This window comes from Taurulus bubalis (assembly GCF_910589615.1).
Source record: "Taurulus bubalis genome assembly, chromosome: 9".
In the NCBI taxonomy this organism is placed as follows: Eukaryota; Metazoa; Chordata; class Actinopteri; order Perciformes; family Cottidae; genus Taurulus; species Taurulus bubalis.
This window is the reverse complement of record NC_136597.1, coordinates 9437082-9553040: the sequence shown is the minus strand read 5'-3', so window position 1 is coordinate 9553040 and position 115959 is coordinate 9437082. Positions and strand designations below refer to the sequence as shown.

The window sequence follows — 115959 nt, the reverse complement described above, 5'->3', positions numbered from 1 at the left end:
TGTAGCGCCTGGTAAACACGTCTAATACAAATTGTCCTTCCAACGTCTCCACTGCTGAGACTCCGCAGTGGGAATGGAGCGCTCTGATTGGTCGGACTCCACCGTTACGCAACGTTTTATGTGTCACGTTTACATAATGTGCTTTCCTACCGCTGGTTACATGCGACCTGCAGCTGTTGTGAATGACCTAAATGACGATTTTCAGTCGTACTCTCTCGACGTTTTGTGTTCGTGTTCACCTGTGGGAAACGTGGATTAAAGTCACCCCCTGAAGCATCAGATAAAGGCAACTAATCTGAGGGTTTTGGGGTCAAGTTATGTGTGGTAACGCGATGGACCCAGAAGTACCCGGATGAGCACATGCAGAGAAGGCAGGCCTGGCTCAAATTAGGTGTGCTCAATTTAGCACCGCTCACACTGCCACTGTGCGATTGGTCGAGCAACCCCGCCCACTCCCAGCAGCGATACTCTGTGACCAATGGGAGCCAAGTTGAATTACATAAATTGTAATATGTGAAAGTAAGACACAGTAGGAAGTAATGATATTGTGATTTTCATCGTTCTAGTTATAATATCTAGGACAATTACAGATACAGATGAAATCAACCCTAAAATATGAATTATATTTGACTGTTATTATTTTGAACATATGAACATGCATATAATTCATTTAATGAAGACATCATTGAGTTTAATTTGATTTCATTCAGTTTCATTCAAATACTTCTGTGACAATTGTATAAGTTCCTTTTGTTGTATACAGGCTATCAAAGCAAAGAGGAAAGAGGAACCTCGGCTACTGTATCACCCTGGAGCAGGTTGTCAAGACATATTTGCTCCACAGACCCAAGTCTTTGAGGCTTTAATCTACTAATATAGTAGTAAATGTCTATCTGTGCAGGCTTTTAACTTGCCCAAAGCATAACAATTTGTATTTATCACCGATCAGCTTGCCTTGAAACAGCCCTCTTCGTGATGCAGGAACCAAGGATAACAGTAAACAGCAAACCTCAATGTAAGGCAGTAGGATACTTACTCTTTAGAAAGTCACCTGAGTTACTTATGTAATTGCATGTACTTTTGCAAGCGGACACTAGATGGCAGTCCTAACCAGAATTGGTTTTGAAAGGCCATGGAATCCCCTTCATCACATTATTTAATCTTTCCCTCTTTTTTTCATTCAATTATTGTTTCATTCATTTCTGTTTTCTCACTTCCAGGAGCAGAACATTGTGTCAAATGTGTGTCAAGTTTCTTTTTGCTTTGGCTAGAGCAGTCACAGCTTTGGCCAAATGCTGAATATGATGTGTTCAGTCAATGCCCTACATTGGTACAATACAATTAGCACAATGCTGTGTTAGATAGTGTACATGTTAAGTGATGTAAATATGCATTGCTTGTGATTTTTCAGAATATGAGGTAATATTATACAATACCAGGATTCTACAGCCAGCCGCCTGCTCAGCATGCTCACAATGACATGCTGCTGTTTAGTGGGTAGCCTATAATGTCCACCATGTTTAGGCTGGTAGCATGTTGACATAATTGGCACCAAATTCAAAGTATAGCTAAGGCTAATAGGAATGTCGTTGTGTTTTTTGGTCATTAGTATAGTATATTTGGTCAAAAAAGTTGTATATACCAGAGGCAATCCATCCAATTGTATCTGAGATATTTCATTTGGGACCAAAGCCGTGAACAGACCAACATCATCAGAACAACATTGCCATACTAAAAGCCACACTAGTCACTTGGTTTGTGTGGAAAAAGAAGAGGGCTTTTGCCAAAAAAACATATTTTTTTAATTGCCTCATTTCAAATTGCGCTCCTTCTGAATTAATGCTCCCTCTAAATCAAATATGATTGAAGCCAGATAGGCTAATTTGCAGCCAACATAGTAATACAAATTATGCTATTAAATTATACTCATATGAAAACCCTCAAGATGAGTTTTACAACCCTACTTAGTTTCCAAAATTATTTGGTGCTTTACATCAAAGCTATTTGTTTTAATCAAAAGGATATAGTAGAGCAGTCAATGAGGTTACTTAGATAAATCAAAAATAATTAAAACAAATCAATCTCTTTGAATCTTTCTCTAAAGCTGGAGGAAGAGGGCATTACCATTATGAAGCCTGGTCTCTCTCTCCTTTTCGTAGTTGTTTTTATTTTCATTTCAATCTGAGTACCCTTTCATCCATTTTATTGGACAATATGTGGCTTCTCTCATTCTACTTCCTTCTGAGCTGTGCAGATAGTTTCATACTGTATTCATCTTGAGGGCAATTTAGGAATTAAGCAAGAGGAATATATAATTCTGTTTACACCTTTTACATTTAGAGAAAATCTACTAAAAAATGTACATATCCTTAAGCTGCTTTTGGAGAAACATGTTTTCTTTCACACATGCCACTCGTCTGCTTTCTTGTCCTTTTCTTATGTGACCTTCACAGTCTGAACAGTATGTATTTTTATATGTGTATGTCATGAATATCTACCATATTTACATGCATCACATGCTTGTCATAGTATATACCCTAGACGTATATCCCTAGTTCAGAATAAATTACTTCAATAGCCTATTTGACAGAAATTTTAGCTTTTTGCCCTGATAAATAAACTGAAGTTTGACTGTACAACACCAGGGTTCACTGTTGCTCCAGAGAGTCCAGCTTACTTTCAAATACAGAAGCTTCAGTCTCACTGCATCTCAGACATAAAGCAGCCACAGTTCCTCAGATCGGTGAGCAATCTCCAGTTCATGGTATAAATTAAGATTGTTGCGGAGTCAATTTGCAGAGAACTGTTTTGTCAGTATGCCAGTATGTCTGCAGTTATATTCAATGCATTCAACTTAAACTAACAACATTGCTGCTGTGGCTACCTTTTAAATTGTATTTGCATCCATCCTTTCAGGAATGGGGTTCCTGCAGACGTCACAGAATCTATGGGGTTTGGGGGGGAATGGTTTGGTTAGTCCATGCAAGTGATCCCAGCAAATGACCTTGAAAGTAATTCAGATCTTTTCAATGAGTTCAGAGGATTGGAGAAGGATACATTATGCATGCAATCTATTATTAATAGTCTTGAGTCATGTTACGATCAGACATGGGCCCTCAGAAAATACCTCAAAAGCCTGATCCCTATGGAGGTCTTGTCCCATAAACATGATCGTAAAAATGCAGCTACTTCTACTGTATATCATTTGTAAGTAAATGTATTATTTACTGCAGTTTCTGACTTTTACACTGTACTTTTACATGGAAGGATTTCTGCACTCACGCTGTTCCAAAGTTTGGAGAAAGTTCCCTAAAGTAGACTATAGCCACAGCACCAGCATTGTGCTCAGTGTTTACATCGCCTTTGTAAAATTATGACTAAGGCTTATCATGGGCTACATGAATGACTTTGTATTGACCATCTAACGCGATCCAATTAAAACTCTTTGCTGCTTCATCCCGAGAGTCCATTGGCTGACAGCTGCTCTCGGGTCTCTACGGTCCCGCCTCCATCTGTCAGGCACTGCGCTGGTACAGCTCCGTGTGACTGTCGATGCACTGTAGTGAGATACTACTCCTGAACTTTATACGGCAGCCTTGGATGGACTTTTACTAAAAAACAGAATACTATTGGTAAGAGTAGCTCGTGCAAGACCCGTGCACATCCGAACTCCACCGTCTTGACTATTTTCCTCCACTTTCCCAAACCCTCTTTTGCAGTATGAAGTGCAGTTATGGCAAGGAGTAGCAAGTCAGTAACGAGGACCCTGGAGGATTTGACGCTAGACTCGGGTTATGGTGGAGCCGCCGACTCCTTCAGATCGTCCAGTGCGTCGCTGTGCTGCTCAGAGGCGCATGGGGGGAATCACTGGCATTTAACCGAATCGATGCACAGTCGACACAACAGTCTGGACACTGTTAACACGGTCCTGGTCGAAGACGCCGAGATCCTGGAGAGCACCGAGCAGTGCGCTAAACTACCCGAGCTTGAGGATGTGCCGTGGAGCCTCGGGGAAGTGGCGAGCGCGCTGAGCAGGGACAAGGAGATGACCCTGCCGCCTCCCCCGCAGGACGTCCTGCTCAGGCTCTCGGTGCTGGTCAGCCGGGTCCTGGTAAGGGTCTCCAAGGAGTCGCAGCGCTTGAGTTTACGCTACGCCAAATGCACCAAATATGAGATCCAAAGTGCCATAAAGATCGTCCTGTCGTGGAGCGTCTCGATGGGCTGCATCAGCGCGGCCCTGGGTGCCTTGTCCCTGTACAACATGAGCACGGAGGAGGACAAGTTCAGCCGCGGTAAGTCGGTGCGCTGCGGACTCATCTTCAACGTGGGTAAATGCTTCAGGTGGATGGTCGACAGCAGGGTGGCGGTCAGGATCCACGAGCACGCGGCGATCTACCTGGCTGCGTGCATGGAGAGCCTCTTCCGCGAGGTGTACGCGCGCGTGCTGCGCAGCGCGCTGCTGGAGCGAGATAACGGAATCCCCAAGTTCACTGTGGAGACCCTGGAGCAGGCCGTCAACACTGACGCAGAGATATGGGGGTCTCTTCAACTCTGGCAACACCTGATATGTGGGAAAAATGCAAGCGGTGAGTTGTGAATACTGTAAGTCCATGGGTCCGTCTCCACTCCAGATCTTACCACACACCGTTATATGCGGACAGTTTGTCAGATTTCCCTTGCTTATCTCCCACACTGGATATTTCCATCAGTTATGTGATGGCTTCTTCATTGGATTTACTCCAAGCATCCATCTATAATGTAACACAGGTGACATTGACCTCCCGTATGTACTTGCTGCCAGCTCTCTGGTATGAAAAGGTTATATCTCTCAATCTCTCTCTTGCTGAGGAACTGTGAACTTTAACTCAAGCACATCAGTGAAAGAGTATTTCAGCAGCTGAAATAGTGTTTCCTATTCTCAGAGGGAGCTGCAGAAGCTGCAGGCAGGTGATGACTGAGTAGATGAGGGTGGGAGAGAGTGCATGGCCAGCTTGCCTCCTCTGTCTTCAGTGCAGTGTTACACTGCAGTCGTTATTTCAGTATATCCTTCTTCTACTGTATGTGGCTGTTTTGTTAATGCACAAAATCCAGAAGCAGGCTCTGCTCTCCCCGGGCATAGTGCCTCACTTTGAGAGCTTTCAGTGAAAGGGGCTCTCCCTGTTTCACAATAATGCCCTGCAGAGGTGAGTTGTATCCTTTTCACCCACAGAGGAAGGAGGTCTTTCATTTCTGTGTACTGCTTATTTCTGGTACACACAATGCCTCGCCGGTAGTTTTCAAATCAGCTTTCCAAGTGTTTAGAAATACTTATTGGTGTGTGCTTTAAAAGTAAGTGTAATTGTATTCATACTTCACTGCCGCTCAAACAGCAATACATCACAAACCACTCTAACACATGCTTACCCGTTTTGATGGATGTTGTAAAAATGCTGCTGTGGCTTCTCTTGCAACAGGTTTACGTAATGAAAGGCCTAGGGACCTATGTGCTATCATGCATTATGCAGAGTGATGTGAATAAAACTGAGTAATAGAGTGAGGGAGAGAAAGAGAGACAGACAGGCACACACACACACACACACACACAGAGAGAGAGAGCGAGAGAGAGAAACTTAGGGAGACTCTGTGACATATAGATGAATCACCAACAGAAGCCTGGCATCATGAGCATTGCACTTTATTTCACTGTACCTCTTTGTTTTAAAGGTACAGTGAAACATTTTTGTCAGCTTGTTTATCCTTATACGTCTTTTTGCATACACCAGTATTCACGATTGCAAGGCTTCAGCTGCACATGTCAGAATCAGACTCACATGAACGTGTGTTCATTGTGATGACAACCTGCGGTACCATTATATTACTTTATACCATGACACAATACAGTTTAAAGAGACTGCAATATAACACCAGAGTTTAAAGTATGAGCACGTACTGTACATTATCGAATGTCAATATTCAGTCACTCTGCACACTCAGGCCACTTGGCATGCAGCTAGGCACCAGCTGGAGAAGAGGTGTGTGGTGTTCCGAGGTGCATTGGACCGGTGAATAGGAAGAGATGCAAAAGAAAAAACTTCTGGAGCATGTGGAATGTTGATGTAATGCCCAAGGCTAGAAAAGTGTATAGTGTAGTTCACAAGGTTGCAATCACTGGCTTGGAAATGGACTTGAAAGCAGCTAAACTTGATATTTTTATCATAACAATACATCAAATGACCATGTGTAATGTGAAAGGAGAAGTATGGTGTCATTTAACTCATTGTTTTGATTTTCTTGCACACAACTTCATTCCTTTGGGTCGTACTCACTGACATTGCTCTGACATTACATTACCTGCCTAGTGTCAAACTCAGTGTTCATCATCAGTCTTCACTGGATGTTGAGCACAGTGGAGCATGTAACCGTTCAAAAGTCAAATATTTTCCTTAAGGAGTTAGTGGAGGCATAAACTAAGCTGACAGGAGAGATAATATTGGAATATTATTCGCCAGGTGGCCAGAAACATGAATGCTAATGTTGCTATTTTGTTGAATGTTTAAATTGGCACTTTTATGCTAACGCCGGCCTTAGCCATGTCAACTTAAAATACAATAATATGTCAGTGTGTCCTGCCCAAAGTGGCAAAACATATTAGCATTTAATGCAGCTTTAAGTCTAATGATGTTCAACAGATACATAACGTATTTTGGCAGATTGCCACATCAAGTTAAAGAGTGATAATATCTGTCTGTTATTACAGGTTCAAGACTAATGGGTTACAGACAGGGGATGTGTGCGTCTGTTGGGGAATCAGAGGAAGACTGTTTGAGTTAATAGGAAGTTCCATAGAGTATAAGATTTTCACCACATTTCTCACTGTGACACTGCAGGAAACCTCAAGATATACCCTCTATCTCCAGTGACAGATAAGGCAGCGGCACCAGTCAATCCGAGGGTGGGTTGACCTTAACCAAGCCCCTGCCTGCCAAATTGAACCTCCATATCGCTCCATCCATTCTCTCAGTCTCTTTCTGCCAAGTGGGAGCAACTGAGGGGATTTTTTTCATATTATGCTAACACTGGTGACCCATTGTCAGGAGGCCTTTAAGAATATATCTTTATTGCATCTCTTCCACCAACGCAGATTTCCTTTTTTTGGTGTCCCAAAGAAAATAATGTAGTTACTTTGTTAGGTGTTGGATATTTCTTTATGAACTTTTTAGCTTCAGCTGATATAATAGATATCCGCACTCGATTACATCTATGCAGAGAAAACTTTATTATTTAGCTTTCGGTCTAAAGGACCTTCATCAGAGTTGGTTGAGCTGGAATGGCAGGTGCAGAAACAAACAAATCACATCACAATCACTGTATATAGTACACCTGTGCACAGGCTGGTGGTGGAGGCTCCACCTCCTGTTAACGGCAGCTTTAAAGTGCTGAATGTAGTACTGAGAGGTTTACAAGTGGATGCCACACTTAAACAACACAGAAAAAGGTCGATGGAGCACAATACAGGCAAAAAACGTACACAATCACGGAGCACCCTATTATAATATCATATCATTTCGTTACTTAGTAAATGGGGCTTTGAAAGGGATCAGGCTTTAGCCATCATTAATCAAAGATCCTCCGATTTATAAGAGAAAAACAAATCTCAAAACAAGAATAAAACAAGTAGAAGACTCATCCAAATCATCATTGAGGCCCATTGGCTGAAGTGTATCTAAAGTGTCAATCCAAAAAAGATCCCTTTGGCATATCTTTCTTCTCATATCTCCAAATCTTGGAGTTAAATATGTCTAATGCCGTGGAACCGAAGACAAGAAATAGGGTGTGGAAATTAATTAAAATAACGGACAACTGGATAGTTAACATCATTGTGCCTGATGGAGCGCTTGTGCGGACTAATCCTTTCTTTCAGTATGCGTATCGTTTTACCTTGATGCATCTTGTCACATGGCCATTTCAATAAATAGGTAACATTTTCTATGCTGCATGTGATAAAACTCTAAACAGAAAAATAATGTAATATGCGTCCGAGCCTATAGAACTCTTTGGTAAACCATATTTCAGAGCTCTGGAAGGAGCACTGCTGGCTCTGAGGAATGTGTTATATCAGTTTCTTTTTGATATAAGGTGGTGAGGAGGCTGCCATTGCATAGTTCAATTCACATATCCAATAAAGACACATGTTTATGATCATATTCCAGCTTCTATCAGCTACCTTAGTAATGGTTAGTAATTTGGCAGGCTTTCGCTCTTCTAGGGTTAATGCAATCATTTTAAATTTTGGGAAAGGCTCTCTCGCCGCAAGTTCAAGGAGAAGATTGATACCACTCTCAAATCTCTATGTTAATTATAAAGCCACAACCATTAGCCACTTAGCTTAGCTTAGCATAACGCCTGCAAACAGAGGAAAACAGCTAGCCTGACTCTGTCTAACTCTAAATCTCACTAATTAAACCCTAAATCTTTGTGTTTAATTCGTAGAAAAAGCAAAGTGTAAAAACAACACGTTGTTGTGTTACAAGCGGTTATGTGCCTGATAGTTTCTTGTAAGCAGAGGGATTTATGGCACAACCTGATCATTTCTAAGCCAGTAGCAGTAACAACCCCAGGTCTCCACTTGCTGCCTGGCAACAACATGGTGACGACTTCAAGAAATTACTGCTTCTTGCCGAAAAATAGTCTGCTAAACTAAGCTAACGGCTTACTGGCTGTAGCCATAAATTCACCGTATGGAGATTTGTATCAATATTGTCATCTAACTCTTTGTTTTGTTATTAATATATATATTAATTGATTGGCCCTGACACAGTATCTATAATTACCCTGGTCGATAATAATAGTCTGTTATACATCTACTGCACCTCACAGCTCACAGGTCTCCGACACACGCACACAAGCCCAACACACACATACTGACTCGCAAACATACAGCAAGATGTCAAGGGCTCCTGGAGACATGTCTGAGTCAGTGTTGTGTGTTAGGTGGTGTTGGGTTTCCCTTTTTTCGGGCTGTGTTATCCTGTCAGAACAGGACACTGCTCTATATGGCGGGATATTTCTTATGGCACGCACTAGACCCAGGAACACAGTGATTCTTTGATTTTCTTAACGACGTGTCACAGTAAATGTCTAGTGGAAAATGATATCCAGTGCTCAGGGACATGTACCACCCTGAGGACGATTTTCTAATCACGCTTTAGGTGTGAGATGACTTTCAAGTCTGGGCATAGCTGGATTTGTGGAAATATTTAAAGGAAAGTTTCAATTTCTGTAACTCTGCAGTATGTAGCCCGGTGGCTCAAATTTGATACATTTATGTTAAACGTAAAAAAAAAAAGATCTCTCTCTGTTTTGGTCTCACGGCTCACAACTTAACTGTTTTGGTTCAGTCTCAATGTTGCCATCCGTGTTGATTCCAGCAGCAATTTGATTTTTTCAGAAAGAAATCTCTGATAAACCCACTGTACACTACCTAGCCAACACCGAAAGACAGAAAGACAAAGTTAGCGACTTGCTAGTGAACGTAGTGTAGCATTTAGCAGCTTAAGAGCAAGATATTGAGCTTTGGACTTGGTGGAGGCCAAAACAGAGCTAAAAGGAGGGCAGATATTGAACTTTAAGAGTACCATCATGACTATAAATGATAATGTTGCTCCGTGTCTGCAGCAAGAATGGAAAGGCAACTGTTTGCTGAAACATTTGCTTTAATAACTTTATAAAAATGATACGTCACTGTTATGTTTAAAGCTGGATCCACTGCCCCTAAGCCACCCACACAAATGAACCAACCATGGTTAAAACAAGCAACCCTAAAGAATACATTTTGTGTTCAGGATTTATTGCACTTCTAATGTATATAACATCTTGTCTCTGGCCTTTCTGTTGTTGTGGGGACCTGTAATGGAAACTGGCAAAAACTGTGTGGTACAGCATATTTGTTATTTTTTTTCAGTATTCTCGCACCTGTCTTAAACATATGAACGAGGCACGGATTGCTTTGTAGACTAAACATTTTGCATTGACATTCAACAATCATTCAGAGGGCAATCCGTCATAGAGCTGTCAGAGATACTTCTCTACCAATGGTAGCCCCGTTAGAAATTCAACGCAGCCACAACTTGCATCTTTGTGGAGCTGTTGCCAGTTGCATCTGAAATATAACCCTGTTGAAGGGTAATTTGAGGTAATTTGAACAACTGGGGGATCAACTGCCACTGCTGTGTGGCATTGTTCTCGCCTCACGCTTACTTTCTTCACTTGAAGAAACACACATTCCCTCCAGCACAAAAAACACACATCTCTGAGTCTTGTCAAAAGGCACTCTGGGAAATGTGGAAAAATCCACAACTGAACATGCAAACTTTGGGAAGTGGGTGTACACAACAATTATAAATTACCGCACTGTACCATATTCCCTGGAAACCATCGGGCCGTTACTGTGTGAAGTGTGAAACCGAGGTGGGATTTTCCTTTTAAAGCTGTATGTTCTAACAGCAGAATATGACCCAACACTAAGCAGTAAGTTGGACCCCACTTTTGAGTCCAGAACCAGAACAACTGAGGCACTTGTTGAGGTTATGATGTAGTATATTAGAACTGTTACACTTTACTGTTCTTCTCCTGAGTAGCTTTGGGCTGTTTTAGTTTAGTGCTTCACGGAGGTGAAGGAGTGCAGGTCTCGTTCCATTCACAGGTCTTGTTCAGTATTCAATGGTCGGCATTGCACTGTGAGGTCGGTGCCTGGTGCACACATGCTTTAGAGAAGGCAGGCAGACAGGAATGACTGCGGTCTGCAGCTGTACCACTCTGTACCGGTGGAGACCAGTCCCCATTATGTCTGGGGGTGAGATAGAACATATCTGTGCTAGAGAAACCCTTACACAGCAGCATACGCTTTGGCATATAGGGCAGCAACACAGACTCATGCACACAGAGAGGGACACACACACACACACACACACACACACACACACACACACACACACACACACACACACACACACACAGTCACACATGGCCCAGGAGCAGATCTGGTATTAATTGAAAAGAGTTTTGGAGGGAAACGAGGAATGCTGATGTGACATGGAGCCTGGTACAGTGAGGGTGAGCTCCAGCCACACTTTCTTCAGTTGGTTAAGAGGAGGCAGGCGATAGAATACAGTTAATTCTGCGCCTATCTGGCAACACCTGCGAGAGATCAAGTGTTTTTTTTCTTCTTCTTTCTTCATTTAACATCCTTTTTTTTCTCATGCACCTCTGAGGATGTCACTCATTGCTCTGCATGCAGCCGGTGGAGCGGCGTCAGAGTTCAGTATGAAACAGACACTTTATAAATGTGACTGCTATAAACATGAACACGAAAAATAAATTGTATCCTTCTGTTCAGGATCCTTTCAGTGGTTATTTAATATGCAGACTGGGTGGGATTGTGCCATGTTTTAACAGAATATTGCAATCAGTGCCAATGTAATACATAATTGTGGATGTCTCTTCAGGGTTAAAAACCACAGCATCCAAATGTAATTATCGAAAAACATTGCTCGAGCTGTTGTGGCAAGGACTACTTTTGTAGATTTTTGTAATTTTCATGCATTACCTTTTAGACTGAAATGACATTTACTCAATTTAAACGCTGTCTATGTCACTGAAAGTTTGCTTTTAAATCACTCTTTACATTCCTGTTTACTGTCAGAGAAAAAGATGCAATATGTTTATATTTCCGATTGAGATTATAGAGGGAGCTTCAGCTGCTTTATTTCTGTCTTTGGAAGATGTTTGTTTCCCCACTGGACTAAATCCCCCTGGATTTTTTTTTTGCAATGTACAGGTAGAAAATTCTGTATTAGCGCATATAAAAATATACCAATGCTAGACCAAAAATAATTGAACAATGACTCTGCACTATGGAGCCAAATCCAGTAAAGCCGTGGTTAAGAATGAATTGTTCACGATGTCGACTTTGGAAGAAAAGCAGAGGAAGAGAAGGAAGCACAGATGGCAAGGATCAAAACAAGTAAATCCATAAGAGAAGCTGTGGGTGACAGATGAGACCCAGTCAAGCAATGCATCCTTCTTATTATAGCAGGAAGAAGACTCTGGACAAACAAGTACCAGCAAGTGGATTAGTTACGTGAAGCATCAGTATCTACTGCGCTGTTTTTTTTTTTGCAGCTCCAAAATTCCTATTGTTGTGTTGAGGGAAATGATCCTGTTTAAATAACAGCCAGTCTGGCTTGAAGTTACGAAGAAGATACGGGTAAACACGCTTTTAACTTCGCCCTTTGATGAGAACTGAGCAAAAGTCAAAGAAATCGTCTTGTCACATTAGAAAAGTGATACGTCTGATAGAGAAAGCTTCGTGTCGCGACACGTCGAGATACTCCTAGAACTGTGAACCAAATTCCAAAATATTTACATAACACACACAAAAACACACACTCAGCACAGTACTTCAATCAACTTACGTTGGATAAATGGGAACAACAGGTTTTTCAGCCCATGCATAATGGCGTCTCATGGCGGGTACAGCACCAATCACAAGAGGCTCTATGCCAATCCAGTTATGCCTGAGTTATGTCAGAGGACCTGCCAGCAACAACATCGCTGAGAAGTTCATTACCATCTTCAGTCACCGTCGGCCTCCTCTGGGTGTGTGTGGGGATCAATGAGCAGTCCAGCACCACACAGAGCCAGTCAGTCAATTAGTGAATCTGTATGAAGACGAGCTCTATTCTGCCCAAAGCACCAATCGAGACGCATTAGAGAAGAGTTTAGGTGAGTTGTTTGAGTGGGATGGAGACGCTCATTGATAAGCTCCGTCTTCTCCCTCATTTAGTTGAACTTGTTTCTGCTTCAGCATCTCACACAATGTGGTCAGAGTTGAGAATAATGGTAGGTAGATTCAGTTGAAGGAATAGTTTGATATCTGGGCATATACAGAGAGTTGTTTGGCAGACAGTTGGATGAGAGGATTGATGCCACTCTTGTCTGTATGTTAAATAGAAAGCTACAGCCGAGGCACAGGGAACTTGCTAATTTGACCGACTTACATGAGAGTGGAATTGATCCTCTCATCTTACTTTTGACAAAAAAGAGAATATGCGTATTTCCCAAGATGTCAAACTATTCCTTTAAAGATCCTCATAGTTTGTCCCTGAATCCTTGACTCTCCTAAACCTTTGACAGAAGATTTGTCAAGGTGAGGAAAATCCTACAGTTTATACCCTCTGAGCTGCCAATGTTCAAGTCTCCTGCAGTCAAGCTAATCCATATAGTATAGTAAGCCACGGGGTTGTGAACATGTCTGGGATTTCTGAGGTGATCGTGGGGAGCTAAGCTTCTTTTACTTCACCAACCACTCGATTCGTGTTTTCTCTGCAGATGACAAATACAGAGCCGTCAGCTATAAACACGGAGCAGATAGTTCATGTGACAGAAATAAACACATTCTCCTTCAGTGGTCCCATGGAGGAAAACACATACTTTCACTGCATGACATACAGTAATTATCCTTCAATATATATACACCGGTTTGTGTTGCTCACTGCTGCTATCTGTTATGTCATGACTCCTATACAAGCAGCTGGTGGGTTATATATATATATATATATATATATATATATATATATATATATATATATATATATATATATATATATATATATAGAGAGAGAGAGAGAGAGAGAGAGAGAGAGAGTATATACTGTATATGTAAATCAGCAATTTAATCAGTCTATGTAATCAGTAAATAAGTAACACATATACAGTATACAGCATATGTAAGTCAGTAACTGATATCCCAAAATGCCTTTCAGCAATCCTCTGGATGTGCCTGTACTTGTTTTATTAATTTGCAGTTGGAAGGATAAGAAGTGAAGGTGATAACACTGAGAGAGCAAGTTTTTCTAGCTGAGAAAGACTCAGGAGTTGCACCTCTTCCTTAGAACTGGTCCTGTGGGTACAATGTATTCTGGTCTGCCGAGATGTCTGTGGGTAAAGAAATGAGTTTGACACAACGGCTAGAGCTTTAGAAATACGGTTGTCAGTGTAATGAAAAAACTAGTGTGGAAACAGTGCTAATTTAACTCACATTTAGCATTCATGATTCCAATAATGGTACAATTATTTGACATTAACAATTCATGTAAATAATTATAATATCCAATTATGTTTGAATGGTATCGTGCAAGTAACCATATATGGTAATTTCCCTCACAAAGTATTTTCAAAGAGTGCCCTATAAAGGGTTAACAGCTGCATAGGTGCTTTTATTGGCCTGAAATGAATCCAAATGAATACATACAGGGTCTAAAAATACTGGCATCCAGCTAAGCACTGTGCACAATGCACATACTGGAACTCAGTAGCATGAGGAGGCGTTGAACCTGCTGATGCACTACTGATTCTGTTCCAGCGGACCGGTATCCCATTACCTCCCATGAGAGCTCAGAGCACTGACCTTCGGACTATGTGTGTGGTATTTCCTATATATTGTATGCGTGTTTGAGAAAAGTGAATACGCTATTCCATTTTTCTATTTCCAGTGTGCAATTGCCTCAATAAGAGCTTGTGACCTGAAAAATTGAGCCACACAAATCAAGATGTGAATAACTGAATGTCATCTATTTGTCGATCCTCACCCCCTCTCTGTCTTTGCCCTTCTCTCTCGTTTCTGCTGCTCTTTTCTCATTCTCTCTTTCTTGCCTCCTAATTTTCTCGTCTCTGTTTCAGCCCATCTTTTTTACTCAGTGCAGATAAAATCTATCCACGTTCTGCCACAGCCTTGATGGAGAATAAGTGGCGACTTGAGGTAACCTTGTCGTGTCCTACGTGTCTGGCAGTGCTCTAATAGTTCTGTCAATCCAGACATAGAAGGCCCCACTGGGGAGCCTCAGCCGAGCTCGCTCTGCAGACAGACACACGTGTCTGACCCATGACAGATCGCCTCCAGATCGAACGATAATCTGTAAGCGTATTTTGTACTGCGGAGTGGGCGGGGCAGTGTGTGAGTGATGTGAGAGAAAGTCAATGAGAAATGTTCCGGTCAACAAGACTGTGCTTGGGTATCAGCATGTGTACATTAGGTCCACACAGCCAGTGTCAAACAGCCTTTACTCAAAATCAGTTCTTAAACCGCTGAACGCTGGACGTCTTCTCAATCTTTCACTCCAACTGAGTGAGTTTACTCAACCCCCAGCTGAACTAGGGGCATATGGTACAGATTACCACAGGAGAAGGTATACGTATGTCTATTTTGTTCATGCCATTTCTTATTACTAACATATGCTGGTTCCTGCTTTGCTCCCATTTTCATTCTTCAAGTGGACCGGAGACTGGCAGAACAACAACCATACTGTGAAAAGACAGATGTAAGCAGCGACTGTAATTTCTGTCCTGAAAAATATTCAGACATTTCACTGTATATTTTGGTATGGCAGTCATAACAGGGGATGGTACCTTAAATCTAAAAGATACATATTTCCTTGCAAATACAGAGCATATTGTATTCATCACTCCTTTATGGAGACATTTTCTTTATTTGGCATATATGCGCCGCAAAACTCACTTTGTCCCATTTTCAAAGGTAGTACAAGTAACCATATATATAAGTCTTCAAGGGAGATAATTAACTAATGACACACAGATCTTTCAAAACTATTTTTGACCATGGATTTAGAGAAAGGCCGAGAAAAAAAAAGGTTACCATGCTTTTTAAAACCTACCCTGTGGAATTTGTGGCAATTAAGTGGCATAGTAGTTCAAATGATCTGAACATGAATGTCTGTACAAAATGTGATCGCCGTCGATCAATTAGATGTTGAGATATTACAAACGGGACCAAAGTTGTGGACCAAACCAACGGACAATGCAATTACTGCTTGTAATCTCCTACCACCTCATATAACTCATCTGTCATTTAAAAAACAATTAAAGGCACACCTCAGGCCATTAATCACTTGACGTTTTACATTGCGTTTGTAGTCATCTGATCCTTCTTTGAATAAATTACTGATGCATTGCACAATATACATCCTAGCCCTCGACTGCACTAGGTATCTAACTGTACTATTTATTATTTTTTTATTATTTAAATTATTCAGTTTGTACTGTCTTTAACTGTTTGTTTCACGTCATGTTTTGCACATTTTGTATGTATTACATTTTGTCCTTTCTGTGGACCCCAGGAAGAGTAGCGACCGCTAACGCGTCAGCTAATGGGGATCCAGTTAATAAACTAAACTAAACAGACAATGCCATCCCTACAGCTGCTAGCTTGGCTACAAATGCATGTTTCAAAACACACAAAAAAGGCTTAAGGGAAGCACACATTATATTTTAGTGAGACACTGTGAGAGTTAAAAGCTATGCTTGTTGACAGTGAATTCTCAAATGGTGTTTTTAATAACCAAAGCAAATTTCTGGGAAACGCCCACACAACTGCCGTAGAACAATGGTGATCAAAGGCCACTATAAAAGACTCAGCCTTGTCATTATGGTGGCAGTTCTTTCAGTTCCCACACTGTCTCTCTGTGACTCACAGGATGGAGTGGAGTTGAGTGGATGACACACTGTTGGTGCGACAGGTGTGTACTTGGCATGATGTTGTATCACTTTGGCCACACGCTCTGATCTACAAAGTCTCACTCATGGCTGGAGGTCTGTTGTGTGAAGGACACCGAGAGCACTGGGAGGATGAGTTACAGGATGCTGGGAGGAATGGCTGTTCGGTTTCACATAATCTCTAAACCCACTGGAAAATGCATGAAGTAACAACTTTTTATGCATTGCATGAATATTGTTTATTCACTTCAATCATATTTTTTGAGACACCGCTGTTTATTTTTTCCCGAGAAAAGAAATAACACCTTTCTTCATCTTGTGATTTGGTTCCTGTTTTTTTTCCTGGGAAATATCCAGAGTTTAGATTAAAACTGTTTTTAAATTCAAAATTCTTCCATCCCCTGCTGGATGAGGAAATGTATGATCAAAGAGACAAAGTGCTGTGCGGTTAATACCGGAATCAGATTGAAAAGATCAGACCGTAAATGCTGGGGTGGAAGGCGTTTCATACACCAGTTGAACCATCCTCTGTCCCAATATAACCATTAACCTTCTGTACCGAATACTACGAATGGTGAAATGACTCGCACCAATACACAAAGTCCCACCTCTAAAAATGTCAAATTCAGGCTCATTCTTCAACCAGGAAAAAGATTATTGATCATCTCCGGGTGATGAGGAGTGATTGCTATTGTAACCTTTTGCACACCTGCAGAACTTACATGGTAAATTAAATGATAAATTCAACCTCTGCTGAACTCCCACAGGGACCCGCAGCGTATTCTTTTTGAGCATGTGTGGCGTGCAATCACACAGATAGTTATTGAGAGAGAGAAGGCGAGAGATGAGAAGCAGATGGAAGGCAGGATACAAAAACAAGGGGGAAACATTGGGACTGAGAGGCTGAAAACAAGAGACTGCACAATTTGTTTCTGTGTAAGTGTGTGTGACAGATGAGAGAGCTGAGATCTGAAGCGAACTATTAGGGTTGCCTCGGCTGGCGAGGGAAGCTGCATCCATCCAATTTGGTCTATTTGCTTGCCTGTCAGAGGCTCAACCCAAGTAAGCTAAGCAGCACCTATAAGCAGCTACAGTGACTTTACAGTCCGGCATTTGAAAAGATGAATGACAGCCGCTCAGAGAGGGAGGCAGGAGACACAGCAGTACACTGATCCACTGATGGATGTGCGTGTGTGTGTGTGTGTGTGTGTGTGTGTGTGTGTGTGTGTGTGTGTGTGTGTGTGTGGGGGAGTTGGTAAACATGAGGCTTAGTCAAAAGAAGACAGCTGAAATATACTTTGATAAGTATGATAATCACACGTTGATGATGCAAGATCATTACGGCCCGCTGCTAATAGTGCAAAGTACATTTACTCAAGTACTGTATTTGAATACAATGTTGAGGTACTTGTACTATACTGGAATACATATACATTTTTTGTCTCTTTAAACTTTTATTAAACATAATATTTCAGAAATTATTGTACTTTTTATGCTACATTGATTTGATCACTGAAGTTAATAATTACTTCAATCATCTTCATATTAATTCATCATCTTATTAAATATTATGCACTGATTAAAATACTCATCACTATATGAGAAAAAATGCAGTTTACATCTGAATTTATCATTTACAATAATCCAATATTTTTACGTTATTGTATTATGATTGATATTAATATATTGATTTGTATTCATACTGTAAACATTTGAAAGTTAAAAGGCAAACTGAATATATTTTCTTTTTATTGTTAAAGTACATTTTACTCACACATCTTTACTCATAGTAACATTTATTTGTATTGTATTGAGTATTTCTAAACTTTTGTATTGTTAATGTTACTTCAGTAAAAGATCAGAGTACTTCTTCTCCCACTGCCCCTTACACATTACAGCTGTATGAACTGTTTTCACCGCAGGTTGAGGCGCCAGCAGAGTGCAGAGAAAAAGAGTAGCGTTTACATCAGTTTACATCACAAAAGAGCTCCAGGTAGCAGGAAAGAGCCAAGAACAAGACAGTTGTGAATTATGTATTGCACTTTAATAATGTACAAAGGAAGGCAATTATCCTCCTCCAGAAAAGAGGAGTGGTAGCAATACAACATTCAAAAAGTGTTTGCTTTGTGTTCAACTTCAAATTGTTGCATATTTGACTTAATTTGTTGGGGATCTTTCAATGACAGCTGCCGGTGACGGAGACCTGTGATGGATGAAGACCTCATTCCCACTTTGATACCTGAAGCTCGCTTCCTAATCAACCTTCACCACACTTTGCCTCTGCACTGAGCTCTGAGCAGCACAGCTTCCATTGATCATATATTGAAGACCTTGAATCATCACTTCACAGCTATGAGAGAAGGGCCTTCCCAAAACTTGTCCTCATTGTCTATAAGCACCAGTGCTGTCGTGCCTCTGTTAGCCTGTTATCCTGATGCCATCTGACTTCAGCTCTCTGCCGAGGGATGTTTTAAGGCAGTTTTCTCTGTAAAAAAATGGGTTGGAGGGGCGTTGAGAAAGAGACCCTGCCCTTTGCCCTCTCCCAACACCTATGGCTGTTTGATAACAATAACAGAGTCAGAGAGAAAGCTCCTCGGGGCAGGCGAGTGATGTTGACCCAAGTGTTACCCCCTGTGGGGGCAAAAAGTTTATCACGTAGACATCACAGTTTCAGCCTCTGCAGCTGAAGGGAGCTGAGAGGGGTGTTGAGTAACAGAGAGAGCCTCAGGAAATGACTAAACCCATACAGACAAAGATTCAACATTTCATCCAGAGCATCAGAGGCAGTGCACTCTTCTCCTCCTATCCATCGCTCTTGCGCAAAGCAGACAATATCAAGCGGACGCATTGATTTTCAGACTGATTTCAGCTTTAATGGATGAAATGATGAGGCCAGATTGAGCCTGATAAGAGGCTGACTGCACTCCTCATGTCACTTCTGGAGAGATAAACACTTCTTCAAAGAAAGAAAGTGACACTGTACATTTACTCATGCAGGCACTATTTGAATCCTTTCAACGCATGTCATATCTCTCTTGAGTGAAATGTCTTCCAGTCTGTCATGATGTTTGCTGCACCGAGGACGGCTTATCCCTGTCTCACAGCGACTGATGTGGTGGATAGCGCAGCACATTGTCCTCTGCAAACACATTCTCACTGCTGCTCTAGTGTCATAGTATATACTTAGACCAGCCAAGGAGATAGGGTGTTTGAAGATGCTGTGGGATTTGATTTTCTGCATGGACAAGGATTACTACTTGAGATTCCAAACAGATATAATCATTTGCATATTAACTCTGGCAGGATGAGAGCTGACCTGCACCGTCTAATCTATTTTCATCAAAAGGCATATTGGATTTCGGATTTGAGGCATAACAGAATTGCTTGTACCCAGATTTTTGATTAGCGCAGACATTGTGAAGGTTAAGAGTAAATGCGTGTCGATGGATGCTCGACAGAGAGGGTCACTGTATGTATAATCAAAGTTGAGGAACCATGAGCGTTGAAATTTATGTGTGGAGATTTGAAATTTTCCTCTTTGTGATGCAGATGCAAGCAAATAAATAATTTCTGACTTATCACACGTGGCACGCCTCTCAAGGTCTGATTGTCGGCAGGAGAAAAATGAGAACGTTGCGAGGGTGATTTTGATCTGCTTAGGGACAGATAAATCATTCAGTTACCTCCAGGTGACAAATTCACTTTTTCAAGATAATTTTTTTCTAAGAGGCTATGTTGACATTTGAGAAGTAGCTCAAGTAAGTGGGGTGTGATTAGCTTCAAGTTCTCACATGGAGCTTACATTTTTAAATGAGTCTTTATAGACTTTAAAATATCTTCCTTGTGGAGTTAAATGTCAATAATTATTAGCTAATTAGTTATATATTTGATGAGAAACCCCATATCTCAGCCTTGGCATTTATCAGGATATATACTGTAAATTACTGCTGTGAGAATGAGTCAACTCTTTTCCCTGCACCTTGTCTCAGGGGAATAATCGTAACTGTTTTCACACATTGTAAGATGAATGTGAAGACACGTTGTGTGTATTTGTTTTTTGCTCCTTTGGTGTCTGAGAGAAAGTTGTGGACTTCTGCAAGCTGTCAGCGCAAAGTTGATTAATGAAACAAGTTATAGACATTTGTCAGGCTCCACTTCCTTCTTTATATGTAATTTCATTCTCCTATCCACGGTGTGGTGTGCATTAGAGGATATATCTTTTTGTTTCAATTTTGTCTTCTCCGCGGCTGTACCATTTTAGTGACGTTGCTTTTATAAATTAGAAGGATCTGGGTGCAGTTTGTCTCTTAAATCGTATGATATTGCTACATCATGAGCACAAATCTCATCTAATGGAGAAATGGCTCCAGATTTTTGAAGCTCTTTATTTTCTCTTAGATTTGCTCTGTACCACTGGCAGGGCCTCAGTGAAATGCAAGCATCATTAAGGAGTCAGTGAGATGCTTTACTTTGAAAATCCATGCACTCTCTATTTCTCTATGCATGGAAACTACATAATGTGGCTGGATCTCATGATCGGCTGTTCCTCACCGAACAGCATGTGTTGAGCTAGAGCTACAAATGATGAAGTGTCTTGTTCGAGTGTGGTCTAACACTGTATAGCAAGACCGCTGGAGTTCAGTGGGGAAAACTAGTCAGTGTGTCAGGCGAAAATTTAGCATTTATTGTTTTGAAAAAGGGGGCTTCAGACAAAACAAACACAGACATGAAGGACACCTTTAAAATCTAGTGTGTTGTAGTGCTAATTTGTATTCACTGGAAATGTTAGCTGTGCTTTGAGAGTTGTATGTGGATTTAAACACTCATTGAATGTGCTTTTGATTTTGTACTGGACGGCTCCACAGCCGATAATGACGGGTCTTGAACAGTGTATAACAGCTCATCCCTGGGGACCCAACCCACCATGGTTATATCACTGTGGATGCAGTTCAAGAGGAAGGAAGCTGTATGGCACCCTCAAAAGTGTGTCACATTAGATTGTCTGATCAGTGTTTACGAAATGAACTTCTCTTAATTAGTAATTAGTGTTCGTACAAACGCAGCAGATACACACTCAGCTGCTCCTTTACAGTACAATGTTGGCTGCGGGGGACGGTGTTAATTTATAAGCGTTAATTGCTCATCTCTGTCTGAAGTTGCATAGATTTCACATGTTCACAGGGAGCTTTGGTAATGAAAATTGCCCCATGACATCACACCACACAGAGCCTCGTCGGACCTATTTGGATGAGGCAGCGTACTGAACAGAGGGGACCCACATGCTTGGGTTGTGGTCATGTTGGTTTTGGGGCTTTTAGGCCCATGGTGTAATGAAGGAAAGATGGCAGACAGCCAGGTGCAGAAAGGCCTATTATGAGAACAACATTCCCAGATCCACATGCAAGAAGCCCGCAAGCACACTTTGAGATGACAACATTCAATTTGCTGATGGCAGGCAAATGTAGTTTCAGACAAGAACTGAAAGAAGAGACAGCAAACTGTGGTCTTTTATTTCTTTAATCTTAGTGGGCTATTGAGGCATGTACACATCTGATACGAAACAAAACATATTGGAAAGCTTTTCTTCTGCCTTGTTGCTTTCTTTCTGAGCGTGTGGTCTCGTGTCTGTGCATTAAAGGAATAGTTTAACATTTTGGGAATTGGTTTTCTTTCTTACCGAGAGATGACTCAGCTAAAGGCAGCAGCAGATTAGCATAGCTTAGACTGAAGATTGGGAGCAGGTTGATTAAACAAGTGAGCTTTAGACCGAGCAACACTTGCTGTTTTCCCACTGCTTCATGTCTTTATGCTAAGCTAAGCTAATTGTCTGTTGGCTGTTGCTTTGTGTTTAGCATACCTACATGAGAGTGATATTGATTTCTCATCACACTTTCGAGAAGACGTATCCAAAACTGTCCACAACTATTCCTTGAATGTTGAGGCTACAGGCCAATCGCTAACAGATTGGTGCTGCGACAATAACAGTTGTACTTATACATTTAGGTCTGTGCTGATCATGTGAGTGATTATACTGTTTGCGCAGCTTGAATAAAGGTAGACGGAGAATGTGAGAGGTCTCTAATCAGAGCTCAGGCCCCAAAGCCTGTGCTGACGACTGCAAACTGAATTTCCTCTCGTACCTTTTGTGTTCTGCTGGTGTCAGGTTCCCTGGGGAGAAGGAGATTAATATGTCATACTGTGTCTCTGATCCCTCACCCTGCGTGCACTCATCACACTCTCTGCTGTGTCGCCTTTGCCCACTTCCTCGGTCTAATCCAGCTTTTGACTGAAGTCAAAAACAGCACTGATTTAGGAATCAAAAACAAGCTGCATTACTTTGTCCATATGTAGCATACAATGTGTTTCTTGCTGAATCTTCAAACACAAAAATTGTCACTCACGTCGTCTTGTTGGTGTCCCACGAGGGAGTAATTCGGCTGAAGTAAAAGCAATGAAAAACAGTTTGTTCGATTGGGAATTCATCATTGCACTGGAGTTGCAGAAACAAAAAGAGAAAGGGAGGATTTATGAGAGACAAATGCCTTTAGAGTACAGCAAGATATATGCTTTCGTTGGCCGCTGCACACCATCCAGATGGCTAATGGCACTCTGTACCTCTCCTGCAATTGTGAACTGTCATCTCATTAAACAACTGACACTGCTGGGGACCAGCCAAAACACTTCTATATACATGAAAAAACAATCGATGCATGATCAATAGAGTCAAGCATCCAGCCATTCAAATGGCTACACAGCAGTGTTAGATCAGCATGAGTGAGATCAATGAAGGATTGCCCTGTGGGAGTTCAGCTGTGTGGGGATCTGTACAACGATGACAGCATGCAGGCCATGTGCCTCTCAAACAACACACAAACATAAACACTGTACAATATAGTACAATCCAATAGGACAACAATCTGGGCTCCAAAACTGGCTGAGGGCTGACTCAACACCACGTTGACACAATTAGTCAATGCACATGGTAACCTTCACAACAGTAGTAGACTATTTATTGCAGGCTCTTTTATTGCTATGTCTTATATTGAACAGTTGCTTTTGTTTTTTGGGTTGACTCCCTGTAGAGGCAACTCTGTTTGCTTGTTGCAAGTGTCATCACAGATATTAAATGGGGAACAGAGAAAGGGCAAGAGAGATGAGGAGGGGAATTGCTTGAATGTCACAGAAAACGCACAAACATTATTCCAGTGTATGAATATAGTATGCCCGCCTGCTCTGAGATGTTTGAAACATGCAGGAATAATTGGGCATTTTGGGAAATACTTCATTTTCTTTCCACGGGTTAGATGAGAATATCAATACTCATGTCTGTACGGAGAGTGGTAAGGCAAGTTTAGGTTGTTTCCACAAATATTGAACAATTTCTTCTACATTGATTGCATTGAACTATTTTAAAAACTCATTGCCAAAATAGATTCTCTAATTTGTTTTACATCAATCATAAAAAAAAGAAAAGAGATGTCATGATAACGTAATAGGACTTCATGAAAATAAAATTAGATGTAAAAGTGTATTAATCATTCACAACAAAAGGGCTAATTCATATACCCTACATTTGTATTTCCAGTAGATGATGCACCGTATGGCAAGGTGCTGGATTATACTTTCTTATAGTAGAATATAATTAACTGTACATTGAATATATACTGTATATTGTCACAAGAAGATATGTATAGCTATCCAGCACAGAAAATACTTGTTTCTGATTGTGCATTATCTTTAGATAATCAGACCCTTGGGTGCTCAGTGTACAAACAAAGACTTCTACCAAGCTTCAAACCCAACCTGCGGTCCTGCACTGCATGTGGTCACCTCTCTCCTTTTCTGTCTAACTCAGACTGCATAATGAAGGCATACAAAGCCAAATATACGTATGCAAAAAAGATAACTAGACGATTTGATGTACCGGCAAGTATATGATGACTATATATCACTCATTTACAATCACAACACATATAATGCAAAGAAATCTCACTTATCACGCAAATCGCCCCTAATTATGAGGATGAAGTATGATTTTTAACACATAAGGTGAACACTCGCACCTGTTTCAAACCCTTGCTGCTTCACACTTTCCTCTTCCACAGTTGGAGCCTGCAGGACATTTCCCCTTTTATGTTTGATTAAGGGCAAGAGCTGCTTTTTGTGGCCTTGGACACCTGTGGGTCAGAAACCCTACACGGCTACAAAGAGAGTCATTGTGCAACCCTTTGAACTATTTCTCCCCTCTGGTCATTCGGTGCATAACTCCTGGTCTGACAATGTTATTGCTTTTTGTCTTTATTAGTCTGCACACGGCGAATGCAACCTGGCAGGTGTAATGACCGGCCTCAGACATTATTCTCCCTGCCGGGGAATTTAGACAAACCACTCAATTAATTTGACAGATGAAAAGTGGACGGTCAGAGAAAGGTCATTCCTATTCATTAGCCACAGTAGCTGTTTTATCTGCATTAGCATAATCCTGTTGTCTTTGGCACAACAGGGACATTGGTGCTTCGGTAAAGTTTGGATCAAATTCAACATAGTGCAAACTGAATTACTTTGTATCCACTGTTACTTATGAAAATGACAACTTCGTCCTCGGTTTTGGACGAGAGATGAGGTTTTTCCTCAAGGTCTTTGGAGAAAGAGCAGGACAGGAAGAAAGAGAGAGGGAGGGACAGTGAGAGGACTGGCCCTGCAGTCCGCATGCTGTAGTCATTAGTTTGTGTGGTGGGGAGCTTTATTGCTTCCCACTCGTGTTAAGTCAATCCAACAATTTACTCTGCTGCCCTCGCTCCCTCTCCTCTCTGACAGTTTCATGTACGGCTGCTATGTCTATGGACGTTTCTGGTCAATCAGTGCAATGTTCTGGATGGGTGAGCCAGCGGTCTGTCAGCCCGCCGGTGGAGGCCGTACAGTTCCTCGAGGCAACATTAGGGTGGGTGGAGCTCTCTTAATCTTGGAGCCCTTAACTGGATGGCTGTAGGCCAGTGGCGAGGACAGCCTCCAGCTATTGATGTCATCGCAGCTTTTCTGGTATCAACACCCTCCGGATGTGTGCTCAGCCGTGGTTGTTTATTTCTGTAGGACAACACCAAGTCGCAATACTATCCGAAGACTTTTCAAGGCTTCCTTTGTCCTTATTTTAGCCTCGTCTAGCCGCTAGTCGCTAAACATAAGTGAAGCTAAATGGGGGACAAACGCTAGATGAAGTGTAATGTGGTGGCGCTTTTAAACACTGATTACAGGGGTCGACAACAAAGGCCTATTTTCGTCCTGTAAAAGTTGCTGACCCGGAGCTGACGGGGAACGATTGTGTTTCACATGCTCCTGCAGGCTCTTCTGTCCTGCTCTCACCGCCCAGAGACAGACACACTATCACATTTTCCACCGAATGGCTTCAGCTTCTGCTCCAACCTTCAGATTGCATTCTTGTCTCTTATGCATCGGGACTCACAAGGTCACCACTGAAGACATCAGAAGCCTTTTCGCAGCTGAGTGATTGGCAGGTTGTATCTCCATAATATTTGATGACAGGGGAAGTGACTGTCAGTTGCTGGCCGTGTCAACTCCAGATCCTCTCAAGTCGATTGACTGTCCATCACTGTCTCCCTGTTTTCATTGTTTTTTCCTCTGCCCACTCTTCCCGCACCCAACTCTTCATCACTCTTCGCTGTCTTTCTTTTTTCATACTGAAACGTTTGTCTTTTGGTCCTCCAGGTCTCTTTTGCTTCCTCTAACGGTAAATATGAGTCACTGTCTCGTGTGAGCAGAGAGTACGATGCCCTCATTTCAAACACCTTTTGCCAAAAGGGAGAAAAAAAACCTTGTCTTCTGAATTAATTTAATTATTCTGACCTAAATTTGTAAGTGCAGCACATTAACATTGAGCACCAATATCTCAAAATAATACATTTAGGGCAAACATAACAACAATGAATATTTTTTAGATAAAGAGCTGCTTAGGAATGAATGGTGCACAGGGAGCAGCTATGTAGCTTCTGATGAAAATAATATACACAAATGATCAGATGATGATGATGATATATATATATATATATATATATATATATATATGAGATCAGATGTCTAACTTTCCTTTAAAAAACTATTATTATGATGCTTGAGTCACGTTTCTTCTAGACAGTTGTTTCCAAGAGCACAGCATTAAATATCAAAATGTATACCATCTTTGTATGAATCTGGGACGAGAAAAAGTTTAAAGTCCCTCTCTGCTGTCCCAAGAAATGACCAACTCACTACCTTCCCTTGAGCAAAAAGAAAAAATATACAACCCTCCCCTTTCTCTGACCCCTTCTCCCTTTCTAATAAGTTTCTCACAGTCCCTTACATTTAGTGTATATGAGGTAAACCCTGCCAAGACTCGCCCAACCACAGACGAGATGACGGTATGTGGCTGTGAGTAAGCATATCCAAAAAGCGTATATTGCACAATATAATATGCAGCAGCACTGGATATTTGAATGTTCCCTTGAATCATTGAATCAATTTCATCCGGTAGGAGTGAATAATTCACAACGATAGTTTCACCAGGGCTACAGGAAAGAAAAAACACATACAGATCTCCTTTCCGTTGGTGCTCACGCACATGACACCCTTCATGCAGCGTGGTTGCCGTCTGGTGCAGAGCCATCTTGTGCGGAGTCAGATTACCTGTCATTCAGGAAGTTGCCATGTCTGATGAGATGATGAATCCTACTTCAGAGGCAAACATAAACATGTATTTTCTGCTCATGGGCCCAAGGTGTTTTCTTGCATGTGACAGATAAAGCAAAGAAATTCTCCCTCATCCCCCCAGGCGGGTGACTATCAGTGATTTTCTTCTGTTTTGACCCAGAGTAAATAAAGGGATCACCAACACCCTTAGGGATTATTTCAAGGACTTGCCAGTCAGTCATTGGCAAATAAAAATTCTCTGGCAAATAAAAATTCCCTGCAGGGGCTGATTGGCACCGGTGTGGCACAAGCTGCTATTTTTCACTGACTTCCTTTCCATTCACAACATAGCGGATGCTATAAGGCCAACATGCACCTCGTCCTCATTCTTGATGCTTTCATCAAACCTGTAATTACTCCGCTGACTTTATTCCCAATACTCACAATATACAGGTCATTACAACTAGTACTTTAAAGATCAGACACTGGCACATTGTCATCTTGTTAATTTAGGGTTCAAAGTAAAGTTTCACTTCACATAAATTACGTTTATTGATTAATTAAGCCGGACAGCAATCAGAGAGTTATTAGTCAGGCATCCTTTCACTTTACTACTGCCTTTGATGATGTTTTTCCATTTCAGTCTCACAGCTGAATGGTTAACAGTGTAATTCTTATGCAGTAGTTTGTTGTAATTTGTTTGACTCGCAAGGAATCCTTTTCCTGTGTGTGTGCGTGTAGGTGTGTGTTTGTAGATTGTTTTCGTCCTCATTTCACCGAAATCGAAATTTAATTAAAAGCAAAGTAGCTTAGAGATTTAGGAGCTCAGGTTTTGCTTGTTTTTTTCTCATTGATTAGTTAAACGGAAAACAGTAATAGACCATTTGTGGGACGCTGTAATGCATGTATCCTAAACGGCTACCTCGAATGATATGAGTTGTAAATGAGTGGTTTCATCATCACATACTGTATACAACTGATTAGCAATTGTCTTAAAAGTGTACGAAAAATGTAACCTTTTAACATGCACGGAAAAGCTTTTTCACATCTTAAGTTTTAGTTTTAGAATTAAAAATGTATGAGATAGTATGACATTATTCAAATATGACTCAAGTTATTTATAATTCAAACAAGCATGAGCATCATTTTCGTTCCTTTCCAAGCATTTCTTGCAAAAAAAACACTGAATGCTTTTTTTCTGCCATTTCTAAGTAAGAGAGCCTTTACAGTTGTTTTTTAATAAAACGTTCATCTTCTGCACTATATCATGGCAAAGGATACAAGGTGGCAAGGCAATTTTCACCAGCAATTCATTTGTACAATCACCCTTAATCCTGGTGCTCCTTCTTGTCTGAGATGTCACTGTGCTATAAATCAACAGGTTTCCATTAGTTTTCTCGGTAATGGTGCCTGTCTGTTTGTCATCGGCGTATGGCAGCATAATCTTTTTTTTATGGAGGGTGAGTGGGTGGAGGGCGGAAAGAAAGGATCAATGAATAACTTAATTCTAACAAACAATAGCTCTTTATTTCAGCATTCAGGAGCTTCTTGTTTTGAATGAGCTGAGGCATTAATCACTGCACAAAAACAAATTCAAGCAGGAACTACATGACACTATTGGTTAGGTGATAATGCTGCATAAGGTGTAGAAATCCTTTCACTCGTGCAATCAATCTGTGTTAGTGTTCATAAAATGCAGGATTCTGATGTAAACGAATAATGGACTAAACCAAAAGAGGACTTAAGGCTTTAGTTATAACTCAATAAGACCATCTTAGTTAACAAGTTAAACTAACCAAGTCCTCCTGTTACAGATATCAGATCCTCAGCTCCATCTAAAAGCTTAGAGACCAGAGCATCCTTGGAAATGCTTAATTGAAGTGAAAATAACATTACAAATGTAACATTATTCCTACTTCCTATATTATTTATTTCAGCTGCAACACAAAAATAGTTCAGTTTTCAGTTTTAGAGATGTGGAAAACATCCACTGAGATGTGATTAAACCCAGCAGCTGGTTGCCAGACCAATCAGGAAATACAGGTTTAGCTGGTGCTATAAGGGGCAGCACTGTATTTTAGATTCCTCCTCTGCACAGACTTTTTATACATTGCTACTTTTCTAACCACTCATTAACGGCTGTAAGTGAAGTGTGATTTAACAACTGTATGGCTTAGTTAAGTTTCTCACATCACTTTAAATGTATTTATAAACCCTTTTCAGTAGAATACAGAACAGACATCATTCACATTTGAGGTTTCTCACTATAACAACCTGACAACAGGTTACAATTATTTCCAAGGTTATCATAGTGCAATACTTCACGCCCATATATTTAGTAGCCTACATTTAAAAAATGATCACTGCAATCATTCTTTTATTTCTTATTGGCAATAGGATCCCTTTCAAGTTTACCACACATCAACCTTCAAGATATGCAAAAGGCCGTCCACGGGGTCTTTGCCTAAGATTCAAAAGTAGGGATGAAATCCCGTTGTTGTAAAAGACCTACTTGATTTGGCTCAGACTACTGAAGCCTCATACAACCTTCAGATATAAATTTTAATATATTTTTAGACAGATCATTTTGACCCTTGTTTCATACATTGGAGCTGCACCACTCAATGCTCTCTTTATGGCCAGAGTAGAAAGGAGTAACTTGTGTTCAAAGAAGAGTTAAATCTCAGGAAACTCTGAAAAAAGAAAAAATTCTAAATTATACCGCTTTGATGTCAGCAGCTGGTTAGTTTAGCTTAGCGTTAAGACTAGAAATTGGGAAACAGTAAGACTGGTTCCACGCAAAAGTTAATTAGCATGTTGATGTGTATGCGCAGTGTAATATGTTGGGTTACGTGTCGGACTATTTCTTGGCTGGACACAGTAACTTCCTGGATACTTCTTGTCACCATGAGGTTGCTTGGCCAAGAAACAGTCCCGCACATAACCCCCAATATAACCACAACTTCAAGAGATGAGAAGCTTGGTATCAATCTTTTCACCTCACTCTCGGCAAGAAAGTGAATGAGTATATTTGCCAAAATCTGGAACTATCCCGTAACAGGCCGTCTGAAACCAACCGTCTGAAAAGTAATTATGGTCGACACACATTATGCTCCATTTAGCGGGGAACAAACAATCCAATGTTACCTGTCATGTCACATTAGAAAACATTCTGGACTAAATATTTTACTTGCAAACAGTTCGTACACAAGCCTGGCCTTTTAAACGAGCACGTCTTACTACCTCTGAAGTGAAGTTCTTCTAGTGGCTTTTCCCCTCCACCAACAACTGCTCAAAGGCTCCCACTGCTGCCTCACACACATCATCTGCTTTGACCTCCACTCAGGAGTTTCTAGGGCATGTACGAGTGCTATTCGGCTTGACTTTGTAACAAACTGTTGCTGTTCAGCTTCCACCCAAGCTTTCAAGCCCCGCTGCTTCACCTCTGCTGCCAACTCAGTATACCTAAACATTTCCCTCTTATACGCCTCATCTGCTGCATCCTCCCATCACACTGTGAGCGCCCCAGAATACACACCCTGCTGTGCTGTCTGACCACAACTGTCTGACTTTAAGGTACAATTTTCTCCAGGACTAGCTGCTCTTTACACACAAAAAGATAACCATTTTCCCTGAGCATCTACCTACCCCCCAAAATGCACTGCCTCTGCTCACAAAAGTAATATATTCCTTCCTGTGAGCTAACAAATTAATTTTTGCCAATTTCCTCTCAGCTGTTGCTGCTCCTGGTTATGTTGCCAGGTGCACTGGTACACAACATGTCTATGTGACTCTGCAGAACAGGCTGAGTCTTCACCAACTGTGTCTTTTCAGTGGGATTTGGGGGTTAGAGAGAGAAGGTTACACATCATAGTTGGCTTTGATTTCATATCCCAGGATTCCCCACCGTGTTCGCTCTTCTTTCTCCATCCACATATGAACCTGCCACTTAAATATTTTAGGTAAGGAATGTTCTGTATGACATGATAGATTAATCATATGGGCATGTGGTTTTCAAATAACAGACATTGCATGTGACCACGTCACATATAATGTCACATGGGAAACACATTTAATTAGATTAATGCCCATAATTTTTCTCCTGAATAGCTGGACAATATTTTTGCTGGACAATGATTTGATTATTATGAAATACTCTCAACCTTTGTCTTAAGATACTTTCAGACAAAGACAGGCTCGCTGTTTCCCCTTGTTTCGTGTAGTTTCCTGTTACTGAGAATGTTAGATCCTTTCCTTCAACTCTCTGCAAGAAAGCAAATGAATGTATTTCTAAACATGTGATACTTTCCCATAAAGAACCTGCATCAATGAGACACCTGTTCATAGACAGGTTTGATACAAGTACATGCAAACCGCCATTGCTGCCTAACAGCAGCTCACATCATACCCTCAAAGCAGGGACCCTAAACTTTGAGAGACTGCGGTGTGGTTTTTGATTCTTGATATTTCTGTGTGCGGCACTCAATGTAATTTTGTTTGTTTTCTAGGCTCCTCTATCACCGCATTTAGACACACTGCTGTTGAGGACACATTTTTCTCCCCGTTTTCTGTGTTTTGTTTCCACATCAATCACTTTGGGCCGGACGGGTCCCTGCTGAGGTTCAGGATGAGTTCTAAGAAAAGAAAAATAAGCTGTTGAAGAAATGTAGCAGAGTTTGTGATTGGGATGAAGTCGCTGTCATGGTTCTTGGTGGGTGCAGTTACTAAAACAGGGATTGTTAATGGATAGAGTGAGAGCTGATGTGTCCTGCCTCAAGCTCCTACAGTACCTACAAGAGATGCATTGTTTACCCTACAGTACAACCATGTGGTTGAAATGTGTCACCTTGTTGATGTAGTGTTCCTGACCTGAGTGCTAAGTAGCTCAGTCCTTCCTGTTATTTTATTAGAGAAGACTCCACCTGTACTTGTATTTCACTGTGGCCTTCATCATTATGTCAGGTAATTTCAAGGCTTTGGTTCTAGTCCAACACATCGATAAGGTGGAGACATCTGGTTGATGGCCTATGACATATTCAAAGGCTGCGTCACTGTCATTCATCCTTCACTTTGACATGGCTGGGGAAGTGAGAGCGCCACACAACCCTGCACGGATAACTAAAAGGTAGCTAATGTGACATGGCATGAAGGGATTCATATAGACTACTAACACACTTTCACATCATCTTATGGGAAAGGAGTCAAAGGACGATTAGCGACCTTGTGTGCAGACGTGCAGGCTGAACTCTAGTAGGGCAGAAAACACATCCGTGCTTATAGAGGCAGGTCACATGCTCTCAGGCACTTCATCTCCACGGCACACGTTGCTGTCAAACATGCACTAATACCAGACATGCACACACGGTTCACTCATGGGTAAAGTCCAAGAGGGGGCATTGTTGGAGAAAATTAAATGAAAACTGTAAAGACCACAAGTCTAATGGCCGAGATGTTTAACTTTAAAATTCCCTCTGATTGGAACAGGCAGCTCAATGTTTTAGAAAACTGCAGAAGGGTGATTTTATTAAGAGGCGTAGGCCCTCTATTCATACTCAAACACTCCATCAAGACCGTGGCTGTAATGCAGCCAAGTCAGCATTATATAATATAATGCAATAAGTGTTTATTGTGAAAACAGAAGAGACTGCTCTTAATGGCAGACATGACCCAAACAGAGAAAATGAATTACAGAACTCGTTACTTTGGAGCAAAGCAACAATAAGACGTAAAGGAAGAATGAATGTCAGTTCAAGCAAAAATCATAAGCCCATTAATACAAGTGTGGAGACTTTTTTACCACAAGACTGTTGACAACATGATATTTAACTATGAGAGGCCTCTGGGTGTAACTGCTTTCATTTTGGACACAGGACTCATTAGCCTGGCACAAGGCGTATGAGTCCACGGGTTCTCGTGTCATTTGCCCGCTCAGTGCAATTAATAGCCTAAAAAGAGTTTTTTCTGCAATAGCAGTCAACCAGTCATGCGTTCGATAATGCCGGTTGTTGGCACTTTTGTGCTAATCTTTACTGAAACGCTCTGTACTTGACTTATGCCTCACTGACTTTGGGACCATAGAAGCTGGCCTCAAGTGGAGAAATACAAATAATTTGGTAAAATACTTCATACAAAGCTTTTATTTGGAGAAGGATACATTATGTTTAATGAGAGCACTTCCTGTTGAAGTGTTAATGCATTGTGGACACATACATAATGCAATTTAGACACGTTTGATATTAATAAACTTAAAATAAACAAACACACAACTCTGTGGAGTCCAGCATGTCATCCTCAGTGGGCCTGACTTACTCCCGCTAACTCCGTGAGGGTTTAGTTTTGTCCCACTGTCAAATTGTTGAGTGCTTGAGGGCTCTCTGGCAGACATTTTGAGCCCTTTATGAAGCCTTGGGCAAAGTCAGCATTAGATGCACAAGGGAATTACGCAGTTGCCAATTGAAGAATGGAGACTGGAATGAATAGAGAGAAAGGTAAACAAAGAGGTACGTGGGTGTTTAGCCCGATTAAAAAACATTTAACAACATTTAGGATTAAAGATGGATCATAATATATATATAATATTATTCATCAAACATTACGTTTTCTTATTAAAGCTCTTTTGACAAAAACGAGTAAATAGATTATTTGAAACGATGTCTTATCTTGTGAGGAAAGAGCCTGGAAGATGTTCAAATCAGGGAGTTAAGAGTATAAAATAAATACCCACAATTAGACAATATTTTTGTATGTAGTCATGGTCACATGATATGTCGCAGCAAAGTGCCGTTCCATTCATATTTACATCATTTCAAGCCCTCACAGCCTCTCACACTCAACCATTTACCAGGTGATGTCAGTAAGTCCCTAAGGGTTCAGGGTTTGAGGGTTTAGAGATGACATTGGGATTGGGCCCTCATACCATGAGGAATTAATATAATTATATATGCATAAAATGCCATAAAACCTCAAAGAATAAGAAATATACTTACAAATGTCACGTAAATACTTGACAAAACATTTCAAACAGACTTCCTCGCCTCCCCAGAGTCCACATGAGCAACTGAAAGCAGAATGAAAGCAGTATATCCCCAGTGTTTCTGACTTGAGTGTTTTCCCCCCTTGAGTAAGACTGCATTTTCACGGTGTATGAATTGAATCAACTCATAACATTTAAAACACTGCTGCTATCGAAATACCTCCACTAATCAAATCCAGACTCAACTTTATAACCGCAGTGATTATATCAAAACGGACTTATTTGAAAATTACCTCTACTAAGTATTTCACAGATGTTTCTGACCGCGGCTTGGCTGGGGATTTCAGGACAGAATTGAATGATTTGGAGGCTTCCAGCAAACAGCGTCTTGCTTTACTTCACTTTCTCTCGCTGGGAATGTTGGTAGTGGTAGAAGAAGAAGGAGAAGAAGAAGAAGAAGAAGAAGAAGAAGAAGAAGAAGAAGAAGAAGAAGAAGAAGAAGAAGAAGAAGGCTCCTCAAAACCTTTTCTTTTGAAGTAAAACTATTAATGTAATACCACTCAGTACAAGTAATTCATTCATTGTATGCTTCAAATAAAGAGTGAAAGAGGCATTAGCACAATGTTCTACTATGTAATTTGTACTGCTATTTATATTTACTTAAGATCTGCTCAAGGTGGAGCTATTTTATGATACAAATGCATTATGTTGGAATTTTTATTGAGTCAAAACTCAATCTACAACGTAACCAGTAACAATTCTCGTTCAGGTAAATGTCTCTGAGATAGAAGTACTAATTAAGTAGTATACAGTTGATTTTGTAAATGTATATTGGGGTACAGTGAGTTAGAATATAAACAAAATTCAATATTTTTCATATTTAAATAATATAGCTGTATATACTGTATGAGTTTAAATGATGAGATATGAGACCTCACTTCTTTAAAAGGCCACTCTGCTCTCTGGGGTGGCTAATTTCTAGCTCTGCTTATGCAACCAAGTGCATTAAGCTGTGCACATGAAGTGCCACAGCCAACCAAGCAACTTGTGCCTGCCTGGTCTGGGCAGGGCGAGGTCGGCTCGTCATAGGTTTGGACTCCATTGTGCCCGTGGCGGCATGGGCCTTGGTCACCATTAATTACCACTAATGAGTCGAGCATGAGTGATCTGGGGCTGACGGACTGAGCATCCCCTTTATGGGATAGGGAGGGATGTGGGAAACAACGGTGTGATGGGAAATGGGGGTATGCTGGTTAGAGGGGTGTCGCAGCACAAATTGCATTTTAATGGTGAAGCGGAATAATCACTGAGGGATGAAGAGTATAAACATGATGAAGACATAAGTGCTAGTTTCCTGATTTATCGTGCTGGTTTAAGTTTGATTAAGTCGTTCAGAATTGTTTTTCTTCATTCTAGAACAAACCATGAATGTGAGGTCAGAAATCTCTTAACTACTCAGTTGGAGTAGCGCACTATTTGTGTCTTTGAAAGACTTCAGTTTCCATGTTATGCTGTTTTAAACTTTTAAGGAACTGAGCAGAGAGTTGAACACTAAACTTGGCCGTTTCAACAATGACTCCCTTTTTGCATTTATATTCCTGGCGTGCAGTGTGTATGAATCTGCAGAGTGAAGCAGCAACAGAGAAAAAGAGGGATACTGTATGTATGTGTGTGTGTGTGTGTGTGTGTGTGTGTGTGTGTGTGTGTGTGTGTGTGTGTGTGTGTGTGTGTGTGTGTGTGTGTGTGTGTGTGTGTGTGTAAGCACATTCCAGCTCCATGCCTGTGTATTTGGATTTGGAGTGTCTGCTCCCTGCCAGTGAGCCTCCTCCGCCCTCCGTGCTTCTCACAGCAGACCCACTGTGCCTTGGGCAGAGGCTGGGAAAACATGTGTGGGAGAGCCAGGGGGAGCAGGAGGGAGACCCGGCGTATACCTGCTGCCTGCAGCTGACTGCAGTCAGTTGGTGCAGGGCAGGCGCCCAAAATACGATACCCTTCAATATTTTCTTTGGCTCGGTTTGCGTGTTCTGTTAAAGGATGTACTGTTGGCAATATGGTGTGTGACATTTTAAACCTGCAATAACAGTCCCACTTTGGGAACACACTCTTGTTTGAAAGCTTGTGCATTTTTGCATCCATCACGCATATTATTTTGCTGATTTGGGCTTGTGATGGCGGAGGTAGCAGTGATGTTTCTGTCTCGTGAGTTAGAAGTAAAAGGGGGCTTTGAAAATGGGCGTGCATGACTGATTTAGTGAGTGATATTGCAAGTTGCTCCATTATAGCTTGGCCGATGTTCCCCCCTTTAGTATGAGAGCATTTGTTCCTGCTCAAGATTTAACAAAGAGGACATTGTTTTCTGTCCGAGTTTCCACTTTTTCCATAATAGGCAATTCAGTTGAGGTGAGTGGGGCTCCTCCCCTAAGGGTGTTAAGCGTTGTTCAAAATTGAATGATCACACTTTCCGATACGAGTGCTCTCACATTATCAAAGTGACAGGGATATTTGCTGACGGACGCCCCGAACAGTGCAGGTCATCCCCTGGAGGAGGTGCCGGGGTAGGGGGAAGCAACAGGGAGCGGCACGCGGCCCCGGGCCTCATCACTCTCTGCCAGGCATGGCCTACTTCCAGTCAGTGTCTGTGCTATAGGCGGCCACTTTGCAAAGTCAGGATGATAGATCACGCTAGGCGAGTTAAACAATTACGGAGCAATTTGGAGCTCTTTGCCTCATAAATTGCAGGTCTGCCATCCTGAAACATCTGAGGAAGAGTAATGCATCAACATTCGGAAACGAAAGTCGGATAATAGCTCAAGCTATTCTTTGATGTTAATAATAACAATATTAGGAGGAGGAGGAGTGTTGTTTTTCAGACTCGCTTCTGTGCTGTTTTGCCTTGTCTAGTGTTTGGTAAAAAAAAACCGAAGGGGATTACAAAACCATGAACATAAACACTTACACACATGCACCAATTAGACAAAGTCAGACATACAGGTATAAGTAAAATACACATTGCACTGAGTTCACAAACACACGGCATGTTGTTTTTATCCTCATTTGCACAGGAGAACAGGAGCACAGCTTTGTAGCGCTTCACTGTGCATGGTGTTATCATGCAGGTGACCTCTGCCCTATGAGAATAAAACAAACCAGCATTTAGAAAGCAAATGAGGAATGAAAGAATAGGGCATGCGCCCGCCATGACTCAGAATGGACACAGATGAACCCGGGGGTCTGGCCTGTTTGCTGGGGTGGCAGCAGCTATCTGATTATTTCCGCCAGTTTGCAGATTTGAGACTTGTGGGAGGAGCAGGCGGAAAATGGAGATAAATGTTGTGGCTAGCAGTCAGGTGTTGGTGCTGAACGGATATTACGCGTACAGTACCTTACACCTGTGAATGTGTGTGTGTGTGTGTGTGTACCATCTGAGGCATGATAGAAAGAATCATAGGAGGAAATAACAAAAAAGTGGCCTTTTTTAAAACAGAAAAGTGCTATTTTTGCTATGTGGGTCTGTGTGAGTGGTTGCACCACAGGAGCCACTGGAATGACCTAAAGCTTGATCAGGATCTGGCTGGTGTCATGCTATATTAGTCTTAACATCAACAACCAACATCCTGTCTGTCTGTCTCTAAATACTTTCTGGCTTCTCTATCCTGTCTGTGGCTCTCAAGTCCATTTGGTCCAATAAGACAAAACACAGTCACACATAAATTTCAATAATTTCCTGAAAACAGACTGTAGTTTTTAGCTAATTAGTAAATTAGGAGTAAATAGTGCTCATATTGGGGACTATTTTCAGATGTAAATGAATACAGAGTTGGTGCTCTAGTGAGTGTTTACAGCACCAGGACGATGTATGTGGGATTGAGTCAAAATAAAGTGCCCATGTCAATTGTGATGAAGGAACATAAGTGCAGCATTCTGGCTGACTGCTGTGTTTTTAAAACACAATGGAGGTCTGTATTTGTAAGTATAGATGATTTTAGTTTTCTTGTCTTCCTGTGGGACTTCTTGAAACTAAGAGAGAATAGAATATCACTAGAGTTTTCCTTCAACTATGTCATTATGAGAGCAAGTCATTCTCACTCTATACATCCTTCACTGAACATTACAAATCCTGGTGTCATCATTCGTCATCACTCCTCACATCCAGCACTTTGTTATGTTCTCTCCAGAATCATCCTCTCTTTCCCTCATAGGGAATGTCTTGTTCACAGCATATGCCCTCATTAATTGTTCATCTTTTGTTTTAAAAGGTAACATCTTCATAAATGATACTAGAGTAAGAGTCGTAAATGTAGCTGCTGCAGCAGATTTACTGTACGTTACTGTAAAAAATGTTGGGAAACACCATTAATAGTGCATGAGAGTTGTGGTTTTTGTTTCCTATTTTTGATACATATCACACACTTCCTAAGAATACCTTCATCTCACACGCACAGATGCAAGCAGACGTAAGAACAAACATGTGCACAGGCAGTGACTGTACCTTCCCCGCCTTGAGGATTTACCGTTTTATCCACTTTGCACTTTGCCTCATATTTACGGCGCTGAGTTTTTATGTCCGAGAGCGTCTTCACTTAAAAGCTCCCAGTGTTTAAAAGCAGCTGGAAGTGATGTCACCCCTTCAGAATGACCCAGAGGTAAACATCCCCTTGCAGCAACTCTCACTTAGTCATATTCTTTAATTACTCCAGTGCCCGCAGTGACAGACCAGCAATTTTCAGAACATTGTTGCGTTTAGCAGGATTGTGCAGAGGCTTTTCATTTTTTTATCAGAATTCACAGCGACTCCATCCTTAATTTTGCTGTAATGCGACAAACCACACAAACCCACTTTTTTCCTTTCCCTCCCCATATCAGATCTTATGAGATAATTTTGAGGAACAAAATACCGTAGCTCGTAGAGAGGTAGTGCAGGGTGAGCAGAGAGATTACGGCTCAGTGACTTCAGATTTTTCCCTGCTGCTGCTGATTGCCAGTATTATCTGGAAAGCATCCTGCGGGAAGGGTTCGACTCATGGATATTACACACAGACTTATTACCCTTGACAGAAGAAATGAGATGAAAAGAGAGAAATAATAGCGAAGGAGCTGCTACCTCGGAGTGGAATAACACACAGCCTGCAAGAAGGCTGGTTTCCCCCTGATTGGAGAAGATTGCGTAATTCTAGTCGTGCCCTTGTAATGCGTCGGTCACCCGTCACAAGTCTTCCCTCTGTGTGTGTGTGTGTGTGTGTGTGTGTGTGTGTGTGTGTGTGTGTGTCTGAGTGTATGGTCTAGTGTGTGTTGATGACTTGTATAATATGTACTCACATGTGTGTTTTTAGCTTGGCTTTTTTTAGCTCTTAGTTTCTGCGTGTGGCTATTTCTGAGCTGCCTGCATTGTATCAGCGAACCTGCCATGACACGCTCTAAACTAAATCTAAGGTATTAGTGCTGCCATCATGTTTAGTAGGCTTGTAAAATTCAACTTAGGAATTTGAAATGTATATTATACATCGCTAAATGTGTTTCCGCTGTTTTAATATACCCATTTCTTGGACAAAAAGTTGAAATATCACAAAAATTATTTCATTTTTAATTTATTTTTTGGCCACCTGGGGGCAGCAGGACCGGCTCCAAACACAACACAGACATATCTTCATGTAAAAAAGTGTTATGCGTTAGTGAACATTTGCTTATTTGCACATCCATTAAATGCAATTAATCCATTAAAAAGAGCAACATTATTATTAATTTGGAGTCGCATTTCTGGCAAATTACAGTTCAATATTTACTCTCTTTTACTGTTTGTTTTGCTCTTCCTCAACCCCTGAGGGAAATATCTCTTTATAGCTGATAAATGCTCCATTGTGTTCACCACTTAGTCGCTAACTCTGTCTGTTTGGTGATGAGAAAGATGCCTGTTAATACAGAAATATTGATTCATGAAGCTTGAAGAATCAATCTCACAAATTAAATAGATGGTGCTTTGTTCTCTGATTAAAGTGCTGCCAAAAGAGGCCAAAGACGGGATGGACTAAATCCGACCTTGAGCTCATTTGTCTGTTGCTTCTTGATCTCTTGCTGTCTAATGGACACCTGTTTCAAGGAGTGTCAACGAGGAGTCATGCCTTCACTCAAGAAAAATCTAATCTAATACAAGATTACACATAACGCACCATTATTCATGACAACTAAAACGGCAACACAGGGTGACAAAATGATTAACCGGATTGTTGATGTGTAATCAAGCAGAAGCCTTAGCGAAGTGACCTTGAACAAGATAACTCCCTATCAGCTCCAAGAAGCACTGTTATGTTATGTTTCCGACCTCTGACCTCTGCTTGGAGGGAGGGTGTCAATAAAGGATCAATACAGTATCACACTCATTTTTGCAGGATTTGAAGTGAGACGTGCCCACAGCAGGCTCTTCTTACACCAAAATTGACCCAAACCTACCGTCTGAATGAATTTCCTTTTGGTATTACTCATACTTGTGTAGGAATACATCAGGAGGCTTTTGTGTTTCTTTTCAGATATTTTTCACTCCTCAGTATTAGTGTCCCTAATTCAGAGTGGATCTTCAACAGACTGATCCTGGATGTGGTGGCCCAGCAGAAGGAAATATTTAGTTTGGATTTTTGTGAACACATTGTTCTCTTTGCAGAGCACGTCCCACTTCAACTAGACATCAAGTGCCTGGGATTAAGGCTTTTTAATTACTAATAAGTATCTGTGCGCATGCAGTGTTCACATGTCTTCACCCTCTTACAGTTTCCTAATTTAGACAGACATTTGCATGTGTGTACAGTACATGTATTTTCTCACAGGACTCGTTGTTGTACAGTCCTCCTTTATATGGCTGGCACAAGGCTAACCCATTAAAGACTTGCGGCTACCTCAGACCATACTGTGGTCACCTGGAAGCCCAAACCGAGACCATACCTCTGGAGATTTGTAGTCTGTCCAGGCATTCACAACACAACACTCCGTCAAAAAAAATGCTGTTTCATATTCACATTTCTGTTTCTACAACTGCACACATGGTGAAGATTATTCAGAATGAATAACGCAGTCATTTAGAGAGGGAGAGGCATTCTAACACGTCTTAGCACACGTCACTACTTTGCTTCCTGCTTTCCATCTCGCTATGATCACTCGCCTGGTATACATATGGTCGCCATCTGGCCTGGCAGAACAGAGCCGGAGCCTAGCGTGGGGCAGCACTACTGTGATCCATGTACAGTAACAACATGATTAACCCTTTAGAGCCACAATGGAGCACTCAAAAGAGTCTTCATCTTATATGTTCTGGCATCTATTGAACTGAGTTTGTATCTTGTTGTCTTGTCCCAAGTGAGCAGTTACATCTCATCCATCCAAAGTACTCCCTCGGTGTACCTGTTACAGAACATTCACGATTTGCCAGATCAAAGCTTGACTCCGCTGTCTCCGTATCTTATCTGTCTGCGAAACCCAAAGCCAGTATCCCTGCAGACCTGCAGTGTGTTTAGGGAAGTGCACTTCTCCGTGTGTCCCTCCAAAATAGATTTAAGTGCAGGGTAGGAGCCACATCGAGGTCAGCGTTCCTGTCCCACTGCTCCAGTCAACCCTGAGACACGTCAGAGTGGATCTTAACTACAGTAGCCTGCCCTCTGACAGACAGAACAATGTGTTCAAATGAAGAGAGAAAAAGAGTTAATGTTTGTTTATTCATATACAGCATTAGTGTCACCGTAGTGTGTAAGTTATTAAAGGAATATATTCTCATAATGTGATTTCAATGATAAAATGACATGCATGGAACAATCATCATTCCACTCGCTGCCAGAAATTAGATGAAAGCAATAGTTCCACAGTTCCACATTTGGGGGACTAAACTTATTCATGTTCCCAAAACCATTTCTTGGAATAAACATCCTTTTTGTATTTGTGGTGATATTTTGGTTAGAGTTCTGTTCAGTGCCCTTTTTTCTGGCAGTGATTGTAGAATGTGTGTTTGACCATAGACTGGAACTCTTCTGTGTGACTGCCTTTCACAGAATATGACTAAGATGCATTCTTTGACATCTTAATGGGAACCTTTGCACTCATTACTTCTTCTCCAGTGACAGTGTCACGCCTGAGCATCAGCAGCTATTCAGCCTCTTCTCCTCAGCGAGGCTGAATAGCTGCCATATGGCAAACAGGCCTGGCCCACTTACAGTGTGGCAGTTGCCTAATACAATGTCTCGCTTCCATATACCCTAAAACAATAATCGACGATATATATCATTATGATTTCGGTCAGTTAACCGCCTAAACATCTTGTGTCGTTTAAAAACCTGAGAACATTACATTTCCAGGGAGATTTCTGGTGCAGTGACAATCACGAAGAAGATAGTGAAAGTCATCACGCGAGCACACAAGTGGAGAGAGCAGCGACAGTCGGCAGCATGTAAGAGCTCCATCAGTTCCTCCCTGAGGGTACACACTGCCTTGCATTAGGACGTGGAGAGCCAGTGAGTCACCTTGCCTCAGTGCATCCTTAGAGCATTCAGCACTTCACTGTCAGCTGGTCCTGTAATTCCCCTGAACCAAGGTTAAGGAGCTGCACAGTTAAAGTTCAAGTGTATACAGTAAGGTGTTGTTATTCATGTTTTTCAAGGCTAGTTTTTCACGTCAATGGGTGAATCATGACACGTGGTGTAAAGTGGTCGGAACACTACAAAGGCGCTATACAAATTCAAGTCCATTTACCATTTACTCATGCGGCCCAACAATACATGCTGGCAGCCCTGTGTGATGGCTACTGTGGCAGGAGCAACTCCCAGCAGACAGTCAGATTGTGATGACAGGGTTGAAGGTTGTCAGGGTTAAAGTGAAAGACCTTCTAAAAATGATAGTGTCTGCAATGCAATGTTCAGTCGAATCACACCTAGGGGCCTTCAGGTGCCCATCAAAAGAGGTGGGTCATGGATCCTGTGGTCACGCTTTGAGCGGGCTTTTTTACTTTGGTATGTAATTGTTTGAGAAGAAAGTGGGAGTGAGGAAGGTGCCAGGGGTAGCCCTCCTGCTGCTTTAAATGGTTTAAGATGGATGTCCTGGAGTTTGCGGAATGGCTCACCAAAGAGGGCACATTCTGAGCAATAAAAGCCATAAATGAGGTGTTCCACAGTAATCCCTGCTGACAAGTTCTTGCACAAGCAGAGAGAAAGTTCTTTATAATTGATCTTGTTGGCTTGTCTGGAGCTCTGGCGGAAAACTGTAGCTGTTTAGGACACCTGACACTGGTGCAGCAGATGGTGGTGTCGCCTGCTCTTTGTTTCCGGAGCCGTGCAGATTGTCAGTAGCTCTCTGACCTGATCTGAACGCTGATGTGTGGATGAGATGTTGCTACGGCTGCTACGGCTGCTCTGTAAGCAGCTGCTCTGTAGATTAATCAGCGAAATAACTGGGACTTATTTCCAGATGTTTTTGTCACACAGTTTGTGTGTAGTGGTGAATAGCAAGCACAAAAGTAGAGAATATTCAGAGGCGTGCCTTTTAAAATCAACAACAAAAACAAGAACTACATTTTCTATATTGTTGGGGACTGTACACAAATGATTGGAGTAGGGAGGGACGCTTAAAATCATGCTGCACCTTCTTATAAAGCAAGGTCGTCCCCAGCATTATCGTTATTTTCTTTGAACCCTTGACGAAGAGAGAAAAATGTAACTCATTACATTACAAACAAAACAATCTAAAAGCTGTTACCATCATAACAAACCCAACTCTCCTATAGAACTGTTACCAGTCGAGTCGTATTGTTGGTCATGTAGTTGGCAGAAGGAAGAAGAATGTGTGGAGGGAAAAAAACTCCAGCTCTGTTACATTAGTTTTCATAATTGTACTGTATGTGTTTTAGGTACTCTCTTACTCCACCAATTACGCTTACGGTTAATGGAATACTTATTTTCACATAGCTAGAATAGCAAAATAGAGAAATATATGTATATATTGTCAAAATCCTAGAAAACATAACAACATGATGTATCCTGTTTACCAACCATTTGTATTTTTGAACCAAGAGCTATCACTGTCACATCCTATCTCACCCGACCACTCATTTTCTCAGTCCCTTACATGTTTTAACTACTTTCTCAAAGGGGAAATTCTTCGCTCCAAAAGCAACTGTCTGTTCCGACTACATGAAAGAAGAATGCCACCTTTGCCGCAGGCAGCATGTGCATTAAATTAGCAGTATATTATGAGAAATGAGCCACGAAAGCATGTAATGTAAGGGCTCAGTAGAGAGTCACTGCTTTCAGCCATTTCATAAGTTCACACCCTTAAACGATAAGAAGGTTGCAGCACGAAGCTGCAGAGAAATAAGAAACTGTTGGCAAAGCGAAACGTAGAGCGGTCTGCCTCGTCACTCTCAGAGCGAGAAAGACTAACAAACATCAGAGGTGTGACTAATGAAAACGGATTTGGAATATTACACATTATTACCTTGGAGAGAAGTCTCTGACAGGTGGAACCGGGAGGCATAAATGCAACGTTGTAATTTTCAAATCAAATCTATTTTAAAACAACATGAGCTGACCAAAGTGTTTTACAACAAAGTAGACAAAAATGTTCTCACTCTTTTTACAAAAGACTTTACTTTAACAAATATATAAATATTGAAATAATGAGATTTTTAGGGGAAGCTTTTCTTATCCCCCTTATCCATCAAAATCAAACACAAAATGAGAATGAGTCAAATTGTCTCTTTTCAGACTATATTTGTGTGTATTCTACCATGACATTAACAAATGTCCCCCTCTCTTTCTCTCTCTCTCTCTCTCGCGCGCTCAGGTGTGCTAAGCCTACCTGAGGGTCTGACACTCTACAGGGACCAGCAGCAGCAGCGAGCGGGGAAAAGCGGAGAAGGAAATGCTTACAGTCAGTCCGAGCTGCGCTCCATTGAACAGTGTTTACTGGCCACAAGAGTGGGCAGCATCGCCGAACTCAGTGAGTCGTGTGTGTGTGTGTGTGTGTGTGTGTGTGTGTGTGTGTGTGTGTGTGTGTGTGTGTGTGTGTGTGTGGTGGGTAGGTGTTTGTATGGCGGGAAAAGACTGGGTGTAGAAGAGAAGGACAGTGGTTGACCCCACCCTCAATACGCCGTAGTCAATGTGCCCTTGAGCAATGTAATTAACCGCCCAACCGCTCGAGTGGAGCTGCTCACGGGTGTCAGTGTCAGATGATGATAATTTAGACAATGCTGTCATTTCTTTTTCCTTTCCTGTTTCAACCTGATTAAGCCCCAGTGCACAAACACAGTTGTATTCAAAAAATGTCTTCCTAGCTTTGTTGTGGAGGAACTTGACTTTCCCGTGCAGAGCCCCGACCTCAAACTCATCCAGCACCTTTGGGATGAAGCACTGACTGCTAGTCAGGCCTTATCACCCAAAACCAGGACCCAAACTCACTAATAGGCTTTTTCATCGCAGACACTTGTCGTAGTAAGAAAAGCACAGGTGTTACTAATTGCATTAACAATGGCTCTGTTGTATTCAAGTGTCCCAGTAAGTCATGACTGTGTGACTGTGAGCCCGCCTGCACAATAGCAGGGCCATGAAACTGAAACAGCAAATGGAAATTCAGCCATGATTAATTATTCAAACCTTTTGAGCTTTTCCTGCTGTGGCGATTCAAAATGTCTTCTGTGAAAAAGGTTTATACTCTCTATGCTCTTGTGGCTGAATAGGACCAAAGCCAAACAGCCAGGTTCCACAGTCCCGTTGAGAGCCAGAAGAGTGGAGAAGCATATCAATGCCCATGGTTCTGAATTAAAGATGTACAAAAGCCAGACATGGGCATAATGTTTGGGCGTCCACATACTTTTGATTCTGCTGAAAAAGAGCATGTCAGTATCGAAGTATTTATCATTAAAAAACCCTGTGTGTGTGTTAGGGTGTGAGCAATATGGCTGAAAGCTGTACAGCTCTGGTTTATAGCTGAAATTGCTGACACCTGTTAGAGGGCTGATCTTCAAAAGTGTTTTTTATTCGACCATTTCTAATCCAAAGTAACTCCAAAATACTCCATGTGTTCAATACTTGGTGTTTCCTCCAGAAGTGGACTGAAAATGCTTTAAAGCAGTTTTTTAAACCTTCTGCTATAAACTCTTGTTTTAGCAGCTCTCAGGCAGAGTTACCTGCCACCCAGTGGGAGAGAGTGCATTGTAGCCATGGTCGTGTGATGGCTCTTATAGATGGCAATGATGGTCTATTGGTCCACCACTTTCAGACTCTATGTCTTACATACATATCTTAAACACTTTTGGATGGATTGCCATGGCATTCATGGTTTATAAAAGGAATCCTATTGAATAGTGACCCCTTACGTTTTAATCTATCACCACCAGCAAGTCAACATTTTCACTTATTCTGGAAAATATTCTTTCCATAACTTGAATTAGCGCTTGATTTGGACAGACGTTCATAATTCCCTGACGATGACTCCTAATACTTTGGTGGTCTCCTGACCTTTTCCCTACTACCATGAGGTTCTAATTTGTGTTTTTTTATTAAAACAGCTGTTGGATGGATTTCTAATTCCAACGATTTTAGTCGTCCCCATAACCTTTCCTTTAGGGACCACCAACAGCTCAAAGTTTGTACTTATCCAGTAAAATATCTCAACACCTACTAGATGGATTGGAACAGCAATCTGGCCTAAATTTCCATTTGTTTTGCACCGCTGTGTACTGCAGCATGGCTGTATACTCTTCATGTTTATAGATCTTTATCAATTAATTAATTACAGGTTTGCAGGTTGTATTGAACGTGTGCAGCTCGGGTCAGCTGGAAGGCTCCCTCACATTTGGGATGGACAACATCATTGTCTGATATGATAATGTGATGTTTAATAAGGCACAAATATTGTCCCACTCCATCAGTAAATCACTGAATCATAATCCTGCTGTGCATGCATATGTGCATATTTAAATGAATGGGAATTAGCACACTGTCAGTGAGAACAACTCTAATGAGCCAGAGCTATTTATTTAGCTTATAAGTTTGACAAGCACCCCCAAAAGTTAATTGAATGTCTTTCCACTCACAATGTACTCATTATTCAAAGAATAATGGGCATCTGAATGCATTCTGAATACATTTATACAGTAAGTCATTTACATATGCTTGCACTGTCAATGTTATTCAATGACAATAGGCTTTCTGCTTCATTTGAGAAATAACATACTGATTATGTTTCATCATATTGTCCTTACTCACCAAAAAAAAGTGATAATACACAACTTGACCAAACAAAGTTCAGCACAAGGCCTTCATTACAATTACCACCTTGTTTTCTGTTCTGAAAATAAATTTGCAGTGGCAAGCTGTGCTGCAATCCACAACTTCATGTTTACTCTTTTTGATATAATCATCTAATCAAGATGCTCATTGGAAGTGATGAACTGTTTTGTTTCTTGGTCGCGGATAATTCTGCTGCTCATTCCAGAAAACATATCTGAGTGCTGCAGTGTCCTCAGACAGAAGAAAAACAAATTCAGCCACATAAGCGCAGATTATCTCCTGATGCGCATGACAATATTTTTGACAAAAAAAAGAATTCTTCAAACCAAACAATGTGAATGAGGTTGTTGAGTCTGTTTCTTTTGTCAAGGCATTTGGATGTCAAGACATGGCTGGGAAAAATATTTTCTGTATATCTAGTGTAAACATTTATCCTCAGAATAAACAGCGAGCCAATTCTCCTCACGGTATGTTTGCTCAGGAGCGAGGCGGGATGAGTGCAGCACTGAGGCCAACCGCCGGTCCTCTGTCCATGTAGCATTGATGAGGTCAAGCAAAGACTCATTCTGTTATGTTGACACTGCAAACACACTCTGAGACAACAGAGCGCCCGATAGATAATAGCGGAGCTTAGTCCAGTGGTAATGTTATCAGCCTATAAACAAGTATTTGTGAAGAGACACAAAGCACAAGCCGCAAAAAAAAAAAACATAATTGAGAAACGCAGAGGAGCAGACAATGATTGCATTATCAGCCTGTCATATTGTGCATCTGAAAGAGCGCTAGATGGGAAACAGAGAAGAATAAAAGATGGGAGGGTTAGAGAGTTTGATTTTCTAAAATACATTTCTTGGAATACAATAACGTCTGCTGCTGCAGCGCAGTCAAATTTGCATCCTATGCAGAGACAGTGTTTAGCTTTGGCATTTAGACTCAATTTTAGAGTTTTGCCACTGATTTACCTCTTTATATTGTGTCCTTTCCTCTTCTGCCAAAATGCCAAATTAGCATACCTGAAATGACAGTCCAGGAAATACTGCAATTATTAATCATGGTGCGTCATCATCACTTAGTAACGCCGGACAAAATCTTGGTTCAAATATGTTTCACACAGCGTTGTTTGTGTTACTCGGAATATTGACCTCTGCTGAATTTATTCATAGAGACAAGACGGGTGGAGCAAGCAAGATGCATGCAGGTTTTCTCCATATGAATGTAAATCTATACGGCGAGATGACCTCAGAGGGATACAAGGTCAAATGTCATTGACCTCTCTGTGCAGGTTGATGCGTCTAGCCTGGGTCTGTCCTTAGGTAACAAAATATTAAATACATTTAATGTACAGACATTAAATGTGTATTACTACGCTTCTCAACTAACTCTATTCCTTGAATCTGCTAGATATTAATAGGGAGGAAAAACACCTATTTTTCTTCCATAAATTAGTATGGAAGTCAGACTCAATAATTTGTAAATGTTTCAAAGTTGTCAAATCTCAAATCACGCAAGATCTTTCGACAGAGGTCAGGATAACACTTTTTGCTGCAAGGTATTAAGCTGGACATCATCCACTGTGAATCTGGCAGCCTGACCAACCAGCAATATGTGGAACTTGTTTAGATGATGCCAGCAAATATTGCTCTGTATAGAAAACAAAAACAATCTGTCCAATCACCAATTGGGTGTATTCTCATTTACAGTTTACCTCAATCAAGCAAAAACCTACTAAACCTTGTTAGACCGCAAAGAACACAATTAAATTATTTCTGGGTTTACTCTGTACAGCATTGACTTCTTTGTCACTTTCAGTTCACAAAAGTTATTCCTGCAACTATTTTTGCCAGTATTAATAATCAAAGCTTAGCTTAACAGTCCACAGTGGCTACTTTCTCATACAATATTAGTTATTACCGCTGATTTTTAAAAACACTCTTGAGCAATAATTGTCATTATTATTGGACACAGAGCGCTAAATATTTCCGAAGATGCTTTCTTTCTCTTCTTACCTCATCTGTTTATTTTCATCTTTTGCTTTAGTCGAGGTTATTCTAGTGATGCAATCACCAAGTGTTTCGGCCAAGAATTAATAGAAGATGCTGCTAATGGCCATCATCAGTCCTCTCAGTAATACCTTTTGAAGGTCATGTTGTTGTGCAGAAGCAGCAGCAAGACCGTTTTCTTAATATCATTATATATATATATATATATATATATATATATATATATATATATATATATATATATATATATATATATCTGCGCTGAAGGCTAAAGATTGTGCTTACTTTTAATGAATTAGGAAACGGGACAATGCTTTTATTGTAATGAGGGATCATATCATTAAGCTTTGACAAAAACAATAATCAATGAGGGGTATTACATGGTGTAAATTAGTAAAATTTTTTAGTGTCTAGAATGAAAAACTTAACAAGGAAGCACATCACTGAGTTCATACCATATACCATTGCTCCTCTAATAAAGACTCCAGAGTCGTCTGACAGCAAGAGAGTCGTCACATGATGTTACTTTGTGTGCAGCCGTCTTGAGCAAACTACCCTGCCCTGATTACTGCAGGGACCGTGTGTGCTTGTTCCTATCACAGATTGTAATGTATGACTCCTCAGACCTTATGATGTGAAGTCATCCTGAAAGTTAAAGTAGAGATGGGTAATGACGAGGAAAGACCCTCTTAGTGAGAGTTCCACTCATCGCACGACATTAACAGGAACATTTATTCTGTTACGCTGTTGCCTCTCCCCTGTCTTTCTCAGTGAGTCTTGTTCTACATAAATGCACTAGATTCAGATGGAAACAATAAAGATAGCATGTTTTTCCCTTCTCTGATATTCTCTGATATGCGTGGTAGTTGGTGGCTAAAAGCCTTGGCTGCTTTCGAATGGACAAAACTATTAGCGGGAAGAGTAGCCTAGCATCTTGTTGATTCAGGATGGCCACAGGCGACCATTAAATGTAATCAAGGCAGCATCGCAGCAAATAATTGAAACAGAAACTGCGATGATGGCAGCTGCTGCACAGTGAAGCCGAGACCCATTCATCAATACCTAAAGGAAAGCTGCTTACTCCATATTCATTTACCTACAAAGCCTTGAATATAGTTGCTTTGTTAGAAATGAAAGTTAATTCTACATTTTCAAAGACTGTTTCTCTCACTTTTAAACATTAACCAGCCTTCACAGCCTCTGAAGTAATGAGCAGTTGTGTTGTTATGTGGGTGCTGCATTGCCGGTTACTGACCTCAAAGGTGCAAGCTCTCATAAAATCCCTCGTAAATCAAAGCAGTAAGCGCTGGATACTGACATATTTGTGTGATTTTTGCTTTTCTAAGGGGGTTTTAAAGCTTGAAAACACAGAAAGAATTGGACCCGTGCTTAAAGGTAATCACTTAAATACCTGAGGAGCAGGATCTGCTGCGTGTGTCCTCCACCTCTTCTCTTCTTGTTAGCATAAATAATTAATTACTCGGGATGAGGTATTGATTAAAGGCTTGCATCTTATAATGAAAAGGATATTGACTCTCTGGCTTATTAAACTGCATTCTGTCCATCCTCCCGCTCTTTTGGCCAAAACAAAGAATCCTCACTGATACATGGTCGCGGAAAACTGAGTTAATCCTTTTTCAGCAGTTATTTCTGCGTACACCTGCTGGAAGAGCAGCAGTAATCTCACATTATGTGTTAAGCTGCCGCTACTTCGCTACTGCTGCACTCTCTCAGTGTTAGAAATAACTTCTTCCTCAGCCCGGCCAGCATGTCACAGGCCAGCATAAATAAGACATGAGACCTGGCTGTTGCTGACCACCTCAGCTCCCCTTACCAAGCTTAAGAAGGCACTGTTACAAGCATATCTGTATTCCCGTTGGTACAATTAAGAGAAAGCCGCAGGAGGAGTAACAGATAGCAACAGAGAGGAAATGCAGAGCCTAAAGTTTGTCAAAGGTAGTCATTCCCGTCATGATATGTCCTGCTCATTGCATCAGTAGATGTTGTCCATCACATTCCACTGTTCCCAAAGGACGGTTGAGAGTTTGACTGTTTTATTGTGTTTCCTTCATTCAAGGCATCCTTTTCACACCCGCCTCTCACATTGTCGGGGCTAAATGGAATCTTGGCAGCCGCCAAATAGCAGAATTTTGATGCTAAGCAAAACCTTTTGTCCACGGAAATGACTGTTTGTTCTCGCTGTGTATTGTATAGGCACACATACCGTATAGGTCATTTAAAGCGGGGAAGCAAGTGCCATCCTGCTGTAATATTATTTTGCCTTGAATAGTATCAAATTGACTGGGAAAATATGATAGTGGCTTTTTTTTTTTTTTAGATTGACCCCGCTTCAGAATTTCATTACATTTTCTGAGAAGCGACAGCAGTCAGTGAAATGGGATTTGGGTATGTGCTGTAATATTAACGGGGGGTTACACTCTGGCACGCAGGTGCCACGGTCATAATGTTATCTTGAAGTGGATGGTGGTCTTGACTATCTGTCTGGCTATGAGAGAAACTTCAAATTCATATTTCCGTTTTTGATGAACTGAGTTTGCTGCACTAAAAAGTGGTCTGTTTTGTCCCTTATGTATAAAAAAATGGGCTGAACATGCTTTTCCAAGAACTGTTTACTTTCTTTTAAACCTGCCCAGAGAATATTCAAATTTGTATTCGCAGAGTCCTCTCAAGCTTTGATTTTTAAAGCCCAACTGGATGACCTTAAAGTACTGACAAATTATGCAGGGGAAATAGCTTGGAGTAGCTAATGTTTATCCATAAATATTCATTCTCCACACAGTGCAGTCCTGAGCATGCTTATTTTCCTGCACTCCCCAAGTGAGCAGCACAGAAAGGACTGGGATGAACCCTGTCTTTTTCCTGACTATGGTGCGGGGAAACTCTCCATTTCCCCTGACAGAGTGAGCTCTAAGGGGGTTGGATGGAATGAGAATGAATCCCCAACGTCTTTTTTTTAAAGGCTCTGTGCTCTAAATATTCCTGCCTCTTCACCCGCATGCCTGGACACGAAGTTCTTTCTCATTACTTGTGTTGCTTTTGTGTTTCTTTGTACGGTACGTGTAGGTGACCTGGTGTCCCGAGCCATGCACCATCTACAGCCGCTGTATATGAAGAACCACAACAATGGGACGCCGATCCACCAGAAGAGCAGCGTGATCCACTGGGCGCCCGAAGCGATCTACACGCTGTGTTACTTCATGCACTGCCCTCATATGGAGTGGGAGAACCCCAATGTTGAGCCCTCGAAGGTTACCCTACAAACAGAGAGGTGAGGAGCAAACATGTAGATCAAACATACAGACAAGCTCCAAATTACTCAAAACTGAACCTACCAAATATGTATTAATCCACAGCTCAAAATAGTTCACAACAAACGTCTTATTATTGCTTGGGTAGTGTTTTCTAAAACGCAGTGGCGGGCCGTGGATTATTTACCTATGCCTTCAGTGCCCTGAAGCCCGCCACTGCTAAAACGGTAAAGCTGATTATATCTTAGGAAATTCTACATTTTTGTGGAGAGAATGAAACTATATAGTTGTGACTCTTTTCAAAATATAATAAAGAGATACACTTGGGGTTGAGCGCCATAGACAGGATGAGGAAGTGTGTTGAAATTTTCATGGAGGAATTCACACACCGTGAAGTACAGCTACGGGAGCAATTTGGGGTTAAGTGTCTTGCCCAAGGACACATCGACATGGGCTAGCTAGCTGAGCCAGGGATCGAACCCACGGTCCTTTTGATTGTAGGATGACCCTGCTCACTACTGAGCCACAGTCGCAGATATATTACTTTGGTAAGTTCTTGTTCACAAAATAAATAAATACAGCCTTCACCCCCTTGGGTTTGACTCTTCGGACGCTGAGAAGGAAAGGATGAGAAAATTAATTAAACTGCACAAATCCTTCTTTTCACAAACAGAATTTAATGCCGCTACAAACTCCACATTAGTGGCAGTTATACTCAATATTATTATGTAAGAATGGATTACACAATATAATTGTTTGTGATGTGTGTGATGATGAACCAACAGAGACGGATTACCTGCATCTGCAGTTCTCTACAGAGTATTTTAGTGTCTTTCAGCTCATTGCTTTGTTTTTTTTCCGGCCCTTTATTGTTTTGATACTAGTTCCCTCTTTATTTTGCGCTCTCATCAGCGTTGTTTTAAGTTAAAGTAGGCAGCTGTTTTTAACAAAAAAGCTTCAGAAATCCCACTGGTCAGCACTGAACTGATAGTCAGTGTCTAGCTGGTGAACATAGTGGAACATACAAGGTCAGATGTGATTCTCAGGGGTTGGTGGAGACTAAAAACAGACCAAAAAAGAGAGTGAATATTGGACTTACATTTGTCAGGTGGACACGCATGACTATAAATGAATACTAATGTTACTCCGTATCTGCTGCCATGTCAACCCAAAAGGTGATGAATATGTCAATGTGGTTAAAGCGGTTATTGCAGGGTTAGGATTCAATTTAATTTGATCTGGACTAAAACAAAGTGTATTATAAACTGTTTTTATTATTTAACGAAGAGTGCTACTTGTGGCTTTATAACATTGATAGACATAAATAGGTTTGTGGCACAGTTTACAGTCTGTAACTGACAGAAATGTAAAACTATTTTCACCATGGAACAGGAAAGGTAATATAGCACAATGTGCAGTTCAATAATAGAAACAAGTTTTTATTTGTTGAATTTGAGAGAGAGAGGAAGTTGTCAGTTGCAATATTTGAATGTTTATCTCCCATCATATCTAAGCCGTTTGTGTTCTTATACGAAAACCTTTTGTTTTAAACAGAACAAGGCAAAATAAGAGTCATCTGGTATTGATTAATCCATCCGACCCCTTCACTTCATGTGGAACAGTACCATTATTGCACCTTATTGCCGCTGGGACAATAATAAAATAACGCCAGACCGCAGTGAGAAACTCCCTTTGGTTACCCACCATTTACACTTCTGCATCACCGACACTGTCCAGCGGTAATGTTCCTTCTGCAGAGAAGTGCAGACATCATTCTGCTGTAACTGTACACCTCTGCAGACTTTTATTATATTTCTGGCTCTCTGTGCTCAATTCTGAAATGGCACACCAGATGTTTTCTTCTTGAAGGAAAGTACAGTTTTATATAAGTGAATTGTCAACTTAATGGCTTATTAAGTGAGTCCTCTGGGTGACCTGAGCAGTGACAGAAAGGGGTCGTTGAAGCTTAGTCAGTATTGATATTCACCGCCATCGTTGGTGACTTATGCATGAATGACATAAGTCTTAAGCAATGTTTCCATGGTGTTAATTCTCCTGTTCCTTCATCATGTAGTTTTTGGACACTGCATAGTTTTCAGAAAAGCCAAAAACCGTCCTCACAATATTTTCAATTTCTACCTATGAAGCGTTTCTTTTCTGCTGAGTTTACGAGCTGTAAAAATTACTCATCATATTCCACTGTAGGCTTGATACCTTGAGCTGTTTAGTATTTCCTACAGTTTGGTGGAAACCCCTGTCGGCATGCAACAAAGGTGGGAAACAGTACTGAGAGTTGAGCCTAAGCAGTCCTCCTCTGGAGCTCCAGACTGTATCGCCTGCAGTGAAGCAAGCTATCAGCCAACGTGTGTGCCAGGTGTCCAGCTCACGTCTGCTTTAGCTCTAATCACCATTTTGTAAAGGAAATTACATTAACGTCCGTTTGTTTTCATCATATTTAAGCACGTTGCCAGAGCCAACATTCGGGAAAGCATGGGATTGGAAACATCAAGACCTTGAACTGCTTGTGAACTAATGTGTCCTTGTGAGGGAATGCATTGGCGTTACACTGTATGTCCCTTGCCTCTTGATTAGGTGTTGTGAGCTGCTATAACAAAGTCTGCAGAGCCAATAACGATACTTGGGCTGTAGGTCAGGCTCCTTTGAAGTGAGTACTGCAAAAGGGTTTGCATTTCTGAGCAGATTAAACAATTATCATAAGATCCTTGCATCAACTCAGAGTAGCATTGATGAGTGACTAATTCACAATGAGTGACAGATGTGGGCCGAGCATGTGTTAAGGACAGTCCCGGCATCAAGGCATCCTTTGTAAAGTGATGTATTGGACAGCAAATTCCGGAGAACGACACCAGAATTCATCAAGTACACATAGCATAGATCTGTGGCAGCTCATTCAAAACACATGAGCAGCTTATTTCTTCAGCAGCATTCAAACAAACTGTATTAAAGATGCTTATGAAACCAAACTGCTTGTTAATGCTATCATAATTAGGTTTTATATGATTTAACGATAAATACCTTCAAATAATATGAAATTGTCAGATTTGACACATGCTGTGTAAATCGATTTTTCTTCAGTTACAGGAAAAAATATTAGCCTTCATGATGTGTTCAACCAGCAGTCACATTGCCTCATCATAATATTTAACATCATCATAATATCATGGTGCTTTCTGCAGCCATTAAGTGTAACGGTTTTGTTTTGCACAACAACAGCTCATTGTTTTGCATAAGTGAAGAAAGTCTTCATATCCATAACATGCTGTCAGTACAGTAACAAAGATCACAATGTAGCTTCATGCAAATGTGTTGTCGTGCATGCATGGATGAGTGGAGGAGACATGAAGAATAGTTATTCCATTAATGTGGGCTCTGCGGAGCTTGAGGAGTTTCACTTAAGATATTTCACTGTTAGCTCTGGTGTCAGGGTTAACCGTGTGATGGTCATTTCTGTCTGAGCTCTACAGTGCAGTAGGTTTGCAAAATACCAAGAAATCTTAGTTTACTTTAAGCAATCAGAGAGCTAGCTGTCATAAATACTGTATATTGGCATTCAATAACCACACTCACCACCCATTATGTTTACAGAGAACACTATGTTCATCATCGACATGCAAAACAGATTAAAAGCAGAGCAATTACTTTCCCTGCAAAGTGTTATGATGATACACGTAATGCCTTATGATTGCTATAATAGGGCAATACATTTTAAGGCACATAGACATGATTATGCATCACACATATGTTGCAATGCAATATGTGGGTTTTTATAGCTCATTATTGAGGCTTCTTCAGTTTAATCAGCAGAGCTTTAACATCATCAGCACTCTATTAAAATGTCTCTTTGTCAGGCTTTATGGCTCTAGAATAGAGTAGAGTAGACAATGACCAGATACAAATCTTCATAGACTCAGACTTCATAAATCAGAATAAGCAAGAAGATGGTCTATAATCTTTGATGATCTTCTGTTTAGACTTCCTCACATCAGAGTGTCTCTCTGTGACAGACTAGCTCTGGGTCTTTGATTTCATCTGCTCGACGGAGTTCATCCTGTTCTCAAACATCCTCTGTGGCTGGCAAGATCTCTGAAATAACATGCAAATTCTGTCTTAGATGGATTTCCCTTGCAAGTGCCTGTGCACACTCAAGCACTGAGTGTGATTGAAGTTCAGCGTGAGTCTCCGGTGGCTAGAACATGTGCCTCTCTCTCCCCCTACAGGCCGTTCATGGCGCTGCCGCCTCTGATGGAGTGGGTGCGCGTGGCTGCGGTTCACACCGAACACAGACGCAGCTTCTCGGTGGACAGCGACGATGTTCGGCAGGCTGCCCGACTGCTGCTTCCCGGAGTGGACTGCGAGCCCCGTCAGCTCCGGTACGGCTGTGCGCTTTGTGCTCGCCTAAAGGCCGTGGAGCGCGTGTGCACCCAGCCTCTAATAAACACTGAACTCTCACACAGACCTAGAGACCTTCCTGTAGTGTTAAAACAAATATGTCAGGCAAAATATGGTGCATTGCAAACGGTCCAAACAGTAAGCTTGCATTGTGAACCACTTTGTTTGCTTTCCCTCTTCAGGACGGATGACTGCTTCTGTGCCTCGAGGAAACTGGACGCTGCCTCCACAGAAGCAAAGTTCCTGCAGGACCTGGGCTTCCGGATGCTCAGCTGTGGTCGCACAGACCTGGTGAAGCAGGCGGTCAACCTGCTGGGGCCGGATGGTATCAACAGCATGAGTGAGCAGGTTAGAGACACAGTCAACATATTAAATAATGCATGAGACACACACACACACACACACACACACACACACACACACACACACACACACACACACACACACACACACACCCTGGGGAGCAGATCACTTTGTTTGCATGGCTTCTTCACCTTCAAGCGCTGTGCAGACTTGTGAGCAGAAAGGCAGCTATAAATATTAAACTTTATTCAGACAATTTTTCCCTAAAGCCTTCCTGACAAGGTGCTCTGCATTATATCACGACCACCTCCTCCAGGGCAAGTAAATCATCAGGGGAATATTGCAAGTGTAACTGGAGATTTTCCATGGAAAATTAACATTGAGTTTGGGACTGATCTCAGCAGAAACTTTCAAATACAGAGTTTGGTACTGTACTTTTCTGTCAGGCAAGCTCTTCTGGCGTCCCTGGTGGCCCAGAGGAGATATTGATTCATCTGGTATCCTTTAAAAAGATAAATAGCAGAAAATTACTCTCATCAGACTCAAGGTGCCAGGAGTGGAACTGTCAAAGATAGAAGTTGAGCGTAAAAGTCGGGCTTTGCTTTGTACAAGTTAAACTCATGTTGAAACTAGAAAGTGCAGATCTCCATGATGTGTGTCTGCATCGACCACTGTTTTAGTGTGTGATTGAATAAATACAGCTCACAGTTGGCTAACCCCCAATTGCAGTGTGAGTCACCGCTACCACGAAAAGGTCCTTGAGCAAGGAGCCATAACTGGGCACCCAAAAATAAATGTATAAGTTTGCTGCTGCAGTGGAATGCAAGATTCAGACTCAGAGGTGCACACACACTCACAGACGCTGGCACACATGCACACAGACGTGAGTGATACAATGTCAAATTGGAGAGATGCCACAATTTGGATTTTGATATCTGTGACTTGTGAAACAATGTGAGTGCTCTTGTTCTCTGTCCCTGTACTTGTGTAGGGGATGACCCCGCTGATGTACGCTTGTGTCCGTGGAGACGAGGCCATGGTGCAGATGCTGCTGGATGCAGGCGCTGATATTAACAGCGAGGTCAGTGCTGATGAAGTGTTTACTGCTATTCTGGTTTCGACATTGGGTAAAAGCACACAGTGCAGAATAGAGTGCACAATGCCCTTATCAGATAAATATAAATATGTTTAACATTTACTTTTAAAAATGAAAGTCATCGCCCTGCATTGTGTACATCGAGAACGGGGGGCAAACATTTGTATTCTTCAATATGTGCAGTGTTGTATATGTTAGTCGTAAAGTGAATGTTTGTTTGCATTGTAAACTAAGTGTTAGTGGTATTTAATTGGATCATGTTGTCCCTCATCTCCCCATTTGTTCTCTCCCATGTGCTGCCAAATGTAAAGTGATCATGAGGCCCTGACTGCTCTGCCTCCCATTAGAGGATAAGCAGCGTACAATAGTGTACAACAGATTGAAAATCATATGCGCAATGAAACTCACTTGCATTTGAGTGTTTTAGAGCATAAGACATGACTCAGAGGTTTGTTGCAGAGTCATTTTTTCTTCGTCAGGGAAAAAAAAGTGATAAAGATCGTCTGATTTAACACAAACTGAATTCCTCACGGAGTCTGCAGAGAATCGAGATGGCATCTATTGACTCTGTGAGGACTTCAGAGAGGTGGTTCAGTTAAGGCCTCATGATCCCGGTTTTCGTTAGTCACCTCAGCAACATGTCTCGTCAGCCATTGTGCCAGAGTTGATTTGCAGTCCACTGCCTTCATGACCCCTAAAAGCACGAAGCACACTGTCGACTTGAATAGAAAAAGACCCACTATCAGTTTATTGTTATGCATGCGGTTTTGAACCTGGTTAGAATTTGAACAGTTCAAGACGAATGTTGTTTGGCTCTGATGTTTCTTTCGTCAGCTGGGCAGTGACGCTTTATAATACAGCTCGCCATTAACATTATAATTATGTTGTATGAATCCGGTACCAATAAAATAATTACTGGTTCCTACTGGTATGTGATCAAAAACAGACTATGGAACTAGTAAACTCTGCATTTTAGAGGAAAGGAGAAATACTTATGCTATTTTTTTAAGTTGGGGGTAAATGTTGTTCACACTGAAATTTTGCAGAAAGTAATTAGGCAAATTGATTTCACAATAAGGACAATCAGGACCCAGCAGCAGTACCATTAACTAACTAAAGGGGATTTTGTAATAGCTCTCAAAACTCAGATGGAAGGGTTATTGAAGAACATATGAGATCTATGGGTTTTGGTCCCAGAATGCAGACAGGAGTACTCACCAAAACTACAACAATGTAGTTTTAGGGTATAGACTTTGAAGTAAAGGGTCACATATACTGGAATAATTAAGGACTTGTCACCATTTATGGAACAGCAACTTACAGATAGGGGACTCAACAGGTTAAACGCTTTGCGTTGTTAAACATTTTTTTCAAAACTTCAGTTTAGATTCCCAGTTCTGTATTATTTCATCTGCATGTCTCTCTCCTATATAGGTGCATTTGTGCTTTATTCATGTGTCTCATGTATGTTTCGCTTACATTTGGCCCATAGTTATTTATTGCAGCCTGACCGAGAGAGATGAGCCTTGAGAGGTCGGGTCAGATCCCTGTCAGAGAGACGCAGTGGAAAGATCAGAGTCATTAAGACGAGTCCTAACTGGATGGATCAATCCATCATGTTCATTAGAAGAGGAACAAAGTGAAAGGGTGTCCTCTGTAGCCCCAGGGTCCCTAGTTAATTACTCTAGTTTCCCTGTAGAGCTCCCCCTCCTCCCAGCAACTGCTTGTTTTATTCTCCGTAGGCCATGTAGTAGTTTTAATGGCTTCCTATCTCTCTCCCTCATCTTTCTCACTCCCACCAACTCCACCCCCCCCTACCTGTGTCCCTTCCCCAGGTGCCAAACTCAGTGCACAAGCACCCCTCAGTCTTTCCCGAAACGCGGCAGGCGACGCCCCTCACTTTCGCTGTGTTGCACGGACATGTGCCTGTGGTGCAGGTAGTGACGTCCTTTCTCACCTGTGATTCTCTCATCGTGACTTGTCATTGTGCTTCAGCTCATGGTTGGTCATCAATGTCATTTTTGTCATCAAAGCTTCTTGGTGGTGATGATGTTGATGGTTCTCCACTACGAGTTTCCTGTCTTTTTTGTGGGGGGTTTCATTTGATGCTGTTTGTGTGATGTACAAATGTATCTTTTTGTTATCTTTAAAGAGAGCATTCATCCAGTCAACCTTTAGATCTAAACAATTGTATGGAACATACCCTCGTGTCTATTTCCATTTTTGAGCAAATGGATCAGACTGCATTTAGCAAGTGGAAAATGGAAACACAGCAGTCTAATTGTTATCGAACTCATTTAACTAATTCCGTTTGTCCTCTAAATGATCCGTTCATTGGATTTTTAACCATTAAATTCTAATGGAAAATGTTTAAGCCATCAGACACCGCAATTTCATCTCTGAGGACATCGGTGAAATGAAATAATTAAGCTAAAAAGATTACAATTAAACCATAAAGTAAATAGTTAAATATGTAATAATTAACACTCAATTTACCGAGATAATAATGTATATGCAAGTAATGTTGTATCGTATTAGACGATATACATTTATGAGATTCAGGAACTTGTTGCTCATGCTCTCAGTTACAAAAATGCTAGATCCTCAGATAAATGTCTTTCAGATGGTTTTTGAGCAGGGTTATGTTCTTCAAAGAAGATTATTATTGTTATTTTTAATGTAAACTAAGCAACTAATTACATTTAAAATAGAATAACAAAACAATATAACAGTAAAACCTGGTTTATGAGACTATTTAGCCAACTATCAAATATAGGCTCATAGTTATTAGTTCTGCATTGGCATGAAATATATCAGCAAACATTAAAAGAACAACTTGACATTTTGTGAAAAAGGCTTATTCATTGTCGAAAGTTGGATGAAAAGAGTTACATCACTTTCATGTCTATAGTAAAAATGAAGATGAAGCAGGATGATCCAGCAGATGGTTAGCTTTGTTTACGTAGCATAAAAAGCGAGAGAAACAGCTAGCCTGAAAGAAGCCAAGAAATCAAATAAGTTTATTCTCCAAAAATGTTGAAAAGAGGAAACATGAACATTGCATTAGATTCTGAAGAGCAACAGATTTGTCAAAGCAAAAGTTGGCTGCACAGTACAGGCAGTATAAGAGTTGAATATTCAATATTCCCTGTACAGATTAGTTTTGCATGAGACCAGATGAGAGAAGCTGAATTCTACCAGACTGACTTCAGATCATTCTCATTAGCCAACCGCCTCTTCCTCTTCTCCTCACCCTTCTCTCTCTGTCTCTCCCTTGCTCTCGCACCGTGCCCCTCCGCGTCCCCACCCGATCTCTGCAGCTGCTGCTGGATGCCAAAGCCAATGTGGAGGGCTCCCTGCAGGACGGGATGGAGAACTACACGGAGACCCCGCTGCAGCTGGCTGCTGCTGCAGGTACAGAGACACAGCGTGACTCCCATCCTCTGCCTGCTGTCCAACTGTATTGTAGCAAGCTGACAACACCAGCTGGCCATCTATAACAACACCTGACTGTCAGCGGGAGCCGAGGCTGAGTTATGGCTTCACAGGCATATTCATCCTGGGGGCTGGAAAAATAAAGACAAATAGCGGCATGGATGCAGAATGATGATCAAATGTTTGCCTCTCATTTTTTCTGGTTTAATCGTATTGTGTGTCTGTGTGTATAAACTCTGCCAATTGTTTTCTTCATGCACAGGTAACTTTGAGCTAGTGAGTTTGCTACTGGAGCGGGGGGCGGACCCCATGGTGGGAACCATGTTCCGCAATGGCATCTCCACGGCACCACAGGGAGACATGAATTCCTACAGTCTGGCAGCAGCTCATGGACACAGGTGCGTAACACATATCCATGTTCAATCATGAGTACACACTCCTGAGTATATAAACAGAGGATGTGCTCTGTTAGTATTGTGAATACAGCATATAATCTTGTTCAAACATCAACAGACCATGTCCATGAAAGTGACAGCTCATCTGTTGAATTGGTTTGTTAAAAACTGTATGACTAAACTCTAATGTTTTTGTCTTTCCTCTTCACATTTCTTGGTCTTGTTTGAGACGATACATTGTAGAGACCAAAAACAGCACAACCATGTTCAATGTATGAAAATAAAGACTTATAGTGTAATTTCAATGTGCCACAGATGACATCAAACTACATTACAACATTTACTTTCTCAACTTTTGCCCTATTTACATTACATTTGTTTTGTGGAATCTTTGTCCATGTGCCAAGACCATACAAGCCCACCATATTAAGCGACCTGCTTTGCACTTACAAATCACTCTCTCAGTTATGCTGCAATTAATTGTAGTTAATTGAGTGTGCCTTTGTTCTGTCTTATCCTTTAATAAGTCAACCATAATTTTTTCAGAAACGTTTTTATTTCGTTTTATTTGTATTTATTCTGAAATACTGCTGACCTGTGAAATAAAACATGACCTAATTTTTCCCAAAGCGTTTTTGTATATTGTGCAATTTCAACCACATCTGGTTCATGGCATGGCAGGTGCAAGCAAATACATCAAATAATGGACATGTCTTATCACAATGACACTTACTCACTGACTTTTTATCTGGTTTGCACAAAACAACACAGATGTTTAGATCTCAGGATTATCAAACTTTCAAATTTGAAAATGTGTTGTCACTTAAACCTATTTCACACCAATTATTGTATTTTATTTATCCTATTTTTTACGAGGAGGTCCTGGTAAAGATGGAAGGGTAAATGTTTCCCCACATAAAAACACAGATAACATACTTAAAAAAACTAAACTGCAAAAGGGGACACCAAGATGAGGGCCCAAAAACATGTTGGCGTCAGTAGAGAACATCATAGATTGTCTGTTCTACAAACCTGCAGTTAGTTCTTTATAAGCCTTTCAAAATAGATACGTGTCTATTTGCATAAAATGAGAAGCTTTTGCCATTTAAGGATTTTTTAAATTGTTTTTGTTGAAATGCACTTAGCATTTGTTTATTTAACCATTCTTGTTAATTAACACTGAGCTACATGCAGCAATCACAATCAAAGCTGCAAGATCATTTCAGTAATGACCTCAGTGACAAGCTTATCCCTTTTGTTATAATTGTGTAAAATAATACAAATGCACCTGTTTGCCATTTGTGGTGATATTGGCCTGGAGACTCGAGCTATAAAAAGCAATTTAATAGAGCCCATAGGGACCAATCACTTTAAAATTCTCTCTTGTTTTTGTGCTTTTGTTCTTCTAGAAATGTGTTTCGTAAGCTGCTGTCCCACACAGAGAAAGGGAAAGGGGACGTCTTATCCCTGGAAGAGATTCTGGCAGAGGGTTCGGAGCTGGAAGGTAGAAGTCCGTCTCAGATTGACCAGATCAGAACTGGGAAAGCCAAACTCAAAGCTCTGAAAGAAGCCATGTACCACAGTGCAGAACACGGGCATGTGGACATCACCATAGATATACGGAGCCTGGGTTAGTTACTGTTAAAACTCTCTTGAACATGTGCATGCATTTTCTACAGTATCACATTGTGTTTGCAACGTGTATAGCTTCTTTGTGCATGTTTGTGTGTGTGTGTGTATTTGATATGCTTCATATGTATTTAGCGCTGTAATTGTTTCTCAGGGGTTCCATGGACTTTGCACACTTGGATGGAGTCTCTGCGCACGTGTTTCCATCAGCACCGACGACCTTTGATCCAGGGTCTTCTCAAAGAGTTCAGCTCCATCGAGGAAGAGGAGTACACCGAGGAGCTCATCACACATGGTCTGCCTCTCATGTTCCAGATCCTCAGAGCCAGCAAGGTACTGCACTGTTTGCATTTTACCTCTTTCTCTATACTTTCAAATATATCTGCTTTGTTTACTTGTGATTGTCATCACACAGTCAGGCCATCAGCTTCACAGAGACTGACAGAGCTCCCGAGGCCTTCTCAATATCAATAACCTAAGATGATTATGATTTATGACATGCCTATGATATGCCGCCTCACTCCTCTCTGTTGCCATTCATTAGATCAGAGCCCTGTCTCATTACTTGAGCTCATGATCCCCTTGGTAGGCCTGTATTAGATTTAAAACAGCACATCATCCCGTCTGTCACCTCTGTTTGTGTTGTCTACTTTGCCTTGGCGTAGCACGGCCCTGCCGGCACGACGAGCTGCGCTGTCACTGCCAGTATGAGGAAAAAACACTGCAGTGTGTGCGCACACACACACATACACTGATACACTCAGGCCATGCTAGCCTTGAGTGGATTGCTGCAGTGTCAGCCCTTGTCTCTGTTTCAGATGATGGATGGTGAGGCCAGGATCCTCATCTCTGTGAGGGGGGCCTCGACATCACCATATGGGCCAATTCTCTTTCATGGTCTGCTGCCTCAGCCCACTGAACTCTCCATCCAACAATTTAGTTAAATACAGTTCACCTAACTTCAGTTCAGTTTCATTAACTACCATACATTTTTACTCATATTGCCAGTGACAAGCTGCAGACATGCATATTTCTCCCTGGTGGAAGTGGCGGCTGTTGATAGCTGTTTGTTGGTGTCGTGCTTCATAAGAGCAACCAGCCTGACTGCACCCGTTGGGCTTGTAGTGTTGCGCACCGCTGCTGCAGCTGAATGGCACTGCCTGTCCTTCTCCCTCAGTTTTAGCACACTCACAAGAGGAAAGTTAGTTGTAAAGGGAATATCTCACTCTCTTATCTTTCTCTTTCACATGGTACACTCTGACAGGAGCTCGGGCTGTCATGGTGTTCCCCATCACAGTCCCCTCTGAGGGATTATGGGTGTACGAAATCAGCCTGATGTTCATCTGATCCCCTGTTAAAAGTGTGAGATAGCCACGAATGTGAATAAATAAAGTGAAAGCAGAGCGTGATACAAGGCTGCAGAAGTGAGACCTCTTTCACTGTGCTTGTGTTGGGGATGTGTGTGTAGGAGAGGAGCACTAAAGTAAGTACTTGTGTGCTTGCGTAATGTGAACTGCTGTGTGTTGGCTGAGCACTGCCCGCCCAAGCAGCTCTCCTCACTCTGATGTTTTGTTTCTCTGTCTGTGTTTTGTCAGAATGAGGTGATCAGCCAGCAGCTGTCTGCAATCTTCACCCAGTGTTATGGCCCTTACCCAATCCCCAAACTGGCAGAGATCAAGAGGAAGCAGTCGTCACGTCTGGGTGAGATTGTGAATTATGTAAATGTACGGCATTAAGGCTGCATAAGAGCACTACATGACGGATTTTATTTTGAGTTGGCTGTTGCTAGTAAATGCATAATGCATGAAAATGGGAAGTGCACAAGACGCCATCTAGTGGTCAGAGACTGGAATAGAAATTGTAACAAAGCTGAAATGTGTCTAGAATGGCGAGTTAGGCTAAGTTGCACATCCCATGTGTTTTTTTAATGATAGTCATCAAGTTTTTCTGGTCACATATTTTTCAGATCCTCACTTCCTGAACAATAAAGACATGTCAGACGTGACCTTTTTGGTGGAAGGGAAACCTTATTATGCCCACAAAGTCCTGCTCTTCACAGCTTCCAGCAGGTACACTCACTTTATCATCGGCTATCAAATACCCAAGTACAGGAAATATGTATGGATTCTGCTGGCTCTATGAAGGCTCTGAATGTGTAACTTTATACGTTTTAATGTAAAAAATGAATGAATTCACACAGTAATGACGAAACACTTGACATGCTGTATTGATGTGTTGTTGTCAGGGTTGTATATTTTTTCCTGCTGATCCAGAAGGTCATTTTTTTCTTGCCATGACAGGACGTCCATTTCACTCTCATGCCGTGTTACATTGATGATAACCGATCGCTCCGAACCAATCACTCAAGTGTCTTGTTGACAACATGTCCCCAGAGATGAACATACAATAACAAATTAAAACAAACCCATTGCTGTTCAATAGTTAAAGGTTATTTATGCTCTATTAAAAACATGAATAAACAAAGGCTGTGGTACACTAACGCTTATCCTTTAATTCCTCTCCTTTTTTTCCCTCTCAAGGTTTAAATCTCTTCTAGCAAACAGACCTTGTGGTGAAAACACGTGCATTGAGATCAGCAATGTCAAATATCACATTTTTCAGGTAATATAATTAAGGGGCACTTTTGAATCATACATAAACCACACATTGATACTCCTTCCTTTGCACATTCATACTGTGTATTCGTCCTTGTATTGAAGCTGATTTCCTCTTAATAGCTTGTGATGCAATATCTCTACTGTGGAGGGGCAGACGCTCTGCACATCAGGAACACTGACATTATGGAGGTGAGTTCCTTATCACAGACAAACTGTATTTGAGTTTACACTGAAACCTTTACACTCTAAAACAATTTAGAATCTCAAGGTCATCTATTTGTGTTGCACTGTTCAAATATGACAGAAATGTTTATGATCAAATACCGAACTGGGTGCTACATTTTCTTTTGAGTTAATTGTTATTTCTTGTTGCAGCTTCTGTCTGCAGCCAAGTTCTTCCAGCTGGAGGCGCTGCAGAGGCACTGTGAGATTATCTGCACCAAGAACATTAACACTGAAACTTGTGTGGAGATCTACAATCACACCAAGGTGCAAAAAGTGAATGGACTGAATACACCCACACTAACACTACTACTGGACGGTACAAAGCAATTAAAGGTGTTTTGGACAGAAAATGTCCATGAAATGGAACAACTGTTGCACATTAAGTGTTGGCTAGAAATGCGATCTGTCTTTTTTGAAAATGTGTTGCAGTTTCAATGATCAATAAACTTTTTTCTCACAGTTTCTTGGCGCTCCAGACTTGGCTTCCTATATTGAGGGCTACTTCCTGAAGAACATGTTAATCCTGATCGAGTTGGAGCCATTCAAACAGCTGCTGTATGACACGCCTCCAGACAGCCCTGGCTCTGACATCCTGCAGGACCTGGAGAAAACCTTGGCTATCCGCATACAGTCCATCCACCTGTCCTCCTCCAAGGGATCCATTGTCTGATCTCCTGACCTTTCTCAACACAGGGACAGAGAATATATACCAGAGAGTATCAGATAATATGACGCTGTATTGAGATGAACGGGAAAGATAAGACTAGTGGACTGTCCAGTTAGGATCTTTGCCTCTGTGAAGCTCATCAGTTGCTAATATGCTACTTGTTATCTTTGCACAGATGGTCTTTCTGTCTGCCTTGTTGATATCTGTCAACTATGAGTTACAGTAACATACAATGACTGTCATAAGCTGGCTGTAGTATGCCACAATTTGCCAATAACATCACATCACTGTAACAATGTCCCTCATTCTGCAAGACTTTTTCAGCTAAATAGTCCAGCCTACGTGTTACATGTTGAACTGAATGGATCGGGTGGGACTTCGGAAACTCAGACGAAGAGTTGCAACCGACTGCAACAGTCGGAGCATCTGAATTCATGGATGTAATGTGCTGAGGTGAACAACCTCTGTGTAATATGATAAGCCATCAGTGTATACGTGTATAAGAAAGAACTGCTGCCTCATGCTGTGATTATTTGCGTGAACATGTGGACTTGTACAGAGTAATTCATTTGTATATTTCTCACTTTGCATTATCTATGCTGATTACTCTTAAAAGCCAAACCAGACAAACAACTGACAATACCTGTAATGTGACTGATGCAGAAGGGGGACTTTCACCACGTGACTTTATGCAACTGGGTGGGAAAGAGGACTTTTCCTCCCTCCACTATACTGTGTAAATATTGTTCATAAATAACAGAGCTATTAATAATGTAAGTTAATGTATATATATATACCCACCGATGTTTTCTCATGTGTCTTACTGTTGGATATCGCTGTAAAAACCAGAAGCTCATCTTTTAAAAATGGATGTTTAAATGTTGCATGTCAGAGGGATGACTGTGTGTTTTTTTTCTTTTTCGGTTTGAACTTTTGCAGGATTAGGTCGAGGAGCTGCTTTCACACTAATATGACTGGAAGTTGAGTGAATATTTTTGACATCAGCATGGGTCACTAAATTTGTAACAGTCAAATGGTTTGTCGTCATTTCCTGTGTGAAAGACTTGAGGCCCGTTTAGTGTTGAAGTGGGAACATTATGTTCTTAGTTGTCTCATGGGTATCGTGAAACCACATGACTTCTGTGTGTGTGACTTGATATATCTTTCCTCTATAAAGATGAATATAAAGAGTATTATGAATTCGCTCATAGATTCTTCTGGCTCCAAAACACCCGCAAGGGGACATCTATTATTCAGTTTGTTGAAATTTTGGTTCTCAACCTAGGGTCGGGATGTGGTTTAAATATAGCACCCATGCACACAAGCCAGTGCAGTCTTGGATAAATAACCTGAAATAAACAACCAAAAATGAACAACCAAAAAAGAGAAAAGGACAGGAACATCTTTACCAAGATCCTTATTCCCAGCACACACGATTACATAATCAAAATACATCAGCCAGTGCACGTAGTCATGATAGCTGCATATTGACATAACATTTCTGTATTTACGCATCTTTTACTTATTCCATCCATCCATTATCAGCCGCTTATCCGGGGTCGGGTCGCAGTGGCAGCAGGTTCAGCAGGCCGACCCAGGCTTCCCTCTCACCTGCAACACTTTCCAGCTCAATCTGGGGGATCCCGAGGCGTTCCAAGGCCAGCCGGGAGATATAATCCCTCCAGCGTGTCCTCGGTCTTCCCTCCCTCCTGCCAGTTGGACGTGCCTGGAAAACCTCTAATGGGAGGCATCCAGGAGGCATCCTGACTAGATGCCCGAACCACCTCAGCTGACTCCTTTCGACACAAAGGAGCAGCGACTCGACTCCAAGCTCCCTCCTGATGTCCGAGCTCCTTACCCTATCTCTAAGGGTGAGCCCGGCCACCCTGCGGAGGAAGCTCATTTCGGCCGCTTGTATTCGAGATCTCGTTCTTTCGGTCACGACCCAGAGTTCGTGACCATAGGTGAGGGTTGGAACATAGACCGACCAGTAAATGGAGAGCTTCGCCTTCCGGCTCAGCTCCCTCTTCACCAGGACGGACCGGTACAGCGCCTGTTTTACAGCTGCAGCCGCACCGATCCGCCTGTCGATCTCCCGCTCCACCTTACCCTCACTCGTGAACAAGACCCCGAGATACTTGAACTCCTTCGCTTGGGGTAGGCAGTTTGTCCCCACCTGGAGGGAGCAATCCACCGGTTTCCGGCAGAGCACCATGGCCTCAGATTTGGAGGCGCTAACTCTCATCCCTGCCGCTTCACACTCGGCTGCAAAACGCCCCAGTGAATGCTGGAGGTCACAGTCCGAGGAGGCAAACAGGACCACATCATCCGCGAACAGCAGAAAGGCGATCCCGAGACTCCCGAACCGGATCCTCTCCGCCCCCTGGCTGCGCCTAGATATCCTGTCCATGAAGGTCACGAACAGGACCGGTGATAAAGGGCAGCCCTGGCGGAGGCCAATACCCACCAGGAATGTGTCTGACTTACTACCGAGGATACGAACACAGCTCCTACTGCAGGCGTACAGAAACCGGATGGCCCGTGCCAACGGGTCCGGCACCCCATACTCCCGCAGCACCCCCCACAAAAACCCCCGAGGGACCCGGTCGAAAGCCTTCTCCAAGTCTACAAAGCACATGTAGACTGGTTGGGCGAATGCCCAGGACCCCTCCAGTAGTCTTGCAAGGGTAAAGAGCTGGTCCACTGTTCCACGACCGGGACGGAATCCGCACTGCTCGTCTTGAATCTGAGGTTCGACAAGCGGTCGGAGCCTCCTTTCCAGCACCCTGGCATAAGCTTTTCCCGGGAGGCTGAGCAGTGTGATGCCACGATAGTTTGAGCACACTCTCCGGTCCCCCTTCTTGAAGATGGGAACCACCACCCCGGTCTGCCAGTCCATGGGCACTGTTCCCGACCCCCATGCGACACTGAAAAGGCGTGTCAACCAAGACAGCCCAACAATGTCCAGCGCTTTCAGCATCTCAGGGCGGATCTCATCCACCCCTGGCGCCTTGCCACCAAGGAGCTTTTTGACTACCTTAGCGACCTCTGCCAGGGATATGGGTGAAACCACCCCAAAGTCTTCCGGCGCTGCCCCCTCTCCGGGGGACATGTTGGCCGGGTTTAGGAGTTCCTCAAAGTGCTCTTTCCACCGCCCGACGATGTCCTCAGTCCGGGTCAGCAGTTCCCCCCCCCCTGCTGAGAACAGCCTGGGGTAGCCCCTGCTTTCCCTTCCTGAGCCGTCGGATGGTTTGCCAGAACTTCCTTGAGGCCAACCGAAAGTCCTTCTCCATGGCCTCCCCGAACTCCTCCCATGCCCGAGTTTTAGCATCCGCGACCATTGCAGCTGCAGCCCTTCTGGCCTGCCGGTACCCGTCAGCTGCTTCAGGAGACCCCTGGACCAGCCAGGCTCGAAAGGCCTCCTTCTTCAGTTTGACGGCTTCCCTCACCCCCGGTGTCCACCACCGGGTTCTCGGGTTGCCGCCACGACAGGCACCGATGACCTTTACTTATTCACTACTCCCTATATAATAGAAAGTACATGCCATATTTGTTTGAGTTTTGGAGGTAAAATTGGCAGACAGTACACAGTACACCTGTAAATAGGAAGTGATTTTGGAGACAGTCTTTGTTAGGGTTAGCTTGCATGGCTGAAATGCTTTAGCTACATTACAAGAGGTTATGCAGCATAATAACACGATATGATTAACAATACCTGCGTTTACTGACTTCAGGTTGGTAGCTTAGCTGAGTTATACTGTACCAGTGTTTTTTTTTTTTCGGGCAAGCTAGCTACAAATAAATTAAATCGGTGCTAAGAGTTTCAAAATAAAGAATAGCTTTATTAACCAACAATATTTCATTGTTGATATTTATTTGTGTTTATTAATAACTATTGTTATATTCAAGTGTATTTTTTATTTGTTTTGGCTTGTTAGAAAACCCTTTACTGCAGTTTATAAATTTGCTTCATACTCATATGATAAAGTGCCTGTTCTTTCAGTGTCTGGGAGAGCCAATATGCTGTAGACTACATTTCATACGGATTGAAGCAGATTGCAGATGTGCTGGAAAGTACAAAGAGGTAGAAGTTCAGAGGGGTTGTCACGGTCAGAGAGAGAGAGAGAGAGAGAGAGAGAGAAAGAGAGAGAGAGAGAGAGACAGAAAGACAGACAGACAGGCAGACAGGTGTAAAGCAAATCCGAGGGTGGGAGGAAACATGTAAGGAGAAGTAGAAAGAGAGAACTGACGCTGTGCAGAGATAACAGACGTGGCCTTGTTCTCTAACCTACTGGTTCTCTCTCTTGCAAAAGAGGGTAAAAGCAAAGTGTCACTCCGTACTGCTGTTGTCAGTGAGCTGCTGCATTTCTCAGACATGCACTGTGTAAAGATTTTAAATAACAGATTCATGCTGCCGTTAGGCCTAGTTGATATTAATTTGTACAATGTTTATAATTTTGACCCAAGACTTTTTTCCAGCCTGCTGTCGTGAAACCCAAACGGCAAACATGATACTGATACAAATTTTTCTTTATATGACATAAATGTCAGAGACAGCAGGATACTCAGGCTTGCAGGGTTTGTTTGGTTCCACAATTGTTTTGATGTTTCGAAATGATAAACTCCCACAATCAAATTACTGGAAGTAAAAAATCCTGTCCAGACAGGATTTCTTTATTTAGTTTTTTACATTTCCAGATATTGAGTTTTGTCTCATCTTGTTAGTGTTCCCCTTTAATGTCTCCAGGGAAGTTTCTCTCTTGTGTGTGTGTGTGTGTGTGTGTGTGTGTGTGTGTGTGTGTGTGTGTGTGTGTGTGTGTGTGTGTGTGTGTGTGTGTGTGTGTGTGTGTGTGCTTTGGCCAGAGACATTAGAATGGTGAGAGGGATGGGGGGACAGCAGTTGTTAAGCAGTCGCCATGGTTACCACCGCCCAGGAACAATGTTGAGCTGAGAATGCTCCGCTGCGTTAAACACTGAATGAAATCCTGAGGTGCACATACCCATGTATGTGCACCTCAGGATTTCATGTACATGTACATGCTTATACACTGGCACAATGAACACACACACACACACAATACGTCGTCATCCAATAGGATTTACTCCTGAACGTGTCGTTAGGACGTTCTTATTTAAAGCAGAAATGATCCATCATCAGATTAGCTGTGTCATGTGACCATGTGATTAAGCTGTGGAAATGTCTCTGTTGCCTCTTTTCTAAAGCACTGCTGGGCATCTTAATTTACTGGGCTGTGAACTGCAAGTAACAACAAGGGAAGTTGTGAGGGGAACTCCACAGGGGGACACATTTAACTATAAGGCTAAAAAACAACTGAGTGACACTCTACAGTGTAATGTGAATGTCCCTCTGTAGCGGCTTCAGTTGTCTTGCTATGAACTGGAATTTGCAAACATGTGTCTTTGTGTGTTGCCACGCACTCATTTCTGAGTGTCTATTGTTCAGTTATGTGAGTGGGTTGATGTGCATGTGTGTGTGTGTGTGTGCAAAAAGGGTGTTTGCCCTACTAGCTCTGCCCCCAGTGCGAGCCCCTTCTTCCTCCCCTTGTTGTCATGCACAGGCTCTCTCCCTTTGGCACAAAGTAGGCTGGCAGCACAAGAGCCATGTGTTTTAGTTCCACTTTGAAGGGCTCCAAAAAAAACTTTGCAAAACTGAGAAACATCCTGTAAAGGGGGGAGAGAGAAAGAGAGAGAGAGATATACAGAGAGAGAGGGGAAAAGAGGAGGGGAATGGGGGTGAAAGAGAGTGTAAGTGTTAGGGGGAGAGATGGGGAACAGAAGGAGCTGCAGACAAAAACAAGCTGTCCTCCATGTGTGATCTAATCTCAGTTGATGACGGATACTTTGTACTTTATGCTAGACAATACTTTTGCAAGAGATTCAACAACAGGTGAGTATGGAGGGAGCCATGTGAAAAGGAGGAGGATGGGAAACATTGTGTCCTCTTCGCTGAGGCAGACTAAAGGAGGGGGTTGCTTTTTAGATACTGCGTGATTAATAGCCTAGTGGCTCATGTTCTTTTAGTTTAATGCACTTTTCATAGATTTTTTTCCCCTGATTTCCTATGTTGAAGTACTCTGTTTGTCATTTTGAAAATGAACTCGTTGCACCAGTGAACAAGCATGTCGAAGAAGCATGTTGAAAACAGATCAAATGGCATAGGTCCTGAACTTATGCAGCTTTTACAATTTTTCCCCCTTTCCCAGAGGCTGTAATCCTCACTCGACCTTCCCCATCCCATCATTGAAGTTATAGACACCAGCTGTTTTAATTAATGATGCAGTGCGACGAGCTCTCAGGCCGAGAGGAGTTCACCTACAGCCACGTGCCCACTCTGGAGAGGGGCGGCGGGTCGCTGGGGAGACGGGGAGACAGATCAGTGGACAGAAGACCAGACAGGGGGGAGCGGTATAGGCCGGAGCGGGACAGCTTCACGGTGGACGTGAGGGCCAGTGACCTGCAGCTGGCCCAGCCGGAGCCTCTAAAGCACCCCTGCTTCAGCTACAGGGCCTGGCTCTACAGCGTCCTCATAGGGGTGAGAGGAGCAGAGGAGGCACATCACAGGGTGTATCGATTTAGTCCATAACACACAAACTTTAAAGGTTGGGGTCATTTTTTTGTCTGGCGACACAGCATCCCAATCTATACATTTTGAGTGGCATGGCGACACAAAGTCTTGTTTTGTGCTTCCACATTTAGATGAGGAGAGACAACAATTTGTCTCCAGAATGTGCAAACTCTAATTCCTAAACTTAGTTACTCAGAGGAAACAAATAAATACATTTCAAACGTGATTAAAGTGGATATGGATGCGTGTGGTGAGTTTATGTGTATTGTGTTATATCTGCTTAACTGCACTTCAGAGTTATATTGCTAAATATGTGTGTTTGTGTGTGAGAGACAATGTCAGTATTCTTGTGCAGTCTTACCTGTTAAACACATTGATGAGTTTCTGTATTTGTATATGCATGCATGCCTGTGTGTGTGTCCTCAGGGCAGTCTGCTCATCACATCTGGGTTCTCTCTGTACCTGGGAAATGTGTTTCCTGTTGCCATGGACTACCTGCGCTGTGCTGCAGGCTCTGTAAGTGACCGCCATGCAGGTGCAAACACAGTCACATAAATATACAGATGTACCTTGATACATTTGTACATGTTGTTTAGATTAGTCTTTCTTGTCAAAATGACAATCATAAAACTTTTTAAGACGGCGTCTGCTAAAATAGAAAGATGAATTTGTTGCTGTTCTTCACAGGGCTTCCCTGCTGCCATCGTCAGTTTTGCCATCGCCAAGAACAGACATGTTGCAGTGAGTAAACAATGAACGCACCAAAGGCAACAACATCATTCTGCTCTAATGGATTTCAAATTGAATTTCCTCAAGGCAATTAAGTGTTAAGGCTTGATACTAATGAAGGTCATGTGTCTTCTTGTTTTTATCTTCGAGGTATCAGATTTCCAGGTGGTCTACGTGTCAACATTTGCGGTGACGACCACATGCCTGGTCTGGTTTGGATGTAAACTAGTCCTGAACCCTTCTGCCATCAATGTAAATCCATCATAGCAATACAATGGAAACTACCAATCCTTCAGTTGCACATAAGGAAATCAAGTAATTTTTCAATTATGTCTGTTCTCAGATCAACTTCAACCTCATCCTGATGATTCTGCTGGAGGTGTTGATGGCCAGTACTGTCATCCTGTCAGCCCGCTCTGCAGAGGACTGCTGCTGCCACAGGAAGGTGTGTGTGTGTGTGTGTGTGTGTGTGTGTGTGTGTGTGTGTGTGTGTGTGTGTGTGTGTGTGTGTGTGTGTGTGTGTGTGTGTGCGTGTGTGTGTGTGTGTGTGAGTGAGTGATGGTTTTTAAGCCGCCATCTGATGTGTCTCCTCTTTTACTCTCCGTATAGCACTCACTCTTCCATCCTAACTCCTCTCAACCTTCATCCAACTTTTAGCCGGTGATGTATGACAGATCTATGGTTCTAACGCCGGCAGTGTTCCCCACTCGACTCCTTAAAGCCTATTCTGTGAGTAGTTTTCAGTTTTGCTGCATATGATAATTCTGTCGGGACAATGCTTATCGGTCACTGAAGAATTTCTCTTTTAGGTAATTGAAGTAATTGTTGGAATTTCTGCTGTATTCGGAGGAATTATTGCACTCAACATGGACGCTTTGCAACCTGGACCCTACTTGTCTGTCACATTCTTCTGGATCCTTGTTGCTGTGAGTTTTTCTTACTAAAATATACTTTTCATTAGATTGCAGCTCAGAGTGATTACCAAGAGGCCAAACTGGCCTTATCACATAACTTTGTACCTCATCTTAAATCCTATGCAGTGTTTTCCGAGTGCTATTGCGAGTCATGTTGTGTCAGAATACCCCAACAGATGTCTGGTGAGTACAAGACAACACACTTAATTATTTTAAAAGGATGGATGTGATCAGTTCAAATAATCTATTCAAAGCTGTGAGTGTTTGTGAGTGTGAGCTGTGAGTGACATTCTGGTGCAAAGATGTGAAATAAGGAATGTTACTTTCTATGTAGTGGAAGTTAATACGGATAGATGCCTGCGGAGGAAGGTTTATCTTTATCATGAATAACAAAAGGTCTAGTCTATTATATTTTTTCTTCATAGTCTACGTCGACTAACGCTTTTCTCTCTTCCTGGTATCTCTCAGGTGGAGGTGTTAATTGCCATTAGCAGTGTGACGTCTCCCCTGCTCTTTTCAGCCTCCGGCTTCCTCTCTTGCAGTGTGATCAGCTTTATTGAAAATTTTCTGCATGATGTGCCTACAGCCAAGGTGACTTTAATGAAGTAAAAATTCACCAGGGGTTTGCAGTGTGCAGGCTTTCTATGAGGCACTAGCTATCCAGCCTTGAGCTCTTTTTGCATGAGAAATACAGGATCAGATTTTAAGAGAAAACTCAAGATTGAGTCATTGAGAAGATCATTTAATTGAATTTGTGTGTGTGTGTGTGTGTGTGTGTGTGTGTGTGTGTGTGTGTGTGTGTGTGTGTGTGTGTGTGTGTGTGTGTTCCAGAAATCCTACGACATCTTGCTGCTGATTCTGATGGTGCTGCTGCTGGTGCAGGCAATTCTCACTTCAGCCACTGTGGTGCACTGTGCCTCCTACAAGAGTCAGCTCCGCATGGGGGCTCCAGAATACGATGACCGAATGCAAACCCCGACCCATTACTGTGAGGTAAGGCACTTAAACGCAAGTGGTTGATTCTGTCTTTTTCCCTCCCAGACTGTCTCTCCTCCTCCAACAGGAGACATTTGTGAATATGAAAAACAATATTTATTTGATTATCTTCCAGGCGTTGTCGCCAGCTATAGCTCATGTAAAGGACATTTAAATGATGATGGCATAAAAATATATGAGCTGGAAACATATAGAAAGCACATTGTGCTGCTCATCCTTCACACACAATTTATCTGAATGTTTGGTCATCTTTCCCCTTCTACGTTTTTTCTCTCTCTTCCTGTTCTGCTCTCTCAGCAGCAAGCAGCCAATGGAACGCTGCAGGATTTTGACAAAGACAGAGCCTGGAAGGCAGTTGTGGTCCAAATGGCCCAGTGAACAGTATACGGCGGTACACAGAGAAGTTTTGTGAGCTGTGGAAACGCTGTAAGAGTACAATCCTGAGACAGAACACACTGGAAGAAAGAAAAAGCAATAATGATGTGTTCAGAGATGGAGAGACAGAGAGACATGGCAGAAAAGAGAGCAGGAAATAAGGAACGAAAGATTGAAAGAGAGAAGTTTGAAAGAATGTACTTGTATGTGATAAAGATCATAATGCGTTGAGCATTTTTTTTTTATTTGAGATCCGTTTTCTGTTTGTTTTTTATATAATTGTTGCCTGCTGTAGTGAGCAGTATTTGACCTGAGCATTAAAACGTTCTCTGTAGTTTAATCATTATGTTTTACATTGACACTTAATACATAGTTTTGCAATGTCTCAAAAATATGTATACTTTATTCTATATAGTAAATGCATTCAACAGCATTTATTCTGGATTTATGGACAATATTTTCGTAGGCAGTATGACAGACAATACTTTTTTTTGCTGATTTCCTTTCTAAAGAGTGAAGACTGACTTATCGTAGCACTCTCTTGACTGTAAGTTGTACTTTGTGAAGTTTTCCTTTTTGTGTCTTCTTGTAGTGTGCTAGTGGTTGCAACAGTGTATTACAAGATCAATTGTCCACCTGGATGTTGCAGATTTACTGATTATAACATTTGAACTGAAATTCTGTTTTATTAAGGGAAATAATATGTTTGTCAGCAAACATGTGTATGATGGTCTGTGGTTGTTTACTGTTGCTCCATTGATCGATCTGCAGATGAAGTATGAATGCAAGAAGTAAAAATACATTTTGTATGACACTAATTCCCTTGATCAATAACATTCCAGAACATATTGTTGAGTTATTATCCAATTTTTAGATGCCACACTGGGATGTTTTCACTACAGGTATTTTATATTCACATTCATGTTCACTGAAAAAACGTTTCACCCCTTGCATTGTTTGGAAATCAGCATTGTGTTATAAGTATTGCTGTAGTCTTGTTTGCTACTCATTTACTTCTTTTCTTTGTTAGTTTACTCCCATCCCTCAAGTCCTCTCAGTGTGACATTCCATCTGTTATATTCTCATTAAAAAAGAAGTAATTTCCAAAATATTGTATCACAACGCATCTTTTGACCTCAATGACTAACGGAATTGACACATTTAGGAACATTATAAACTGTGTAAAGGTATATTTCTGATCATGAGGCACAATGAAAGGACTGGGTTTTTGTTCTCCGAAATGAAGATGTTCAGTTGGGGGGGGAGGGAGGAGAGGGGAGAGGGGAGAGAGAGAGAGAGAGAGAGAGAGAGAGAGAGAGAGAGAGAGAGAGAGAGAGAGAGAGAGAGAGAGAGAGCATAAAAAGAGAGCGATATACTATATTTGGAAGCAGACGTAGTGAGGTGCGGCTTCCCCAACCGGCAGAAACCGGCTTGAAGAGAACTGACTTGCGGCTCTGTCGGGCTGGTGGCGCACATCGCCTTATTGCCACAAGAATCCTAATGGAGAGCGCGAGGCTGCTGGAGACGCCAAGCAAACTTACCCAGAGCTCTGCTGTTCAGCAGTGATGTAGTGCTAAAGTCATTCAACAACATTATTAATAAATATAATATATTAAAGGCATTATTATTGTGCTTCCCTAAAATACTATATTGTAAATATCTCCAGGCATATCAGGGCTCCTCCACTATCAGTTGTAGAAGGCTCTACTTTATTTCAAACTTCAGGTTACCCAGATGTTCGCCACACCCATTGAGTTTAAATGACAAACATCTTCCTGGTTCGTCAGTCCCACATAAATGATGGGCATGCTGAATAAACCTATACAGAAAAGCCAGTGCCTTATAGGTTGTAGTCTGAACAAACGGGATTTGAATGGTAGACGGTAGTTACAACCAAATCTTAGTTCCTATCGACAATTCCTATGTAATATAAAACGAGAGTTAAATATCTGAGACCTTCTATTGTACTTTATCACCGATTATGTCCCCGTAACACCTCACCAATTTGTTCATAGAGGAATTTAGGTCTGTAATATTTGAATGATAAACCTCTAAAAATGAATTCACCTATAATTGATCGTTTACACACCATTTGTCCTTGTGATGTGAATCTCGATCGCATTTCTGATGGTGCTCTGAAGCGGAGAATATTAATGTGTTGTATCATCCCTTGTTCCTGAGGAAGAGGCAGGGCAGGGAGGGGAGAGAGGAGCGGGTTGCAGGAGGGAGGGATCTGGGGAGGAAGAAAAGGCGGAACAAACCGGAGTGCTCGCATACATGCTGTAGCTGCTCGCCCGCACTGCAGATTAACTCTTACCGTCCCGGGAGATGCAGCGAGACATGGTGAGTGGATTGTTTTGTTATTTCCCACCTACTGCGTGCACATGGCTCGGTTGTTAGCTCCGCAGAGTCAGTGGGGCTGTTCTGGTGCTCGTCCAGTGCTGATAGATGATGCTGGTATTGAGCATCTTAGAGCCGCCAACAGCAGGATCTCCTCTTCTCTCTCACACACGCACACACACACACACACACACACACACACGAACACACGCAGAGACGCTGGTGTTTAGCAGCTCGTCTCCGGCTATTCGGGAGCTATCCGCCGCTCTGGTGCTGAAACGGCTCGTCGTCTGCAGGCAGCATGCGGCTCACTGCAAATCAATGTCTCTGGTTACCTGTTAGGGTTCAACACGAGCAAACTAGAACATAATGATCCTGTGATGAAATGTCCCTGCAGTGTTTCTATAGGACCTCACTGATGAGTCGAAAGTGAGAAAGAAACAGTGAAGATACTCTATGGTGGTCTTGTATCTGTATTTGCATCTTTCTCAAATGTCTGAGAACAAGTGTCAGATCCAGGAGCGCAGACAAAGTTCTTCCATCTTCGGCCATCATCTAATTAATAAGGAATGAATGGGGTCTCCTTAAGCTGTTGTTCTGGAGCCCAGCTCTATCTGTTTTGTAGCCGGCTGTGCCGTTCTTAGCCAAGTGGGATGCTGTATTTAGCCAACAAAATGTGGGATTCCCTCTCTAAACACTGGTAGCATCGCCTGAACTGAAGGGCATTATCTGGCTTACAGACAGGCAGCAGGGCAGCCTCTAAACGGGCAGCAAGAATGTGATGCTGCCCTTTTAAATTTAAATTATGCAAAGTTTGTTTCCTCTTTCTTGAGACAGTGTTTGAGGATGTGGATAGTTATCTTGAATGTCATCAGACAAAGTATGTATCTATGGTATTTCATCTTATAACACAAATTATTGCAGGTTTTCAGCATTAACATCCTTGAATAATTCTTCTGTGATCATACTTAAAAAAAAACCTCTCCTTATGATCTTCCTCGCCATGCGGGTGAGAGTCCCCTGTACTCATGAAACAGCAAGTTTTACTCCCAGAGATATTAAACTTTCCAGCCCTCGATCAGAGGGCTTGGCCTTTAAAGGATTTCATAGATGTGTGCTTTTGCATCATAAGAGGAAAGTTAGAGGAGGGCAGAGGGAGCACCGGGGAGAGGAAGTAAAAGGGGAAGAAGCAGAGAGGGTGAGGGTTGTTAGAGCTGATGTACTCCTCACGGAGGACATTCACGTAACCTTCAAGCCAAATGAGCATGCAGCATATGCATGCTTATGTATGCACTTACACAAGACACTGACAAGAGTGTGGGTTCACCTGACATCCCAGTGTGAACACGCTGTTCCACAGAGACAATGACCACTAGGAGTGCAGAGAGGGACTGGGGATGAATTGTGGAATAGCAGTGTCCAAAAATAATTAAGGTTGTTCATTTCTCAAGACAAAACAGAACATTTGTCAACATTTTTTTTTGGTGAATTCCAAGTTAGCAAACCCCTTCCCCCAGAAAATATATTTGCCCTTTAGTGTCCTTGCTCGATCAAAGGCAAATACCCCTTAAGATGTGACCACATTCACACGCTTCAGTGGTCACCGAGTGAGGATTAGTCGTCCTCGGCCACATGACGATGGATGGAAACCAGGGCTTTCCTGAGGAAGCTGAGAGACCATTCAAATTCACGATAGAGTTTATTTGAAGATGGTTGTACTAATTAACATATTGTGTATGTTGCCACAAATGCCATTTTCAACTTTTATTAAAAACATTTTTTTTTAAAGTAACATACTGTCCCATCCTAACTGGTTATCTTTTCTTTCAGGAGAGGCTTGGTCAGAGTTTCCCCTGTTCGAAGCCTGTGTAACAACTCTTCAGGCAGCAATCACTCTCCCTGGGGATCACAAGGACGCCTCCTAAACTCAGCCCATTCCTCAACCTGCCACACAGAAAGCATGGACTGAGGCCAGGCGCTGTAGAAATGGGGCAAAACAAAAGGATGTACATTAAAGAAGCCGAGCGAGAGGAGCGCTTCTGAACGCCATGTGTGTTCTTCTAAAAGAGAGGAGCCGTGGCAAACTGTAGCTGTAAAAACCCAAAGCTCTGAACACAGAATTACACAATATGACCTGCTGCTTTTCCACACATGGTGACAGCAGCTGAAGCTGGCCACACATTTCTGTGTGTGTGTGTGCCTGTGTGCAAGTGTATCACACTGTGTTGAGGAGTATTTAACTTCAGCAGGGAGTGTCTGGCCTCTACTGCAGTCCAGAGGGAGGTTGTAGTGCGCTCCCTTCGTGTTTCCGGATGCAGAACATCCTCGATCAAAACTTAGACATGGCCACGGCTCTACTCGCCGGTGAGAAGCTGAAGGAGCTGATCCTGCCGGGTTCCTCTCAGGATGAGAGGGGCGGGTTGCTGGCCGGCCTCATGGTGCAGCTCAAACTGGAGCTACCCTTTGACCGTGTTGTCACTATAGGGACGGTCATCATCCCCATCCTGCTGGTCACCCTTGTCTTCACAAGGAACTTTGCAGGTGAGATTTCTGCCACTAGAGGGGGTCAATGCCACAGTAAACTGTCAGCGCGGCAGCAGCAACTGTATATTTAGAGTAAGCCATGCAGTGTTTTGTGTCTTCTGGGACAAACAGTGATAAGAAGAGATGTAAGTAGCAGATTAGGCATGGGAGGAAAAGGAGTGTTTACATATGCATCGCAGAAACAGACAGAGAAAGCTTGAAAAAGGCTCAAAAGGCCGTCTGGAGATAAGATGGGGAGGAGGAAGGGGCCGACTGTGACGGGAGAGATGTTAGTTCACTGCTGAGTCAGGCTTTCTGCATAGCAGCATTAACCATCTGGGACTGAGCGTTTAAGTCCAGCAGCAGAAAAACGTTGGTGTTTAGACAAGTTCTTCTGTATTTCCTCACTAGTGTGTTTCATCATGATATTTAGGGCTTTGCCAAACACATTTTGAATGACTCAGCATTCTGCCCTCTGTGACTGGAACAAACCAGAATCTGAACCGTTTATTGCCAAGTATGTTTTACACACAAGGAATTTTTCATGGTGGTGCATAACATTAGACAAACTAATGTCATTGCACGTATTATCCTGATAACCAGGAATATCAAATAATACACACTAGGTACAAATGAGGAGTTTATTTAGACAGCGAGTGAATCCTTTGTAAATTCAAAAGTTTAAAGTAGACCTGCTGCCGCCCTGACCCAGAGAGAACTGATAGAGGACAACTTTGACAGGAAGAGGTGCTCTCACTTCCTCGATCTGAGCTTATGCAGATCATCATTTCAAAATGTGTTATCAGAGACACACGGCGCTTTGAGCGGAACAGAAGAATGATTCTAGAAGATTCTCTGAGATGCAACAGGGATGCAAAAAAAAGAGAAGAATATAAAAAGAAGAGAAATATTAGCTCAGAAATGCAAATATGTTGCATTTAACACAAAATTCCCATTTAAACTATTGTCTTAAGCACTGTGAAATGAAGGTGAGCACTAACGTTAACTCTGTTTCAATAATACTTACATGTACTACAAGTACATGCAAAGATATAAACCATTCAAAATGAAAATCTGTTGCACAATGCAGAACTACTGAACGGTTACATTTTAACCCACAGTATTCAGTGTAGTACGGTTTTACAGTACAATGGATGATGGATGAACAGATATGTCAGGTATGTTTTCATATTGCCAGATCTTGCCAATAAAATTCAAGAAAACAACGTCATAGTTGATAGGAGTGATGAGGGGAATTCTAAAAATAGGACCCAGGATGTAGCATTGTAGCATTCTTCTGTCAAATAATATACTCAATTTATATCATGAGCTATAATCATCCAAATGTTAAAGTCATTTTTGGGCTGATTCTTTCTATCCGTACTTTCCTCAGAGGAGTCCATATACTGTTACACACCACACAACTTCACCAGAGACCAGGCATTATATGCAAGAGGCTACTGCTGGACAGAGCTGCGGGATGCTGTACCTGGTGTGGAGTCTCACCTTTGGCCTTCACTGTTTGAACACAAGTTCCTGCCCTATGCCCTGCTGGCCTTCGCTGGAATCATGTACATCCCTGCTTTGGGCTGGGAGTTCCTTGGCTCTACGCGGCTCACTTCAGAGCTCAACTTTCTGCTTCAAGAGATTGATAACTGCTATCATCGAGCCGCTGAGGGCCGAGCCCCAAAGATCGAGAAGCAGATCCAGTCCAAAGGACCTGGCATAACTGAGCGAGAGAGGAGGGAGATCATAGAGAACGCAGAGAAGGAGAAAAGCCCTGAGCAGAACTTGTTTGAGAAATATTTGGAGAGACGGGGCGAAAGTAACTTTCTGGCTAAGTTATACTTGGGACGTCACCTGGCTATTATCTGCCTCAGTTCCATCCCCATTTCCTACCTGAGCGCCTACTATGCCCGCCAAAGGCAGAATGAGTTTACCTGTGCGCTGGGTGAGCCCCCAGACGTTAGCAGCTACTACGAGCTGAAGCTCAGGGTCAACTGTAAGCTGCCTGCTGTGCAGCTGCAGCGCATCATGGCTGTAGTAGATCTGTCTCTGCTCTGCACCATGAACCTCATCATCCTGGTAAATTTGCTGCACCTGTTTGTGGTGCGCAAGTCCAACTTTGTATTTGACAAACTGCATAAAGTCGGTATTAAAAAGCGGCGCCGCTGGCAGAAGTCTCAGTTCTGTGACATCAACATCCTGGCCATGTTCTGCAACGAGAACAGGGACCACATCAAGTCGCTCAACCGGCTGGACTTCATCACCAATGAGAGTGACCTCATGTACGACAATGTGGTCAGGCAGCTGTTGGCTGCGCTGGCACAGTCCAATCATGATGCTACACCCACTGTGAGGGACTCGGGGATACAAACGCTCGATCCAAACATGGACCCCTCTGATCTTGGAGTGGGAGAGATGGCTGGGGAGCCGCTGGTCATCAAACGGCCCCGCAAAAAGATGAAATGGATCCCCAGCTCAAATCCTCTTCCTCAGCCGTTCAAGGTAAGGCCTGAGTTGCGATTCAGAAAAATTAATTCAGCATCAATGCTAGAAAATTCTACTGTACTCTTGAAAGAATAACTTGTTAACTGCAGCACAGCAGTTCATAAGCACATGGACTTTCATAAGGGCCTCTTTCTTTAAAGAGGCACAGGAAGTGCCCTCAAGTTTAAGCTGTAAAATAACGACCTGTGTTTGCATTTTCTGTCGTTTGTAAAGGAACCTCTTACCCTGACACGTCTGGAAAGCCACACCAAGCCTGAAAAAGCCAAACCGTTCAGAAGAAAGACAGTAGCAGACAACAGCTTCATTGCACCACTTCTGGATACCAAAAGCACACAATATCCTGCAATAAAAGGTATGCAGTGCTATGAATAGTAAGTCTGTGAAATGTTTTATTTAAAGCTCTGCTCATCAATATTTGTATATTAAAAATGGATCAAATGAACAAATAGATAGTTATCAGCAAACTTTGCAGTTCCATCTTTCAGCTAATTGTTGTGGTTTTACGGCAGACAACACAGCTTTCATCAGTGTTGTTTCCAAAGCTCACCTATTTGGATGACCTGTTTTTTTCTGTTTTGTTCTCCTTTTAAGTCAGACTGTTCATTTTGAATCGTAGATTTGAGTGGGATGGAGAAAAAGCACACACGCAACTTCTCTCTGGACGTCCACCCGTACATGCTGACCATTCGTAAGCCCAAGGTGGAGACCACAACCACGGAGTCCCTTCCCTCAGAGCACAACATGGACACAATATACCTTGAAGGCACACACACTATTGTTCATGTGTCTGGTGCAACTACAGGTACGTCTGTCTGGGTTGTCTCTCCCTCACACTTAAAATAATTAGTATGCAGCTCCCCATCTCATCTAGTTTCACTTTGCATATGTCTGCAGCCACCGCCTGGTCCAGACAATAGGCATGATATTGATGACATGTTGTTATATCTGGTCGACTTGCTCAATGAATATTGCTAATGCTGCCTTACATGATGGCCAATCAGTCTTAGCATGCAAAATGTGCTGACCTTAGACAGAGTAAAGATATTGTTTTTTTTAGAAGGGGACACACACAGCCTGTTTTCACTTGACAATTCGATGATCTCCTCTACTTTCCTTCTTGTCGCTTCAGAAACAAAGCTTTGCTCTCCAGAATCTACCAACACTGCCTTTTCTATGATGACACTACCCACCACAACTTACGTAAATGGCGTGAGCCCGAACCCACCCTCCAGTGAGGACCCCCTCAGTCCCAAATCCTCTCCTCCTCCTTCTCTTCCTCATCCACCTCCTCCAAGGGAGCCTCTCACCCAAATGGAAAAACCTGAGTGCGACCCACCACCCCTTCCGAGAGCATCTACACACCAGCTGCTGAGTCTACACCATACTCTCTTTGAGGAAGAAGAGGATGAAGAGCACCGTAGGGACAGACTGGCAGAGAGACCCGGGGAGCTCATCGCTGCTGGGGAATGTTGAAGGAGGAGAAGAAGAAGGACACTTACACTACACTCTGCGCACATGACCACCATGTCAATCACAGCTATCAACAGCCACCTCTACTCTTTAACTCACACACTTCTGTGATGGGTGGATTGGACAGTGAAAACCCTTGTCGTAAAAGCAAGCCAGCTCAACTTTTAGATAGGAAAATTACTCTGAGGATAAGACAAACGTTTGTGTGTTTGATAATGTTGACCAGAGTATTGCTGTAGGTAACGATGTCACATTCATGTCTCAGGATGACTGTGTACAGCTAAACAGCCTCCAATGAAACCAGCAGTGATTCAACAGGGTGCTGCAGTGCAGGGTCAAACAGCTATATTAATTAAAAAGGCTTAATGAAAGGATAAGAGATGAATGAGCGTTCTAAAAAGAATAAAAGATACATACTTTACATATCTGCAAAGAAGACTGCATTATAGCTTCAATCAAAATGTATTTTAAACACATACTGTATGATAACGCTTAGTCCCTTTATCCCAATAGCCAAGTAGAAAGGTAGCTCACGCAATACAGTTGAGATCTGCACAATTAATATGCAAAAGATCACAATATATTTGTGGCAATAATGTATGCGCTTGCAGCATCATATTTCACAGAACGCTATACGTGTATAGACACTGAATATGGTGTGTTTGTGGGGTGTTACAAACAAATATAAAACACGTTTCATGGCTTTGTGATTTCCATTTCACTATTGATTAGGAACGTGTATCAGATCTTGAATCGACTATTTGCACGTCACTAATAATAGATAAATTGGCACATTATTAAAAGGAACAGCAGAAGAACAGAAAGGGCGGGGTTGTGACGTGACTACAATATTGCTTTAGAGAAACTGACAGATTTATCTAACAGGTACCAGATATCTATGAGAGAAATGTAGTGATGTGGAAGTTTTCTTCTTGAAGACTAATAGCAAAGCTCTCAATATGATTAACGGAGTTAGACTCAAAGTATGTGACTCTTGTGTTCCGCTGGCTTCTTGTGGGAGTGCTGTGATGTGAAGTGAATGAAGTGATGAGTAGATGTTAAATCATGCCTCACTGGAAGGTTTATTACGTGATGAATACGCTTTTGATTGCCATCTCCGACACAATCTCAACTTCTTTTGGTAGTTCTGTCCTGTCTCACGATGTGCCAACATCTGCTATAAGAAGGAATTAATAGTTAGAATAGTTGGTCTGTTATTGGTAGTAGAAACCAAGCATTATAAGGTATGTTATCACTTTTCACAGGGAAAGAGTGGACAAGGGGATGGGTGCCTACCACAACCTCTACATACACATTTTTTGCAGCTACATGATTACAGACATTTCAATAAAGAAACTACGTGCACTGACATGAACCAATATGACATATACTGTAGAAGACATTAGTACTGTGGGCAGGGACTTGCCGACATGATCGGTAGACCTATGCATACTGTTCATCTTTTTTTTCTGGGGCATTCAGTAAACATACACAACATACACATCCCCCAATGACAGCTTCCAATTATCTATTGGTGAAGATAGGAAATGGTCCAACTCATTGTCACGACACAGGTTGGCGAAAACTCCCCTTGTTAGACTGCTCAAGCACACTAAATGCATCCAAAAGCACTTTAAGACTTGTAGCACGAGTTTGTGTGAGAGCATGGTATAAATGTTGAAACACAGCTCTGCTTATAACCGATTTTCTGTGTAGATTTGAACATTAAGACAGTCAAGGACGTAAATCTGTGACAGTCGTAATGCTCGCGGAAACGTGGAGGAGAGTCCAGACTTTGATTGTAATGTGTGAAATGTCATATTGGAAAGTTAATAAAAAACATTCACTTTAAAAAGAAAGTGTGTGCGTCCATGCACTTGTGGACTACATGTACCAGAATGCACTGCGGCTGTCAGATTCAGCCGAGCACTGTAACGCTGGCTGCTGCTATACTGGCGAGGAGCACACCGACACACGGGCTGGCTAGCTCAGTAAGTTGTGGGTATCTGTTTTGAGACAACTACTGTGTGTGTTACCAAATATATTGTGCTTGATAATGGTGGCATGTGTTGTTGTGAAACTGTTCGGTTTCATCGTGTATGCTTTGACGACATTCTTACCAGACTCGCTAGCTTACGTTAGCTTGAATTAGCTGTTATCGTCATCCGTTAGCGAACTAAGCAAACTCACGAGTCCACAGGAAATGAGACATGTTTAGCAGCGCTGCTCCTGAAAGTAACGTTAGCTAAGTTTGTAAACCGGAATTACTTCTTATTCAGTTGTGGAAACCTCTCGTGTGGCTAACATTCAGTCGTAATAATGGCCTCGTCGGAGAAATCATTACTCTTTGATTTTACAGTTACTCTTAATAAATCCGTGACAGTCGCTACTTTTCCCGTGAACGTTGTGTTGCAACTGTTAGCTATGCTACGTTTATACGTAAAGCAACGTCATCAGTTAGTAACCGCAGCCAGCTGTGTCCGTGAACGTCTCATTGTAACACATGACTGCATCCTCTGTCACACGCAGCATCAGTGCTTCAAACATGGATCAAGACAGCAATTCAGAGGTTTGTAATACTTACAATTATTGTGTGTGTGAGTGAGAGAGAGAGATATATATAGATATATGATGTCCTGCTCGCACTGGGTAAGAGGACACATTGCTCATTTTAAGTGTGTTAGTCTGACGTAATCTGTGTAAAAATACGTTATTCTGCAGTTAGTTAGTTGTTTTTTTTAAACCATTGCAAATAGCCCAGAGCAGTTACTCAATTAGCTATGTGCAATCGGCCCACTTTTCTCAAACTGGCTAGACATGAAATAATAATAATAAACAGGTATATTGTCTTGATCTTCCACTGATGTAAATATGCCCTCTGTCTAAGATATGTTTTTTTGTCTGACAGGATGAGTCAGTCAGCCCATCGGCGGACCCATCAGAAGATGAACTGCCGTGTATACCTCCAGGGCTCTGTACGTTGTTTTTTTAAATGCAGTGTGTATGATGAAAGATGATGCAATACCCCTTTTATTGTTTGGCATGTCATGTCTCTGTTACACAAAAGGTATTACGCAAAATATGAACAGTATTTTTTATATTGTCATTTAAACAGTAAGTGCATGTTACATTAATGGAAATATTACAAGAGCATATACCCTATGCTCTGTACAAGAAACTTAAACTGTATTACATATATACATACATACAGTACATACATGAAATTTGGCCTCTGCGTTGAACCCATCCGTAGTACTTTAGGAGGACTTGATACCTCATGGCGCAATAGTAGATGAACCTAACATAATCACACATTATCAGCTTTTCCAGATGCAAATGAATGCACTTATGGCTTTGTCACTGTCCTCACAAATTCAATTCAATTCAGTTTTAAAATAAGCATATAAAGGACTGCGACGTGAATTGCAACAACTATAGCGAATGTGTGAAAGCAATTATTTCTGGAAGATTTTAATTTAGATAAATGTTTGTTAAATCACTATCTATCGCTGGATCAGGTTACACAATGGTGATTGATCCTACATCAACTACGGAATATTCAACTTAAAAAACAAGTGAAAGTGAAAACCAAAATTGGGAGGCCGATTATTTCTATTTTCATATTGTGGTTTCTCGCGATCGCCAGTAAGTGATCTATGCTTTGAAATATAACCTTTTATGCTGTTAAGTAACATAGTCAAAGTTAAATGATTCAACATTTAAAAAGGACTCTGAACATTTAATTTAAAATAACTAAATATTAAAATCAATCTATTTAACAGCAATGTCAATGTATCTGTTCAAACATCGCCTCCCTTTTTAAAAGTGTGCTTCATTGCTTGGTGCAACAATATAAAATCATGTTCCGTTTTAACATTATCTTTATATCACAATACGAATCATGTCTGACAATAACAAGGGCAAACTACATAATAGTTTGAAGCTTCATTCATAAAGTTAGTATTAAAATTTAATTATTATCAATAACTTACAGAAACTTTCTTTCCTTTCCTCGTCACTTTCTCAAAAAGAGATGTAATAATTTTTTTGAATTCACAACATGTTTTATGCTAGCCGCAGGGAGGCTCACACCTGTTTTAATCGGGCAGTCTAGCGCCGATCGTACAGCAACATAAGTTACGTTTATATAACCACATAAAAATCGTATTTTCCCCTTTTTTATCGGGTTAATAACGTCAGTAAATATGATGTAAGACAGAAGCTTCAGATCTTCAGAAGACATTCGATACAACCCTGCTTTAACTACTCTTATGAACGGCAGAGCTATGTTTTCATGTGCAGGCATATAGAGAACGGAGCTGCGCAGCGTCAGATCATGGGGAAAAAAAGCAGCAAACTGGTTTATAATTAAGGATTTAGAGTTCACTTGTCACTTGTGATAACTGGGCTCAGCGGGTGGACATGCTGCTCCACCAGAAGCATCTCTAAATGCACAGTGGGGCGCCGATTCTAGAGATTATTTTATCATCATTGATAATCTCTTCAATCGTTGATATATGCAGATATGGCTTATCGCCATAAGTGCCTAAGTAAAATATAATACTATTCAAAGTTGCTTGAAATTTTTAATAGTTTAATTAATATTTCCTATAGTAAAACATCAAACACTACAGTCTTTCTGTATTATTTAGTCCCTTTTTAATAACTGTCTTTGTTGTTCCTGTGCAGCGGACGGTGAATCAATAGAGATGCTTTGGCAGTTACGATCCCAGCGCCGCCAGTCGGGCCCTGAGCTCCCAGAGACAGTGACCCGTCTTAATGCCCCTGATGGCAGCATCCTATACCTGGTGGGCACCGCCCACTTCAGTGATAGCAGCAAAAAGGATGTGGCCATGGTGAGCCAATGAGAGTTTACTACAGGATTTGTGCAGTAGACTATGCAACTTACACCCTTTTTATATTGTGATATGCTGTGGATTGTCATTGAAATAATGGAGTAACTCTCTGAATGTGGAGAAGTACTGTAGAGTAGCACTTTGTAGTTAGTTGGCCCATCTGTTCTGCAAGTACAAGATTGATGTTCCTCTTTTGCCAAGCATAATCTTGTCTTTTGTTGCACATTGATGATATTGATTTTGTTTGTCTTTCCATCCTTCCTCACTGCTCCTTTGCCATGTATCTCTTTCTTACTCTTGTATGCTTTCTTATTCTGTGTCTGTCACTTATCTCCCATACCCACTCTTCTGCTCTTCTGTGCCTCTCACAGATGATCCGCGCTGTGCAGCCAGACGTTGTGGTGGTGGAGCTGTGCCAGTACAGGGTGTCTATGCTGAAGATGGACGAGGATACACTGCTGAGGGAAGCCAAAGACATCAACCTGGAAAAGGTTCAGCAGGCCATTAAACAGGTCAGGCTTATGGAATGATGGGAATTGCCAATGGTGGTAGTGTGAAAAACAGTGAGGGCAAATATAGCTAAGAAAGGACTGTATGTTCTGATTAAGGCAGTAATGGTGTTTTGATATTTTAACCTATGATGGGGGAACAAATGATAAAGGGGATTTCTCATTGTTAAATTAAAATCTCTGATGCTCAAGCAGGATGAAGTGTCAGAGCTTTTAGTCTGTGCACCTGTTTTGTCTTCTTGGTTTTCTTAAACTATGTTTATGTAAGCATGCATAAAACCACAGAATGTGCGCTACTATCTATTTAAAAACTCAAATTCGAAGAATGTCTTGTCTTTCTGTGAATGCTTATTTACTTTCTGTCCTCTGTGTTTGTTAGAATGGGCTGATGTCTGGCCTCATGCAGATTCTGCTGCTCAAAGTTTCAGCTCACATCACAGAGCAACTGGGCATGGCTCCTGGAGGAGAGTTTAGGGAGGCCTTCAAAGAGGTAAATCATACACAAAACACGTGGAACGATTCTTACCATACCGTAAGATTCTTAGACAATGTAAAAGTGTTTCACTGCGTCGGTAAATAACAAACAAATGAGGCCTTGTGTACTGTCGGCCACAGCCTGCGGTAGCGAGTTGAAACACTAGACAGACACTATAACTGGAACTAATTAGTTGCAGTCCATCATCAGTAATTAATGGACACCCTCAGCCAATCGGATTCCCAAACCATACATGGTTGGTGGATAGAGGTGGATGATGGTTTCAGATTGTTAATTTTTTGTATCATTTCTTTCTTTCCACACAGGCTGGACAAGTGCCGTTCTGTAAATTTCACCTTGGGGACAGGCCGATCCCAGTGACGTTCAAGCGGGCCATTGCAGCTCTCAGCTTGTGGCAGAAGGCCCGTCTGGCGTGGGGTCTTTGCTTTCTGTCAGATCCAATCAGGTATATGTTCACCAGTCACTTTTTGTCACACCACACTGTGTTGTATCTTTCTCAATTTCTACACACCACATAAGAAAAGATTAAAATGTGGGGGTATTGTTGTAGCTGTGAAAACATGTTTGCTTTGAGCAATTGTTGCCTGGAAGAAAATGCAGCTACAGTACATGTAGCTGCATTCATAGCTGTCTGTGTGGAAATGGGGATTTTACAGAGTACATGCCATTCTGTCAATTTGGTAAACTGACAGCGTCTTTGAAATCTGACTTGAAGCTTTTTGCATGAAGTAATGATGTGTCCGCCTTTTTAATATCTATTAGATTGAGTCTGTTACATCCTCTGATGTATAAAGCGACAAAATATATGCTTTCAATATATCACCATTCACTAAAGCTGTGCCCCTATTCATCTCCGGGCTTTGCCTTTCTAGAAAACCCAAATTAGTTAGTTTTGCAAAAAGAAAATGTATAAATTTATAAAAATGTATAAATATTATATATAAGTGTTGTATACACCTTTTTATACTGGAGACTTTTTAATAGTGGATGCTAAAAAATGCTTCCAACAACATAAATGCAAACTATGACAGACTGTATTCGACCCGACACATTTTACTGTTTGTTTGTTCCTCATTCTTTACTTAATACTGTGTGAACCGAAAACAATGTCTTCCCCTTCCTATGTGACTACCAACAACTCTGGTGGTCTGTTTGTCATCTTTTTAGTAAAGAAGATGTGGAGAAGTGCAAACAGAAGGACCTGCTGGAACAGACCATGTCAGAGATGATCGGCGAGTTTCCCGCTCTCCACCAGACCATCGTGGCTGAAAGAGACATCTACCTCACGCACACACTCCGCCAGGCTACGCGCTGTGTGGAGGCCCCCAGTAATGCTCAGAGTGGGTATTCAACTTGTCAATAAGCTCGCAATCGCATTGTTCATATTTGTAGATTTTCAGTTTTGTAATCCTGTTCTTTCCCCATTGGCATGTATGTGCATTATATGTATTGGTTGATACATGTATATAGTCTTATTCACATACTTAACAGTTGTTTGATATAGCTCAACCTACTGTGTATATCTGTCATCAAATGTGTTACGAAATTATTGCGGAATTAACCAACCGGTAATGACTGCGTGGTTTGAATGCTACAGAGACTGAATAAACTGAGTCATGTTGTGTATAAAAAAGGGTGACATTTTTAACTTTATTTTTCCTCTGTTTTACTGAGCTTAAAAACTAATTATGCATTCCTGATAAGACCACAGGAATTCATGCTCTGTGAATCGTATTGTTTATGTTCAGCAGTGTATTTTGTCAGGATGATTTATGCATTGTCAAAAAGGGGAGAATCCAGACATTCAGGGCCGGTTCGTAAGGCATTTGTACTGAAATACATATCTAAAGCGTTGGGTAATTCATTTTGTCAGTCGAGATATGACCTGGGGTTTAAACATTGATAAGAAATATAAAGAATATGTGATTGTAGACGTTTTGACTGTTACAGGATGTTTTCTATTCTCTTTTCTTTATAGAAGTGCCTGCCGTGGTGGTGGGAGTGGTTGGGATGGGTCACGTCCCTGGCATAGAACAAAACTGGGAGAAGGAGCTCAACATACATGAAATCATGAGGTGAGTTCAGGAAGTGATATAAACATTCTTTAACTGTGTCTTGACGATCCCACAGCTACTCAGTGTGTCTGTTTGTCTTTTCCTCAGTGTTGCACCTCCCTCACGTTTTGGCTGGGTGTTGCGCGCGGCTGTAAAGGGCGTCATGGTGGGAGTGCTGGGATATGCCTGCTACCGTGCTGGAGGGAGTTTAGGTAAAGCCCTCCTGTCTTTACCTGCAGTCCAATCTTTACTGGAGACTCTGCGGCCACCCTCTGCTCTCAGCCAACAGTGACACAAGCTTTGGCCGATTTGAAACAATGCATTTTTCACAGGTAGCCTTAAAAGCAGGAGGTGAGGCTGGAGGAAGGGTTTCACCAGTCCACACTATGAACTAACAAGGATTTCAGGGGGTAAGAGCCTCCCACCTCGCATCGATGTCCCTGTAGACGCAGCAGGGTCGTACTGCCAAATAAACAGTACTCTTTATTTTCTTCCAGATTTTGTGAAAATCATGCATTTTGTAAGGTTTACAAATGAGAATAATTTATTTTGAATGCATTTCCAATTCCCCCACCATACCTTTTTAAATGAATACATTTTTATTTGACAAGTATCATCAGAATCATCTTCAGTCACGTGGCCTGATGTGAGTGAGCCATTTTCCAAGAGGCACACTTTTTCTAACGCTGTCCTCGTATTCCTTCCTCCTTTCTGGTGCCTGACAGCAATTTCGGTAATTGGCCCATTTCAAGTCCAGCACTTTATATAAGTCTTGTACTGTACATGAAGCCTATGGATGCGGGGAAAAGAAAGTACAGTATCAAGTCAGTCACTATACTCGTAAATACAATCTAGGAATAATCTTGGTGCATGGAGTGACCCTCATGGTGTGAGATAAATGTCTGAATTTGAAGGCTGATCGTCTTCTTCTTGAAAAAGCTTCTATTTGAAATGCACATTCTTCCAAATGTACGTAAGACAAAAGTCTTTCCCATGTGCATGGTCCTGTCCACATCAACAGACAAGTGCCTCATGTTGCAGCAGTAAGGGCTAATGGGGAACTTAATGGAATGGCAAACATACATATATGCATCTTACACATACTATAACCAAATGGTCAATGCAATTTTCTAATGTTCTGTCTTTATATAATTATATGATGGATTTTTATTATAAATACTGATGCCCTTAAAATAGCCCATTTGCTCTGTGTTGTGTAGGCTTCCGTTAAAATTACACCATAGCCCCTTCATTTTTGTTTAACAGAGACAGGCTTAAGTGTGCTTCAGGATGAGCAATGCATTTGTCTTGCAATTTGTATATTTAATTGTATCTCCAGTATAAAGCACTCTCACCTATTGGCTTGAACTGGCGCCATCTGTGAGTAAGTTGTTCATACTTGAACCAAAAATATGCATCTTGTACAGAAAGACATCTCTGAAAAACCTCCACATGAGAACATCTGTAATTCAGCGCACCAGCTGTTTGTACTTTTATGATATATGCATTATCACTTGCCAGTTGGATTGTTGAATGGAATGAAGATAATAGCAAAGAAATTGGTTTGTTTCCTTCTGAGTATTGAACTTGACCGTAATGATTTCTCAGCGCAACTTTTTGATGAACTTGTTTCGACTACTGTGAGAGAAATAGACAGTTTAGGTTGGTCTGGTTTGGAGGTAAAGCCTTACACTGCTTTCACTGCTGCCTTTGACCCTCAGATTACCTACACTGACCTGTATCCACAGTACAGAGCTTCTTATTGCACGTGTAAAAAAAACAACAACAGAAAGACATCCTGGGAGATTTGTTCTGTGGAAGATAACCTAACAAATCAATCGGCCTGGACAAGTCATTAACAAGTCTGCAATGGCATAAACCAACATCATTTTCAAAGTATTCCTTCTCTTAATTTTGAGTGATTTTATGTACAGTACTGGAATTATTCAGATGTATTTATAAGAGCTATGACAGTAGATCATGTGCTGTCTTTTGTTTGTGAAATGATCCAATGGACTAATATGGGACTTGAGTAAAAGAAGCATTACCACACATAATAAGTCACCCACACACCAAACTAACTCAGATCTTCCAATTGATGAATCTGTTATCTTGCTTCAGATATGAGGCTGTAGTCATGACTCTCAGTCCCTCAGCCGTATCACACATTCTAACTTGAACATCATGTGTCTGTCTCCCTCCCATGTTGTGTCCAAAGGTTTATTCTATTGTATGTTGGAGAATTGCCAAGAGAAAACTGTATGAATGCTTGTATTCCGTTTCAGTATTTGTTTCTCTGTGTCCTTGTGTGGTATTGTCATTGTTACCAAACATTAAATCCTAACTTCTGTAATGAATTATTAAACAATTTTAACTAACTTTAGTTAAGATATACTCTATTTACCTCAAATGTTTTTTTAAATGCCCTGTTGTGTTAGATTTGAATGCACTCAGTGATGATTACATAGATTACTAGAGTCCAGTTATTTATGATGCATGTTGCTGTATGTTTTGGTTGATTTAAGATAAGATAGAACTTATTATCTTATATAAACAATATATTGACAATTAGGTGTAGTAATTATAATACATTTTATTTGTTTAGTGCTTTAAAGGATACTCAAGGCACTTTACATGGTAACAGAACTAATAGAAGCAATAACAATGGACACGAGAGATTACATAACAGTAATAAACACATTAGTTTTAAGTGGCGGAGAACAATGTGCGTGGGAGAGAGTTGCAGAGGGAGGGGCAGCAACAAAGAAAGGCCCAATAAGTGAGTACAATTAATGCAGTAAAATAATTCAAATGTAATTAATTAATTACAACAACATAAGAATAGACAGAAGTAAAAATATGAAGTGTATAAGAAGTAACACTACCACCTGTGTCTAAGAAGATGACAATAGAAAAGTTATTTAAAAAGTTATATTACACAGGATACATTGAAAGAAGAAATGCTCATGTGATTTAATCAAGTAATAACGAAACAAATATTATCTCAACCATGAAAACGGGTCAGGGGTGAAAAAGGTGAGAAGGATATTACCCCTCTAGGGGTAATATCTGAGCTGGAGAAACTTAACTTCAGCCATGAGTCAAAAAATGATTATGGCATTCTTACTAAGTATTATGCAAGCCATTTCATGCCAGCCTGTCACTGGGTCTAACATTTACAGTCAGACCTGCAAACTCATGAGGGGTGAAAAAGGTGACACCAGCGGGGGGCGATCATTATGGGTTTTAATTATTATTTTGTCAATACCCAAGTGTGTATATATATATATATATATATATATATATATATATATATATATATATATATATATATATATATATGTGTGTGTGTGTGTGTGTGTGTGTGTGTGTGTGTATGTATGTATATATATACACACACACACATACACTACCTTTCAAAAGTTTGGGGTCGCCCAGACAAATGTTCAGCAATTTCTCACATGGAATAGCCTTCATCTCTAAGAACAAGAACAGACTGGCGAGTTTCACATGAAAGTTCTCTTTTTCTGGCCATTTTGAGAGTATAATGGAACCCACACATGTGATGCTATGCATAAGAAGGCCAGTTGTAAAGCTTCTCTCTCCAGCATAACTGTTTTAAGTTGTGCTAACATAATTGCACAAGGGTTTTCTAATCCTCCATTAGTCTTCTATGCGATGAGCAAACACAATGTACCATTAGAACACTGAGTGATAGTTGCTGGAAATGGCCTCTATACACCTATGTAGATATTTCATTAAAAAGCAGACGTTTCCACCTAGAATAGTCATTTACCACATTAACAATGTATCGTGTATTTCTGATAAATTTAATGTTATCTTCATTGAAAAAAACAGTGCTTTTCTCTGAAAAATAAGGACATTTCTCAGTGACCCCAAACCTTTGAACGGTAGTGTGTGTGTATATATATATTTTGTAGACTTAATACTTACAATATGCAATACTGCTGTACTATACTGAATATTGTTTTGCTACTACTACATTTCACTTCATAAATTACACTTATATGCCATAATATGTATAATGTACCAGCCTTTTTATTTGACCATATTATGTCATACTGTTATACCACTTTACTTTGAGGAGACGTCACTGTTAGTCTAGAACACTGAATAATGTTTCCACCAGTAAACCTGAACATGCACACCTCTCTCTGTGTGACAGTGATTATAACCGCATAACTATATATATTATAATTAACTATAGGATACACTTTTTCCTACACGTAGATCTTAAACCCTTAAATATAAACAGTAGCCCGGCCACCCTATGGAGGAAACTCATTTCGTTTTTTTTTATTAAAATAAAAGTTGGATAAAATCTCCATTGTCCTCTCCTTATATGTAGTCAGGTGTCGGTAGGTAGAACTGAGCCGCCGCTGACTCGCCGCTCTCCTGTCTGACGTCACACGCTGCCACGGACTCTCCGCTGCCAGTAATCTCACTCGCTGTCTCTCCAACAACGTTAGCTAACGTGTTAGCAAGCTGACAAGTTTGCCATTAAAAAACTGGTGGGAGGGAAATGAAGCCGCTGTAGACATCTTAACGCTGATTGGCCAAGACTCGCGAGAGGTCAAATATCTTCTCTTGCTAAGATGATCACGACCTCAGTTTTTTTTCCGTGTCCCACTCCAGTCTCAGAAACGGCGGACAGTTGACCCCCCCCCACTCTCCCAAAAACAAAAACTCTTCGGATCTTCGTGATTCACGTGGATGACATATTTTGGTTTCAAAACGGCGAATTTCGCCGAAAGGTGAGGGATTTTCATGTCTGTAAATTAGTTTGACATTGATTTTAGTGTTGGCCCAAATGGTTCCGTCTTCACTGCGTGTTTCCGGACAGATAAGGATGTAACACACAGTCTCGCAAACATCCGCTACAGTTAGGAGGATTACGAAAGCGTGACTTGTGTCCACCTTGTAACTGCGCCAGTGAATACAGACAGACACAGAAGCGGGGCCGGACAGATGGCCTTGTTTGGATGGCTTATTTAGGACCGTCACGCATCTTCGTCCCCAGTGTGTCCGCCTTCAGACTCCTCGGTGCGGTCGGGATGGCCGACATGGGTCTCGCGACCAGTCGTTCCCCGCTTGAGCGGCTCGAGTTCGACAACGTCGCCCTCAAGAAACTCCCCGTGGACTCGTCCGAGGAGCCCGGGGGGCGCCAGGTGAAAGGAGCGTGTTTCTCCCGGGTGAAGCCGCAGCCGTTGACCAAGCCCCGGTTCGTGTCCGTGTCGCACGAAGCCCTGGCGCTGCTGGGGCTCACCGGGGAGGAGGTCGCGAGCGATCCGCTCGGGCCAGAGTATCTCAGCGGGTCCAGAACCCTGCCCGGATCCGAGCCCGCGGCTCACTGCTACTGCGGCCACCAGTTCGGACAGTTCGCCGGACAGCTGGGCGACGGGGCGGCCTGCTACCTGGGGGAGGTGAAGGTGCCGCCCGGACAAGATCCCGAACTGCTCCGGGAAAACCCGAGCGGTCGGTGGGAGATTCAGGTGAAAGGAGCTGGATTGACTCCTTATTCCAGGTACACGGGTTTGATGTTTGTGTAGTGTTAGCTTAGGTTGTTTTTATTATCCTCATTTTAGGAAATGCAACACAGATGTGAAACTGTGGAGAAAAGACAATAAGCCTTACAGATCATTTAAAGGAGCAGCTATGGTTCAAGAGTGTCACTTGAGTTTTAAAGGGATTGTTAAGCGGTTGACGTGCAACTGAATCATATCTGGTCACCTTTATTTGTGATGATCTATCTTTTATTCTGTCCCTCCATAGACAAGCTGATGGCCGTAAGGTCCTGCGCTCCAGCATAAGAGAGTTCCTGTGCAGCGAGGTGATGCACTTCCTGGGCATCCCCACCACCAGAGCCGCCTCCGTAGTCACCTCCGACAGCAAGGTCGTACGAGATATCTACTACAGTGGGAATCCTCGCCACGAGAGATGCTCTGTGGTCCTCCGTATTGCTCCCACCTTCCTCAGGTGAGTGCCGATTGTCCTCCTCATGTCTATCATGGATGTGTGGGATCTTCAAGATGCACACACACAAACATACACACAAGAGTTGTTTGTCTCAGTTGTGCGCTCCCTGAGCAGGTTTGGATCCTTTGAGATCTTCAAGCAGGCTGACGAGCACACTGGCCGTCAGGGTCCCAGCTATGGACGGGATGAGATCCGAGGTCAGATGATGGATTATGTCATTGAGATGTTTTACCCTGACATCCAGCAGAATCACCCAGATAGGGTGGAGAGGAACGTGGCTTTCTTCAGAGAGGTCAGGGCACACGAGTCACACTACATGCAAATTTCAGCCAGTGAAATGGCTCTTGACTAACTAACTAATGAAGGACTGTAAGATTTGCATGTTTTTCTAACGTGTACGCGAATCAGCAGGTAACAACATTTAAGGTCTGACGTTGTAGTTTGGAGCCAAGAACATTTGGATCCTCTTAAGATGACTGCATGTGCTGAGTCACTGTGACTCAATCAGCTCAATATGAGATTACACATTAACCAGGGATTTAACTCTGGATAGAGACTTTAGACATTTTCCTCATCTAATTAGTAGAAATCACATCATTCATACTTGTGGTTTGTTTTCAGATTCTGGAAATGCAGTACAACCCTCTCATGTCAGATTACGGTCTTCTCCCTGTGTGTAGGTGATGCTCCGCACGGCTCGACTCGTGGCTCAGTGGCAGTGTGTGGGTTTCTGCCATGGAGTCCTGAACACAGACAACATGAGCATCCTGGGACTCACGCTGGACTACGGTCCATATGGCTTTATGGACAGGTCAGACGACATTTGCAGAGTGTTTTGGCCACTTGCTCTTGATTGATCCAACAGTCATTATGTTCATCCTGTATGGTCACTCATCAGATGATGGAGACGCAACTTTCCTTATCCCTCTCAGGTTTGAACCGGATTTCATTTGCAACGCCTCCGACAACTCCGGCCGATACTCCTACCAGGCCCAGCCAGCTATCTGCAGGTGGAACCTGGTGAAGCTAGCGGAGGCGCTTGCTCCAGAGCTGCCACCGGACCGGGCTGAGTCCGTTATGGACGAGTACCTGGATCTGTATAACGGCTTCTACCTAGAGAACATGAGGAAGAAGCTGGGCTTATTGAAGAAGGACGAGCCAGAGGATGAGATCCTGATCACAGAGCTGCTGCAGTCCATGCACAACACCGGTGGGATGGATTATAAAGCATTATATATTGCTAAAGAGAGAACATCTCATCTCGTGAGAGGCGAAAAGTTTGAGAATACAATTTGTACAGTACTGAATATAAAATGTATTTAATCGTCACGACTTGACCCATCACATGATTGTTGTAACCTTTCCTGTGTCTCTCCTGAAGGTGCTGACTTCACCAACACCTTCCGTAGCTTGAGTCAGATTTCCTGTCCCACTGAGGGAGAAGGTGAAGGAGACGAGGAGCTTGTCAAGAAAGCCACAGACCTGCTGGTGGAGCAGTGTGCCTCCTTGGAGGAGCTCAAGGCTGCAAACAAACCCACTATGGATACACGGTGAGCTAGCCATGCATGCTGCATGTTTTATAAACGCACTGTTTTGTTTATTTGATACCAGCACAGAAAAGAAATATGAATGAAACTCAGTTTAAACTAAGCTCGACCTGATTAGCTGGACATGTCTTTCTTACAATAGCCAAGTCTCTTTAAGGTATTTGCCCTGCTAGAGATTGCCATGCACTTTAGTATGGAAATAAATGGTTTCCAGTAACTTGGCCTATTTCCAGTGCCACTGACGGATACAAAATATTTTTTTTACCCACACTGTTTGCTCCATGATAAAATAGTTTGTTTTGTATACTAAATCCTTTACTGTCATACCATTCATACTATTTGTACACCGTGTAGTCAAAACTTTTATATGAAGAACAAAATAGGTATGTTACGGTTGCCATGATTTAATTAAACACAAGATAGGAATAGCAAAATGATTAGAAAAATATGTTCAGACTGTTCACTATTTTAGTTCTGTTTGGTGTGATGCACGTTGTAGCCTCCAGGTGCCACTAGTGGAGCTTTATATTATTGCTGTTTGTATACTATGTGAGAAAAATCAAGTGTAACGTTAAATCTTCTTCAGACGGTTCAGGGCAGCGGAGGAAGCTGTAATGACAACACATTCAAATCTGTTATCTGATTTCCTGCCTGAACGTGTATTCCTGTGCATGTAAACGTAGTCAGTGGACCAGAACTTAATCATCAGTTGTTTTGTTTATCTTGTTACCTCAGATTCTCCGTATTGTATCGAACAACAGTTAGAACCTGGATTGCCTGCACTGGCAGCACTGGGCCTCTTCCTCCAACACGCCAATATGTTGTATAACCGTTGTGTTTTCTGTCTGCTGATGACAGCGAGCTGTCGATGCTGTTGTCTATGGCTCAGAGCAACCCGGCACTGTTCCAGATGATCTCAGACAGGACGACAATTGCGAGGCAGTTAGAAAAACTCGGCAAACTGAAAGACCTGATGGAGAACAGCCAGGAAGAGCTGAAAACCAAACAGGCAGAGGAGTGGAGCCGCTGGATCACACGCTATAGGTGAGATATGGAGGGGGCATTCATAGGCAGATAGAGGGATGAAGGCAAGGTATAGTAAAAGGAAAAGCTGAGGCACATATAACAAGAAGTAGAGGGTGGTGGGACTGCATGTACCGGATAAGAGCTTTGTGGGTGGATGGTCATGGGTGGAAGTGTGACTGATAAAGGGGGCGGACAGGGAGAAAGAAGAGGAAATGGGGCGCTGAGCGTGCCATTGCTCCACCCCCAGGCTGAGCGTTTTGTGTTATCCCTGCCACAGGAAGCGTCTGGCTCGGGAGCTCGAAGGCCAGAGTGATGTGCAGGCTGCGCAGGAGGAGAGGGTGAGGGTGATGGACAGCACCAACCCCCGCGTGGTGCTCAGGAACTACATCGCCCAGAATGCAATTGAGGCTGCTGAGAGCGGAGACTTCTCTGAGGTCAGGCTTGGACTTCTACTTTTTAACAACTGAATGTCAATTTATCATACCCTTATCTTGATTTGGACTGTTGTGCATTTGAGTTTGATAAGTAGTTACAATGTTACCAGAAAAAGTTTCTACTGCACTGAGAGCGATTTCCAAGTAGCAAAACTAAGAGTCCAATGCACTCAAGTAACACACAATTCCATTTTGTTCTCTTTATTGTCAGTGTTTTCGCTTTCAGGGTGTTTACCTGCTCTCACTTCTCACTTCCTCTCTGTGCTGCAGGTCCAGCGAGTCCTCCAGGTTCTGGAGAAGCCTTTCTCTTCGCAGCCGGGTCTGGAGCGGCCTGCATGGGGGGGCGGAGCCGAGGCCACCAAGCGGGGAGAGAGGGATGAAGGAGAGGAACAACAGCAAGAGGCGGCCTCTGCATCCACAGCCAGAAATCCTGTTCCCTATGACAGCAGGCCGCCAGCTTGGGCCGATGAAATCTGTGTCACATGATCTTCGTAATAACTTCCCTGTTCGCGCTCCTGCCTAAAATGATGAGAGTTTATTGGTCTTGTGCATTTTATGTACAACTCTCCATTACTTTGGGCAGGCAGCGTCGGGGAAGTTAGCATGAGGCGCGACACCCCATAGGCTACCTAGCTGAACTAAAGCAGACAGGCGGTGGGTTGATGTTAGTGGCACAAATGCATATAGATACAAATATGACGATGCCATGTGGGGCGAAAAGATTTTCAGCATATCTGAAATGTGTTTAATTTCCTCCATTTTCTGACATTCCTGCTTAAAACAACATCAGAAGTGACTAGATGAGGAAATTGATAGATAATGTTTTTTTTAAGGTGGATTTATTTTGGATTCCCTTGAATGCAAGATGCATTAGGAGAACTGTCACGCAACAGAAGAAGGCAGATAAATACATCCAAAGACATTTTGGAGAAGACATTATTTTTTGGACTTTACAAAGAAGCCCCTCAACTTGTTCCCTGTCTGCTTAATGTTTAACTAGCTATTAATGACGATCCAGACAACAAGTCCTACAGTGACCTGTCTGACTCTGACAAACTGTGAGGTGCCGCCTCAACATATACCAAATAATGTGTGTGTGTGTGTGTGTGTGTGTGTGTGTGTGTGTGTGTGAGTGAAAAATATGATGTTTTGGGGCATGTATTTGGATGAAGGGGAGTAATTTCAGTTAAGCCGCAGTAAATGAACGCACAGCACTGTTTATTCTCCTATAATGTAAGACCGTTTATAGGCATAGAGCCACAACCATAACTTACCACTTTTGTTACCTAACATGTAAACTAAGTAGCGATACTCTACAGTGGACCTGGAGTCGAGCAACGGGAAAAGGGGGAACTGTGTGTTTTATATTTGGCTGTTTTGGTCGGGTTGTGAACCTCTTAGGCAAAGATGTATTTTGTCTGATGTCTCGCACTAATGATTTGCCGTATTTGAACCTTAATCAATCTGTTGGTTTGGCCAATAACTGTAGATTAGTCGTCAAAACCAGGCTATTAAAACTGGACATTTGCACAAAAAGTGGCAGAATTCACATGCAATTATATTGTTTCAAAGTTTTATTTTTCCTTAATAAATATGGACTATATGGTTGATCTCTTCCTAATAAACTGAGCGGTCAATAGACATCAAGTCTAGCTACCATAGCCGCCTTCTCTTTGCAGGAACTGAACTCCACATTTCTTTGTTGCCTAACATCCCTCCAATCTGATAACAGACACGACTTTAAACTCGTCTTCGTTGTGTAAATGTCGTATAGACAGAGCTGATACAATCTGAGTAATGCTCATGTCCCAGCAAGTCTCACATATTTGCTTCCCCTTAAAGCACAGAGGAACACGTTGGCATTTAAAGGCCAGCGCTTATTGCCAACTCTTTCAGGTTGCAATCCAAACTGCGCACCTACCAACGCATTTCAAAGTAATGGCGTCACCTTAGTTTCGTATTTCTCACATTCCAGTCTCCTTTTCACCTTTTTAATTGTAGGCCTCCCGCGGGACTCGGGAGTGGCTTTATGTGACCTCAGGGTGCGCCCTGAGCGGCTGACACGCAGAGCTGCGCAATGATCCAGACTGAGCGCATAGGTGGGATCTGGAACAATGGGTGTGTAGCGACGGAGGAGACACAACAACCAAAAGAAGAACATTTCCTAGACGTTTGATTTGATTTTTAAACTAATAGGATGTCCAAGCGAGTTAGACCCGGCTATAACCGCCAAGACGTCAACAAAACCTCATGGGAAGTACCGGAACGGTACCGGGAGCTGAAGCAGGTGGGGACGGGGGCGTACGGGACGGTGTGGTAAGTGAATTTATGCCATTCTGGGAGAAGATATACTCCTGGTCGCACAGCGGGTGTTATGGGGACCGCGGGGGACAAAGAACGCGAAGGGACAGATGGTGCCTTCAGCGGCCGCTCGGTGCCACAGCCAAACAAAAGAAAAGTACGTGAACGCACGCTGCTTCACTTCCTTGTATGATGGAGACACTTGCGGCCATAGCTTCGCCTCACGACACTCACTCATATGCCAAGTATTGAGTTATGTAGAGCGCATGGGTGGCTCATTGAGAAAGAGGTGCGCTCACTAAAGTTTACCGACGCCGAACAATGAGGAGCAGCTTTCCAAGCAACCTTGTGCGTCTCGCAGCATGCGGCCCCTTTGTTATTAACTCTGTGGGCGGGGTCTAAAGTGCCCGGACGGACTCGACGCAACTTAATAACACATGAACAACTCTGAAACATTGTTGTGCTCGGATACTAAGTGGAGATGGAGCCGCCTGCTACAGCCATCACTGCTGCAGTACAGGCAGGGACGTACTGGGACATCTTGAGTATAATATAAGGGATGGGCGGGGACCTACGGGGGTAAATACAGGTTTGGGTTTATAGTGAACATTCCTGATCTAAGATGATTTGTTCTCACCCTCAGCTCAGCAGTGGACTCCAGAACAGGAACCAAAGTGGCAATCAAGAAGCTGTACAGACCTTTCCAGTCGGAGCTCTTCGCCAAGCGGGCCTACAGGGAGCTGAGGCTTCTCAAACATATGAAACATGAAAACGTGAGAGTCTGCATAATCTCTAGTCATAGGGCCCAGGCCCTCATTTTTTCTGTTTACACTAGTGCACATGTACAGTTCTGACTGGTTGGAATTTTGGACAACTAAAGCAGCTTAAAATGTAACTCGAGCATGTAGCATTTGTTTGTTAAGAATGGATCAAAAGTGTAACATATGGTATATTTCTGTCTGGTGCAGGTGATTGGCCTATTTGACGTTTTCACCGCTGACCTCTCTCTGGACAGATTCAATGATTTGTAAGTTCTCTTTCTGCAGCAGAGCAGTTTTGAGCTACCGTTTATATCTTTTTCTTTTTTTTAGTGCACAATATTTTTCTAAAGTATTTCAAAGTTGCATCCTGTTGAAGTTTCCCACTCGTAAAGTTTCCTTCTTCCTCAAGTTATCTGGTGATGCCGTTCATGGGGACAGATCTGGGGAAGCTGATGAAGCTGCAGAGGCTGTCGGAAGAGAAAATTCAGTATTTGGTTTATCAGATGCTCAAAGGGCTCAAGGTGGAGCACTCTCCTTTGATTGTGGACAAGTTATTACTTTATTACTTGAGTTTATTTGTTCTGTTGATTACATTTCTGTTGTGTTCTTTTATTACAGTATATCCATTCTGCTGGAATAATTCACAGGGTAAGCTCTTTGTTACATTTCCACCATGTATATGTGAGATAAAGATTACGTTCAAACATTGTTATCTATTATTAAAGGGAGCTGGTGCTTCCTGTTTGTTAACTTGTGCCCTCCCCAGTTGACTAGATTTGAGTTTCCTCTTGCTACTTTGGTACAGACTCACAGTTATAGTTGATCTTTTCACATGGACATTTGCAGGACCTAAAACCAGGAAATATTGCCATCAACCAAGACTGCGAGCTCAAGGTACAGTTGTACACATCCTGATAACCCAAACACCCATCATGTGCCTTCATTTTAAGATGTATAATCTGAGTTATGGTCTAGATTGTCATATCCAAAATGTCTTTTAACCAGACTTTTCTTCATCATTATGAGTAAGACATTAATGTTGCTGTGTCTAACTCGTCTGTGTTTCATCTATCAGATCTTGGACTTTGGTTTGGCGCGCCAAGCAGACAGCGAGATGACGGGATATGTGGTGACCCGCTGGTACAGAGCCCCAGAGGTCATCCTGAGCTGGATGCACTACACACAGACTGGTAATGAAGAGCTAATTAAAGGGAAAAAAAACCCTGACATCTTTCATCGATGTTGGGTCATGTTCAGTGCTCCCCATTAGCACTGCATTAGTGGTTTTAGTGTTCTCACTTGCCCTCAGCTGAGGGCTTCCGCTTCACCTAGTGATTTACTACATTTAAGAATGTTTTGCAAGTCTTGTTGTTGCAGTGCATTCAATTCAATTGAGTTTATTTTGTATAGCCCAAAATCCCAAATTACAAATTTGCCTCTGATGGCCTTACTATCTGTACACATACGACATCCCTGTCCCGGGACCTCACATCGGATCAGGAAAAATTCCCCCAAAGAATGGAAAAAACCCTTTCACGGGGAAAAAAAGGAAGAAACCTTCAGGAGAGCAACAGAGGAGGATCCCTCCCCCTGATGGACAGAAGCAATATTTGTCATGTGTACAGAATGTACAACGTAACATACTTACGGAACATTAAATGAATATGACTTAATTATATGAAAATTATTCATATAATGAGTAGTAGACCTGGACCACGATCCAGATAACTATGATCCATGGAAAATTGAGGCGAGAAAGCAAAGAGGCTCTCGGAAGAAATAGAGTTAGTAATGTACATTGGAAAGAAATGAATTCATCCACAAGGAGAGAGAGCAGCTAATACAGGAGTAATGTGATCTCTTTTCTTAGTTTTCGTTAGTATTCTAGGCCACTGAGGCTACAGTCAGACTAGACATTCATACTTTTTTCTCTTTTTAAAGATAGATGTCTCTGTATGATTGTGAACAGTGTGTCTATTTCCTTGGAAATATGTTTAAAAAAAATACTCAGAATAACAGCACAAAATGTATTTGTTTGAAAGTGGTATAATGTGGTGTTAAAAAAGATCTTTGTTCATTTCAGTCAGATGGTAATGTCACGTATTGCCCACTAGGTGGTGATCTCTCAACGCTTTTATTGCAGGTGCTATTTTTTGGGAATGCATGCATCTGTAGCTGCTGATCACTGGCCCACAATCTCTTGTAATTGTATGTTGCTTAAGATTGTAACAAAACATCTGATGTGTTGTTTTCTGCTTCTTTCTCAGTGGATATTTGGTCCGTGGGCTGCATCATGGCGGAGATGCTGCAAGGAAAACCCCTTTTTAAAGGCAGCGACCGTATCCTTTACCTCACTGACCTTTTCCTCTGACATCTAACGCTGAAAGTCATAGCAGTGTAGTTTTTTACAGGATCAAGTAAAATTGCACAATTATGTGACACAATTAACCTGTAACTTTGAATAGTCAGATTTGACCCTTGACCCCCGTTCTTCAGACCTAAATCAGCTGACTGAGATCATGAAACTCACAGGAACACCGACCCAGGAATTTGCATCGAAACTAGTATCTGACGACGTGAGTGCAGAACATGCAACACATATGAAAACTTAAGAATATACGCCTTGATTTTGTTGTTGCAACATATATATCATGCGCCCAAATCTACAGAATTTTAAGAATTGGGAGCCCAATCAGGCAAAATCTGTGAGTTTGTGCTGCATTAAATAGCCTCTTTTCTTTTCGTAGGCCAAAGGCTACGTCAAAAGCCTTCCAAAAGTGGAGAAGAAAGACCTTCAGAATGTTTTTTCGACAACGAATCCACAAGGTAAGACATGCCTTGCCAATGGATGTATTTTCAGTTCCACAGTCAAACTGAGATTTGACTTTCCGTTTCCACTCTTTCATCAGCCGTGTCCGTGCTGGAGTGCATGTTATTGCTTGATCCAGAGAGCAGGGTAACCGCTGCAGAGGCTCTCACGATGCCTTACTTCTCTGAGTTCAGAGAACCAGAGGAGGAGACGGCAGCACAGCCGTATGACCACTCGTCGGACAACACAGACCAGCCCTTAGACCTGTGGAAACGTAAGGATGAAAGGGAGGTGGAGCTGCGAAGGGGGAAAGGAACAGGAAAGAAATGAGCCGTCATGTTTTAATGATCAGTGCTGTGCTTCTTTCTTTAGGTCACACCTTCACAGAGATCTTGACCTTTAAGCCAGTTGTGCCAGATTCAAAGGAAACTGCACTGTAAGACACAGTGTTGGCGGTGCAGCGTGGGACCAGAACAAAGTACCATGTCTTTTTTTTAATAATCTTGATCTCAACTGGGAGAACTCTTTGATCACAAGGATCTATGAAGGCCGCTGGATCCAGTTCACAATTCTCTTATAAGTGCAAGCTGTCATGTTGTTGATTTTTCATTCAGCATCATGTTGGTCCAGTAGCTTTCTTCCATTAGCATCAGACCTTTCCATCGTCTCCTACAGTGCTGAGGGTTCAGGTCAGGTATAAATATTAAGTAACTTGGTTATCAAAGTTTTATGGGGTGTATTACTTGAGTTACTGAGTTACTTCACTGGTACATATATGTGGTATGGCTTTTTTTTTTATTTAGACTAGCTACTTGTTTTTTGTAATATGATGTTTTGTGAAGTAGCTTCCTTTTAACTGACTAAATGTAATTGTCCTTATTGGTGTGTGTGTGTGTGTGTGTGTGTGTGTGTGTGTGTGTGTGTGTGTGTGTGTGTGTGTGTGTGTGTGCGTGTGTGCGTGTGTGTGTGTGTGCGCGTGTGTGTGTGTGTGTGTGTGTGTGTGTGTGTGTGTGTGTGGGTGTGTGTGGTCTACATGTCTCCTCACCTCGTTATTTCTCCCAGTGGCCTTAAGATAACGACAAAACAAAAACACTGCGCAGCTGCTGATCGTACGAAATCCATCCCAGCAGGTTGTGCACATTGCAACATTCACATTGTAAATTCACACCCAACACAGACTTAAATCGGATCACGTTGTTTTTTGAAACACAGAAAGTAGCACAAAACACATTGTCTATGTTGATTTGTGAATCACTTCTGCGTCTTTATCATTAAAGATTCTCCAACTATGGAATGATGCATGTGTTGTTTTTTTTAAACTTTTCTTCATTCCATTATCCAACGGCTTATCCTCTTTAGGGTCGCAGGGGCCGCTGGAGCCGATCTCAGCTACCATTGAGTGAAGGCAGGGTTCCAGACAGGTCGCTAGTTTATTGCACGTATAGTGCCAGACAACCATGCATGCTCACATTCACATCTATGGGCAGTTTAGATTCTCCAATGAACCCAAAGCTGCATGTCTTTGGAGTGTGGGAGGAAGCCGGAGAACCTGGAGAGAAACTCCACACAGAAGGAACTGGGTTCGGGGAATCGATCCCTGGCCCTTCTTGCTGTGAGGTGACAGTGCTAGCCACCGTGCAGCCCTCCAACCTAGGTAAGTGTTAAACCTTAGATGTTGGCTCATCTTGGCTAAATAAACCTTACAAGAGATGCAGTAGAGACATGAATATCTTGATTTGAACTTTCTGGAGTCAAGCAGCAAGCTCCAAAAGGTCTGGATTCTACATTACCCATAATGCAACCAGTAGCATATTTTGCTCGATCCTTCCTGTCTGGTAAATACCCCCAAACTTGTAGTTCCCGAGTTAAGGCTGTGATAAACCATAAACCATACCATGACTAATAAAGTCACGTGTATGTGTCAAATTGGCCTAATTCCCCTCTAAATGACAATATTTCATGTTTCATATGAATCCATCCGTTTCAGCAGATAGGGGCACTTTTGTGTTGCTCATACAAACTAACACTAGGTGGCAGCACATAAACAAGTCATGAACAGGCTGCAGCTCTTGAGATGGTGATGGTGACCAGTCCACCACTTGTGATCCAGACTGAAATATCTTGACAAATATAGGATGGGTTTCCATGATATTTTCTACAGATACACCAGATGATGACTCTGTAAGGACCTCGTTGATCTTCTGACTTTTCATCTGGTGCCTCCAGCAGATAAAAGTTGTTGATTATCCCGTGAAATATGTCCAGATCTAGTTGTCTGGAATGGCACAAGATTTGGTGCCAGCATTCATGATTCTTGCACAATGTGTCCTAACTTTTGTGACCCCCAGATTTTATTTAAACCATCATCAGGTCAACTTTTTAAATGTGTCTGTTTTTTACCAAATACCTCCAACACTAATCATATTTCATCCGCCTCAGCTGTGCTATGAGCAGGGTCAACATTGCATTTAAAACAACAGCACGTTAGCACAGTCCTTGTGAGCATGTTAGCATGTTGACGTTAGCATTGAGCTCAAAGAACCACAGTCCCTGTCTTGTTAGTCTTTTTTTTTTTAGAAGATTAAACCTGTCACATTAGTTTTTGCAGTGATTTATCGTATTGCAGTTAACACTGACAACCACAGTTTTGTTTTTAATATGATTGATGACTTTGAGTATCAAGCGTTTATACATTCTTGCAGGATGCCTGTTTGCTTTTTAGATTCTGCACATTCCTCCACATATTCTCCATTGGTGGGTGTTGAATTTAACAAGCTTGTCTTGAGTGACCTCCAGGTCCTTGACTCCCATGGGTGACTCTCCCCGAGGACAAGCTTCCTCCAAACCCTGGGTGCATGTTGTGTCCTCCACATGACACTCACACAGTGGATAGTTCACTGAAAAGTCAAAGAGTTTTGTTCCCGCAGCAGACAGGAAAACAGAGGGGAAAGCACATTTCTTTACCCACAACCCCCTCCTCTCGCAACACACAGCGACAGACAGGCGAGCGGACTCCCTCTCTCCGTCTTGTTTGTTGACCCTGCGGTTTATTTTCAGAGCAAGTTGGATTCAGGCAGCATATTTTCAAAGACACACACACATAAATAAGGTTCACATGTGTGCACCCGTATGCACAGATACGCCTGGTATGCACAGACACACACATCCATACACTTTAGAGACCGACACCGAATCAGGAGGGAGTACGCGTGGAATGGGAGCGATGGCCAAACACTGATCTGACCTGGGTCACTGCTCTTTCTTAAAGTGGAATGTCAGTTATAACTGAGTGTATTTGATGTGTCCGGGGGAGGCACATCACTGTGAATCTCAGCAGAGTGAGAGGATCCAGGCTGTCTTTGCTGAGATAGTTGATTTTGGTTCATGTGTGTAAAAAAATCAGTGATGAGCTTGGAAACTTTTCAGTTTGTCTCATTTCTCTCACAGTAGGAACAATCATAGCTAATGATTCGATAAATAAAAGCCACCACTGTTACTGTATTTCCTTCCTAGCTCATCCGTTTTAATTGAAATGAACCACACTGACAGAGCATCATCAGGGAGTGTTTATTCTCCAAATAATTTTGGCTGTCATGTCCTTGCTGGAGATCAAATAAACAGATTTGATGGCTCAGTGAAGACAAATTGATTGGAGTTTTACCAGGAGGAGAAGTGAAAGTCTGTCAACGCGCTGAATGTCCTTGTTTATTATGTTTGCAGGCTTTACACAGATTTATGCTTTTACATTGCAGGGTATTTCTGTACATGATGTTCACCATGTGACTATTTGCTTGGTTCCAGATGTCACATTGGATCTGTGCTGCTGTTGCTCTGGGACTAGTGACCAGAGGTCTGCGTTTCCTCATCTGGCTACATGTACGTTGCTAAAAAGACAGATACTCTGGGTGAGAGCCGAAGCATTTTTAAACACAAGCAAGAAGCGGCTGTTCAATTGTGCACCAAGTGTGGCTTCAGTCGTATTTTTGAGCTGACAGCTGTTTAACAGCTCCAGTTTAAAATACATTTTCCACATTTGAAAGAGAGGAAATGCTCTTTCATCATTTCTAAATTAGGCACGTTTACATGTTTTCTATTTGTTTGCTTTAGTGAATGAACGCTTCTGTTTATGGCTTTCCAGCTTGAGTATTATTGTGTTTGTGTATTTGGCCCAGTGTTTGTTTGTGTGAATGCAGGGCTTGGCAGGAGGGTGCATGTGTGTGGAGGTCAAGCGTTCCCAAAAAAAGTGAGTCACGTGGCCCGGCATTCTGTAGATGAGGGTTTTCTCTAACTCGCTCAGCATTCTCCCCTCAAACCTTCTTCTGTCCTTACACGTGTTCTTTCCAGCCTCTATCTCTTCCCTGATCTTTGTGAAATGTATACAGAAGCACACGTGTCTGTGGGATGCTCCGGCACGAGAGCGGGACCTGCAGGGCAAACTATATGGAGGAAATTCCACAGGCTCACATGGAGCTGGTGAGTCTCCAATTCTCTGAGCACCGAGGGGGCACTTGAACTTGGGTGGGTATGAAGAGGAAATGCATGTGGAGTTTTTAGGAAGTACTGATACACGGGGGAGGAGGAAGAGAGGATTGGAACAAAGGGAAGAGCAAGAAAGTGGAGGACCGGCAAGAAAGAATGGGTGGATGAAAGCAAAGGAAGGGGAGAGAGACAGAAGACATGCAGAGGGCCCATGGGAGAGCCTATCTCAGCCAGAATGGGCAGTTTAGTTTACATGAGCTCATCCATTAGCCATCCACCCCACCTCTTTTAAGACTTCTATGGAATAGACAGTGCAAAGAGTGCATGCCACGGATTGTGATCCCTCTCCCAGGACAATTTTGTGTCCATCTGTGATGTGTTGACGCATGGGGTTTATGGTGTGTCGCGTTCAGAGAGGCACTGGAGGGATGGGAGCAAGCTGCTGAACCGAGACAAACCATTGTACATTGTGTTTAGGTTGAAGTCACATGCATACAGCGCACGTATGAGGAGTTTGAGGTCACAGAACCAGCACATTATGAAAAAATGTCTTTATAGTTCAAAATGATTGTCTTAAAAGCACAAACCGTTTTCAGACGTGTTCCCTGTTGCTGTGTTTGCGTGCTGCTGGGAAGCTTCTGCTTCTCAGACTTTTGCTGCTGAATTGAAACCTTTTTCATGCGTGGGAGTTCAAAATGTACTTGATCGTTTCAGCTCATCCATATCAGCTGTTGGTTTGTCTCCTGGACTTCATATTCTGACTGCGTGAATAATTCACTGTCTTGCAGCCTTCAAATCGCAAATGTTACATACAAATATTCATGACTTTGAGATTTGTCAAAATATTCAATACACCATACTGTATTGCCACACAATAACAAATCCACCCTACATATAAAGATGATAAATACAGCACAATGAGACGATTGTTAAGCTGCTTCAATTAAGTTTCTTATTTATATAAGTTGATTACCAGGCTGTGCAGGCAAGTACTTAGACAAATGTCTTCTTGAAAGGGTGGAAAGACACATTCCAAAATCTACTTTGAAATGTGTAAAATATGAATGTAGAGAAAACTACACATAAGGGTATGAGTTTGGTTTCGGAAGTGGAGGGGGAGGGGTACAATAAAGTCAGGGGCTTCAATAAAAAAGAGAGAGGGAGATAATGTCATTGTCTACATAAACTATGATAACATTGTTATTGTGCTTTCCATAGTAAACTATCATTAAACAATGAAGGACATGACAATAAAGGAATTATGCACTAGCAACTTAAAATAAATCCATAATACTACGTTTTTTCCATCTTTAATGCAGACCGCTGAATAATGTTCAAAGCTTGTTTATTTTGGAAATAACTGTGAAATAAAATATAGTTTCAATAAAAACATGCAGATGAGGTGGACATACTTTTTCTCAGCTCTGAGTCTTGTCTGCAGATCTTCCTCTTGGCCGCAAAAAGTCCACAAATTCCAATGTTGCTCATAAAGCATATTACTGTTATATGGTAGTAATTGATGGCAAGTCAGATGAGTATCAATGTTTTGATCAACTCCTCTCTCTTGATTTAGGCAGCCTTACGCAGTTTTGAGATTTAGTGAATAAATCAAAAGAGACAGTAAAAGCAGAAGACCACTATATACGGCTGTGAATGCTCCACCTGAAATCTGTCTTTTGAGTATCAAACGCTCACCCCTGCAGGCTTGAAAGGTGGCTGCTAAAGGTTTTCCACTCAGACGGAGAACAGCAGCTTGAATTCATCCTTTTAAAATGGATTCCACTGGTGACCTGATCTTTCATGGTGGAAAAAAAAAACAGTATCAAAACACCCACTGGAATTTCTTGGACATGTTGCATAATCCACTTTTCTGCTGCCAGCCTGTTGGATCGGTTTCTTCTTTTGCTTTAAAGTTGATCTTATCTTATCATAAGGGAAACCAGAAGCCCAGCTGATGTACATATGTGTCCTCGGGATTCTGTAGGTGAGTCCGACGTAAGTTGCAGATGACTTGCATAAAGGTCTGAGCAGATTTAACCACCGATGATAAATCCTGATCCACAAGACCTCAGCAGTGATTTCATCGGGGGTCACAGTTTCCCAAATGTTATCCCTCACTGTGTGCGATAAACCAGGACGAGGCCTCCAGCTGAATCGTGGGTAGGACCTGACTGTGAGGTGAGAGGTCACAGTATTTAATAAAAGCCTGTGTTTCCCTTTTTGTATCGAGGAGAGCTGCCTCTGCGGTTGGGTCAAGGTTAGAGGGAACCCGAAATGTCATCCAGAGAGAGCAGGAAGTGACCGGAAGCCAGATTAGAAAAACAAACAGGCGTTTGCAGTAAAGTGCACCTCGTAACCTTATATAAGTGAGTGTTACAGTACACCTAACACCTAACGTTATCCAGATTTTCAATTACTTATCTACAAGCTGCATGAGTAAATGCCAGAAGGCTTCTATTGTGTTGCCCCTGCTAATGAAATGATAAATTGTTTTCCTCCATTCTCTGAAAAATAAACGAGCATCATTGCACAATGGTGAATGAAAATGCACCCAGAAGTCAAAGCCCTCAAAGTCAGTTATATAAGCCTTCAAAATCTTCTGAGTCTCCCCAGCTTGATGTGTTTAGGGCTGATGATTGCTTTCAGTTGTAAAGCCTTATTGGGAGAGTGCAGCGAAACAGAAACCGTCACATTTTTTCCTTCCTAAAATCCATCCTTGCTGAATTTTGGAAACTCCTGCAG

General features: G+C 42.0%; 6 protein-coding genes across 6 annotated transcripts; all 6 read left to right on the top strand.

Annotated features, from left to right (window-relative positions):
- Window positions 1-3733: 3733 nt before the first annotated feature.
- Window positions 3734-67507, top strand: btbd11b (BTB (POZ) domain containing 11b; the record flags this gene model as incomplete). Its single annotated transcript, XM_079224160.1, has 17 exons — window positions 3734-4586; window positions 45011-45166; window positions 52542-52746; window positions 56965-57117; window positions 57319-57484; window positions 58431-58520; window positions 60371-60472; window positions 61856-61949; window positions 62233-62368; window positions 63775-63995; window positions 64149-64327; window positions 65590-65695; window positions 65961-66063; window positions 66535-66616; window positions 66733-66801; window positions 66988-67101; window positions 67298-67507. The coding sequence occupies 17 exons, from the start codon at window positions 3734-3736 to the stop codon at window positions 67505-67507; spliced, it is 3039 nt and encodes a 1012-aa protein (XP_079080286.1).
- A 6292-nt stretch (window positions 67508-73799) lies between these two features.
- mlc1 (modulator of VRAC current 1) lies at window positions 73800-77116 on the top strand (the record flags this gene model as incomplete). The annotated part of the gene is made up of 11 exons (XM_079224262.1): window positions 73800-74057; window positions 74517-74606; window positions 74778-74831; window positions 74970-75071; window positions 75163-75264; window positions 75477-75548; window positions 75629-75745; window positions 75860-75916; window positions 76202-76324; window positions 76565-76726; window positions 77030-77116. The coding sequence occupies 11 exons, from the start codon at window positions 73800-73802 to the stop codon at window positions 77105-77107; spliced, it is 1215 nt and encodes a 404-aa protein (XP_079080388.1). The 3' UTR covers window positions 77108-77116.
- A 4640-nt stretch (window positions 77117-81756) lies between these two features.
- panx2 (pannexin 2) lies at window positions 81757-85951 on the top strand (the record flags this gene model as incomplete). Its single annotated transcript, XM_079223816.1, has 5 exons — window positions 81757-81985; window positions 83361-84475; window positions 84692-84830; window positions 85095-85280; window positions 85608-85951. The coding sequence occupies 5 exons, from the start codon at window positions 81757-81759 to the stop codon at window positions 85949-85951; spliced, it is 2013 nt and encodes a 670-aa protein (XP_079079942.1).
- Window positions 85952-87846: 1895 nt separating this feature from the next.
- Window positions 87847-96230, top strand: trabd (TraB domain containing; the record flags this gene model as incomplete). Its single annotated transcript, XM_079224129.1, has 9 exons — window positions 87847-87939; window positions 88857-88923; window positions 90638-90804; window positions 91176-91316; window positions 91693-91803; window positions 92115-92254; window positions 92977-93149; window positions 93788-93884; window positions 93972-96230. 9 exons carry the CDS (start codon window positions 87847-87849, stop codon window positions 94153-94155), a joined length of 1173 nt encoding a protein of 390 aa, XP_079080255.1. The 3' UTR covers window positions 94156-96230.
- A 2614-nt stretch (window positions 96231-98844) lies between these two features.
- selenoo1 (selenoprotein O1) lies at window positions 98845-104475 on the top strand. The gene is made up of 9 exons (XM_079223815.1): window positions 98845-99408; window positions 99657-99860; window positions 99975-100152; window positions 100541-100671; window positions 100793-101070; window positions 101242-101410; window positions 102266-102451; window positions 102711-102867; window positions 103138-104475. Exons 1-9 carry the CDS (start codon window positions 98867-98869, stop codon window positions 103351-103353), a joined length of 2061 nt encoding a protein of 686 aa, XP_079079941.1. The 5' UTR covers window positions 98845-98866; the 3' UTR covers window positions 103354-104475.
- Window positions 104476-104995: 520 nt separating this feature from the next.
- Window positions 104996-110025, top strand: mapk12a (mitogen-activated protein kinase 12a). Its single transcript, XM_079223817.1, has 12 exons — window positions 104996-105183; window positions 105812-105941; window positions 106137-106195; window positions 106339-106450; window positions 106548-106577; window positions 106776-106823; window positions 107005-107119; window positions 108197-108268; window positions 108426-108505; window positions 108677-108755; window positions 108839-109012; window positions 109111-110025. Exons 1-12 carry the CDS (start codon window positions 105065-105067, stop codon window positions 109176-109178), a joined length of 1086 nt encoding a protein of 361 aa, XP_079079943.1. The 5' UTR covers window positions 104996-105064; the 3' UTR covers window positions 109179-110025.
- The last annotated feature ends 5934 nt before the right edge of the window (window positions 110026-115959 follow it).

Coding starts and splice junctions, on each gene's coding strand:
- selenoo1 (XM_079223815.1), top strand. CDS start 98,867: ATGGCTTATTTAGGACCGTCACGCATCTTCGTCCCCAGTGTGTCCGCC. Junction 99,409..99,656: donor GGATTGACTCCTTATTCCAG/GTACACGGGTTT, acceptor GTCCCTCCATAG/ACAAGCTGATGGCCGTAAGG. Junction 102,868..103,137: donor AGAGCGGAGACTTCTCTGAG/GTCAGGCTTGGA, acceptor TCTGTGCTGCAG/GTCCAGCGAGTCCTCCAGGT.
- mapk12a (XM_079223817.1), top strand. CDS start 105,065: ATGTCCAAGCGAGTTAGACCCGGCTATAACCGCCAAGACGTCAACAAA. Junction 107,120..108,196: donor GATGCACTACACACAGACTG/GTAATGAAGAGC, acceptor CTTCTTTCTCAG/TGGATATTTGGTCCGTGGGC. Junction 108,756..108,838: donor TTCGACAACGAATCCACAAG/GTAAGACATGCC, acceptor CTCTTTCATCAG/CCGTGTCCGTGCTGGAGTGC.